The sequence below is a fragment of the Carassius auratus genome, unplaced genomic scaffold (assembly GCF_003368295.1).
Source record: "Carassius auratus strain Wakin unplaced genomic scaffold, ASM336829v1 scaf_tig00215878, whole genome shotgun sequence".
NCBI classification, from domain to species: Eukaryota; Metazoa; Chordata; class Actinopteri; order Cypriniformes; family Cyprinidae; genus Carassius; species Carassius auratus.
In genome coordinates this window covers 262,501-397,899 of record NW_020528288.1, presented here as the reverse complement: position 1 = coordinate 397,899, position 135,399 = coordinate 262,501, and the positions used below count along the sequence as shown (strand labels likewise).

The following is a 135,399-nucleotide window of genomic DNA, read 5'->3' as shown; positions in this document are numbered from 1 at the left end:
AAGGGACCAGTGGATGGAGTTTATTTTTGCAGAGCATCAACGGAGTTGTGCAAGTGTTTTTGTTTGTTCCCTGCATTTCGAAGATGCTTGTTTTACAAACAAGGCCCAGTTTGATGCCGGATTTGCACATCGTTTATTTCTTAAGAATAATGCAGTCCCAACGAAAAAGGGTCACGATCATGTGTTGGAACCGCAGGCGGTGAGTAAAACTGCTTCAAATATCTCTGTGTTGTTAACTTAGCTATCAGCGCGTAAGCACATCAAGTAAACAACATGCAATGTCATCAAACTGCACTTCCCACATGTACAGCTTAAAAAAAAAAAAGACGACATAAAGTGGAACTTAGTCATTTTCCAAAACCGCTAAGCAAATATATACAGTTTCAGTACATACCACATATAGACGCCTTTGCTGATAGCCTGGTAATACCAGACTCTGCTACTTCACTTTGCTTCGTAGACAGAGTCTGGAATGGCATTATAGAGAAGTGTTTTCTCTCTCGCTAGGGGGCGCTTGTCTGAAGTTTAAAATCATTCGTTACCTGTAAGCCAATCAGATACGTTTAGTTATGAGGTATGTTATGCGCCTGTGCAGCCGCATCGAAGCACAGACATCATGCATCGAACTCAAATCTATGATTGAACTTCCACTGTAAACCTGTTATTAACACATGATGATGCGAGTGAAATACCGGAGTGAACATGGCTGTAAACGACTTTTGCAGTTTGAAAAAGAGTTGAATGTTCTCCATAACAGAGCGAATTGCATCCCGTGTCTCGTTCCTTCCCCTAGCTCTTTTTCACTCTGTCCTTCTCATTCTCATGCAGGCTGAATCCTCATGTAAAACTCGGCGCTTAGCATCTACGTCACGGCTCTCAGCCCGCCTCTGTTTGTTGATTGGCCCGGCTGTTTCCAGACCGGTGGCAAACAGAAAGCTCTGACGCTGTATCAAACTGAGTACAGAAGCGAAATGAAATTGAGCGGAAGTAGGAAGTCTGACGTAGTCAGGCTACTTTGCTGATGCTGCTCTTGTTAAATTTCAGCCTCTGGTCTGGATCTGTGTCACAGCTTCCAAACGCTCTCAACGCAAAAGCCTACTGGCGCTCGTGATTCTTTAGCTCCGCCCACACGTCACGCCTCTAGGCGCTCGTGTTTTTCCGGGAAAAATCGGTACAAACTATCTTTCTCTTATAAATATAAATAAAAATTAAAGACTTTTTGGAATTATGAAGGATGCAGTACTACTCTATAGGTACTCAAGATTAACAGGATATTGAGTGAAAATGAGCATTTCACCCCCCCTTTAAGCATCATGCTAATATAAACTGAGGGCGCAACATGCATGTACTTCTCATCATCCACCCTCATATTGCTTGAAACTTTTTTTACTGTGCAACACAAAATCAGTTATTATCAAAAAGTCAAAGCTGCACTTTTTCACACAACATTTTTTGATTCATTTATTGAAAATTAAATAGTAGTAAGTGAATATTTAAAATAAAGTTGTTAATAATATACATATAATATAAACAATATATTTTTTTTTTTATTATAACGCGAATGAAAAAGCTACTCTTAATAAAATACTTTTATTCAGCAATGCATTAAATTGCATTTAGGCAACAGTAAAGAAAACAAAATTACAAAATATATACACAGTATATTTCAAATAAATGTTGTTCTAGTCATCAAGAATCCTGAACATATCAGTTTCCACTAGCAGCATACTGTTTTTATTTTTTGCAATAGCTCAAATATTACTTTAATAATATTACAGATTTTACTGTATTTTTGATCAATTAAACGCAGCCTTGGTGACAATAAGAGATTATAAAAAATAAAAAACTTATTTTTTATTTGATTCATTTTATACACTTATAAAATTAAGGTGGAACCACTGGACTAATGCATTTATTAAAATAAATATACTGTTAACAATTGTGGGTTTCTATCCCTTTTGCCATGTTTTATTTTCAACACCAGAGCCCCTTCAAAAGAAAAGGAAAGGAAAGAAAAAAGGCACACGATGGCCGCAGCGAAACCATAAAATGTGTCAAAGTCTTGGCTTATCAGGCAGGTCAAGGCATGATGAAGAAAGGTGCAGCCATTCAGTGGAATGGTCAAGCCTCAGCCTAGTATATATTTGTTCCAACACCATGAGATCGGTGGGCCTGGACTCACTGTAATCAGCCATGCGCTTGAGAGAGACTCTATTCCCAGTGATGCAGGCTGCTGGGACTGAGGGAGACATCGTGTATGTGTGTCCTTATAGGCTCTGATTACAGAGAGGAAGCCACATTGCATGCCTGACCTGTCTGGTGCAGCTCCCTGTAGGCCTGCTACTGTTGCACACTGGACAGGGAGAGGAAGAGGTGATAACATATCAGATTGCCCCGCTGTCCACTTTAAGCACACATGCACGCTTGATATACAGCAGGATTCTTTCTATAGACATACTCGGATATGAGTTATGAACCCCATTGATTAGTTATTCTCATGTAAAATGAGAATGCATGACCTGTATATGTTATAAACACATCCTGACATCTAACTACAGGTCTTAGTGCTCCTGACCCCAAAGTTGTAAACATGCTGGAAAAGAAGCAACTCCAGTGTCAAGCAGAGAAGACTCTGGCAGAGAGAAGCTGTTAATCACTTTCAAATATATACAAATGTGACTTTAACTGTAAATAAAGTGTCAGTGGACAAAACCATTCTAAAACCTCAAACATGGTAACTTAATCTTTAATAATAATGCTAAAAGCATTTATGACATCATCAGAACAACGATTTATCTTTTGAAAATTAATCTTTTACAAAAGCATAAAAATATTAAAAAAAACAATAATAATATTAAATGAATAAAACGTATTGTAATGACAACAATTATTCATTCTTATATTTGTTCATTTATCTGTTCACAATACTACTACTAGTAATTCAAATGTATAATAAATTAAATAATTCAAAGATGCAACAAAATTTGTGTAAATCAATATAATTCCTTATTCCCTAAATCATCATATCTGCAAAAAAATAAAACCAAGATTAGTTTTGACCATTTGGAAACTAAACTGACTTATTTAGCAACGTTTCCTTAATTATTAATTTTCCAAAATGACATGAGACATGAGCACACTTTGTTTAAACAATGACATTTCCATGAAACTATATAAAAAAATAATAATAATAAAAAACATACTGTAAGGCAAGCTGTTAATCCAGCAAAATGACACTTTACGATGCTCTGAAATGTCAACTTCTGGGAACACTGCACTGTGAACGTCAAGCTCCATAATGCACAGACACTTTTTCATCAAACCATGAACTCTATTTTCAACACTGCACCCTACAGACCATAATAGACCCCACAAGCAAACAAGCTTGAGAGAGAAACCCGCACAATCATGATATTCTTTCATTTTATGAGCCATACAATAGCCTGAGTAGAGAAGGCCTCCCAGCTTACTGGGACCACAGTAAAGACTGTGATATGTAAACAAACAGGCCGGAACTTGGTCTGATTTACAGTGCTCCTGGCCTTGCCAGCGATTCCCTCACACCAAACGGGCCGAGCAGCCAGGTATTTCTGCACCGACAGTTTGAGCACTTTCGATTTTATACCTCAGCAATTTTTATAGCGTCTTTAGGTGTGCATAACACACGCTTCAGTATATCCTTAGGAGAGAGAGTCAGGAATGGATGTCGGCAACGTGGTATTGGCGGCAGTGGAGGAAGCGGGAGGGTTAGGGGTGTGAAATCGTGAATAAGAATAACACAACAGAAGATTTTCAGAGACTTGGACTTGGATGTTGGGTCATGTGTCCCTGGCCGCCTCTGTAATTGGAGGACAGCCGAGAAGCAGCTAATATCTTGAGTCATCTCTCAATGTGCGTCCTCGCCTCCCCCTTCCAGATTAAGTCTGGTAGAGTAACCAAGCCTCGAAAGGCCCGGGCAGCTGTGCAGGACTGTTGTAACTGATACTGAGCTGCTCTAATTAAAGGTTCCGATTGAAAGAGCGATGTTTAATATACAGCAGCTCCTCTCATCTCTTCTCTCCCCTACTGCTGCAATGGGAAGAAATGAGTGTAGGGGTTCACCGCCAGATCTTTTCACTCACCCCACTGCCTTTACCGGCACCTCTGGGTGGGATTCAGCGCAGAAGGGGCTTTTGAGTGCCAAGGACTGCACCATATTGTCTCTAGCAAGCCATGATCTAGGTTCTAATTTTTGGGAACAAAAAGATGCCGTGCTTGATCATTTTGGTGGAATTCTCGCATCAAAATATCAAATCAAAACAAAAAATACGCCGCTTGATCATTTCAGCTGAATTCTCACACTTCTCAATGTCAAAAAACTGTTCACATTTAGTCATTTATGATCTTTAAATCTGGGATGTACACACACAAAAGTTGATTGGCTTAATCGTAATTCTCACTAAAACGCTTGAAATTTAAAAACTGTTCTAAACCATATTTCACAGCCGACATCCAGTGGGTAACTGCTCTTGTCTTTCGCTTTGTGAACAAGGTTAGCTCTTTCAATTGGTCTATATTGTCCCCTATTACTCATTTTCTGGGTAGCAAATCACATGTGACAGTTAGATTTTGACAGTGCAGAAACCTAGCCTTGGTCATTAGTGTTAATATTATGTTTCTTTGGCGATCCCTCATCATTTTTGGGCCTCATTGACTATTTTTCTTTATAAGATATTAAGTATTCAAAGCTCATTTACATCCTTATTTTTCAATTTGCTGCTGCAGTAGTTTAATTTATTCCATATAATTTCTTTTTCTGAGAGGGACATTAATCATTGCCCGTATGTTTTAGTGCCTCTGGGAATTTTTTTTTATCAATAAAATAAGGAAATAAAAGTATTACTTTGACAAGGTATGAAACGAAAAATGCATTTTAATACTGACCCATGAAATTCCTTAATTGATGAATGATTGATTCAGCGAGCGAGCGATCAATCGATTGATCACCCTCAACTGTTTTTATTTTTTATTTAATTTTTGTATGTGGTATACAGTTTATGTAATTATGGTCATTCATATATTTAACGTGGCTACTCCTGCATAGTCCTGTGCACAGAGGAGGTGGAGTTGTGGCAACGACTTAACTGTCCTTTACAAATTGTTTTACACTTCACTAGAGCAAAAGATCCAGAGGCTAAATTACTGCCCAGACACATGTTAATATCCTCTCATATCTCCTCTTCATCTTTGCTTTTGATCAAATAATACAGAAAAAAAACTTTCCATGTTATGAGCATTTTCTTGGCAGAATGGACAATCAGACAGGTCGAACATAAAAAAACAACTACTCAATAATTGGGACATTATGAATTGTTTTCACTCAGCTGGAAATTTAAATGACAGCACTTTGAACCCTAAGAATAATGAGTTGACAAACTCAATAATCAGTCAGTTCATGCTTATAATGGCATGATAAATACCGTGCAGTTATTCAAGAGTGCACTGTTTTTGCTGACATGCCAAAGAGTTAACGTGATCCAACATTCATTTGGAGAGCTTCATCTTAAAGCAGCCTAAAAATGAATTATGCACATGTGGATGCGAGCCATCCTGTAATGCTCCTGGTAGTTCTGTATTACTGGTCTGTTGAACTTTTGGCCTAAACACTCACATGCTCTTTCTTCTTGGCCTTTCTTGTTGTTTCTTCATCCTTTTACATTCATTTTATGCTTGGCTATTCCTTGGGCTATCAGTGTATTAATGCTAGGGCTTAAGGCAAACCGCTTCTGGAAGATAAGCCCTGCAGTCGACATATGGGTGCTCGCGGTTCATACATCACTTCGTCCCAAACACCCTGACCAACCGCCAACAACATCATATCCAAATATAAAGCCTTTTTTTTTTCGTGTAGTGAAATTTAGTCTAATAATTTGGCTGAAGTACAACCTGCTATGAAACATCTTCATTTGCCTTAGTGCTGCAGGTAAAACTTGACCTTCGCAGTTTGCGAGAGCCGAGTTGACTGAGGTGTATTTGGATACATAATGCAGCAGAGCCATAATACTTTGTGCATGGCCAGTTGCAGGCTGTCTATTCATGAGGAGAAGACCCTCTGTCTCACTCCATAAACCCCAGAGAGTAAGAGGACGGGTGTGGGGGCACAATGTCACTTGTAAATCCCAAATTAAACTCAACTGCCCAAAGCTTCATCGCATAAAAACAACCCCCACCCTGTCACCAACGGCCCACCCCAGACCCAGGTGCACAGACATTCTTGACAAAGACAGCACAGTCTCGCTAATGTCAACTGTGTCATGTTGTGGGACAGTCCATTTGCTGGGGCTTTGGACCCTTTCAATTTATCCATTGCAACCATTTCATGCCACATGGACATTGGTAGTCCAACTTTAATTGTGGTAGAATTTTGAATTTTTATGAGAAAAGTATAAAACATAGTTTGTCTTTACAAGCCTGAATACTTCTTACTTTGAAAAAGAAAATTTGTCCATACAATACAAGTCTTGTTGTTGTTTTGGTTCATTGACTTTCACTTTATGGAGTTAAAAACATACTTAATAAAAAAAAAAAAATTCAGTGCTAATAGCATCTTGGGTAGCGTGTCGACATATTGTGTCCCGAGTTTGAATCCCGGCTCATAGACCTTTCTTGATCCCCTCCCCATCTCCCTCTTCCACATTACTTCCTGTCCTATCATAATAAAGGCAAAAATGCCCCCAAAAATACATCTTTAAAATCTTTTCATCTTTCTTCAAGAGTAGGAATAAAGTCATAGAGGTTTGGAGTAAATCAAGACAGAATTGACATTTTGTGGTGAACTCTTCCTTCCAGTATTAAAAAAAAAAAACATTTTAAAATTTCACGCAGGCCAGTTTGAGCTTGCTAAGGGAAAGAACCTCCTTAAAGGCAATCTGTTCATTAAGATAATGTGTTAGTTCCAATTAAACTAACATTAAAATGGTCCTCATAAAGAGTTTAAGTCAGCGTTTTTCTTAACTTGCTCCTTTAATTACATCGCTCCTCGGCTGTCATTAAGGGTATTAAAAATTCATTAACAAAAATAGAACAGAAGCCCGCCAACAAATCAGCTAAACTCTCATCTCATGTTGTCAAAAGATCATGGCTACTTTATTTGCGAGAGTTTATCTCACATAAAAGGTTACTTGTGTATCAACAGGTTAGTTTAGTAACCTTATTTCCATAAATGTGTTGTGAGATATTCCTAATAGCATGTTTAATGGAAAAGAAACGCATTTAAATGATGTATGTGAAATAGCGATTCAAATTTTTATGCGATGCAAACGTCATTTATTACATTTACACTTATTTGCAACATTGAAATTTCCCTCTAATGCATTTCGACTGCAGCCTGTAATGTTTTTGCGACAGTTATATTTCTCCGCTCTAATTTGTTTTCATCAGATGTGTTTATGGCTATCTGAAAGTACTTTACAGCTTTCCTACCGAACCATGCTGATGAAAATGACTGAATCCATGAATAAGGTTACATGCTTTTTTTATAGAAAAGAGAACCACACCAATTATTGCAAAGAATGTACACCATTTTGTAACCTTTGGACATTAATGCAAACCCTACCATCTCTTGTTTTTGACTATTTGATGAGTGATGTTGATCATGTCCAATGAACCTGTTTGCACTGGTGTTTGTTTGATAGATTGTGATGAGACAATTTGTTTACTTTAGGGTCATGGATGAAAAAGTAGCGCTGAGGAGATAAATTCAATTGTGGAGCCTCAGTGGTTTTGGTGGAGTGAAACAGGGATGCAACGATAAATGCTCCAGTGTCTTCAGAATAATGTGCAAGTTGATTCGGCAGCAGGTGTACAATCTTTGGCAATGGCACCGGTGTGATCATTGTTTTGGCAGGAACAGTTTGATTAATTGCATAAATACATGTTAATCAGGACCTTTCAAAGCACATGATGAATTCCCCTAGATTAATCATTTTCAATATTCACAAGTGTGATTTTAGGACAAAAGTAGCTAAAATATCAGGATTGTTAAACACATGCAGGGGAGTCCACAAGACCACTAGAGAAAATGCATCTATTTTGGACTTTACAAATAATTTTTTCTTAATATAATAAAATTGAAATGCAGATTATAAAGATTACGAAAACCTGAATTAAATGAATGTTAATTTATATGGAAATGTAACTCAAGATGCATGAACTTTGTATATTGGTGTCAAACCTGATGATCATGTTTTCCAGCATGGTTTGAGAATGAGCCAAACGGTATCTTATGCTAGAATGAAGAAAAGCAAAAACATTAAGAACTTTGTACAAAGTTCACATGGTCAATGTCACAAATTTGCTTATTCGATTAGTCACCAAAAAAATAGTGAAGAATCTGAAACATTTCTTATTTGACACATCATAATGTTTGGTTTAAGTAGTTCAAAAACTCAAGATTTTGAAAGCTAGACTTTTGGATTTTTCGATTTTTATTGCATAAAACGTGCAAAATGGACACTCTTCCACATAGAAATAAACCAGTGTTCTCCACAGAAAAATGCTGAAATCCGTGTGTCAGTTTAACATAATCATACAAACATTCAAATGTCATAGAAATATATCCTTTCTACAGCAAACAAAATAAGAAAATTATAGAAACCAAAGTTATCTTGTTTACTGCACAAACTATTGACAAGTGAATAGCATCTTTAAAATTCATCTCTTATCTTCATTCCATCCAAACACTTAGTTTGAAAAACCAGGCCCTGCAAATCAGACACTAAAGGTCTTACGACTCTGATGTCACTACCCCCAATGTTAGTATTTAGTCATCTAACCTCAAAATAACAATAACGGTGATTAATGTCAGAGGCCTGTCTCAGGGATGGAACACACAGCATTGACGCCACTCATGGCTTCTGAGCATGCTGATTTGACTCTGATGTGAATTAGAGTAGAAAGAGAGGGCTCCCTGCCGTGTCTGTGCATAGAACTAATTCTGTCACTAACACATACACATTGTTAATGGCCTTTTCACAAGGGTGCCAAAAAATGCTAATAATTGCGGTAATGGGTTTCTTTTTATCACTAACCAATGCACCAATGCGTATCATAATGTTGGTGTCAAAGAGGCTGTACAGTGACTGAGCAGAGTTGTGGCATGAATTAGCCTTAATAATGGTAACAAAGCCTGACCAATTTTAAAGACTTGAAACATTCATGCACCTGAAACAAACAGCTAGAAAACATGACATCTGTAAGGTATTATTATTATTATTATTTTTAACCTGGCAGATAATATTTCGCAACAGATGATCTATGATAATCCAAAAACACAAAAACAAAAAATGTGGCCTTGCAAAGTCTAATCTAGAACATGCAGTTTGTTTTCTTGAAAATTAAATAGAATAATAATCTTTGGGGAAAACAAAACAAAAACAAATAGAAACAGTTATTTAAAGTTTTAATATTTGACAGTATAACTCTTTTGATTAAATAAGAGACTTTTTTAAGCATTTTACTGGACTCAGCTCTATATATATATAACAATTTAAATAACAGGCCTGGCATGATCTCTGTAAAACTCAAGCCTGATTTTCAAAATAAAATATTATGTTAAATAACGTAGCATGTTTAACCTTAAAAAAAAATAGAATAGAAAATTTAAATAACAATAAATTAAATATTTAGATTAGGATATGAAGAAACATACGCAGATCTCTACTGGCTTTACTGCCCTGAAAACTGAGAAAAACATAACATCTCTACATTATTAATATTCTGATACAGACGGCTGTAAATTCTATCTGTGTGGTGTCACCTTTGTATCAGAAGTCATTAAAATATTTATACACACCCCTAATTAATTGGCATTGAGGGATAGTTTTCTTTTCTTTTTTTCTGTTTCATCACCGTAAATTAAGACCTGGATTAGATTAAAATATTCATACTGGGCACAGGTGTAGGTGTAGCTGTATGAAGTTATGGATGGAAACACAATGTGCCAATCAAACCTTTTTATTTATAGATGGATAATCCTCTGTTTGTGAGAACGCTCTTTTGTGTGGTGGGGTGGAGGGCTAATTGCTCAGGTGCAGACTTTTTTCTTTTTTTCTTTCTATGAGCACAGTTAACATGTTATTGAATCACATTATCTTCTCTAGTGGGGTTCCATTACTCACTGAAAGTAATCTGTAATGACGGGCTATCATCAATGAGCTGAAGCACATTGTGCCATTGATTGCATTCGGCAAAACTACTGAAAAAAAAAAAAAAAACACACTCACTGTGAGAAACCCTCACGAGCTGCTCCAGATTCATGAACTGAACTCTTTAACCATCGTGTATTTTGTCTCACTGCTTACTGAGGGATGAATGTCTTATTGATCCGAGCTCCTGGGCTTTGACCAGCCTGTGATTTGAAGGGGGAGAGCTCTGGTGCTGCCTGTTTACATAAAAGCATGGTGTGATTGTATTCAGTTTAGGCAGCTATACTGCAGATGGCCTGCAAATCCATCAGGCTTGACAGAGCCATTATACATTCACTTTTTACAAGTTTTGTCAGCTTATGTACTCCCAGATATCACTATATAACTAAAAACACATTCATAAGGGGCCCCCGGGCAGCAGTAGCAGGTCTATTGAACTGCCTCTGGGGTTTTCTAATGTGCTTATGTTGTATTTTTTATTGGTTTGTGAAAATACTATTCACCTTCAAGTCTAAACTGAGATTACATAAGTATTTTCAATTAAGCACATTAGAATGTGAAACAGGCCTGTCATTTGTCACTGTCAGGATATTTTACAGAAGATGGAGATGAGAGGAGTCCCCAGAGGAAATGAAGAATTTCAAGACATGAAATTTGAAAGTGTTTCAAATACAGCAGCCAGGGTAATATGTTTAAAGCAGCAATCTCATAAACACAACAGCTTGGACTATTCTATTCCAAATATTCCCTATAATATTTTGAAACCTATTTAACATGGCCCATAACACCTACAGTGTAATGCAATAAAAGAAAAGGCATTCTGATAAATCTGCCTACAAATTTTGTGATCTTTTGGATCATGAAAAACATTCATCCAGGTGTGTCCAATTTTTTACTGGCTGTGGATGAAAGAGGCCAATCAAAGCCAATATTTATTTTTAAATTAGAGAAAATTATAATGATTCAAAATACATTGTATGACACAAATACAGAAGAGAGAATTCTATAGAGTTTCAAAGAATTAAATATCATTGACAAAACACTTCTGTTCAAAAAAATAACAAACAAAAAACAATATAACAATATTTACAATATATATACAATATTCTAGATTTATGTGCAAAGAATCCTGAAAATTGTTTTACCACAAAATATATATATTATTATTAGGCAACATAACTGTTTTCAGCATTGATAAAGTATGACAATGTAATATAATTTATGTATCATTTCAAATAAATGCTTTTTCTTTGATCTTCTTTTGTACTTAATATTCACTGCTGAGTACTGAAAAAAATACTACAGTTTTTGCAAATAAAATGTTAAGCAGGACAACTGTTTAAAGCTAAATCATCCTATTAGAATGATTTCTGAAGAATCGTGTGAAACTGAAGACTGGAGTAATGGCTGCTGAAAAATCAGCTTTGCCATCCCAGGAATCAATTACCCTTTAAAACATATTAAAGTAGAAGACTATTTTAAGCTCTTTTAAATGATAACCTAATGATATTTCCCATTATTTCTTTTTTTATTCTATTTTTGATCAAATAAAATGCAGTTTTGATGAGCATAAAATACAGTCCATAATAAAAGTAAATAAAATGGAGAGACTTGTGACAGTTCTATAAAAATATTACTTATTCTGAACTTATGACCAACGAACATGTAAATGACACTGCAGAGGCAAAATAAGAAATATATGGAAGGAACTTATATTTTTTGAAACAGATTCCAAAAAGAACACCCTACTGTGTCAATTTGACCCTTTTTATGCATTGCAAGGTTAAATCCATAATTCCTGCTTTTCAGTAAGCAAACAGGCTAGCTCGTCTACATCTAAAAAGACAGGCTTAAGTTCCCGTCAGAGAAATGGCTATTTAAATGATCTGAGCAGTGACAGGCCTTCTGGGAAAAGAGGACGGATTGTGTTGAGCAAACAGGCCCCTGAGCTCAACGCTGTCCCCGGAGTCTGTGTCAGACCCCGAGGCAAGGCGCTGCAATTGTATCAGCATGGCTTTATCCCTCAAAACATATTGTCTTTGTGGCGACATAGAAAAATGATAATTTTAAGGACTGTGAACAGTACTGGCGGTTGTGCGTCGGACTACAGGGTGGTTGGGGAACATTTGATTATTCATATTAGCACGAGCCCTAGAAGGTGAAATACTTTTCCACTTCTGCTTATTCACTGTGACTGATAATCTTTGCTAATCCTTTCCTCCACTTCAAGGATCCTCTCGCCACAATCTGTGCCACCAAAGCAAACACTGGAATGACCCTCTACGGAAAGACAGAGGGATCCAACAAATCAGCTACAAAGCCAGGAATATGTGCCAAGAGTCTAATACAATGTATTCATCTATTTTAACCATATGCATTTTGTTCCCTCTGTTACATTAAAAATTTCCGCTTCAAGGACGGTATTAATGTTCAGCCATGCCCACAGGGACCAGGCGGCATGTTGCACTGGGACATATTCAAGGCTGGAACGTCCCAGCATGCCGCTTGATGGTGTCACGAGGTTAGATAGGCAACGCTGTGGGCACGGGTTTAAGCTGTATTCCAGCGACTGTTTAAAAGGCGACCCCCAACTCTTTTTGACTTAACCTTTTTTGGAAAGCACTGGACAAAAGCCATCGTTTCCTCTGAGATATCCTGTTAAAGCTATTCTGAAGCCGGCCGACCGTGGGCCTCCCTCAAAGACACGGGTTCCATTATTCAGCTTCCTCCTTCTGATCCTTCGGCCTACAACAAACCATGTAATCCACAGCTCAGTGGCCAAAGAGAAAGAGCGGGCACAAAATGTCCCTGTCACATGCTGCAGATGGGACCGGTTGAGGCAATGGGACGAAGAGCAACAGCAAAGAGTTTTCCTCCACAGGTTTTGGTCTGAGATCAAAAAACAAAGTGCTGGGTATTTTTAATGTTTTAAATTAGTTGCATTTATTTGCTTTTAAGCTATCTGAAGGGTAATAATTAATTAAATATCAGAAAAAAAGTTTTTATTGATGTCCCTAATGTATTATGTTTCCCAATAATTGGCTATAAAATAAAATAATACCCTAATAATAATAATTAATTAAAAACTAAAAGAAAATCTTTCAAACTATCCCAACTGACAGTCTCTGGCAAGCCCTGCTCTTCACCTGCCTGAAAATGACAAAGGTCTTTGTTTGCCGTGATCCGGTGGGCTGGAGCCCCACAGACACAACATAGGGCCTGCATTAGCAGCAGTACGAAACAGGCTGGCCTGAGCCCTCAGCATAATTAACGCCCCCAACAGTGTTATTAAATGGAATTGCCATCAATGGAGATAGTGACTAACCTAAAGAAAGAGGGGGAAGAAATTTCAAAATGCATATCTCAGGGGCAAACATGATAGGATTACAAAATGAGCAGCTTGCAAACTGTCTTGGCTTTGATGAAGAAAACATTTAATTATCCCCCAGTGGAAGAGATCCCCTATTGTTTAAAGCTAATTTGTCCCTTTTGGCTACTTCCTCGGCCCAAAGGCCTGTCAGTCTCATATTTCTATTCTGCTCCACTCCTCTCACTACTGTTCTTTTTTTTTGTTGTTCTGCAAAAACTATTAGGCTTGTTCAACAAATACATTTTAGATAATTAAAAAAAAAAAAAATCTATGTGATTCTGGACAAATACTAAGAGGCAATCACAAAGAAGCCATCTTCTTTTTAAATGAAGAACCCATTTAAAGACAAATATTAAAGTTACTATGATAGCAGGGGCATAAGTGCTACTTCAAGATCACGGACCTCAAGAGGAGATGAAAGAGACAGAGCCGCTCCCCAAAAAGGATCAAGCAGGTCAATTTCCCTTCACTTTGTCCCAGCCAAGGGTTTGTATTCCCTTCTCTACAAAGGCCACCATTGGGCTGTACTATGGGCTTAGCCACTGAGCGTTAGCCCCGTTTTCTTGACCACTTGATATCTTTGAATAATAGAAGGTAATAAGTGTCCTCAAAGCATGCCTCCCTTCTCTAAAAGAAACAAGAGCAAATACTCCCTAAACTGACAAAAGAGCATCCAAACAGAAATGGATACAGGGAAAAAAAATCCTCTGTGTATCAACGCAAATCATCAGAGGGCAAGAAGAAAGCAATTTCGAGAAGTAACAAATATCTGACTGTGTCTTAAAAGTACACAGGGGAGTGATGTAAAATGCTTCACTTTCTAAAAAAAAAAAAATCAATCATTTAAATTCCTAGTATTTCTCAACTAAATAGCCAATATGTTTGCTCTATGGGCACATTCTGCTCTCTGCTCCCCATTACACTTGCTTTCTTTTTCGATCATTTCTCATCCCGATTTAACAATATATTCACATTAGCTTTGACAGTGAGCTCAGTTCACATTTAAATGCAATTTAAAAGAGGCACATATTTGCATAGTGAATTAAAATTAAGAGCTAATTATGCAAATAAATTATGGAGAGGAGCAAGGGGTTGGTTTGCACTTCGGTTTTTATCCCAATTTAGGAGACAATAGTCACTTGATAGTCCGAAAGTCATAGTACGCGTTTTTCTGGAGACCCATACAACGGTGTTAAATATTCAAGTGGTATTTAATTACCCAAAATTAGGAGCTTATAATTTGCAATGGCTGCTTCTTAAGTACAGCAAGACAAATTCCCTCCCAGAGGACAGAGGTTTTGTTCATACATATCCCCCCAATTCATTTAACATCGTAAGAGGATAACTGTAAAATAAAACATAAAACACAGGCTTCCTTTGAGCAAAGGAAACCACATGTGCACAGTACGTTTTAATTAAACAAGACTTGCCATTAAGTTTTATTGTAACAGTTTTGATAATAAAGTTGATTTTAAATCCATTAATGTTTTCAAATGTTACCCTATGAGTTGGTTTTGCAAGCTGCTAGTGAAACAAGACCCCAGGGCCTTAACAAAGGGAAGCTCTGTGAATGGTTTGAACTCCACATCTATACACCTGACCGTGCCGACAGAATACAATTTTAAGCTTAAGCAATAGATAAAACTAATGTGGGAAAAGATTTAAGGAAGCCTTTCACAAGAGACTTTTTGCCACCATCAAATTTCATGTAATGGCAATTCTATGTTTTCTCTGGTTGTTATGTTTCATTCAGTTGCAGTTTAACATAGAAATCCAAGTGTCTCAGAGAAAATGTTGAGCCTCCAGTAGGGGTCCTCCCACTAACAGCGAGCGGGCTTTAAAGCAGAGCCAACAGCAGCCAAAGCTCTCTAGTCTGTTTGTGTCATGTATGACTTCATATTGTATATTTCCTCCATTTAATTAGCCGGATTTTAATACCATGCCATTAGGAAACAGGAGCCACAGATTCTGAGCTGGTAGATAACTTTTATGTCTGAAAGGTCTGTTGGCACAGAGGTATAATTAAAAATCATACAGTTACGGATATGTGCAGTCAAAAAGAGTTAGGCTGAGTTTAAAGTTAAATTGTCACATTTAAGATTAAGAAATAACTACAGAAAATTTTCCGACAATGTGTGATATATATATAAAAGGCTAAAAGGCTTAAAGGCTTAGATTAAATATTGATTGAGCAACAAAGTTTGTGTAAAACAGAACTGTAAAATAAATTTGTTTTAATATTTACTTTTTTCAATCATACAAATCATGCAAATATAAAAAAGTATAAAATATATATATTGATTTTGAATTATTTTGAATTTGCCCAACATGATAAAACAATTAGGAAAATATAAAAGAAAGCTAATGTGAGTTTAAAAGCCCAGTAGAAAAGTAGAAATAGGGTAAGGAAAAGCAACGTTACAAAATATTGTAAACATTATCTGAGAAATATGTTAAAACTACTTACGCAAAAAGCGAACAAACTGTGAATTTATGAACAATGTTTTTTTTTTAATACTGTAGAAAGTGTATATACAGTGCTGCGTAATTATATATTTTGTTTTGTTTCGTGATTTGCTGGCTGGATAAATATTTCTTTAAATCATTTTTTTAATCCTACGCACTGCAATACAAAAAGCCAATAAGAGTCCTGAATCTGGAATCTCATGCATCTTTACTATTCATACCGGTAATTGACTACGGTCTGATGGAAAAGCTCCACAAACTTGATAAATGAATACTATTGCATCGTTTTGTGAGACTGTGGTTGTTCAGTATCTTGCTTTATTTCCACCTTTACTGTGATCTATGTGCTGTCAAAAAGCTCTGATTATAAACATCTTTGCTCTGCATCATTGTTAACATGGCTCGTTCCTTGGCTAATTTCATAGGTTTACTTTCAGAAATGAATCCTCTTAATCAAATTCCCTCGTCCTAACTCTATCAAAGGGAAATGTTTCCGTTTATGAAACAAATTGCCTGATAATGAGGATAATCTTGCAAATAAAAAAGGGAGAGTGAGGGAAAAAGAAAAGCTTGTGCTGTTCTGCCACAAGGGTTGAGTTAATTTAAAACATTTATAGAAGGAAATGAGTGTCTCCATCAAACAGCCTTCCCCATTTACATCTCTTGCATATAAGTCAATTTGCAAGTGCCCTGTATCATAAATCAATGCCAGCGGATTGCTGTGTTTATACCAACAGACACTGGTGCACACTTGAGCTACCTGGGAAAGACGATACAAATTGTGGTGAGCGATTGCAGGTCTTGTGAAGACTGGTAACGATGAAAGTACAGTGTCACACACATTTAATGAAGAGCTCGTTGAATCATATTAAAAGTTAAAAGAAGGTATAAGCAGAATTCAGTCAACAAGTGCTCTCTTTGTTGAAGTATGCCCTGTAGACACAGCAGGTGCAAAGCGGTCATGAGAGAGCTAGCAAAAACACAGCACCTCACACAGGGAACTGGAAAATAATTTGCCATCTTAGTCATAGTAGAGAAAAATGCTGCAGGCTTTCTCTGTCAATTCCACTCCTTTGGGTCAAACAAACAGCCTTGCCAGAGCCAGCTCAAAGGCTAGTGTCTGGTCAGCCATGCTGAAAATATCTGTTGTCCTGTGCTGCAATGTAGCATTTCATCTACCAGCTGTTTGTTCTTTGTCAGTGACAAAGAGTTGTAGTATGAGGAAGCATCATATTTATTGAGCAACCCCAGTGTTCTCAAAGGCCTTTCATCCTGCCACAACAGAGCGGCTTTGTTGCTTTTTCATCAATTCAGATTCACAAATGTGTTTAGTAGAAACAATCCCAGAGGGGAGGAAGGATAGCACACAAAAAAGGAAGCGAAAAAAGGTATGTCTTGTGAGCAGTGAACCAAAGGTTCTTGTTCAGATTATGAAAGCGGCGAAAAAGAAAACTTCTCTGACACTTTAGTGACCTCAAGGCCAAATAAAGTTTTCAGACAAGGAGTCTCATAAATGTTTTGTAATTTCTCAGATGTTCTTGAATGCAAGTTGGGACTTTTACCTATCGAAATGAATTTATGAGTTCATAACTTACTTCACTGAAAACAGGGACTTAAAAATTTGTCATGCTGAAAGACATTTTTATGCTGTTTCCATATCCAAATTTAATATTCCAAAAACATTTAAATAACCACTTAAATCTCTGTAAGTATTGCATTTTCACATAATAGACATATTTATAATACTGTAGAAAATATACAGTATGTACAGTTTGCAAAAACATGTTAGCATTTCTCAATCTCACAATTATATATAGTGTTGCTGAGTCATACTGTATCTTTTCAGAAACTGTATAATTTCCTTGCTGGCTAATGGTTTTTTTAATCTAATTTTATTTTATTTTATTATTTTTACTAGATTATTCATACCACTGTAAATGTCAATATATTAACGTTACTTGAAAAAAAAGCAAACTTATTGCTTTATATATTTAAGTTTACTCAGAAGTCAATATATGAAAACTTAATATACTAAGTAACCTTAAAGAGATTTTCTGAAGTGATACATTTGCAAGATCAAACTGAAATGTATAGCGTATTTGGAATTAAGGTCTGATGGAAAAGCTCCACAAACTGGATAAATACATGGATAAACTTTTCTTAATTTTGTTACTGTGCCTTCTTGCTGACTAAAGTCAAATGCCAAATTTATGTGATGTAAAATTATAAACTAGTGGTATAATTTCAAAAAAACATCCAAATAAAATTACAGAATCAATGTGTCAGAGTAATTTACAGATTAAACTAAACAGTTTCTTAGATGTAACAAGATAACGCAGCAATGTTAAATAATAATGTGATTTCTTTACTGTCAGATTAGGTTAGTCTCAAAATGATAGCACAGCTTAATATGTAAATTCTTGTCACAGTAGGTTCTGACCTTCTGTATTATCAGGATTGTATTTTAAATAACATAATGCATTAAGCTTAAATGTTTTTAATTACTTCTAATATTTTTGATGTAGAGGAGAACATGAAAGGTTGAGTTACTGCATCATCCCTCTACTTAGTCTACATTATCAAACTGACTCCTACATTTTCTGAGCTGACACTCTTGATGTCGCCTAGCAATTAATTTTTCCATTAACAATGAACTATACGGCAGCCAAGAAAACAGATCAAACTGGCGGACACTACAAGACAACTTTTAAAAAAAGAAAAAAAAGGAGAGAGCATCAACTGCTAATGATAGATTCTAAATCATATTATCTCTCAGGCAGGACAAGGTGGTTAATTAAAACAGGCACGATGAAATCATATGCATATTTGCAAATGCAGCACATTTTTTTATGATTATGCATTTACATAAAATAATGGTCTTCTTAAAATTATTTTCTAATTATTTTTACTGGGTCCCATTAGTCATTTGGGCTAATGCACGCTCTTGATTGAGATGATGCCTCAAGGGTGACACCCTGAGTTTCTAAGTTTTCACTTTTGAAAAGAAGACCAGAATTAAACATGCATTTTTAATAACACATCTAGAAATTAGGGGAAAAAAGGCTAACTGAAAAATGCATTTACAAATGAGCGAATTAAAAGTTATGAGGAAGGAGTAGTCAGACTCAACATCACTGAAAGTACTTTTTGGAAAAAAATGATGATTGGCATGATTATAAAATCTACATCCAGTTTTATAAGAGGCCGTATGCTGTGTTCCCGCCATACAGGGCACAATGAGGATGGCTTTCCCTTTCAGAGCCCCCAAGAGCTACGCATCCTTCCTTTCAGGCCTTTCTGCTTTTTTTCTGTTGGCTAAGGGCCCTCTCAGGCAGTGGCAGTGGGGGTGGAGGGGCGCCACGCGCTGAAAGCCTCCCAGCTCAGAGAGCAGCATGTCCCCCAGGCCATAGGCTTGCCTCCAGGGGCTCCGAGAGAAAAAGTGAAACCAATAGTTTATCCTCTAGCAGCAGGGCCTGCAGCACGCTCCAAGGGGGGGCATTGTAGCACATTACCAAGACAATGCTGCCATATGGGGAACAGAAGGAACTCCAACTTGCAGCCCACCAAAAGCAAGGCAAACAACCCAGCCTGATATGCAGAGAGTGGTCATTTCTGGTTAGCTGTTTTTAACATAACAACAGAATGAAACAGAGGAGTCATTTTGTTGCCATTAAGACTTATTATCTGGGGGGGTCACAAATTCATAGGCCTCAACCGTATAACTGGGGAAGAGGTTAGGGGCCCAGACTGTGAAAATGACAATAGAGCTTTGGTTACATTAGGCTTTAAATCCTATCTTAAATCCTATCTAGAGAAGACACTTCTCTCCTTTTCATCCTTGGCGAAAATAAGCTTAAAAGGTACAAAGAGGAGGAAATGAATACATGTGATATTGTCTGATTTAATGGGACACTTTTCTTCAATTTGCAGCTTAGAATCACCTGCTTTACACAGCGTTGTCATGATATGGACGGAGTGGGAAAAGAACGGAGCACATCATATGATGGCATCGCTAATGATGGCAATGTAATCATTTTAAGCAGATTTTTTTTTTCATTAAACATATAAATTAGTTAAGCAAGCCAATTTAATAATATAACAATTATTATTATTATAAGTAGACATTATTATATCAGAAATGTGCTCAGAATTTTTTTTTTTTTTAAGTACAGTATATCTACTACTAAAACCTGAAAATATTGACATGTCATTATTGGTTTATATTATTTTGACAATCACAATACAACTAAACCAAATAAAATAATTTAGAATCACATCAGTATCTTATCTGAAAATATAATTCATGCTTTTGGCATTTTCAAGAGAAATGAAAAGTTTATATATTACAGTTGGGCAGGAGGTTAAAAGGGGGTTCAGTCATTAGTTTTCAAGCTGTCAATAATTATTGGTCCATCTGTAAGCAAAAAAGGGCTCTTCTCATAATCTCCCTCATGATGGCTTGAAAACACTATAGGCTCCAGGAAAGAACAGCAGAACATATTGATCCCCAAGACAAATGCTCCTTAGAATGTTTACAGTCTAATTTGTTTTAATGATTTCCTTCCCTCCTAAGGATCATCAAGGGTCTAGGGTGCCAGACTAAGAATAAGTAAATTAAAGCAATTAGCAAGCAATCCAAATGTTTTGAGAGAGAGAAAAAAAAATATCTCAAATCTGTTCATATTTAATAACGTTTGTCAAATTCTCTATGTAATATATAATGGATATGTCTTAATATATCAAACTGGCTTCTTATACTGCTCATAATGCCTTTCATTTCAACAATAAAATGAAAAAAAAAAATGTATAAAAGATTTGTGTTTCCTTTTAGAGCAGTGAGAATGCCCAACGGCAGATTTCTTGATCTATCTGAAAATCTCTGCGACTGTTTAACATCCCTCCTTCTAATGCACCAACATCTTCAGTTGACAAACAGCTGAGGAGCAGCCTGAGTCCATGTTCTTTTTACTAGCAATTCTTACTTTTTATCATTGAAAGCAATGAGCCAATCTGCAATTTATGCCAGCCCGAGCACTATGAGTGTATTCAGAACCTGGTCACACAGCCAATCTCCTGCTAAGGAGCAGCGATAATGTAATAATGCCTCACTGATGTGCGGCCAGTAATGGAGCTGAACACCTCGCATTCATCTAACACTACCTGATCATTACTTGAACAGAATAATACATTACCCCTGCAAATAACTCAGAGTCTGCAACTCCATCTCCTAAATGCGCACTTCTTTATTGTGAGGTGAGGGGAAAGCATCTGTGTTGTGTGTGTGTGTGTTTATGTCTGCACTCACTATGGAAGACACAGACTGAGAGAGATTGTGCTTTTAATATTATATTTTAATATAATATAGTCTAAACATACACTGCAACAAGAAAAAAATTCTTATTATTATAATAAAATATGTATCTACAATAAACACAACTATTAATAATTAATAATTAATAAAAAGGTGGGGGTAATACCAATATTTAGTACTCTCTAAATTATATAAAACGTAAAATAAATTTCCATTTACATTTGCACTAATCAAATGAAGGGCATAAGCAGAAAATAAACCATTAATGATTTATGTTGTTGTTAAGACTTTATGAAAATGAAAACTGCAGTCATAAAAAGGTAAATGAGAATAGAATAGAATAGAATAGAACAGAATCTTAATTTTATGTATTTATTTATCCTTTAACCAGGAAAATCCCACTGAAATAACATATCTTCTTCCAGAGAGTACTTGTCAAAACAGAATAAAATAAATCAAATACAATTTTACAAATTACAATTTCACACATGAAAACATAAAAAACACAATTAACGAAATCAACAAAAATAGCCTTTTAAAGGCTATTTTTAAAGAATGTGTATATATATATATATATATATATATATATATATATATATATAGTAGAAAAGTGTTTCTAAATTAATATTTTCAGCTACTATAATTCTACTATAATTCAGAGAAACTATAATAAATAGCTAATGAATATTTTTTATTTTACTATTTAAAATTAAATCAGAAAAAAAGGTAAGGCCAGAGGGTCGCAGCACCTGAAATACAAGATGGATTAGCCATTAACTGTATTTCCCAGTGACAAGCAACCTAACCTCAAAACAGAGACAAGCTAACGGCACTAGACATCAGCTGACGAAACTAAAAAACAGAGAGGGTTTATTTAGTCTCTCTATTGCTCTGCATTTAACCCACATCACACAATATTGCAAAGTGCAAACAGTTTTTAATAACCAGAGGGTGTCAGGCTGCATCAGGAGGGCAGTCGACTGCTGCAGCATAACCAAATGTTACTGAGGAAAACAGCATGTCACAGTGCCGTTTGACATGGTGAAATGAGATTAGATGGAATTCATTTCTAAGTGGAGAAAATTACAGGCCTACTCGTGCTCCCTGCACTCTGGCCCACCCCCCTCGCCCCACAACAGAAGCAGTCAGGCATGAAAGCTGACATGCTCGTGGAATGACCTGACCGCTACTGCCACAACCGTGACTACAGGAGTAAACTGTATTGTTTTAAGCTCTGGGAGATACGGCGAAGGCTCGCATGAATGCACTGTTCCGGTATAAATAGGCTAAAGAATAGTATATATTTTATAAATGTTACATACAATTTATTAAAGCGCTATTTAAATATTTAAATCTTATGATGTAGATCAAAATATGTTCAATGGCAGCTAACTGGATGGAGCATCATGAAAAAATAACTGAACAAAATACGCAATTATAGAAGTACAGTATATTTTGTTCATTTCCATTTTTCGGGTATTCCCTCCGATATTTAAAATCTCTCAAGGAGACCTTCACCTCCTTGGAATTTAAATTCATGTCTCAGTAATGCTCAAGAATCAAAATGACACCTTATGAACAGGCCCCCCAATCTTTTCAGAGCTCAGAAAAAATAAGTGTCAGTCTCCCACAGGGAAGGGTCTGCTTGAAGGTGAGAAGGTTAGCAAGTCTTCTTGGCCACACAGATCTTGGCCTTGGAAAGGCTGCCATAATGAATGCTAATTATATAGCCATCTGTGAGGTGGGCTGTGTTATGTAGACACCTGTTCGTTAAGACGACGCAGAAGATTTTGGAAAAAACTTGCTTCTTTCTTTTTTCTTTTTTTTTTTTTGCAAGAGTTAAAGAGAGAATGATTAATGTCATGAACTATTTTGTATTTTTAAATGGATTTTAAAAATTCCATCTTCTGGATATATTCAAAATTAAATCCTGGCGAATTGACAAAATGTCTCCTTTCGTAACTAGAATAAACCTAACACAACAAGTCTGACTGATGTCCTCATTTAAACGATTCATCCTAAAAACGAACTCGCCTGGACAGCAGGTGATTGCTTTTTTCTGTAATACCTTTACAACTTTTGGGCCTCATTGGGCTAACCACATTAGGTGGAGGAGTTGAAGAGGAAGCCAATAAAATCCTCATGGATGTTTACGCACTAGGATTGGAGTCTGTCAATTGACTGCCCCTAAGAGGTGATTTGCCATTACTGAGCCATAGGAAACAAATGAGGCCATTTCCTCTGCCAGCTTCCCATCTGAGCTGTCAATACACACTCACACATGGCACGATGCTGAGAGAAAACCTTTCCATCCCAGTCAGAGGTGGTATACAGTCGCTTTTCTTCAGAACAGAAACAAGAAAAATTTATGTGAAAAAGAAACGCTTCACTGAAGAACTGTACTTGATTATGATAATTATCTTTCCATCCTAATCCTTACCCTGACATTATATTTGTTTCTAGTTTTTACATAACCAGCCTCTTTTTTTACTCTAAACAATTTCTCAGCTGTATACAAATGCTTAATATACAAAAGAAAAATGGCAGATAAAAATAATTTTAACTCATTTACATTGTATTCATTACATTGTATAACTCAAATCTGTATTATTTTTTTTTTTTAATGAAGTCCTTGAATGAATTTCCTAGCTGAACGTGTGCTTTGCGTATTGGAATAAGGTAGGCAGTATTAAGCTGTTAAATCTCTAAATCAGTAAGATATGCACAGCTAAAGCGATAACATCATCTTTAAAACTAAAGTGGTACAAATCTTGTTCATATCAGCGTTAAAAACATCTCAAATACAGACAGCTCCAACCGGATAGAATGTGTTAAACTAAATGAACTGGAGGCATGAAAAATAAGCATTTATCTTTAAATCCAGTTGATTTTTCAATGCGTTTATCTGTCTTAATGCCTTCGTCTCAGATTTAAGAGGCTGAAGATGCCTAAATGTCACATAATTCAAGATGTTAGCTTATGACTGCTCAGTTTCAAATTACCCCAGCATGTGATTCAAAACAGAAAACATGTTAAAGCAGCCCAATTACAGCACTGATTTATTGATTTTACAGAGTGAGATGAGGTTAAGTTGATGACAGGCTTTTTGACATATCAGTGCCGCACTTCAAATTAAGTACTAAAGGACTATATTTCACAGCGATCTCGTGTGACTTTTCCCGATAAGGATATATTTGGAAAGGGTTTGGAAAACTTCACTTAACCTAGCTGACAAAATAACTGCCTCACAAAATATATAACCCGACCTGGTTACATTGAATTAAATATTACCATCATGCACATATCTGACCTTTACAATAATAACACAATGCAGCAAAAGCAACAAATGTAACTTAAAAAAAAAGAAAGTGAAATCATTCTGTCATACAATCCCACAGCAGATTACAAAAATAGGCCATAACGTCTGCCACCACATGCAGAAAAAAGCCTCCGATTCTAACATATGCTCAGGTGAATTGAGTCCTCGGGCTCCAATCTGCCTTTTCCAGATCTCAAAGACAAATTGAAGGGGCCATCTCTCTCATTAAAAAGTCTAAATAACCGCCATATGCATTGCTATTATTAGAGGGGTAACAGAACACTTCCCATTTTCAAAGTTAAATTACCAAGTATAACCTTAATTGGTGAGAAGCGTTGTTTAGTGGATGGCATCAAGAGGACACAGAGAAGATAATTCAACAGATGGCTTAGTCTTATGACTTGTGTTAACACCTTCGCTGTTTAATGAAGTGATAATTGCTTTTCTGATATATAATGGGACTACCAGTATACCAGCAGTAATGCAAACAGATTAACGCACTGAAGACAGATAAACACACACGGTATTCAATGTCACTGTTAAGTAGCATGAAAAACAAAACAAGGTGGGGGACACAAAGAGTGGTCACACTGAGAAGCACATAAACAATAAGGCTGAAGTTTCTATTCACTTCAAGCGGTATTCTGGCCTCAAACGCTCTGGAGATTAGACAGAGCACAAGATGACATGAGGAAAAAAGAGCAAGGGGACTCTTTTATCCTTGTCTGCTAACATCTCAAAGGATCGGGGAATCATGTTGGACCTCCCTAAGATCATTCAACTCTAAAAGTGAGCTGAAGGAAGATGTTGCATTAACGATGGTGAGCTAAAAAGGAAGTAAAAATGTAATATGTTAATAGGTGTACTCTGAAGACCTGCCTCAGTGACCATAAGAATAAATTATATACTCACATGTGATTTTTTTTAACACTTATGAGATCTATTCCTGTGGCATTTCAGTACAACAATACAATAACATGGTGCCACACACAGCAAACACATTTCCATATTCAAATAAATACAATGTGGACACCTTAAAAACAGTAAGTAGTATTATGTAGTATTTAGTAGTATTATGGAAATATATAAAATATGTTTTTTTTTTTATATCAGAGCCAATTCTTTAAGCAAATAGGTTGACAAACTATTAAACTGTTGCCTTACCTTTAGCATTAAGAAACAGCATTTACGTTTGAATGCAGTTTCAGGAAAAAGAAGAAAAGTCCATTGTTAACAGTCCAGCTAATTCCAGTTCACTCCGAAAGATACTGAAATTGTAGATAACATTGAAATGTAAACAAAGGCTCTGAAGTCACCATGTTATAACTGAAAGGCAACCATCTTGACTATACAAGTGCTGACGATAACTGCCAAATTGTCACTATTAAATTACTGGCTCAGAATAGTTTAACAGTCTTTCAAACAGTTGATAAAAGAACTAAAACCATGATTTTCAGAGCATTTTAATTAAAAAAATAAATAAATTGAACACTGGGGAGAAAAAAAAAACATTAACTTAGCTTATAAACCATATTCTTTGGTCAGTGGTCAGTATGAAATATTAGATCATTTTAAATATTTATAATTCATGATTAACTGTGCCAGTAAATAATAACACAGATAACATAATCAATCTACATTTAGTGGATATAAACACAAAAACTGAATTAAGATCATTCAAATAGGATGACTTTAAATGCTATGAGTTTAAAGTGTATGATAGGGTAGATTTACCATTAACATTATAACTAATTCAGTATACTCTGAATACAGTGTACAAATTATTTATACTTAACAGTGCGGTCCTAAAATATACCTCTGTAAAATAGTGATATTTCTACCATTGTCTTTTCTTATGCCAGTCTCAGAGTAATGCCACCTGTGCAAACTGCGGTTTATTAAATTAAGTGCTTTTTAAGGTCAATATACTTTCCTAATAGCTTGTCACTTTTTATCACCATAGGTTTAGCTGTACCTTGATCCCCCCCATTCAGTAATTGTGCTCAACTCTGTCAGAGCTAATAGGCTCACCCTGTAATGTTTTTCAAATTTCAGCGTAGACCGAGCAAGTAATGTTCTGCATGCTTAAAATCCATTTCCATAAGTAAGTGCAATTTCCGTACAGTTTGTTGCTGTTTAATGAAGTGAATTCTTGTTTGTATTCATCCCCATTTCACAAGAAAAGCCACTGGAGCATAAGTGTCAGAATTAAAACAAATTAAAATTAAAGCTCCCGCTATCTTCAACCGAACACATCTACACTATTCAAATGAAACACAAGCCTTTGCATTAAATGCATTAGGAAAATTTACTGACCTGCTTTACACTTTTTAAATGCAACCGGTACTTTTATTATTATTCTATTATCGGAACTATTTAAGCTGCTTTAATGATGGAACATGCAAATGGCGTGGAGTAGAGAAAATGGCTAACATTTATTTATCCTGGCTGTTCCCATGTCTTGTTGGTGCCATTAGAACAGCTCGCTGCATCCCATTCGCTCCCATTATCTCAGCTATCAGCGAAGCCCAACCAGATTCAAGCAGGGCCATAAATACTTCCCCTGGACCACATACGGCTTCCACATCATCTCCCAGGCACAGCTTAATGACAGGGAAAAAACACAATGGGTTTTTGCTCTCTTTTCCACCCTTCCCTCTCGTGCATTTCATATCGATGGCACAAAATATGTACAGAGGCAGCAACAAAGTTACATGTAGTTAAAAAGGTACATTAAACCATCATTTCCAAATTCTCTGACATGATTGATGGATGTAATCATGGTGCCCTAATGCACAATTCAGGCATCTATGTTTTACAGCACCAGGGTAACAGACCAGAAGGTACATAGGGATTGAAACAGCACTGGAGAAAAAAAAAGAGAGAGAGCAGATAAGGAAACTGCTGGCATCAACAAAGCAAAGCAGGGCATATATGATGCTTTAAATGGTGAATCTAGAAGTGTGGATTCCTTCATTATAGTTAATGAATCCAAGCAAATTATATTTGATGTGTTAAATGTCTGCTAGACAATTAGACATCACAATAAGCCTCATTAGGTGGAAGATGGCATTACAAAAGCACTCAGGTGCGGCTCTACACTGGAGGTCACATAAATGGTCAAAGAAAGGACATTGTTTAACAGTTCATTGATGGGATGGGAAAGAGAAAAAGAGTGGTCGCTGTTTACCAGTGTTGGGTAACCAAATGTAGCAACATTATTAACTTCATAACTTGCAGTATATTGTGAATAAAATTAATCTGTTTTAAGCTTTTTAGTGTTTTTTTTTTTTTTTTTTTTTTGAATCAGAACTAGCAATTTGCACATGAATCACTAATAAGGGTTTGCAAAAAATAGTGGGCGATTCTGTTTGAGTTCACTCGCCCACTGAATCATCTGCATCGGTTTCTCAAAACCAAAGAACAGTGTCCACTCGCAAATGCAAATTCTACTGTTCGCATGTCAGCTAGGGATGGGTGATACACACATTTTGGTTTTCGATACGATACTGACACTTTTAATTGCCAGTATTGTTGATGTTGATATTGATACCGATACGATACATCTAAACTGAACTTTTAGATTATGGAATTTATTTAATTATTATGAGTACAATAGGTAATAATACCTTACTCAATTTTATATTTGAAATGCATTTTAACATTCAATATGCCTTAAATGTAACTTATTAGGTTATATTTTTGTTTACATATGGTTAAAATATGTTTACTGTAGTGGTAACCAAGAAAATCTAAAATTACTATAGTTAAAATGTGTTCACTTTACAATGGTTCATTGTTATAAGGGACTGCCAGTAATAGGCTGTTGCATGCATAAAATGTAACCTTTTTATTCGGAGAGTGTATGATTTATATAAGCAATACAGAATAGAACATGAGCAATATGAACTTTTAACATTCAAATTTAAATAAATGTACTGCACAAACTAGGGTACAATGTCAATAGGTCTATTGTGAAATAACTCAAACATATAGCCTATGTTTTGTTCTGCATTGTTCTGGGCTGCCTTTTACAAAAACATAAATGCTCCCTTATTATAGGTTACTCTTGGGAAACGCTGCTCTATTTAAATGCATTGTCAGAAGTGAGTGAACGCTCTCTGTAATTGATTAATTATGCCTTGCAACATTTGCATGTGTTCAGATGAGCAGGAAATCCCTTCCACACATTTGTTAACATAGGTTATTCATCCAATTGAAGGCATATTGTAGGCATTATTTTTGGTTTAATAAACAAAATCACTGATAAATAAAAACACCTTAGTATCGATATTTCTATTTGAGTATCGATACTTTCAATACTTGCATCAGTATCGATATATCGATACTTCAGGATTGATTCGCCCATCCGTAAAATCAGCAAAGAAGCAGTTCTACGAATGCAGCTTGTGAACAAACACACCTTGGTTTTGAGGTAAGTCTAATGTGTCCAAATATACAAAATGGCAAGAGTAAAAAATTATAAAGGGTGAAGTCGGGTAAACTGGGACATGTTTTCGATCGGTGACTTATATTCAGTGCACTAACAAACATATTATAAACTCATATCATATATCAATTTGACTCATTTAATGCTATTAAATGTTTCATTGAAATTTTTCTTATATTATTATCAACCATGGTCACTCCAATATTACATCAATCTATTGGTAACTACCATACATAACCCTGCTCTCCAGATTAGAAAAAGAAACGGTAACTAGGCTACTGTACATCAACTTGCCTCGATAATGAGAACCGTTCTGTGCCATGGTGTGATGTTGAACTAATGCGTTTACCTCAATAGTCCTCTATTTCTCAGAGAGACCGATTCACTTGAATTACCGATTAATTCCAATGAACCTGTGATTTATTCTAGGGAATCGGTTCATCCAAAATATCAGAATCATTCTATTGAATTGGTTCATGCTAAACGGTTCTCTCTCGTATGGAGCGTTTGGATTCATTAATTCGAACTTCGGATTCATTCTATTTTATATAAAAGATATTACATATCAGAAAAAGAAAGAAAAAAATGAGCAACAGTTTGAAAATAACTTCATTTCAGTTTAAAATGTTTATTAAGGAAAACATTTTATTGTTATTAATGGATTATGAGAGGAGGTTGAGGAAACACATAAGCTTTGTAATGACAGGATTTGGGGGATTGGACAAGATAGATGTCGTTCAAACACACTCAGTGCAGGAAACACTTTCATTAGATAGGGGTGAATAACCAGGGAAGTAGACTGCACCTTGACCTTTTGTGGATTATTTGGCCCCTTGTGCACTACAGGGGAAAATACATGGTCCTGCATTAGTTTGCATCCCGTTGCTGGTGACACTCATAGATGTGTTCAAAAACATACCAGTAGAACAAAACAAAGCAATCATTGATGCATCTCAAAGCTTTCCGTCAATCCGCATTTGTTTTGCAGGGAAAAGCATGCACTATGACTCCTTTGTGTGTGAGTGTCACAAGTCTGAAAGATACTCAGTGACAAGTCTGAGCTTGTCACTCAAGCAGCGCTGTGGCACAGTGTCATGTGTTTGTTTGGGTAAAGCTTGAGAGGCGTATCTAACGCCACCCTCTAAAATGCGCTCAGGTGTTGAGGGCTGTACACATTAAGACCATGAGCCTTCCTTTTCCTCAACCCAAAGACCCTGACACAGAGGACAAAGTGTGTGCCTCATTTCCTGCTCCTAATCAATGTTTACACCCATTGGCGTGGCGACAAGCACGTAGGGGTGCATATAAATCACCAGCTGACGGCGCTGTGCAAAGCATCAAGAGATCTGGCTTTTCTCTTTTCCTCTCTCTCGCCCCTTTTTACTGCTTATCTGTTTCAGTGGTGACTCTCTCTCTCTCTCTCTCTCTAATGGGAGCAGTGGAATTACAGCTAATTACGGATGTAAATGGACCCGAAGAGTGACAAAGAGCCTGCTTGTAATTCCACTCTAAATTGTCTCTTACCTCAGCAGAAAATTTATCACAGGAGACAATGTCAACTTTTACAGGGAAGGGCTATTTGCATTTGCACATTCATTAGCGGGGCATGATCACAGGGCTGGCAGTAATGGCAGGAGAAATGCTGCCCACCCGCTCCCCACCAAGGCACCTGATAGGGGATAATCTGATAAGTTCCCCCTCAACAGACTCAAAGGGAGCAGGAGGATATTATGGGATGGGCGGAGAGGGATCTGACACAAATGCCTGATGTTCTGACAGCCTCTGAAAGCCAAAGCGAAGCACTGTGTAATCACATTCCATTTTACATGGCAAAAGACCAGTGAGCACAGCGCCACACAGACAGACACAGAGCGCAGTCAAACCTGGATCCGAGGTCCGCACGGAAAAAAGACGCTCCCTACCGCGTTGACTGTTGCGACAGGGAACCTTGTCGTGATTTATGTTGCTTTAGATATGACTGCTACTTACGCAGTAGCAAGACATCGATCTGACAAAGCAAAGCAAACAATAAAGAGGGAAGGAAGATGATGTGCTTAGTGAAGTGAAGAAATGGAAAGTGTACCTATAAGAGCTAATTATCTGCACACATAATTCTTCAGGTTAAGACAGGGGACTTTAATGCAGTCCAGCAGGCTTGGGTTCTGGGAGATAACTGTGTCAAAGGGCAGGAATGAAAGAGGGGGGAACCAACCAGACAAAAAATGCATTACGGCAGAAAGATACATTTATACCCCCCACAGACTGTCATCTAAATCACATTGGTCTGAAAACATATACATGTCTCTCACATTTTCTTGTGATCTTATGAGGCCTGTTGTTTTCCAAGAGACTTACATTGCATTCCAGTTCTACATTTTATCAGTTCACACCAAACCCGTGACCGTGACTGTGCCAATGTAAGCGCTATGCTAATTGTTTGTTAAGCCCCTTTCACACTGCATGTTGGACCCGGAAAATAACCGGAACATTGCCAGTTCACCTTCTGTGTGAACGCAAACACATCCCGGGATTGATTCCCGGGATCGATCCTGGGTTGGGGACCTAGTAACATTGCTGGGTTCAGTCCCGGAACGAGCTCTGTGTGAACAAAAGCCAGAACCAATGCCATAAAGGATGTGTCATAGTGATGACGCACATTATCTTGCTTCTCTTTTACCACGTGTTTTGAAGACAGATCAGTGACAAAAAAAATATGTGCAAACTGTAATGAAGCAGAGATCAGTTAGTTCCTCACTATCTGTGCTGAAGCTGAGATCGTTCGCCAGCTTAAGTGAAAGTAAACGTGCATAGCGTTTTTGACTCGTACATTACGCGTCACATCCTGATGTCACGTTTCTTTATGGGACATTTACGGGTTGTGTGTGAACGCACGCACATCTTCTGGGAAAGAGCAAAATCTAGCGACCTGGAAACAATTGCCAGGACACATTACATGTGTATTTTCGGGAATCGCAGTGTGAAAGGGGCTTTAGACAGGTGTGCAGTACACTTACAAAGTTTAGTTGTAGGAGGTTACAATAAGTTAACCTTAATCCCAAATAAACAATTTGTAATAAATTAAAAGAGGCTTTGAAATAAGAGAGCCGGTAGTAATAAAACCTACTGCAGGAACTCACAACTTTTACAGCACTCTATAATAATCATTGAATGGGTTCACAATCCACAGTATGAATACAGATAACCCATTACAACGCCACCTCCAAAGGCAGTGCAAAAAAATTGCACATTATTTGCGATGACTGTATCATATCTTTTGGATTCATTCCTTGCTATAACTGTTGGAGGTTTTAATTAGATGTACACTCTGGGCGGTTACCATTGTGTCGTTAATAACAGCATATAAAAGCAATAGAAGACAACCGCTGACACTTTTAATAGTTGGAGAAACAAGATGCAGTATGCCAGTGGTGCCAGGAACAGCTCTATACTTCATAAGAGCGAGATTATATCAAAAGCTTGGCCATTAGCCCTGAGTTACACAGCACAGCATAGAGGAGTTACAAGGTCAAAGGATGAATCCTAGATTCTGTCAGGATGTTCCAAAACAGGTGCTTCACATAATGACATAACCTTAGAACCATGAAAGAGTCACTTTCAGCATTACTCTGATACCATCATTTTTAAATAAATGCTCTAAATCAAATGAATTGCTTTATAACTGTTTGAGTGGTGGGCGAAGATGTTAGCTTGCCTATAACATGGAATGTGTGCTATTTGTTCAATCACTTCTTTTGTTTTTGTTTTTTTCCCACTTGTATAAATTCATGATTTACATAAATCATACATTCTGAGAACTCTGTATGCCCACATTAACAAGGACTTGCATTCTGGGAAAAGATCCAGTTGAACATTGGCAGCAAGTTTACAGGGACATGTCCTGGCACTACAGAATAGTGCTAAATAGTTCTCAACTCACAATTGCACCACAATGTAATCTTTGTCAACAAATTATTTTAAAATGATTGTAAAAATCAAAAAGCTTTTAGAATGTATATATATATATATATATATATATATATATATATATATATATATATATATATATATATATATATATATATAATTATAATTTAATTAGTAATTTATTTATAATTGTAACATTTTATGCAACGAACATTGTTGCATACAACGTACAAAAATACAGTGAATAAAGTAATTTTTTCAAACATTATTACAATTTAATATAACTGTTTTCTGTTTTAATATATTTTAAATGCAAATGGCAAAGCTGAATTTTTAGAAGCTATTACTCCAGTATTCAGTTTTACATGATACTTCAAAAATCATTCTAATATGCTAATTTGGTGCCTTTTCATTAACAATGTTGAAAACAGTTGAGCTGCATAATATTTTTTTTTTCTTTGATGAATAAAAAAGTCATAAGCTAAGAATTTATTTGAAATAGAAATAGGAACTTTTAGCTATTATACAATACACACACACGCACACACACGCACACACAGTATATATACACTTTTATTCAGATAAATTATTATATTATATTTTTGTATAATGTACAATTTAAAATATAAATCCTTGCAAATGCAAACATGATTTATGTTATAGGTCTTTTTATTTTAAGATTTGTCAGTGTACCTCAGAAGAATGAATAAAGAATGAATATTGGATAAAAGACAGATTGATTAACATAGAAAAAAATCATTTTTGCTACTGTATGTTTTGCAGTACTCCATCGGGGAGGTTGCATTGTGGCTGATCTGCTCTAGTTAGTCAATAGACAGAAGCAGAGCATTCCACTTTCTCAGCCTTTTGGCAGACATGCAACTGTGCACTTGCTGGCGTTCCTTCTCTGCCGCATCTGAAGCTTGGGCTCACACAGCTGTACAAACAGCGCACAGCTCCGAGCGGCCATCTTGACTAAAGCGTTTATGGGACGCCAGCAGTTGTAATTATGCTTTGATTTGTAGATGCTCGTTCTGCGCCGTTATCTACCCGTGTCAAGAGTCACTGATAGAGGGGAAGTAGTTTGCCCGGCCCACTCCGTCGGAATTCAAAGTGCTCACTAATTTCAAAGGGCGATTCATCTCCCTCCTCTTTGCATTAATTCATGGGTGCTGCTCGTCGCTTTGCCATGGTCCGTGCTACAAGAGATGGGTCCGGGCTGGGTGGATCTATGAGCAGATGCAGTAATCTCAGGTCTTCTATGCCTTTGGGTGACCCCAGTCGTCCCTGCAAGTGTCTAGGGCCACTCTCCCCTCACACTTTCATCAGAATCCTATTTCCTCCCCTGTAAGGCGACCTAGGCAGAAATTCTACCTCTCATACTACTGATTTTCAGTGCGCATGATGGATGAGTCCCACTCCGACTCCCTCAGCCTGTCTATCAGACTCCCGCGATTAAAACGTACAAATGGCCGGTGCCCCCACCCCCCCAGCCACCTCCACTGCCCCTTCATCCCCTTCCAGCATCACACTCTCTCTCTCTCCCGCTCTAAAGCCCCAAACACCGCCATTTATCTTGCTGAAAAAAACATCATTTATTTTGTACTTCCCAGATAATTTACTTTTTCTTTCTTTTCCTTTCTACAGGAATTCTCCATTTCCCTATAAAATGAAAATTCATCTAGAATTACATCTTATGTCATCATTATGTTTATTAAGCGTGGATGATGTATATGAACAGCGCTGGCTTGCCGCTGAGTGCTTAATGATGCATAAGATTAAGCCGAGGCTCTCAGCTGTGCTGTGACTCCCCTCTGGTTCCCATGCTGCAGTAGCATGCTGGGAGAACAAGCTCCAAACGGCCATCAGGTGAATGGAAATAGCACTTTGTGTGTGTGCATATGTGTGCCCATCTATCCTGTATTTTTTATTTATTTATTTATTTATTTTTTGCATGTGAGCGCATGACAGAAAGAATAAAAGAACAAAAGAGGAAATCGATCGCATTTGGAAATCTCCTACTCGCATCTTCGAGTTTGTCCAGTTGCATTACGAAAAACAATGTTGTCTCAGTTCCACTTTGTCTCTCTATCCCTCCATCTATATACCACCCACATAAGAGAGAAGCACTTTTCTGTCCCCCCATATCTGGCTTTCACTCTGTCTTTTTTCAGTCTCTTCATCTTTCTTCTCTTCATAGCCAGACTAGCGCGCTCCAGCATTCTCTGACAAAAACATTATCCTTCTGCTGCTAAACAATCCAATAAAGCTCTCTACGGGGAAGAACTTAACCTCTTGTCTCGTCTGCTGATGCTTTTTCAACCACGTGACGCCTGCTACAGTAAATTCAAATCATTAGTCTTCTCACCCCATCAAAAAAAGGGAAAAAACTTCTATTAGTAATGGAGACCTCGTAAGAGACCTTCCTCGGAGAGGACTGCCTTCCCAATTCCCAGTGGAAAAATCCAGCGCAAAAAACTAATTCTACTTTTAATAATCTGTCATGAGGACCAGAGGCAGTCATAAATTATGTGGGGAGCATGTGCGAGAGCGAGCCACAAGAGGGAAATCGGAGGAGGGAGGAGAAAAAATATCAAAGCCCAAGTTTGACAAAGTTTGCTGAAGATAAATAATAACTTACAAACAGGATTAGTTGTAAAGTCACAGGCGAGTGCACAGCCGAGCGCTTCCCATCAGCCCATGCAGAATGAAGAATTTACAGCTACACCTGTCATTAGCTCCCCCCCAACTCATTCCTCTTTCCAATGCAGCCCCCCCTTTTCATATTCATTATCCCCCTGCGTTCTTTACCACACGTGCTGTCTTTTACCATTAACCCTTTATGTGAAGCCCAGGACAAATGTCCCAAGGACGTGTTGGAGAGTTGTGTGGGAGAGCACTCTGAGAAAACGGCCAGGGTAAATAAAGACGAGAACCGCCGCGGCATTAATCGCTAGCTGAATGAGTTTGTGGGGGTCTTAACGACTGCCTCCAGTCACCCGGGCGCTTGGACCGATTCATCAATGGGATATCAATGGAAATCATCCACCGGGGATACTTCCACAATGACTGGGTGCGTATGTCGCTGCGTGTTGGGAATAGACAGGCTAGCGGCTGCAGGCTGTGTTCTTTGTCCCTGTGTCAATATCTTGGCAAACTATCGACATGCATCATAATCCAGCCTCTCGATCAAGCGCAGACTAAAGAACAATCTCCATTAGATGACGGCGCCGGGGTTGGGTGATAAATGCCCCCTGACGATGGGGAAGGAACTGCGTAAAATAAAGAGGCATGTTCCTACATGTCTTGTCAAAATTGTATTGATTTAATCATCTACAGAACCACACATTCTTGGCTACTGTAGCGTGCAGTAACCTGGGCGCAGTTTGCAGTCGCCGGGCACAAGGCGCTCTCCCTCATTGGCTTTGGAGGTGATGAAATACACAGCGAGCGGATCTCTAATTTTTTTTCTCTCCGATGTTGGCCCAACAAAAACACTGGCAATCCCATTTCATTTCTATTTAGAGGCTGGGGAAGTCTATATATAACACTCAAGCCTAAGCACCTCGCTGGTGACACATCCAGCGGATGGGGGTGGATAAATAGCTCTAGTCCTTCATCACGGAGACAAAGCCAGTGTATTCCCCTGGCCGGAGAGCGCTGGCCAGAGGTCTGCCCCGCTTATTTAACAGCAGGTGTTTGGAAAAACGCTCACCTTGGGAAACAACTAGATGCTCTTCTCCCTCAGCTCCCGAGTAAACAATCAATCTGAGGGGTCTGGAAGTCACGTCCCTCCGTGGGACAAAGTCGTTGAAGCAGGAACTTCTTAGTCAGTCGAATTATCCACTGTGATCATCCCCCTACAAGACTCAGACTGCCAGAACTCGTTCTGTCTGGGAATACAAACAAAACAAACAGTAAACTCTTGATCAGTACTAAACTACTCTGTCTTAACAATGTTTTAAATATCCTCGAAGCACAAGACTTCTTAAATTACAACAACAAAAACAATAATGAAGCCGTTGTATTAAAATTAGATCCTAATGGTTTCGTGCTTACAGCAGATGAGACTATATACACTCAGAAAGCTAATCTTGCTCGGAACATCGGCTTAAAAGTTTTTATGAAACACTTCACTACTCATAATATAACAAATGGGTAAAATGACCTAGATGGAAATAAGATTACGGTTTCCTACTAAAACACATGGCTCAGAAAGTCAAGTCCTCAATTTTCATCCTTTCTTCAATTCCAGCAAAGGAACTCAATCATATTGGGACAGTAATACAAGCCAAGGACAGCTCACTCATTCTCAATCCTGCCCTGGTTAGAGGAACGCTTGCAGAGCACTAAAATACTGTGTGTTCAATTCAAATGGGAGAAGGCAGAGGCCAGCTAGATTCACCATGATGTCTGTGGACTGATAGATCACCTTCCTCAGTAAGGACAAAGAGAATGAAGATGACTGTGCTGCCAGCCACAATACAGATGAGACCAAGACCTCTGAGTAAGTGGAACACTAGCTGTCTGACTGTCCATTTGTTAAACCTCCGACAACAAAGACAGAGCAGCTAGAGCATTGCTTACATGGAGACACAATAATCGGTGACAAAAAAAACAACAACCCAAAACACTGTGCTTTGATTCGCTAACCAATTTACGGATGGAAATATTTTAGACATGACAATGTTTTATGACAGTGTCTCTTTCATAGCACACAAGACTTTGTACAGCATTCACTTTGTTTCTCTAAAGGAAAAATGAAACACTACCAATTGTTGGTATGCAGTTATACATAATGTAGAGTTAAAATGAATGTCAGATTATTCTGTTTTGAAGAAATGACATTCTCATGGTATTACAATATCTGATTTGCAGGTTGAAGACTGGTGGTTGAGCAGAACAAATATTGTTGAGATTTCTTCTACAAATCTAGAGACGTCATATTATTTCATTACATATTATACAAAATTTTATACCAAAAAAGTATACATTCGCCATCCATTTAATCTATACGACTGGACTTGACTACTTTGAATCATGACAAGAAATAATATTTAAAATTAGAAGAAAAAAAAACTTATTTTCACAATGTTATTGTTTTTACTTTTTTAATCAAATAAATGCCTTGATTAGCATGAGAGACTTCTTTCAACAACATGAAAACATTAAGGCATTTATAATTATTTTTTATTTTATTAGTGTATATTTTTATTAATTTAAAAAATACGAATACATATTAATGTTTTTTATATATGATACATTTAGAATCTATATCTTATGCATTTTTTATGCTTTTAATTTCACTGTATGCAGTGTACATTCAAAAGAGCGTATAAAAACTGTCTATGGGTCTTTAGGCAAAATTGTAAGAATATCACTTTTTAAGTTGTGCCAAGTTTCTTCATCCAGGCACAGCAAAACGAGCAGGGTGGGGTGGGGTGAGCTTTCACTCTGTGTGTGAACAGTAGTCATATATTACAGTGCTGCTGGATCAGCCAGGGCAGTAACTCATTCTGTTCCTGCTGCCTGTTCCGTCCTACCTTACTGCCAAGGAGTCGCTTCAGAAGGTCATCACTTTCATCAAGTATTCTATTTGCATCCAAAATTGTATGTACATGAAAAATGTGCTGGAGTGTTTGCCGAGGCCCAGAGAGGCAGATGAAATTTCTGTAGCCTGATGCACGCTAACCTTTTGCAGATGGCACCGCTATTGCTGAAAAATGGATTGCTTAATAAAGCATATCATCCGACATATTTGCTGCTTGGCTGACCAAATAGAGGTTGTTTTTTGCACAAATCTCTTTGTCAAATTTGTCAATGTTCATGTCATTTTTGTTTTAGGTCATGGAATGCGGCGGAAATTCCTAGCGTGTCACGCAGGACCAATTTGTAGCCGCTTCTGGGGATGAAGCGATATTTTCCACAAGGTTTATTCCATAATAAGACAAAGCTGGGTCCTGGCTTGACTAGAATTTCTTTATGTAACTCTGATTATTGCCTGGCCAGCGGTGGGCCGGGCGGACTGTGATAAAAACCAGCCAAGCTGATTAATAGGAACATCATAAGAATATTACCGATAGCACCTCATCTTATATCTGTGTGTAATTTAGTCTGTCTTACTGGACATGCCCATGTAATTATGAGCAGCGGTTTGAGCAAGGTGTTAAGGCACCGAAACAGACTTAAGGAAGCATCTTAATTTCCAACCAAGTGAAAGCCATCGCTGAACGGCGTATTCGAAGCAACCCATAAAAGTGAACAGCAAGTGATGAATGACTCGTGCCAGCGTGTGCCTCTTTCATACTTTCCCCTGCTCTAAAGTGTATGCCACTTTGAGACATCTGATACAGAAGAAGCTCCCCAGACTCTGTTTGTGAATGTCTTTCATCAAACTTGCATATGAGAGCAGCCACGTGCTACATAGGCTCTTAGCCACACGCTTTGCCTCCTCTGATGGTCCGGCCAACCAATCCATCTTCCTGAGTGCTCCCACAGATGAGAAGTGGGCACTAGGCGCTTTCGTCGCTGAGCTACAGCAGGAGATGAATTGGAGTGCCATAGCCCACCTCCAGACTGTCCCAGTATAGCAATCTGGACCCCAGCGCTGTGCAACGAGGGACGGTCTTATCATCCCATCCACCCGGAGAGGAGGCAGACTCACCCGGCCCCAGGAGGCCCAGGAAGCATGGAGGCGGCCAGAACGCTGCCTGCTGGGGCCTTCCACCCATTCACACGGGCAGACCACAGGAGATGAAGCGGACACATGGATCTCGAGGCTGATTGTTGTCCTGCTGACGATATCTTACTATGTACTAAAGTAAAAGACAACAGAAGCTGCATCGACAGCATTGATCTGAAAGTCAAAGCAATTTGTCTGTTGTCCCACTGTGAACATCAAAAAAATATTTGAAAAGTGTGTGGCACAGACTGCAGAGCCCATAAACCATGCATCCAGTCTATTTTAGAATAATGTATCATTAAAATGCAACCAACAAGCCATATTAACAGTCACTGTTAATGCACATATTATATATACTATATGTACTGTAAATAGAATTGGGTTAGGGTTAGGGTTAGGGTTAACCCTAATATAATATATATTATAATAATTGTATAATTTTTAACTGTTTACTATATTTATAATATATAATATAATATAATATAATATAATATAATATAATATAATATAATATAGGAGAACAAAGGAGAATAAAACTCAATTTGTTGCAGTTTCAAGTATTTTTTTGCCAAAAAGTTAATAATAAATTTTTCATAATCATAATCATGAAAATAAATAAGATCTTTAATGCATTATAACACACTACTTACATTAAATGCATATAGACATCACTGTACAGTATCTGTCACTGTATATCTCCTATGATTATGATCTCTTTGAATGATTATATTTACATGCTTAGGTTTATGATCTAAGCTCTGTATAGTTTTCATTGTTGGGGGCAAAATTATGCAATACATACAATACAATCAAGAGATGTACAAAAAAATGTTACTGAAAAGCCTGATGTATCATTTTTGGATACTCACATTTTAACTTCAGTCCGGTAAATGTTCACCTTGAAATAAATAATAATAATAATAAAATGTTTATTTAATTTTTTTTTATTGTGTATCAAATATGACATAGTAATAAATAAACAAATAAATAAATAAATACAAGGTGTCTACATAGAAAGCCCACCTTTAAGTTAATTTCTTGTAACAAAACATAAAAAGTGAAATAAGGGGCTCATTTTATTAGCCAAAAAAATAATACAAATTAAGACAAGTATATAGGCCCAATTGCCATCAAATGTAGCAAAGTAATAATTCATGCTATGCTAAACATTTCTCGTAAAATGTCACTTCGTGTTTGCAATTAATTTCTGAATTAATAAGTTATATATCTAGGCTAAGGAATCAAACTAATGAAACTCTTGATAGCCAAACAATGAATCATGGTGCTACCTGGAATGATGGGAAGGTAATTGAAGTAACACACTGCTGAGATGCTTGCACTTTGACCACGTAATGCTTCATTTATGTGAAGAGAGATAACTTGTGTAACAGATAGACACGTTAAGGAAAGGAAAACAAACAAACCCGATCAGCCAGACACATGGAAACATACAGCACACACAAATGTTTAGATAAACGAGCGCACAAGCACAAGCCAAATGACATGCGTGTGCAGGATATCGAATTTATATTACGCCCTCGCTGGGAAATTCTCAAGGGAAAAATGCACAGGAACCAAATACCTGACCCCTGTCAAGCTTTGTAAAAGCCTATGTCCTATCCTTTGGCACCGGGCTACTGTCAGTCTTCCTCTCTTGCTGATAGCATCAGGCAGCAGGGTGGCCAGACACGCAAGACAGGGAGCAAAAGTTCTAGAGGAGGACGCTGTGTTATATTACCTCCTCTGTCTGGTATCAAGTGTCCTCCATCTGATGTTAGGCATGGCCCTCTGATCAAAAGGCCTCCTGAAGCAAAGGATCACTGTCTAAAGAGAGCTGCTACAGGTAAGAGTCCAGACACAAAACATTGCCATGCCTCTTTGACACTAGTGCTGCTCCTAAATGCAGCCCTTGGGAAAATGCATTTTCAGTGCTGTTCACATGCAGTAGATCTTTTGATAAACTGTTTTTGAGAGTCAAAGAAAATATGTTCGAGACACTCATTTTTAAAGGGATGGTTCGCATAAAAATTTAAATTCTGTCATCGTGTCTTCATCAGTTCTATCTTATGTTGTTTTAAACCAGTTTGGCTCACTTTCTGTGAAACACAAAAGGAAAATGTTCCTTTTTTCGTTATGTTAACATATCAATTACATTTTAATAAACCAAAATTTAGACATAAAAACAAATGTCTCAAAAAACATTATTAAATGTAAAAAAAAAAAAATTAAAAAAAAAATTTAAAATAATACAAATATGACACTCATCTGATTTTCATTTAGTTTAATATGTACTAAAATAAAAGTGAAAAACGAACTATAAAGATATTTACAATATTGTGTTTATACATATACATATATATATATATATATATATATATATATATATATATATATATATATATATATATATATATATATATATATATATATATATATATATATATATGTATATATATATAAATTATGATATTAAGTCAAACAATGCTAATACAAAAACAGTATATTAAAAATATGATATTAAGTCAAACAAAGCTAATACGAAAACAAATCATAAAAACTATTATTATATATTAAAAAAAATATATTATAATAATATCTCAATTATACTAAAATAACATCAGTCCATAATCCTTGCATACTATATTGTGTTCTGTATAGTAGTCTTAGGGAGTCATAAAATAGTTTTGAGTAATAGATATATATATTCAAATATTGAACAAATCATTCACACCAGCTTTGTGAACCAAATCCAGTGATTCATGAAAACTTGTATATGTAATGTAAATTCTAGTTTACAGGCCTATCAAAGTTATGTGGGTTAAGAGTGTCATTAGTTTGAGTAAATCATGGCAATTGTGGGCACATTTTTACTTTAAGACTATAAAAAAATAATACAAAAAACTAAAATATCCCAAAGCTCCAACCAAGTTCTGTCAAGCATCTTCCTCCATGGCACCAATGTCCATACATTTGTCCACTCATACATTTATCACCCATCTCCAATCATCTGTGGCTCACGGTGGTGCTTTGAACCCAGCATGTAATCGATAGACAGATACACAGTCTTCATATGTTATGGTGTGGGGACAATATCTGTGCACTTCCCGTGCCATTTCACAGTTCAGCCTTCCAATTAACCTGCCCATGTTACCACGCCAATCATGGGGGGGTGGCTTTATCGACAAACAGCATACAAAGAATAATGCTGTTAGGATGATGTAGCTCACTGCAGGGGGGCTCCTCTCCGGCTGGCGACAGGGAAGTTTGCTCCAGTCATTTATCAAGTCCTGGCTGGCCACCGAAGGGCTGCCCTGTCCCCTCGGTCTGCTTGCCACTCCTGGGGGAGGGGCAGCGCACAATATGTGCACTTCAGCGGTGAAGAGAAAGTGCTGATATGCCCAGCACCACTAAGTTTGATGGATCTGTTGTTGTCATTTGCCTGTGCGCCGTCCCCCCTCCACAAAACAAAAGGAATCATTAACTCTTTTGTGCCGCTCAGGAGTTTTATAGGTTCCAGATAATGCAGAAGGAGATGGGCTACAGATGGGGTCGGCTAAGGGAGGAGGGACTTGCGTTCACAGGCAGGCCACGCTAAGACTCCGCTCTCAACATGCATGGATGGATCCGCACAGAGAGCTGATTACAGGATGATTTAGTGACTGCTGATATTGGCTCTCTCATCCTCACACACACACACACACACACACAAAAACATACATATGTAATTCTCTTAAGACTCAGATATTAACTTATATATATTGTACTCACAAAAGGACTACCTCAAAAACAAAATCCTTTCATCATTTATTGACCATGTCGTTCCAATTCGAATGACTGACTTTCTTCTGTGGAGCAAAAAAGAAGATATTCTGAAAAATGTTTCAGCTGCTTTTGTCCATACAATGAAAGTCAACAGAGCAGTGCTGCTATTGTTAACTAAAAGTGAAATTATAAAAAAAAAAAAAAAAAATAGAACATTTTGATAAGTGAATTCTAAAAAATAAATTTATATTTGATTAAATGGTAATATTAGATTAAAAAGAAAAGTTACTGAAGTTTAAGTTTTTCATCTAAATGTACATTTTGGATGATATATATGTATACATGTTACAACATTACTAAAACTCTTAAAATTAATAATAAAAAGAAAATTTAACTCAAGTACTATAATAGTATATAAATAACACTAAAATAAGACTGCAATGAGGTCAAAAACTTTCAAAGCTCTTAAAAAGGACATAAAGTTATTGTGAAATTAATTGGCATTCACTGTTCTGAAGGGAAACATTCACTTTGTTTTTCATAAAAGCCATAGATCACATTCAAATCAAACCAAAAACAATTATCAACTTTTTCAGACTATATAAAATGTGGCAACAAGAACTGTCAATCAATGTGTAACATCATTGGTTTGTGTGTACAATGTGACCGAACATCATGACGTTTGAGCATTTGGGTGGCTATATTAGATGCAGTATATGTATGCATGCATTGATCAATGTTTTGATTTGATATGAAAGTTTTGAATTGGGAGCATGAAAGTTTTGGACCCCATTGACTTTTCCTGAATGCACAAAAACTAGTGCAACATTCTCTAAACTGTTAACATAATGGTGAGTAAATAATGCCAAAATTGCATTTGCAATTTTACCTTAAAACCTTCAAATGGGTGTATATGGCCATAGGATTATGAATACTAATGCTGCACTATTATGAGCTATCCAGTGTTGACCCATCACACTGAGCTACAAACCAGTCCTCACAATGAAGCCCCTTTTGACTTTGTGTAAAGGCTGAATGTATTCATTCTGTAAATCCTGGCATGAAGTCTAGCAGACTGCTGGGCTCTCTATTGCAATCTAATTGTGAGCAAGCCTCCTTTTCTGCAGTAAACATAAGTGTAATTCTCCACTCGCTATGGGAGACTGCAGGAAGACGAGTAGCACACAGCACCCACTCTGTGCCGGGCATTTTAAAAACATGCAAAGTAATTCACGGCGGCATTCCGAATATGCGAGCTCATTAACAGATGTAACGCAGTCAAGAGTTAAGACAGTGTTTCGGCAGAGACTATATGGTTTGTAGAGCTGCTGCGGAATAAAAACAAAATTACACAAATGAGCCGGGCCTAGCAATGTGAAAAACATACAAAATACATCAATGTAAATTCAATTTATGCAAATCGAGCAAATAGAGCAAAACTGAATAATAATCTACTGTACTGAGCACGAGTCTAACTAAATTATTCAAAAACAAGAAAATAATTTGCCTGTTAGCATAAGAGGATTAAAAAAAAAAAAAGCAATATCTGATAATACAGACCAATAATAAGAGTATCATCATCCTCATTCAAGCCGTTCTTTAAATTATTCCTGGTAATTAGTTTAACCCACCACAAAGTCAGGCGTAAGACGTCCGCCGATGTTTTGTGGCATTTCATTCCAATTATTTATTCTTCACACAAGTCTCAAAAACAAGTTATCCCGCCTCCAGGAAGGAGATATTCTCAAACGATAGATCAATCCATTCATTTTACCATGTCAAGTCGTAACAGCCCGAGACAACATACAAATTGAGATCATAGCGAAGGGCTACTACTGCAGCCAAGTGTGGACTGCTGGGTTCCAGGGGTGATTGAGAGTGTGTTTGAATGCTCAGGGCCAAACTCAAACAGCACTGTTACACTGACAAGGCCAATTCAGTGGAAGAATTCCCTCACCTCCCCCTTCTTCATACAGCTGTGTGCTCTTCTGGTCGCTTTGGCCAATGGCGACTTCAGTATTGATTATTGTTAAGAAAACTGCTACTCAAGGAATACAATCATAAAGATAAATGATATTGTGCTCAATGTCGAGCGCAAAGACTTTGGGGGAGAGAAAAACAATGTCCAAAAACCGTGAAAAAGAAACATTAAAACAGCGAGACTTCCAGAATCACACACAATCAGTGTAAAATTCACCGGCCAAATTGTACGTGCGTCACTGTATGACAAAGTAGGCTAAATTGCATAGGTATTTATCACGTCCCATCAGCTAACCAAACATGACTCTGCCCTTGTTTGTGAATTTCCATTTTCGAACCAAACCTACACAATAAAAATCCTCACTCATCCATAAACCTAATCTTTCCTTTCCTTATTGCATTTTAATGAAACAGTGGTGCTTCTAAGCCTTTAATTCTTTTCATTTGTTATGTTTGGACAACTCATTAGCTGTCATTTGTTATCATTAGCCTGAAGTTTTAAGCCTTCTCGCCCTAGAAATAATGCAGTTTTTTACTGAGCAACAGCTTCTCTATTCTATAAGCTGACAAATGAAGAGTATCAGTAAAGCAAAAACAGGGACTGTATTGTAAAAAGTGAGCTATAGCATTTAATTTAGTACGATACTATCAATTTCTCCAACTTCTGTGTTTTAAAACTTTAAATTCTTAATAACTTCAAAAGGTTTATATGAATGCATTGCCTTGCAAGTTGTTGGATCAAAAATGCGGTCATCCTTTTCCGAATAGACAGTCCTCTGTCCACATCTCCAGTTTTAAGGTAAGCGGTGTGTCTGATTCATTGTGTCCGACAAGAGACGTGATTAATAGTTTCCTTAATCTATTCACGGTGATAATCGAGCCCCTGTGTGTAACCTTGCATAAAAATGCAAATGAACAGAAGAGAACCTGCATAAAATACAGTGGGCTGCCCAATGCAAAGGTCCTTGGGTTGAGGGTGTGCATATATAGATATGTACTGGTCTGGAGTACATGCATTACAGTGAAAGGTGAGGCCATTTAGGGGTCTAATGAATTTAAGTGACAGTCCATTTATAAAAAACTTTTTTAAGTCTGTGGAGTAAATTTGTGCTATGCCATAAAGTTGTTCCCATTAGCAAGTCTTACCCAAAGCTGAGAAGTCAAGCCTGGTCAGTGGTCACTGTAAGTTTTGAAGTTCTCCTCCTAAAATAAATTATGCACAAAAACAGTAAAAGAAAACATTTCCCTAAAACTGGATAGATTACAGTCAGAAAAGAGAAAGGTGCCATGTTTACTGTCATTTTTTCCATCAGCTGTATTTGAAGTATCTAAATGTGTTTCAGTTAAAAGGGACAGTATGTTACAATATATCATGCAGATTCATGTCAACACCAAATGAATGTTACAATTAGCATATTGCATTTAAAAACATTCAAATAAGGCTACTAATTCATTAATTCAGTAAACTATCTAGCAAAGAAGACAAGAAAATAATTACACTCATCCTCATAAATGAAGAGCTATTCATCATAGAAAAATTTTCCTTTTTTGGCAAATGTTACCAATAATTAAAGAGTTACTGAAGCCAATTCAAACAAAGTTGCAGATTTTGTCTAGTTGTCTAGCTAGATATTGTTAATTCCAGGGTAATTATAACCCAAAGAGTGATGGCATAAAGAGAGCAATGGAAATTTAAATGTACATTAAAAGGGAGAAAAAAAAACATTTGTCAAGTACATCATCAAATATACAATTTTAAATTAAACTGAAATACGTTTTTAAAAAAGTGTCCATTACACATTAAGAGATAAACTGTTCTGTCAAGAAGTGCAGTTTCGTTCAAAACTCTTGCTGGATAATCACTAAATAAAAGACTATTGTATTTACTAAATCAGTTTACTTTATGGAAGCAGTCATCTTAATAAAAAGCTGGTCAAAGTCTCTCAAGTGTATGCTATTCTTTCTCTGGTTCTCCACAATGCCTACACTGTTTTAAAAATGGTTAATTATCCTATGTAAAAGTATGTACATATTTAGCATATTTCTAAAAGTTTATTGAGCGCGTCTGGATTGCATGAGACATTTTGCTCATTAGGATTTTTTTTCCTTACCGCATAAATAAAGTTGATTAATTAGCAAGTCAAAATTAGAGAGGATGATCAATGTAGAATGCATCACTGTCACGGGAGTCACTGAATTTTTCATTTACAATGCAAGCATTCTAATTGCCATGCTAGCTACTTCATAACATTTCCAGCAAGACTACAAAGGCATAGTTCAGTTTACTGATCAGCTTTACCTTGTCATGTCAATTCTTCAAGAGTTTGTGAAAAAAAAAAATACTGTTAAGCTGGCAGATCAGAGTCTCAACAGTGGACCATTGCACTTGTGTGTTAATTGACCAAACATTTAGCTCTGTTGGAAAATAAAGTCAGGCATTACACTCAGTGACAATTCCACAGGTTGCAATGAAAAGATTCTAAGATCACCTTTCATTATAACCACAGATATCAAATTTAACTCTACATATAAGTTTCTTATAGAACAAAAAGGGAAATGTACGTATAGGCTGATGTCACTGATTTCTCTTTCTTCTTAAAGTGGCTTTACTTTGCCATCTGGGCTCCATTAGCAGCTCCCGTGGGAACAGTAATGAAAGACAGTAATCACTCATAAGCAATTTACTTTCTGAATGTTTGTACTTGCAGGAAACAATATGTCGCCAAGTTTAAAAACTAATGAGTGAGATGCTCAGAGACTGACGTTCCCTGTAGACATATTAAACAATGATCACAATAATAGAAGATAATTTACTCGCTTGATTTTGACTCCTAAATGTCAAGTTGTTGTTGTTCTGCTAGCAACACGTGTTCCACATGCAACCACTCAACTCAACTTAAAATAGAGCATCAAACCCTGCTACAAACTATATTTGTATAACAAGTATCATGTATTGCTCCAAGTGAGAAAATGTATTATATTTGGGGAGTTACCATATTAATCTATTAGAGTTTTAAAACAATTACTACATTTAACTATGGATTTAGAAGAGATTTTGTGGGGATGACCAAAACAGTTTCTTGTCAAGCTGCCATGGTTGGTAAACTTGTTCAATCTTCCCATGTGATTTTTACTCAAACATGAATATGAGAATTATTCAGCAACACCATTAATATTTATATTTTGTCATTATGTAGAGTACTTTTAAAAAAAAAGAAAGGAATATTTATATTGTGCAAGAATTCATTACATTTATTAAAAGTGGTAAAGACAAAATATTTATATTTCAAATATATGCTGTCCTTTTCCCTAAAGAAATGTATCATAGTTTCCACAAAAATATTAAGCCGCTCAACTGTATTCAACATTGATAATCATAAGAAATGTTTATTAAGCAGTAAATCAGCATTTTATGATTTCTGAATGATCATGTAAAACTGAAGACTGGATTAATGGCTGCTGAAAATTCAGTTTTGCATCGCAATAATGAATTACATTTTAAAATATAGTAAGATAGAAAACATTTTAACCTTTTAATAAAATTTCACAGTAATATTGTTTTACTGAACATACTGAGCAAAATAGACTTCTTTAAAAAGAAAAACAAATGTCTGGAATTGGGGCAAGTAACACATCGAATTAAACATGAATTTATGAAGTAGAAAAAAACTGAAATAGTATTTTCTTGTAAAACATACAGTTCTCCAATAATCTTTTTCATTCACATCTTTGAAAAATGTTTACATGTACTTTCAAACAGCACATCAATAGTGTGTGAATCTGCTTAACTGAGACCACCTGAAAATACAGGCAAAGTTTGCAGTGACCCATCAAAAACATTAAGAAGATTTAGATTGATATCTTATAAATGTGATGTCATAAAAGTTTAACTCATAAAAGTGTGTAGGGAATGAAGAAGTGCGAGAGGTTGTGTGTGTGTGTGTGTTGTGGTGCTGTCATTGCATTGAGGTGGAGGTAAAGTGGTCTGTGGCAGCTCACTGTGACCAGTTCCTAGTGGTCAGTGGTCCAAATCCAAGAGACTAGATTGAATTTATTGCTACTGGGCTAAAGGTAACAAATACATGCAATATAAAGAGGTAGATGGTGCTATTATTCCTAGATGGATTTTGAGCCCATCTCAAAAAAGCAATCAAATGGAATAGATTGATACTGTGAGCAATATCATTATATCATCGTATTTTAAGTGAACATCAGCACCATAGTGGAATACAACTGGGTGCACTTTAATTCTGTATGATGTAAAGGATTTAAGGCCTACAAACTATTTAATCTACCCATAAATTACAAGTTAGGCAAGTGCATTGCACATTTAGTAGTTTTATTTGTTCTTTATAGGATTTTAACATGTCCGTGCATTAATCCGCTTCACCTATTTGATGTTCTGGATGTGAATGTGGAAATATCTTCATCAGCCGATGCAGTCAATAGGGATGTTGGGAAGCCACAAAGGTCCAGAGGAAAGGTTACAGGAGGTCATGTAGAACGACTTTCTGTGACAGCGGCCTCAGATCCCCCTCCTCTCTAGAAACGGCCACGCTAAACAATAGCCAGCGAGGAAATTAAACACAAACAGTCCCCGTGGCAACCCCAGAGTCACCACAGCAGATTCTCTCATCACCACGGATACTGGAACATCAAAGAAGATGACCTCACACTCAGACATCAACACAGCCTTGTTATACAGTTACAATGGACCACGGGGGAACAATGACGTTTAATGTGTTGAATATGTTGTAAAGGTGAACTGAAAAGAGGTAATTAATAAGCAAACAAATGAATAAATAAAATAAACTGCAGGTTCTGGGAAAAAGCAACTTACAATCTTTCACTATTAAATAAGTAAATAAATGCAAATATAGATGTTAATGTTTTTTCTCAGAATTGTGTAGTAGTAAATATGTTGTAAAGGTGCTTGAAAAGAAAGTTATTCGTAGAGATATAAGATTGTACAATCTAATAACACAAAAATCTGGCTTATTAAAATAAATGTGTGAATAAATGCAAATACTTATTTATAGATGAAATATTTTTTATGCAATGTTGTAGAAGTGGTTGTAAATAATGTAATTATTGAAGTAAATAACATACACATATACTGAAAGTTCTAGTAATAAGCAAGACTCATGACAATAGGCTAAAAAAAAACTAGCTAAATATATTTTTATAAGAATATTAACTGTATTCTAATTGTAAAGGTGTTCAGAAAACATACTATAAACAGAGTATACCAAGAGATATACAAAACAGACCGTCAGTTCAAAGCAACATTTATTTTAAGTTCTAGAAAGACTTTTGGACATAGGCCTTACAAGAGTTGGCATTTATAATAATTATATACAATAATAAATATGCTTTTATCTTAAATCTCTATAGAAAAAGAAAAATATGTACAAAGAAAATAAATATTTGCAAATATTTAAATATTTATAGGTGTTAATAGATTTATAATGTTAATTTGTTTATAGCCTGGAGGCATGAATCAGTGACATTTCAAATAACTGTTGTTACAGGCGTAATCTCCAATGGAAAATGGTGCAAAAGCAGAAAGAAGATTTAAGTAAATGACTGTGTCAGCCTCTATTTATTTGTTACATGACTGCTGGAGGCAGAGCCTGGGGGTAACCATTAGGACTTGGACCATAAAGGAGTCAAATGCAGAGCTATTGCTGAAAAGTCAGTATGTAATGCAGCAACTTATCAGCAAAGTGTTCCCTGTGGAGAAATAGAGAGAAAGCGGGAGAGCAAGGGAGGCATTATGGGAAATGAATGCCAAGCACTAGCACCTTAGGCCAAATGCATCCACTCTATTAGAGTTATTATCCAAAGCCAAGAGGATCATACAGAAATGGTCGGTCAGTGTCACCGCGAGACAAATAATCTTAACCGTAATAGGTTATAGATTATAACTTTAAATTTGAAATGTTAAACATCTGCATAAAATAATAAAGTCTTCATTTATACCCGCAGAGTTCATATCGGTCCGAAAGGATGTTCAATACAATTTATCGCAGCAATTTAATTATAACAACATTGCACTTATGATAATTACATTTATGCACAAGAACATGCAGAGCACGGCATTTCCTCCGGAAAATAATTTGCGTTCCATATACTTATATCTATTAAAATTTTGTGTGTTTTACCGTGACACCACCGGGGAGATGTAAGTGAAGATGAAACGCGAGCCCGAATTAATTAAATGACACTAATGCGGCACGGAATAGAGGACATGGGGTCGAAACAGTTTGTAAGGTCTGCTAGACAACTGGCGCAAGTCCCTGCGGGGAGGAGATTATGATGGGTTCGGTGTCACTCAAACCGGGGGAACACAATAACTTCTCTAAACAGAGGAGAATGCAGCCTGAGGCAGGACAGCCTCTGCCACTGCCTCTTCCTCAGAGGGGACCGCAGCAACCCTGGCCCTCACAAAGAATGCCTGTAATCTGCAGGTTGGCTGGGGGTGATGCCAGTCCCGGGCTCTGCTCTGCAGCAGGCCTGCCGCTATTGTCGGCGAGCCTCAAAGATGCAGGCTGGGAGGGATTTGAGGGGGAACTGGGCTTCAGGGGGAAGGGGAAGATGTCAGGAGGACCTTGTGAAAGCATTGTCTGAGTATTACAATTGCACTTTTTCCTAATCCTTTGTGCTCTCTTGTTGACAGTGGATATTAAGTAAGCAGTCGGACATGGAAAGGATATGACTCCCTCTTCTGTCTTGAGGCCAAGAGAGGAAGAAGGCCGCCCCGGTTTACTCACTGCAGATAGAGTGAGGGCGCAAAAAGGCGTTTGAGGAGATTATGCTAAAAAGCAACCGGGTGAGAGGGGTGGAGCAGAGACCCGAACAAAGACTGAAGAGAAATCTATGGTTGGCATGTAAATGAGCAAGCAAGAGGGAGAGAGAGATACTGCACTTCGAAACAAGAGAAAGAAAAAGCCGAGACTTTTCCATCACGGCAGACACTTTTTCTAGCTCCTCAAACAGATGCTGAGGCAGATGGTAGCAAATTAACAGAAAATGAGAGAAGAAGAAATGAGAAAGCTCATGACTGGTCCAGGGAGGCAAAACATTAAAAAATAAAGATTAAAGTGTGTGTATGAGCTTCTGAGATCAAGAGAGCGAGTCAGTGAATACAGTAGGTGATCATGCCCCTATTGTGTGTGTGTGTGTGTGTGTGTGGGAACAGAGCAGAGGGTGGGCTTGTCCTGTTAAAACGGCAGCTCAGCTGGGGAAGAAAAGAGAATGGGTGGAGGATCAGTGCTCGGAGCTACAGTGTGCAATAATAATCAGAGGCATGAAATTACAAGGGTGATATTTGTGGGACCCTAGGGTGTGGTGTACGGACTCTCCTGGATCTCACCTGGGTCTCTCATCACATACTCCATACTGGCCTGCTATCATTAATAATCACAGGAGCAGTGCACCCACATTTCCATATTTACATCAGCGACCCCATTTTGCCAGCGACATTGCCGTCACAGGTGGAGAGAATGTGCATGTTGGTGCTTTTAGTGGGCCAAAACTGGCAAACACAAGTCGTGAGTTTATCTGACAGTGGGAGGTATGTGATATTTATTTTTTAATCAACATTTATATGGCATGGACCAATAGAAGCAGCTGTGAAGTGTGAAAATCAATCATCAACTAGCTCAATTAAAGAGTTTATGGCAGAGACTAGCTCCCAACACCTGTCCCAGTGTGTTTTTACTCTAAAAGATGAGAAGAGAATTGAAAAATGAGAAATGTAAACAATGTGACAAACTGGAATTTTTATAAACTTTATCATTCATTAAATACACTTTTCAAACAAACTTGTATTGTCAACAATTTACTTATGAAACGGAGTAAAGCTGAAGTGAGAAATGTCTATGCAGCCACCAGAATAGCTTAAAATAAATGATGAAATATATTACAAAAATAAAATTGTTTTCAAACAGGTTTTCCCAAACACATCCCTTCATCTGCCATTGGTCAAAGAAACAAATAGCCCTGCCCCAAACTCACACCATTGGCTGAGCCTCTGTTGACATGTCAGGCTGGTCAGAATTTTTAATGAAACAATCATTGTTTTTGTCATAAGTACTTTTGAGGGGAATCAACCCCTACATGCCTGTTTTGTAGTTGCATACTAAACTGGGATATGAGAAAGTATTTTAAAATATGAATGTATGACACCTTTAAAATAATACCTGCATTAACTACTTAAAAGCAAAGCAGTTAGATTGCAGCGCTGACGACATTCAGATGAAATTGCCCCTCAGTCAATGGTTCCTTTCTCAACAGGGACCTCAATCTTTTCATCTCTCTGGTGAAAGTTACAGACCAGGGTGTTGTCAGGGTAAAACTGATAATAACAGGCAGAGAGTGCTCTCCTCCCGCTCCGAACACTGCCATATTTTCACCCCTAAATGGCCTAATGACAGAGTGAAAGGGCCACTGTCAGCTCTGTTCTGACAATGTGCTGAGTGGACATAATCAGCTACTGGCCAACATAGAACTTTCTCTTTGGCACAGGACATCGGCTTTGGTTTATTGCAGGGACTCTGCCTTTCATCTCATAGTACCCATTCACTCTACAATGAGATTAATTTTTAATTAACATGTTGAATACTCTTATGTATAGATGTTATATGTATTTTAGTAGTCATATGATGTTGCTAAAAAGAACATTATTTTGTGTATCTGGTGTAATGATATTATTGTCCATATACTGTACATTATTGTTTCTCCTCTATGCCCCACCTTTCTGAAACGCATCGTTTTTTACAAAGCATATCTGTCTGAAAAGGGAGGCATACGCTGATTGGCCAGCTATCCAGTGATTTGTGATTGGCTGAATGCCTCAAGTGTGTAACAGAAATGTTACACTGCTTGTTCATACTGTGATGCGTGTCCCAGTCAGAACGACCCATTTATTGCATCCAGTGGGGTCATAATTACGTTATAAGTACTTATACTGTGTTTTTTATGCATTGTGTTGCATTGCGCTGCTTAAACAAAACCATGTCTTTGTTTGTTATCTGAGAAACAACAAACAACAATCGCTACTCTACGCCAGCGGTTCTCAATTCCAGTCCACGCACCCCCAGATCTGCATATTTTGCATGTCTCTCTTTGTGAAAACACCTGATTCAGATAATCAGCTCATTAAAAGTGGCTCCGTGCATTAACTGTCCCCATTGACATGGTCCCTACACAGTGTTCATTGCTTCCCACTCCCTGAGCAGGGGAAATCTGTTGAAGTTTACCTTACTTCAGAACTTCACTGATTTGCGCTGCACAGCATCTTCACACACGGAGAAGTGTGACATCATATACCTCTGTAAATAAATACAATTTAAATTCACGTCTTGCTCACACTTCAGTGCACTTTGAATGGAACATATACCTTTGCTTCGAACTGGAATCATGGCAAAATATCTTGTGAAGTCCACTTTGCATGGCACTTACGTTCGAAGTGTCATCAGTGGCAAATCCTTTAGCCGGCATTGTGGTCTTCTCTAAAAATTGTTGTCTTCTCTACACAGCCGGCAATGTAGTCTTCTCTCCCAGGATCGGGAGACAGTCCTCCATAAAATGTGCTGCACACTGACTATTTGGGTTGAACTGTCCTGGAACAGTATTGTAAATACAGCTTAACCACTATTCACTTTCTAGTTGTGTCCTCTTTTGGAAGGCCAAACAAAGTATTTTTGCTTTCACAACAAAACAGCGTCTCCACCACATGGTGCTGGCGAAAACAGCGAGAATCAAAGGTTATACCTTATTTCTTTGCATGAACATTCAGGCTGCGTTATGCAAATATTTCCACATAGTGACATAGAAATGTGGGAGTGTGTTAGAATGAAGTATTTTAGGAGGGTGAAGTTGACTCTTAACTTTTATAAAGAATATCTCTTGGATTTGAGACTTTACTCTTTGCAACTTTACAGATCTTCTTTATGCACCAAGAGCTTGTAACACTCCAAAGAGAAAGGAAAACTTGAAATCGCGTCATATGAACCCTTTAATATTTATATAGCCACTTTTTTTATCTCATATAAGCGTGGTAAAGCGGTATAAAAGTAACACATAACAAGATGTATTATACATTTTTAAAATGAATTTTAATCTTATAAAGCTGTTAAATGGCTCGAGTCTTTTTAACTAATAATTATTCATACATCCGGTTCAGTTCTCACTGACTCAGTGATTCATCTGCAGCTCACAGGAGGAGAAGACTATCAGTGAATAATGACACACCTGTAATATTGGTCTGGTTGACTTCAAATGACTTGGAAAATAATACATGAGACATATGCGCTGCTTATATGATAATGCTTCTTTTTTCTTTTTGCATACTTTTTGAAGCATGAAAGATCCAGTCCCATTCAACTCCATGAAAAATCAACCAGTACCACAGAGGTCCTTCATTTCTGAAACAACATGACAAGAATTCTCCCTAAATGTTTCTATACAAGTCTAAGATTTTATAGCTTTGCACAGATGAGGTGTAGTATGATATAGCCATGTTTTGCATTAGAATATAATAAAGCTTACTATTTTGCCCCTGATCTTGCAGGCCTCACAACAATGGCTCCCTCCAGTTTGGAAATACAGGCAGGCTCATTGGAGACCTGCAGATTAAGTGCATATTATAGCGACCATCTTATCAGGCCCACAATGCATTCCTGGAGGCCAGCTATTTTCCCGGGATTAATGCCAGTTGGGCACTTTCCCTCTGAATGTGCTGTCATCTCAGGGGTCTGAATGACTGCCACCCGTTCTCGTAATCACTTCACGAGCTCATTCCCCTCTGACTGTCACCACTATTCTGCTGATGGAGGCATCTTTCACAGAGACGCAGCATGGCACAGCAAGGAGAGAGATGCTAAATTAAGGGCAATAGGCAATGGACATTGGTCAGTGTGACCCGGCTGGGCCTCAGGTTCTTGTTTACATATGGGCGAAGCTAAGATACTGTAACACTGACATTTTCAAAACAGCCAAGCACTGTAAGTAGGGGCTTTAAGAGAAAAGGATGAAATTCTAGGAGGCTGAAGGGGGTGATGTGTGGAAAGGGGGAGCCATGGCCCCATTAAAAAACACGATAACGGCCTGCTGAATAGAGTTATAGCATATATAGCACAAGCTAGCCAAGTGGCAAGAATGCACTTTGTCTTTAGACATGAAAACAGCAGCAGCTGTGTTACAATTCCGTCAGGGGCCATGGCGAAATTGCTGTTTTTACATTTCTGTATCATTTTTGCCCATAAGGAATATGGATAACAAATAAAATATTCAGGCCTATTGTCTGATTTATTTCTTTTATTATCCACAAATATCAGGCAGGCAGTTTAAAGGATAGCTTGCCTCATTCTGGGCCCTCTCGCTGGGGGCCTGACAACCTATCAACTCTGCTTGCATAAACAGGTCAGGATTGTCTGAACATTCCAATATGTTCTACTTTAAGCTTTCAGCATGCAGAATCTCTAAGTAGAAACTGAGGAGAGGGGGGAAAAGAGGGAAAATATCCTTGGGGGAACCATGGAGGCTGCTATCTCTCAGATGACAAATGTACGCTGAACGTCCTGAAATTGAGAAACAAAATGGTATTAATTTTCAAATAACAGGGGACCAGGAACTTGCAGGTTTTCCGGCATCGTCTGGTTAAGAGGTTGTGATTCTAGCCTTTGCGCACTGAAAGGTTTTCTATTATTTGTTTAGGAGGCAGCAGGGATTGGTTAGGCTTGAAAGAGGGTTGGCTTTTGATGACACAGTGGGGCCCGTGAGCTCTAAGTAATTGACCATTAATGAACTACAAAAGAGTGCCCACTGAGGAATAGCCACAAGGACTCATGGGATATCATAATAGAGGCAATAAAGAGGTGTGGCTTCTACCCATTAACAATACTCCCAGGACTACAATGAGATTTTAAATAGCCAATCAATAAAAGACATCATGATGTTATGCTAATTACATGACCTTTAGATTGCAGATATCTTTGGATTTCTGGAGGGACTGAAAATAAATAAAAACAAGTTGATGATGTTGTTAAGACACATTTCCAGAAGCCTAATTCAAAAATAGGAAGGATTAATTAATTAAATATATTTATTATTAACCTTTTTTTTTTTTAATTAAATATTTTGCAGAAGCATTTTTTGCATTTAGAAAACAACTAATTAAGATTCCGGAAGAGCGCATAAGCATTTAAGTTGCCATTTTGAAACACAGACAAGGACGTCACAAATTGTGTCTGACATTTACTGTTGATTTCAATAGCCCCAGCTGAATATGAAGAGCATGCACCCTAGTCAGTTTTACTTTTAATTTTTCCAACCGGGTTATATGACACTATGAAATGGATATCATTACATATAACACCGCTTCCATACAAATACCAAGTAACGTCCTTGAAGGCTAAATAAAAAACGGTTCATCATTGGCGAACAAATGGCAAGAGAAATTTATGGCCGCTGATGTCCCTCATCATTACTGCAAAGTAGTCAGTAAAATTTCATCGTAACTTTCAGGGAAATAAATAAATTTGGCCCTCTGACCTTGAGGGGAAAAAACGCCAGAGCAGTGATGATGGCCTCTCTCTCTTTCCATCACCATCTCTCATTCGCACGGTGTTTCCAAACATACAGGCGGGCTAAAGATATTCCACCTTGAATCGCTCTACACGCGGCCCCTGGAGAGAGAGCGAGTCCCTGTGCTGAGGCGCCCTGTGCTGCCCAATCTCTGGCTCTGGCAGAGGAAAGGAAATGACAGCACAGGAATATGCAGTGAGCCTCACTTTAAATCAAGATAAAAGACAGAAATGGAAAATAATGGGACGAACAAACCCCCGGACGGCTCAGTCACCTAATGGAAACACATGGCTGAAGGCTGAGGTGTTGTCAGCAGCCCGCGCCATGACATTCCTTTTTGATAATCTGGCCTGCCATAAAATTAGAATAGCAAATACCTCCTGACAAAGATGCATGTTCCCCCTCTATTGTGCCATCATAAAAAACTCTGCTGGTGACTCTGAACGCCACAAACTTCAATTTAAATTTACAGCGCCGCGAAAGAAGAAGCGATATGCGCTCAAAAATTTTAATAACCTATTAAGTTACGACTTCAATTTCATTTTATGAATATTTTCCTTGGGGAGCGCAGCTATCACCAGAGAAAGATAGAAATTTAAAAAAGATAAATAGTGCCATTAATCTACAACATTTCTCTTCCATTATCCTTGAGATGAGGAGTTATTTTTGCTCAGATCCTCACGTAATTAGCTCCTTACACTTGATTCACAAGCCAGAAAATGACCGTGTTCAGAAAATTAAAAATTTGTCATTAAGTGGAATTTAACATAATACCATTTATCTTTATATATTCCCCAGCTGACAAGCATCTGCAATGGAAGTTGATCAGGCTTCAGTGGCAAAGGCTTCAATGAAACAAATACATTTCAAAACAAAAGGAGACGGATCCGTTTAGCGCTCTCTCTCTCTCTCTCTCTCTCTCTCTCTCTCTCTCTCTCTCTCTCTCTCGCTCTCTCTCTCTCTCTCTCTCTCTCTTCTTCAAATAGGTCTCTCCTTCAAAAAGGGATATGAGTAGCCAATAAAACATTGGGAAATATTAAAAATGATTAACAGTTTAAATGTAAAATCTAAATTAAAACAATTATAAAACATATACAAAGCATACAATATAAAAATCTGAAGAAATACGGAAACGTGAATTAAAACTTTTGGAAAACATAATAATAATATATATATATATATATATATATATATATATATATATATATATATATATATATATATATATATATATATATATATATATATATATATATATATATATATATATATATAAAGACTTAGACTATTTTTCCCCCCACTGTTTCCTTGTGGGTGTTTTCCCCCAGCAGCTACAACAATATCACTAATATCAAAAAAATTAAGTGTCACTCACAACAAAACTTGTTAGACTTTCAGATGAGAGATAATGTCAGGAAGTTTTTAAAATCTAGTTATTGTTTGTCTCTTGGGCATTAAACACAAATTTGGTAAGATCATGACTATGGAGCTCACAGCAGGCTGCCCCATAATATCTAATGGGTCATCAAAGGGAATTGTTGGTGGAGAGCGAACATTTACTCAAATAGTTATGGAAAACCCCATGAGGTGTCACATGACTCATTACCACCAAGCTCTTTGCTTAGTTATCAGACTCATATGGCTATTAGAAAGGCAGGTTAAAATAGACAGGCATTTGGCACTCTTCTTATTCTATTAAAAAGCTCAAGCTAATGCTGATTGTAATGAACTGGTGTAATGCACATGATCATAACCATAAAATATACTGCCAGCGTAGCTATAAATACAAAGACCTTATTATCCGCAAGCAAATTGGTGCCTCTATAGTCTTTGCAATTATGATTTATGACTGCCAAGTGAAATCATGGCAATGAAGATTACAACATAAATATGGCAAAAAAAAGAAAAAAACAGAAGAATTGGGAATTGCCTTAGTGGTCTCCGATTGACCCGCCTGTTTATCTGAGGGAATAACGAGCCTTGACTGGTGCTCAGTGAGAGTCCCGAGCGTTCAGTCTAAATACAAATCACAGGCAGAAATCTCCTGGAGTTCAGGACTATTTTATCACCACTGAAATGAGTGCTCTTGCCAGATTAACCAGGTGAGAGTTTCAAAACGACATCATCAAGCCTTCATGACTCTCTGATCCATGCTTGCTTCACTGAAAATAGCACAAGACCCCTAAAACAGTGGTGCATAACCAGTCGATTCAAAGCTAACAAACTCATTTCATAATAATATGTGTGACTATGCTGGCAATCAATCATGATGGGGAGTTTGCGCTCCCCTGATGTTGAACTGAGCCGTTGACCCCAATCAGTCCACGTGGCAAATATTTGGAATTACAGTGGGTAGTTGATTAATTTTACATGAATTCGGTTGCAAAGTATATTCTGTCCACACACAAGGTCTAACTTCACCATAGTGAATTGCTCAGCCAGATTTTGTGTGGGTGGGCTTTCTGAAGATTGAAGAGGGGCTCTCAGTCATAATCCTAGAGCAATTTTCATGTGATGTTTCTCAGTATGCGAAGCAAACCCTATTTTGTCCACAAATAGGAACAATTTCAAGGGAACAATGGCCCACTCTTGAAGCCAGAAAAGAGTTTATTTTGTGATGCCTGTTTAGATGGACGTCTAACCAGGACAATTTATCTTATATGCACATAGATTGATGTGGTGATTTAATAAATAAATAAATATATATGTAATAACTATATATATAATAAAAACACTAGTAAAAATGTCATGCCTGTATATGACCATCATGGGGTTGCACATAAGACTCCCCACAGCTTTCACACCTGCCTTCACAAGCCTGCTGCCTGTGGCCTAAGAGTGCTCAGACAGGCCGGAGAGATGAATGGAACATCCACCATTTGGTCCTCATTACATTTGGCCACAGAAAATGGATTTTGATTTTTGTCACAGCTGCTAACCTCCTTGGGCCCATTACAGGAGGTAACCTGGAACTCAGAAAAACACATCAGAATCATGGATTTAATCTAAAAAAAATGTATTTAAAATATGTTTCCACAAATTTAATATTGAGTACTCAGTTCTAAGAAATATTACAGTTTTAATACAAGTTAAGTTCATAGACAGCATTTATGGCAAAATATTGATTACCACACAAAAAAAAAAAAAAAAAAAATCATTTGAATTTGTTCCTCCTTTTCTTAAAAAAAGTGAAAAAGTGGATCCCAATCCATAAACATTACATTTCAATAATATTGCCACATAGCATTAATGTGTATTCACAGTTCAAATAATACACAAATTTCAACAGATTTTTATTTTTTATTTTAATAAGCTTCACATTTATGTTTTTAAATAAAGAAATACCACCTTTCCTTCCACTGTACAGCTTCAACATAACCTTAACTGCTTATAATTATATCATATCATATCGTCTTTACCCATGTTGATTTTAGTTTTCTCGTTTTGTTTCACCTGCTAAACTCAAGAGAAATGCTTGATGGTTGTCAACACTTTCACAACAATGGAGTAATATAGTAAAAAAGCAATCAGTGTTTTATAAATATAAATTGAACTAAAGAGGGAAATTGGAAATTAGTTTTCATGGTAATCAACATTGTGACCAAAGTGGAAGTTAATTTCTAGTTATCACAGATCCTTTTTACTGAGCTTAGCTTGCATTAAGCCCAATATATTGCTTTAATCCAGTGTTATCCAGAAGAATTGTGTGTTTATTAAAAAACAAATATGTCATAGCCTTACATCTCTCTCTCTCTCTCTCTCTCTCTCTCATTCCACACACACACAAAACAACAGCGCACCGCTTACATGCTACTCACATCGATTCAGCTCCCGGGGGCCCAAACCAATTTCTCTTGTTTTCTGCCCGTCTCCCTGCCTGAACCTGCAACAGCCATCAGACCCATTAATCCTTCCACCCAAGATGACTATGACTGATTTGGCCGCCAAACAATCAATTTGTATCTCTCTCACTCCTTCACTCATTCCTTCTCTTTTGTGGATGTAAAGAATATCATGAAAAAGTGTCAGCGGTAACGGTTTCACAACAGTGGAGTAATAGAGTAATAAGGCAATCAGCGTTTGACCTTGGAAGACAACTAATTCATCTGCCCATCTATCTTGATTATTTCACTTTTCAAAGCACAGTGAAAGAGAAACTGTATCAGTCAGTCACTCATCCCTCTGAGGCAGCCGCATCTCTTCACCCATGTTGGTTTTTGTTTTCTATTGTTTTAAGTTTCTCAAGAGGAACGTTTGATGGAAGACAGGTATCAGGCGATCTAGAAAGTAGTAAAGAGACATCACAAACACATCTTATTAATGCATCAGAAGGATATTATCAGATGTCTCTTTTTTATGTTCTCTTTCAATGCCATTCTTGATACTCAATAGAACATTGCAACATTACGCTTTTAAGTAACGGTCTGAATGGCTACCACTGCAGATTACCATGCTGATCTTGTGAGAGGAACATGAGGCCAGAACCCCCCTCTCAATGGCGAGGAGCAGAAGGTAGGGTCGGCCATGTCTGGGAAAAGCTGCAGTGGAACATTTGTCAGGAGACAGTGACAAAAAGGGGGTGGAAGGGTGGGGAGGCAGAGCTCCACACTATTCAGAGACAATTTGTAAGCGCGGCTGTTGAAGTCAGGCCAAAGACTGGTGAACAGCTGGAGCCCCACCATGATTGATAAACGTGGGCCCCAAGAACTTCATTTCGATGTGAATGAAGACAAAAGCCCGACAATGTTCAGCGAGTGTGTAATGTTAGCGTCATTAAGTGTCGACTCTGGACATGCCCTGGCTCTCAGATGGGCGACTGAGAGATGCCATGAGGGAGGTCAAGACCCATGCTAATTACCATTTTAGGACAAAACACTCTTTTGTAGCTCTGCAATTATTGATTTACCTCTGAGGGGAGATCATTGTGGAGTAGGTTTTGCTGTGAGTTAGGAAGACTGTGACATGCATACATGTAGAGATTGCGTTCTGGTAAATTTCTGCTATAGAAAATATATGCAACTGTGGTGATTTATTAGTACAATTCACTATGACAGCATAGTAATTGTCACATAAACGTTTACCTGGAATTCAAAATGCAGTGATTTACTTGGATTCTCATGGATTGAGATTGTGGCTTTGGTTAAGTCTGTAACAATAAATAGATTTACATATTTACAAACCCACACAATGTTACTTCAGTGCTTCATAGCGCAAATTATATCACAGTCAACACAATATTAAGGCACTCCTTTTGCAGTATAATCTTGTATTACAGTAGTCCTGTTTCCCAGCTAGCAGTGAACATTCTGGCAGAACAAATTCTAAATAAAAGATGTTCTCACCTTGAGCTGGTGTTCCTCTCAAAGTGGTTCAGCGATCTATATCATGAGCACCACCATCATCATCATCTGTGTTTGCCTCTTCATTTGGCTACTAAGGAGTTCTATGGATGTTACACTAATAGAGACCTACAGCTGTGGAGATACTAACAGCGAAGCAAACCTAATTGACAGTGCATTTTGTCTGTATTAAAGTTCATTTTCCTTGTGAATGTTTTACTGTAAACCAAAATGTTTTTTTAAGCATTTTGCATGTACATATTACATATTGCATTCTCTATATGCACATTGCAACTGTAAAGACATTTTAGACATTTGAACTTTTCACAAATTCAGTTTAATATCAATAATTCAGTACAGTAGCTTAAAAACCGTGTGAGATTTCAGCAATACATATATTGATTTATGGCAACCATCTTTAGCAGTAGTTTCCTTCATTTTATTTGAAAAATATTTCCAAGTAAAAACCAGAAAGGGGAAAACAATTTAATATTCGGCAAACAGTCAGAAAGCAGAAAAAGGTAGATACATATTTTCTAGGCTTATTAAATGGATGGGTAATCTTAAGAACTTGCAGAGCAAATTGAAAAGTTTTCTGTCACAACATAAAATATGTAGATGAGTCTGAATTTCATACAAATTGTGTATTGTTCGGTTTTAATCCTAAATCTCAATTGCAGACAACCTCATGGCAACAAAGTGGATCCCTGGGTCATCCATTCAGCAATAGTAGGCCAAATTTCAGCTGCCATGGCTCACGATGAATGAGTGACTATTGATGAACATGGAAGATCAGGGGCAATCTTTCCCCCTCTTTGGCGGAACGAGGGAGGAGAGAGGCGCCTCGGCGGTCCCGTGGGAAGGGTGCACCTCTCTCAATATTCTGAATATTCTGGTTGAAGTTCAGAGAGAGATATCAATCTCACTTTGAAGCGCCAGGCCTTCATTTGTTTGTGAGAGATGTGAGGTGTTCACCAGATGACTGTGCCAATTCTTCAAAAGCCACTTACAGTAGAGAACACTCACTGTAGCGTTTGCTTTTGTTGTCTAGGCTCAGATGACTCTCAAACCCAATAGTGAAGCCTTGATTGAAGCAGTGCACCCAATTCACCTGTGCATTAAGGAGAATGTGCAACCTTTGCTATGACAGAGTGATGCTGAATGAAAAGGGTATGGCTGGGAAATAAAAATGCAAAAATCTAAAACATGAATTATCATAATCAGGCAAAATTGATATTTATAAAAACAACCAGTAATCAAAAACTGTTAAAACACTCTTCTTTTAAAACCTTTTAACAATGCAACTTATTATTTATTTATATTTTTCTCATTTATCAAACTGACAGAAATTATACTAATGAACATCTATGTATTTTTTAGCAAAATAGAAGGAATAATAACTGAGAAATAATGCAAATGTATACACATTTTTTTGTGAAAGAGCAAGATTAATGACATAAATATACATTTATGCATAGTTTTAGTGAAATAACAATAATGAATTTGAATCTGTGTTATTTTATTATTATTGCTATACCATTATAATTTTAATAATAATTTAGAAATAAATAATTTATCATTTTGAATTAGCTTTTTATTTATTTATTTATTTCGTTTAAAAAAATTGTTAAAAATGTTAGCATTTTTTTAGTAATTTTTTGATATTAATTTCATTTTAGTTTAAGTTTTTTTTAAAAGAAAGAATGCCTTGGCATCTAGCTGCAGTAAAATAAAATGTAAAAAATAATAATTCATGATTTTCAATTATTTTACCTTTTTTATTTCATAAATATATTTCATTTTACTGAAATGTTTTTAAAATTATTTAAATTAAATTTTTTGTTGATTAGAATAGTTGATTATATTTCAATATTCAGTTAATAAGTTAAAATAAAAAATAAAATAAAATCTCAGCTATCACTTCAGTGAACTCATTGCTCCACAGCAGTGTCACACACTAGCATTTATAACACATTCACATGGCTGTCAATTTGCCTCAATTTTGTCTCACTTTAGAGAGGATTTCATCACCTGGAGGCTCTCCACTTACCGCTGAGGTGCTGTTATTTTTCTTCTCTTTGTCATCAACACTTGTTTTCAGAGTGGTGGCATGTGTTGCGTGTGTGTGTGTGTGTGTGTGCGTGTTTCAGGATGTTGGTTGCAGTTTTAGTAAAGCAATGGGCCATGCCGGCCTCTCTGTGAGCGTGTTTATAAGGGGAGTCTTCATGGCTACTCAGTTGAGCCTGGTTTACCAGCACTATTGATTGCAGGTGATGTTCTGGACAGAGTCCATCTGACCTCTTAGGAGACTTAAATACATCATTGTCCTGGAGGGGGACCTCGAGAGACCTTCCTGACCACAGCTGAAAACACACAGACATGCAACCACTGTGACATTGTTGGGAAAATAAAGTCATCTTCACAGGGACTATCTACAGATCTGATTAAGATGTCAAGTTACATTTAAATACACTAGAGGAAGAAAAATCAAATATGGTTTAGGTGGCAAAATGGTGAAACTTTCCTCTTAGATATGCATTATCACAACATCATGCAGCTCTTCCCGTTTGATTCCCTTGAATACTAATTAAATTTCTTAACATGCAATCATGTTAACATTAAGGGTAATTTGCATACCATGCATCTTTGTTTTGAAACACACCTTTGAGCAATTGATGGAAATCCAATGAGACGTAGGCTCACCTGCCATGAAACAACCACGTCTAGTGCCGACGCAAGGCAGAGACAGGGGGAAGTACGTTTTAAATTAATTACCATCAGGCCCCTTGTAACTGTTCACTTTTGTAAACAAACATTCTAATGTGCAGTAATTAATTAAATCTGCCACTCTCCCACTCTCCTCTCATTGATCTTTCTTGGTTTTAGCTTCTAAATCTAGTCAAGGTGTTTTTCACTGGACCGGGTAAGAGTCTCTTCCTTTCCATACACGTAAGTAATTTCCAACGATCTTCTAGAATCTGAAGGCATCAGCAGTATGATGGGAATATACCAAGGATTTTCCTCAGGAACTTAATTTGCAGTAGAGTAGAATCGGTCTTCATGGGTTGGAGAATAGAGCCTGTTGATTTTGGCTGGAGCTGAGAGCTTAGGGGCCTCCACTGCTTTTGGCCAAATCATCAGGAGCCCTGGGCAGGCATGACTGCTTCTCATCATGAAGAATAATGTTTGGCCTGGCAGATCATTAGGGATGCTAATTTTTGTTGGCTTTGTGATGTCACTCCTGATATCCTGGCAACCTGGCGGGGATTACCCGATGCGGACGTACAACCCGGTTTGCCAGGTTCTATTCCTCGTCTCGGACCCAGTCGAATCTCTGACGCCACCTGCCTGCTAATGAGCACTGGCATTGGGGATGCCCATGTGGACCGTGTAGCAGGAATTACCATACACCAGCATCACCTAACGCTCTACGTGAGCGATTGTGGCACGCGGCGTGACAGATGTTGCTTGGTGTAGGGACTATCAGAGGGGGATCAGAGGCACAGATACAAACAAACCCCTGTATGATTCACCTCTGGCTCCAAATCATCCATTCAGAACAGAAATGATTCGTCTCCTCACTCCTAAGCCTAAACCTAAAATGGTTTGCACCTACAGAACAGAAAGAGAGACAGTATTTTCCAATCTCATATTTCAACTGAAAGGCCTTTACAGCTATTCAAATATATTAAACTGATAGTTTCATAATTTACTCACTCTCATGTCATTCCAAAGCTGTAAGATCTTTTCATCTGTGGAATTACAAGAAGATATTATGAGATATTTGTGTTCACACTTTGAAAGTCATTGGGGTTTAATGTTCTTTGTACACAAAGGTAAATAACTAGTTCCTATAGCTTGTCTAAGAAGTGAGTCTAAATTAAGACCGTATGAGTAGCTGTGGTCAGTGGAGAGTGCTTATTATTTGTAACATAACACAGCCCTACTGTAATTTCGGAACAGAGCGATACTTGCCAGGTGAGCTACTTTTGAAGAGTCCATGCAAATCCAAAAAAAGTCAAAAAGTCAATTACACAAGCAGCTCAAGCGTGCCCCATTGAAAGCTGGTGATGTTTTATTGAAGAGGTTCTTTAACTCACATGAAATCCAGTGCGGTGCACCTTCTCAAGATCACTGGTGTCAGGTGACCAGAAAACAACTCTCAGGTGGTCTGCCATGCTTCAATGGGCTGCCCATTCCCCCGTACACCTGAATGCATCAAAGGAACCTATGAGCATATCAAAGTAGGGTCAACTTTACAGCATTAGCTTATAGCCGTTACTAATAATTATTTGCTGTGTAGCAGGTACTGTCTCTCATTCTCTCTACTGGGCAGTGCTAACTAATTAAGGCACAGCAAGACTAACAAAACACTAATTAATTACAATTACAAAAAGATCAGGTGTAGCTGGTGTCTTCAATCACCAACAGAGAAACAAAAAGAGTTTTATTCTAGACACTGGTCAACCAAACACGGTGAGTACAAGTGTTGCATTTTTATACTATACACTCTTAAAAGTAAAGTTTTTTGTATCAGTGTCATAGAAGAAAAATTTTTGGTTTCCCAAAATCTTTTATTGAACAGCTTTTAAAACAACCATTATTTTTTTTAGAGCAAAGCACATATTAATATTCTTCCACTGTAAAGAACCTTAGAAATGTTCTCTGGATTTTAACCATCAATGCCATTAAAGAAGCTTTATTTCTAAGAGTGTAGAGTGTGGTTGCATTTAGCATTTAGCACTGTGGCGTCTTTCAGGCAATATCTAAAAGATTATTTCTGTACTTGCATCAAACTTTATGCCGAGCTGTTACATGCTGTCACCACAAATCGATCTGAAAACAGAAGCATCTGCATCTGGAGATGGGGCTAATGGAGGGATTGCCTTGAGTGTGTGATGGAGACAGCTTATTTTTTCCATGTGATTATCCTAACAGTGCTGCTTATATACAAATGTAAATGGGCTGCTTAGAAGCTCCCCCTCCCTCCATGTTTCTCTCTCTTTCTCTCTCTCTCTTCCATCTGCTAGACAATAGTTTTTAATCTTTAATCCATGAGCAACCACTGAACACCAGTGAATTGCAAATTACAGATGTTTTACTGTCTCAGCTATTTTTTTCTCCCCAGTTTTGCTTTCCAGCTTCCCACTGTCAGTCAGTGTCTCGCACATATCCTGTGCCATCATGGCACCATATGACACTGTCATCATTTGGTAATTAAACCCGTACTGGCTTTAAATATGAAAAGCTGGCAAGGGGAGATGAGTTGATGGGGCTCGCTGTAGTGGGGACCAGATTTCACAAAAGCATCCAGATTTCCGCAAGCAGAATTTTCTACTTTTTCCTACACTATTTCTTTTCTTTCACTACTGTTTTAGGTGCCCTTTACTGGTGTGCTGGTTACATTTTGCTGACTCAGTCACCATGTCCAATTTTGAGAAACTAAATTTGCCCATAATGCAAAATCTAAATATTTTTAAAAAGTGATAGTTCACCCAAATAAATAAAGAAAAACTGCCATCACTGACTCACCGTTATGTTGTGCCAAACACATTTGATTTTCTTCTCCACACAAAAGAAGTTAAATTAATTTCAATAAGTGTATATTATTTATTAGATACATTCGGTACATTTATTTTATAAGTACATTATTTTTACAATGTATGGACAAAACAAAAAGAGACATTTTCTGTTATTATTATTATAGGTTTTGTGTTCCACATATATATTGGGACCAAGAATAAATTGGGACAATGAATGAATGAATATATATATATATATATATATATATATATATATATATATATATATATATATATATATATATATATATATATATATATATATATATATATATATTTATATAAAAGACCAAGAAATATTTTTACATGTAAAATGATTCACATTAAAAAAAACTAAACAAACAAAAAAAGATTATCAATAATAATAATTATTATTATTATTATTATGTTTTGAGTTCCACAAACACTAATTAATTAAACAATAACAATGATAATAAAAATATCTAGGTCAACATACAGGTTTGCAATGACATGGGGTAAGTAAAATATGACAGTTTTAATTTTTTTTTAACTGCTCCTTATATTACATATAACATTTATAACATATTAACATTTATCAAATACTATACAATGAAAAACATATACTGTATATAGTTAGATAGTTTCCAGAAGTTTCCTTCTGCATCACAAGAGGAGTCTATGACACAATTATTGTTAATCATTTCCAAAAAGAGAGGGATGATAAATGATGAGTGCTGAACTCATAGGGTGCATGAACCCACTGTGCCCTTCTTCGAAGAAAAAGAAGGGAGGGTGAAACTTATTTAAAGCTAAATGTGGCAGGAACTGGGACATATTCAAAAAGCCTTGCTGAAGGGAAGGAAAGGTCCGTATATCCGAGGGGGCTGGAGAGAACAGAAGAGCTGCCCCATTAATCCACCACAGTCCCTGCTTTGAGAAAAAGTGTGTAGTGTTGACCAGTGTAATGGACTATGCAATAAAACCATAATCAGCCACTCCCTGAGTTTTCAATCTGGAATCACGTCGCCTTCAGTCGATGCCCTATCCAAATGGATGATAACAGGAGAGATCTCACATCCATTACAGACACTCCAACAACCTTTATTGCCAATCAAATGGCCCTGTTCTGAACCCTCCTTTGGCTTCCCCTGTATGCCGTGTTTCACTGTTATATCTGAGTGAGGAGTGTGGGAGATGCTCTCTCTTCTCCGTTATGGCTTGCCATAGATCAAGGTCACTGTTTCTGTGATCATTACACCACTGAAGGTGACAGGCTTCATTTACAGGGCTATGATCAGAGGCCAGTGTGGGAGCCGAGCAGCTCTGTATTTCTCAGAAGGATAATAGATATGCACTCACACAGACACAAACACATTTACAGTGAAACAAAGCATCTCTATGGCACGGGGAAATCCATGTCTCTCTTCTATCACACTCCAGACACACGTTACCAAGCGCTTCTGAGTTAGTGCTGAAACAGGTCAAGGTCCTACGAATGATCTCCAAAATATCAACATTGCGATGCTGTTGAAACTATAAATGACAAAACAGGGTAAGATATTAAACCATTTAAGACCGCATTTAGCAAAAGTCATGTACGTGAGTGTGTGCGTGAAGAGTGAGGGGGGGATATTAGAATCATGCCATGGGGTGCATTGTGGAGGTCGCTGCTTTCCATATTGCAGTCGTGTTAGTGGAAGCTGTTTCCTGTCTGTTTTAAACAGTGGCAGCTGGCTTGAGAGCACCCTGGACTGCCTGAGGGTCCAACACACACACACATGCACACACAAATGGCAATTGGAAACTCATTATATAGGAATATTATTAAAATGCATTATTGTTTGTAAACTAATGAGAAATTATATGCTGTACATATTTTTAATGTTCATATTTTACACACACATTTAAAGTGTATGTGTGTGTGAGTGCACCTTTACACACACACACACACACACACACACACACACATATGACACACACAGTGTTTCATACAAAAATCAATAATTTCTCAATTTACAATACATACTATATTTTAATATTCCTATATAATGTGTTTCACACATACACATCCAGAAATAACTAAAATTAAAAGAAAAACTAAAGCATTAAGTTATGTTAATTAACAGGACTCTTTCTGTTTGCTTTATCCATTCATTAACTAGAAAAGAAAGAAAGAAAGAAAGAAAGAAAGAAAGAAAGAAAAGAAAGAAAGAAAGAAAGAAAGAAAGAAAAAGTTAATAAGTGTATTATCCTTAAATAACTAATCAACAGTTCCTGAAATAGGCTACAACAGTTTAAAATAATTTTTTCTACGGCTTAACTATATAATAATATCAGTACTTTTGATATGTATTTATTTCAGTAGATCAGCTGTGTACTGAATGATTCTTACAACGAATAATACGCGTATTCATCTGATTCGACATAAAAACCATAGATGGTTTATTGCAAAACGCCAACTATGCGAGGAGAACAGTCGCGCGGCCACTCAAGGCTTCAGTACATTAAAGTAGCAAAATGACACGGAATTATGTTGTGAGCAATATGGTTCAAATGCTGAGCTCGATGCAGATGCATGTATAGCTTAGCCCATCACAAATGCGCATATAAGTACAGCCGGAGCTTAACAGCGCGAGCGATCGCGAAGAGAAGAGAGGAATGGGATGATAAAGTCTACTAACTGGAACATTAACAGACAAGTAACTTGCAAATATGCCGTATTACAATATCTAAAAGTACGCCAGAGCGTGGTAAAGCTGTAAAACTGTACATTAAATTATTATGGCTTCAACTTCGCCTAGTTAACAAACATTTTGTGTGAATCTGCTGTTTAGGGATCCAAAACGTCAGAATTGTGGTTACTGAAGCCAGAGAGGGCCTGAGAAATCGATTTCATTAAAACATGGGTGGACGCCTTGTTACATGTGCAATGCTCTATACGTCAGACTAATTTAATTGTCCTGAATGTTATTACAGTGACAGAGACGTGTAACTATTATAATGCATCTAAGAAATAAAACCAACTAAAGAAATACAGGACTAGTTGTGGTTTAATTCAGCCTTAACAAAGGTACAGACTTGATATTCTCAGGATTATTTTTATAAACCGAATCCCTCAAAGACAAATGTTATTTTAAACTTTGAAAGTTATTTATGCGGAGTTGCCCTTTTTTTACTATTTTCAATGGAACTGGCATTAAAATAACAGTCTATAATCTATTTTTTTTTTTTTTTTTTTTTTTTTACAAATACTGATGTTTAATACAAAAAGATATTTAAAATTACACCAAAACTGCAAATGACGCAGGCTTCGAACTGCAGTATTATTGTAGTGCAAAGAGGAAACGGTAAATTGGTTTAAAATACAACCAAATTCCTTCCCCAATAAATAAGTATTGGCTTGTTTCCGTGAAGGGGGAGCACACCTTTGACTGCTCAACTGAAAAGTTTGGCCTTTCCTTTTTTTCTGTCTGCTGCTGAGGCGGGTATGGATAAGGATTACTGTGATATAAGGTTGCTAGTCTCTTAACCCAAAGCCTTATGGTGATGTGACTGGGCAACTGCATATTCTGGACAGTAATAAATGTAGGCCTATATGTCATCAGGCATTAATTGCATTAACCTGGTAATTAAATATGCAACATCAATGTAACAATCTCAGCAACAGTATCGATGTTACATTTCCAACATTTAGTCATTTCTTTATATATATGTAACATATAATATAATATAACAAAACGTACTTAATTTGACTTCGTAAAATATTTACATAATCCCAAATTCCGTATTAGCTCGTTTATTTAGTTAGACCCTCCTACTGAGAACAGGTTCACCTTAAAGTTCAGCCAATGAGCAGCACGAATCAGTTATCACAACCCTTCACGTAGCCGTTACGCGAATTTAGGAGCAAACTTAATACAATTTCACGATCAGACGAATTAAAGATGATAAGTGCACACATAAGCATATATATGTATTTTCAAATGATCATGAATATTCATCAGTACAAGTCCTACCTTTTAGTTTCCTATAGCCTGCAGTAAACGCCTGCGTGCGGATCTTAGCATATCTCCATACTCTTAGTCCCTTTTACTTCCAGCAGACAGGTTTTAATCTTTTTATATCACACCTGCAATGCTTTATTTGCTTTGATTGCTATTTTCCCTCCTTTATCAATCTAGTTCAGTGGAGCAGAGGTTGCTCTCCTTTTTTGTTGTCGTCTAAACCGTTTAGTTTTGGATGATCGGTCAAAGGTTGTGAAAAGCAGCGGGGAGAGGCAGGACGCCCAGCCGAGGAGGGAACGCAGGAGGCCGGACAGATCTAGTGGGCTGCATCGACGAAACGGACCATTAGACAGGGAAAAGCCATGGCTCACAGCTCTGGTCGATCAGGTAAGCGCAGGGCTCTCTTTTCGTCTCGCCAAACAGTGTGAATGTTTATTTTCTAGCGGTAGGGGTGAGTCGCCGTCAGCTCAGGTAAGAACATACAGTAGGTGTACACTTTACGAACGCAAACTACTTGACCAGCGACTAACCTTTATTGGCCGCCCTATAATGTTACAAGTCTGCTCTAACGGTAGTTCTCTGCGTGCTGAAAAGTCTGGCATTTGACTTGACGATCTGGACATTTAAAGTGGCAACTGATTCACACTGGGAATATGCTATTATGCGATGTTATTAGCTGGGCCCGTGTGTTGACATAAGTGCTCACTGTAATCCATAATAGTATTACTGCGGGATCTCCCACTGAATCATTCAAATATTAATTCCCCCCAAACATCAGCCTTTTTGCGACTGAATAGCCTATAGTTTGCTGGCAATATTAACATTAGCCTACATAAATTAATATTTCCATTATTTTTTACATTATTATTATTACTAGTAGCACTGTCCTTGTTGTTGTTATTAATAGGCTATTATGCTACTGTTGTTTTCGTTGTTGTTTATGTTGTTCGGTTAATTGAAAACATAGATCATATGCTAATTCACTTTTCTATTTTGGGTGTAAATGCGAAGATCAATATAACACTTGTAATAATCTAATTAATTATGGTAAAATTAAAAGCAAGTACAAAATCAATCTCTGATGCTGTGGACAGAACTCAATTGATGGTCCATCTGTTCACTCTATAGACATCATGAATGGGTAATCTAAAGACACAGCTGATATCATGACTGAGGTTGTGAATGCCGTTTTGTTGTTTTGGTTACAGCGGTCAATATTTGGAAACTTTATACTTTGGTTTATTGAGGTATTTGATTTTAAAACATCTCAATTGTAATTAATATTGGAATGGATGATTAATTTATCGATAAAAATGTTTTTGTATTTTTTGGGTAGGCTATTGTGCAAAACACTAATATCATTATTAGCTACCATATTATCATTAGTATTATTATTACTATTAATGCCAGTGTTATTTGCAAAATTTTCCATCTGTTTAATTTCTGTGATTTGCCTACTCTAAACTTGAAGAGAGATTGTTTAAACTTTTATTTCAGTTATAACTTTTTTCCTCAAGGAAAATAATATTTCTCTCTCTCTCTCTCTCTCGTTTTTTTTTTTTTTTTTTTTGTGATAACTCAATACATCTCAAAAACACAACTAGACACGCCATTTTCAAACAATCCGGCGACTGAAATTCGTGGTAAGCGTAGCTATATCATATTTCTTAAAGTTCCATTATGGGTTACTCCTGCTGTAAAAGCTAAGGATGCTTGCATTCAGCTATAGCACACTGACGTGGACAGCAGGTTTAGTGGAGTGGAAAGTATCGATTGGTGACGCTTAGAATATTACAGTGTATTGAGATGAAACCTATGGGCTTTTAAAAGTGGAAATAGAAATATTGGATAGTGGAACAGAAGTGATTTTCTGCGTTCTCATTGGACGTTAATCGCTGTTCACTTTGACTAACAAACGTATGTGGCGTATGCAGAGGCTGTCAAAACAGATGCACTATAGCACTGCACCTTCTCTCTCTTTCTCTGTCTGTCTCTCTCTTTGACACGTTCGATCACTCTCTCCCAATCGTTCTCTTAAGAGTAAAACCTCCTGGTTGGTCTAAAAAAAGAATGCAAAATGTAAAACATGATTTCAAACAAACCTGACCTTTTATGGAATTATTATTCTTTTTTTTTTTTTTTTTTTTGCATGTTTCTTATTTATTTAACATTGCACTCTTGCAACGATTTTCCCTTGCCCAGCTTTGACAGGGCGATAATATTACAGGATATGTAGCATATATATATATATATATATATATATATATATATATAGGCTATATATATATATATATATATATATATATATATATATATATATATATATATATATATATATATATATATATATATATAATGAAAACATCGAGGAGCCACATTAAATATAATTTTATATTGTAGCACAGAAAAAGTCCCAATATCCCACTTTTAGTATTCAGTGGCCACTATGATCAGTTGCAATTAGTTTTCCTATCATTTAACAGAGGAAGTAACCAATATAGTAAAGGGGAGTGGAGGCAAAAAGCTGGGGTCTTGCGGGGAAATAAAAGCAGCTTTAGGGGAAATGTGTAGTCGAGTGTGAAATTACAGCCCATGGTGTTACATATTGTACCAGAAGCTCCCTCCAAAAATACTAACAAAAAGAAGAATCGTCCCCAAATTTAGCCGGAAGCCATAACATAACATAGCCTCCTGTTCTTTTAGCCGAAACTACAACGGTCACAGGGCGATCACTTCATAAATGTACAAGATCCTTCTTCAGTCAAGCCGAAGCCTGCACTTTTTACTAATTACTACAATATTTTTTTAATTCTTAAATTCAGATCTGTGCGTAGCCTATTTGCGATGTACAAAAAGAGAGAGATAAAACAGTACAAACAATAATAATGGCAACAACGATAACAGTGTGATAATAATTGAGTGGGATACGTAAAACGAGTCCATACGATTGTATTTGAATTTTAACAGTTAAAAAAATACATACATTTTCATTAAAAAATAAAAATACATTTAAAATAGCGCGCGCTGAATTTATCACTTGCTTTAAAAAGTATTTAAAAAGTAAACATAATCACAGTATGTTGCAGGAGCTAAAAACTTATTCTGAAAGAGCCTCTTTCTTTTTTTTTTACCTGAGACAGTAGAAGTAGTCTATATGAACATTTAAAATCGATTTATTAGAAATGTTGCCTAGATAAAAAAAGATTGGAGATAGATAGATAGATAGATAGATAGATAGATAGATAGATAGATAGATAGATAGATAGATAGATAGATAGATAGATAGATAATTAGATAGATCATTTGTTTAAAATAAAAGTAAAGTAAAGATAGAAGAGTCTAAAATAAAATAAAAAATAGCGAAGCGTCAACTGAAGCACAAGGGTACACTCAGAGATCAACTTTGGCATAAACAAACTGACAAAACCACGAGTCAACGATGTACAACCATCTATTGCAGTTCTAAAAACATTTTTAGGCTATATATCCGAGCAATAATAATATGAAAGATAAATAAAAATGAGAAAATAAATAAAACCTAGAACTCACTAACAAACATTAAGTTCATCACTTGTCATCAACAATAAAAAAACTGTTGGATAGCCATAAAATAAACTTCAAGAGCTTCTCTCGGTCAAATAAAGCAAACTAAGCAGCGCCATCTACAGAAATGCCTACAATACAGCAGCTTAAACAGCATGGTCAAGACACACACATACACACACAAAATAATTTTACTAACATTTGACTGCGAACTTCGCAAACTTAGTAGTGTTGTTACAGTACCAAAAGCGATGTTAAAATGATAATTCTCGATTGTCATATAGCTGTCAGATGCAGCAAATATTTGTTATAAATTCAGATTTTAGGCTATATTTATATCTGTACATTGCGCATATTTACGCTTTATATTATTGTTCACATTATCTCCTTTTTTAGAAAAGAAATGCATCAGTGTTCTGTTTTAGAAAATAAATGCCATAATATTGCTTAACATTTTACTATTAATTAACGCCAATGCATTAGCAGACAAACGATGTTCGGTTAAAAAATGTGAAAACACCCAACAGGACCTAAATGAAAGAAAAACAGACAGTAGAAATTGAAAACAGTTGTTACAAAAATTAAGATGTTCCTTCATCTTAAAATAGTCTCATCGTGACAACATTATGCCCATCAACAACACATTTTTTTTTTTTTTTTTTTACATTCAGTCTACGTTTAGGTCACCAATATGATTCAAACATGATTCATATAGTTTGACAACATACAGTTTAGAAATACCACGATGCCTGGCCGCTGGTGGTACCGCTTCCTTTCCACTCGTCTTTTAATTTCCTCGATTTTTTTTAACCCATCTCTCCTCATTTCCCTGTTTGCATCCCTCCCCTTCCGAAGTGTCAGATGAAGAGACCTCCTCATTTGGTGCTCCAGCTTTTTGCGTTGGCGAATCACAAAGTGTTGGAATCTATTGCCTTTGTCTGACATGTCATCCATCTCTATGCGAGGGGGGATCTGGGAAGGAGGGGGGCGGTGGACTGCAGCTTTTAGAAACAGACACACTGAGAAGAGGGGTTTCAGTCTCAGCCCAAAGCTTCTAACAGGCACATCCCATTCTTGAAGAGAGGGGGAACGAGAGACACTCGCCGTGTCCATGTTTTTTCCTGTCATCCCCGCTCGAATCTGACTGTACCCCTCAGACTTTACCAGAAACGCTTCTCCATATCGAGGAATTTACACTGCAGTTTCATCAGAGGACACTGGAGGAGACGCAACCACTAATGCTTGCGTTCCCTTAAATATGTAGCAAACAAATATTAACTGAACGACTGAGTACGCTTACGTTCCTGCATGCGTAAAATAATTTTTTGAGAGACCAGTGCAGGACATGATCTGCACCTGACCAGCCTCGTGTCTTCACTGAATGGACTGATCAGCACAAGATAAAGTTCGTCGCGCGCTGAAGAACTTCTGTACACTGGCATCGGAAGCACTGCGCTTTGAACGGATAGCGATCTTTATTAATTCCAATTAAAGCTACATAATCAAGGCGAGACGGCGACCTCAGTCGATTATCTTTCCTTCCTTTGCTATCCCATGGATATTCACTGCAAAGCAGACCCCTTCTCGGCGATGCACCGTGAGTAAAATATCAGTTTTTCCTTAAAAATCTCTACATAGGTTAGCATAAATAAAGTCTAAATTGTTGATCGTTTCAGTAGAGTTGGCTTTGTAAGACTATAGGCTATAGCCTAATGTTTCCGCGTTAAGCTATTTACTCTTAAGTTTTCCAAAGCTCTTACAAGAAATGTAGGAAATGATTGTTTAAATATTTTATAGCCTAATTGACGCTCAGTAAAGCAAATACAAAAAGTAGTCACCGCGAATAAAAATACGATCATTTCTTATATTTAGCGGCATTGAAATCGTTTGTTCCGAGCGACAAAAAAAAAGTCGTTAAAAAGTCGATTACAATATTTAGCTTTATTTAAAATTAATCAATCTGCCTTGTAAGTAAAACTTAAATGATTATGATATTATAAAAAATATATATTCTTAAAAATATATACTTATACAGGTATATTATAAGTTCGGTTTCTGAGTAAATTACTGTGGGATGGCAACAGATGTAGTTACAGCAAGAAAATAGATAAAAATCAAAAGCGCCGAATTGTCTAACATGTGCCAACGCAATAATACCAGATGATTTGCAAAATATTAAATTATTTTACATAACACTGCCTTTTAAAACTCTGCATTTTAAAAAGATTAATTTATTATGGAAATAAATGTGCTCTACATGAAAAAAAAAAAAAAGAAAATGCTTGATGTTTCTCATAAGAGTTGTTTGTGCGATTTTTGTTAAAAACAGGTATTGTAACAAGATGACGGAAGGCCTGGGTCTAATTTAAATAATTAATTCTTAATTATTTTGCAGTAGCCTACTCCATGGTTGTAATATGAGTTATCAAAGCTCTTTTTAATTATTTACAATAATTGTGCAAGGAAAATTAAACAGGCTGAAACATAATCTATGCGACATGTGTTTGGCTGCAATGGAATAGAAGAGGAAAATACTACCTAACTGCAGCGGGTCTTATGGATAGAATAGCACATGACGTTTGTCAGTGTTTACAATCATGAGTGCATATAAAAATATGGTTATGAATTATTATTATTATTATTACTACTACTATTACTTATTTCTTACTATTACTTAATATTATTATCTACAATATTAGATATTTATCATGCTATTGTGCTGACAAAATATATCTATAAGCATAAGGAAATTAATTTAACGAACTATAAATTAAAAGACTACTGTCCAACGTGCAAAATTAATTTTAACTGTATGAGGAAAACATTGCAGCCGCGTGAACCTTTCAATAACCTTTCGATTTATATATATATATATATATATATATATATATATATATATATATATATATATATATATAGTCATAGTATTGTCATAATAGGCCTACCAAAAGCAATATAAAAAAAAAAAATAAATAAAAAGAAACGGTACAAACAAACAGAAAGTACTGGGACGTCAATACCTTTACGGATACATTTTCCATCATGTTTCTTCGTAAGATAAACAATATAGCCTAACTATCTTATTGTTTATCGTTGCCCACATGGGCACGGGTGTGTGTGTGTGTGTGTGTGTGTGTGTGTGTGTACGCGCGCGCTTCCATGCAGAGAGTGTTAAGAGAGAGAGAGGGGGTGAGAGGAGAAAGAGAAAATTAAACGCTTCTGTATGGTAGCCATGTTCACGGCGAAGCCTAACTTCTATATGTATGTAATGTTATGCTTTTTGTGTCTGTGTTGTTGTATCCCATATAGGGCACGGCGGTGTGAACCAGCTAGGAGGGGTGTTTGTGAATGGCAGACCCCTACCTGACGTGGTCAGGCAAAGAATCGTGGAGCTCGCGCACCAAGGAGTCAGACCTTGTGACATCTCAAGACAACTACGGGTCAGCCATGGCTGTGTCAGCAAAATTCTTGGAAGGTACGGAAAGATACAGATGCAGTGAATTTGTCCAGTTATACACGTGTAGAAATAGCAATAATAATAATGAAATGTTTGCTTTATGTAAATAAAGATCTTAAACATTATACTGTGTACTGTTATGTGTCGTGTTAATAAGTTTTTCCCTTTTAGTGGAAAAGTATAATATTAAATATTTCTGACCTTAAATTCATTGTTGAGGAGGAAGGATATGTTTTCTAGGAAACTGTTATAGATTTTTGAATTTTCTGAAATATTTTTCAGCTATCAAAAGGATCTTATAAGGTATTCTGCACTTTAAATGTTCCTTAGAAATTATGAGATATGTGTTGGTGGCATGTATTAATCGTGGGGTGCATGGGACATATCAGTCGCTAAAGAAACCGTTTGATAAATGGATGATTACGATTTTAGATCGCAGCATACCAATGTTAATGATTCAACACGGAAAAAAGTAAAAAATAAATAAATAAAACATAGGTGTTGAAATAAAAATTACACCTTTTCCCGTCGCAAGGGTTGGGAAGAAAAATCACACTTGGTCATTTGAAAAAAAAAAAATTAATGAACACATTAAATTGACAGCTTATTTAACTATTTATGACTCGTATCCATAACGCACAGTTTATAAATATGCTCAATGCCACACGCTAGCTAACAAAGAAAAGAAAAAAAACGCCATTAGTCTTGACATGTAAGGAATTTTTTAAAATAACGAATTATCGTTCATCTTTTTCTAGATACTATGAAACCGGCAGTATTAAACCTGGAGTTATCGGGGGGTCCAAACCAAAAGTGGCGACGCCTAAAGTTGTGGATAAAATAGCAGAATACAAGCGGCAGAATCCCACAATGTTCGCCTGGGAGATCAGAGACCGACTCCTGGCCGAGGGCGTCTGTGACAACGACACAGTACCGAGTGTTTCATCTATAAACAGGTAAAGCCATTTGAATTTCGATTTTCAGTTTAAAATTTCTAATTAATCTGAAAGGCATGATGTCAAAGCCAAAATTAGAACTAATATTTCCGTTCTCTACTGACCTTCAGCAGTAGGCTACTGTTATTAAAACGGCAAATCCTAACACTTACGGCCAAATTATCATCAGCTAATTTGAAAACCCTTTAGAGGCCTTGAACAGACAACTACACATCGTTTCCAACTGACGATGCGTATTCAATGTGTGATGTGTTTTTTATTTTATTTTATCTTAATTGATTTATTTATTTTATTCTTACTCCCAGGGTGGTCTCAAATGTGCAATTCAATCCCAAATCTGTCCACAGCCTGCAGAGGATCTATAGTTGAGGTCGCGAAAATCACATCTGTCTCGCTGAAAACCAATCAATACTCTGTAACCAGATCAAGTTGCACTGGTAAATACGCGACTAGACATCACTGCGTTATAGGCTACTGAATATACATATAGTAGTACGCAAGACAAAATAAAGTTAAGGCGATGTGTATTTTTTTATATTTTCTACTTAACTAATATTTTTTTACTATACTATTATTATTATTATTAGACTATTATTATTATTATTATTAAACAAAAATAGTGTAGTAAAATTATGTAGCTAATCATTTAAAATACGGTGGGTGTGTAACTGTGCTTCTATCTCAGCAATTTCCGTGAGCTATTAAACTTAGCAAGGACTACCAAACAAGTCCTGTAGTTCTTATGTTATCGTAAATAATGCAAGGGAGATCATATGCAGCCCCTACTTATGTCTACCTAAATAAAATCAATCAGCTGAAAATAAAAAGTCCTAACAATGTTAATATTCTTTTTCTTATTTCTTATTAAAATACAAAGGCTAGCAAGACTATCCCAAGTGAGATGGAGTCATGGTGTTGGGGGTGGGGTGGTGGTAGAAGAGCGCAAGAACAAGGTGGAAAAAGGCCTACCTGCAAGCAGGAGTAATGAACTTTGGTTAGGAGGCACTGTTCCATAGAGCTGGCCAGCAGCATTACATTTTAATGAGCTGAAGAGAGATCATGGGCCGACCCACACAAGACATTTCCTAGAAAAAAAGAAAAGAAAAAAAAAACGGGGGAGAGAGAGGCTGAAAAAATTCATTTCATGCACTATGGCTGCTTAAAAAGGGCAATTTGAACAGGTCTCAACACATGTATGTGGTAAATTTTTAATCTGCATTAATGACTTGAAAAAAGAGCCAATAAACCTTCGTTTCCAATGTTGTTCAAGTTGTCATCTCAGAGGATGAAATTGTAAGGACCTCTTTTTATGTCTAAAATTAATATGTATAATGACATTGCTGGAATGTAATTCAACTGCTATTCTGAATCATACAAAGATGGGTTTTCTGTGCTCAAGGTACATGTAGGATGAAACTATCTGAGCTAATAATTTCTAAACTTGCAGATATTATTTGATAAAATAGGATTTGCTACAGTAAACATCAGTGGTGGCTCTTGTGCTTTGAAGTGAATTGGTTTACACTTTGATACTGCTGAAAGCAGGCAAGTGCAAACAAAATGCAAATACTATATTTTAACACTTGCTATGATCATAACAGAACATTTAACACAGGCTGCAGTCGCCTAGTCAAGCTGTAAGCCTTGTGCCATTTCAAACAGGTGTTCTTGTAGCCTGTCTAAAAGTATTCCCTCACCAGTGAGCAGACTTTAGAGGCAGGACCCTCATGCACTGAGCGCTCAAGAGGTTGACCTCTGCTCTGTTGACATTAGAAGATGTCGCAGCTTTAAGCACATTTTCTCTGCATGAATTATTAAAGATTACACACTGTCTGGGGTGTTCTCTGTGTCCTCCTCACAGCATGAAATCACTGGCACACAACCAGTTCTGAACCCTTCTATCGCCTGAATCCTAAGCGTCCATAGCATCGATTCATATTTTAATATTTCCACAGGGAATTCTCAGCACCCTGGCAAGTCATTAATTCACACCTTCCAAATAGCTCATTCGATAGCGAGAACATGGATCCAAGCTATTGAATCTAAGTGGCTAATACAAATCGTAGGGTTAAATCATTGTTTGTTAAAAAAAAAAATCACACAATACTCATAATGCTTAAATAGATTTGGCTATATAGAACTATTATTTTCTTTTTACTAAAAATATATTTTTTTTAATCTTGCCACTTCACTTCACTCAAATTATCACCACATATGGAATACGAATTTACATCCATGTTATAGTTTATACAAATGTGAAAATGTGTAGCCAACGAGTATAAATGAGTTCCTGGAATAAGGTGACAGCTTCTTCACTGAAAAGCGTGTCCCAGATTAAAGACATCAGATGCTGCAGTGGGCTTTGGTGAAGCAATGAGACACTATTGCTTTCCTGTCACATATAATTTATAGCCCTCCATTTGCATCTGTTCTTCTCTTCCTCTAATTCCCAACTTTTTTTTTTATCCCCAAGTCCCAATCAATAGGGCCTCATCCGCACTAGCACCCCTGAATGTTTGTGCTAGAAAAAAAATGTCGGCTCCGGGAAGTCAGTATCTACACTCTACAAGCAATCTTCACTTGCTTCGGTGAGGAGGAGGATAGAGGGAGAGATTGAGATTGATAAAGAAGGAGAGAGGGAGAGAGAGGGAGATTATTAAAGCTGAGGCCAGTTCGAGGCAGTGAAGCTCATCATTGAGGTGAATTGATGTGATTTCATGCTTTGTTTGCAAGATCGTTCAGAGCAAAGTGCAATGAAGACTTTCCCCCATATCGCACCTTCGAGGTAGTGGGACTTTATCATATTTCTAAAGATGGGATCCCATTTGATTGAATCCACTCTCTCCGCGGTAGCTCCCACTCTGCCTCGCACATCTACTCCATGATTGGCCCTAATACCCCAAGATTGGTTATTTGTGACAGAATCAGTGCATCTATATAGGAAAGGCCCCAAAACAACACTAGAGTTTTACACACGCATCAGGCTGTGAAAAAGCTTACCGTAATGTGATCCAGCCAACCAGCTGCAACTTCGACTCATCGTGTTCTTTTAACTGTCATTTCGCAGGATAATTCGAACCAAAGTTCAGCAGCCTTTCCATCCATCCTCCGATGGCACAGGAACGCCTCTCACCACAGCGGGACACACTATAGGTGAGACAGCATATATTTTGCATATAAACATACAAATCGTAATGACATCAATTACGCCTGTGACCTAATGTTAATTCATTCTTTTTTAAGGTGATCTTGAGAGCACTCCATATACGTTAACCTATTCCTGTGCTCTTTCAGTGCCCAGCACAGCCTCCCCACCTGTGTCAAGCGCTTCCAATGACCCCGTGGGGTCCTACTCTATTAATGGCATCCTAGGAATCCCTCGCTCCAACGGCGAAAAGAGAAAACGCGATGATGGTAAGAGACTGGATTTCTCTCCATCGCTTTTATTCCCATTTCACTCCTTTCCTAGGCCTCTCTACAGCCCCCTGTAATTTCCAATTTGTGTGGGGAGATGAAGATGGCATTTTGATAGCACTGGACAAAGCATTTTGTAAAAGCAAAAAAGCGCTCTCAAGAGACTTGTTATATAGTAAAGCAGATTGGACTATTTCATTCAGCCACTTGATACTATGGTGTTTGCACGGCTGTAGCACATTTTATTTGATGATACAGTAGCTCTGCGCAAACAAGAATATGCCTACACGCTATCATTTGGTCCGAATCATGACAGCATAATGCTCAGTGCATCAGGGATATGTCTTTATGCTGTTTGTAAATAATACGGGGCAACGAAATGAAGACAAATAAATCAGCAACGTAAATAAAAGAGATGCATGAGGAAATGTGCTCAGAACCGACTGGAAATGCAGAATGCAAAACGGCCTGATTTATAATTGACTTCTAAAGACATATTTTGACGTATTAATTTCTCAAAATTTTCTGGCTGTGTATTTTTCGCTTGTGAAGAACTGAAAAAGCGGCAAAATGGGGGCTGCCAACCTGCTCATGCCAACATTCTCTCTCCTTTTCTAAATGAGAGGGCACATACTGCCTGAGGCCTAATGGCTGAACGGCTCTTCATACAATCGCCTTTTGAATGCTAGTGAATAAAAATCCATGTGGCACCGGGCCGAACGGGAACACAGAAAGTGCTGTAGTCAAAGGAAGAGAGGTTGAAGTGGTTGGAAATGATCTCTTAAAACATTTATCAAAGCAGGGCTACTTGCTTCTTTTATGTTTCCATCTCTTTAGTTCTCTGGAGTGGCAACCACTTGGATGGGAGGAAAATAGGATATTGTAAGTTCCGTTAGCCCACCTTCTCTTTGCTTGCTCAATCACGAGCCACTCGAGTCTGATCAAGTGTTCTGTGAGTGTGTGTGTAAGTGTGTGTGTGTGTGCAAGTGTACGTGTACGTGTAGGGATGTGTGTCGAGGGGAGGGGGATGAGAAGGAGCGCACTGATGCTTAATGATATCTTTATGGAGAGAGCTCTGGATCATATTATATAAACACTGCGAGAAAACGACTGTGGCAAATCACATTTGCTACAGCGTGGCAAGCTCTTACCGAGACCGTCGTGGGGCTTTTCCTCTGTCACTGTCATAGGCCGTTTGCTCCTAAAAACAGAGAAGGGACATAACAAAAGCGAGAGGGGATTACCCAGCCAAACGGCAGCAGCGGTAGTTATTCCTAGTTTGATTAGAACTGACACGACGTGAAGAGTGGATGAAGGGCTTGAGTGTAATTGCATCATAAAACACTAGGAGGGAAAACACAAGTTTACTTGTGCGCGGAATATCAAATTTAGTACCGCTTCAGCGAGGATTACCTTTCATTATAACGACTAGAGTAAATATTCCCATCGTTGCCAATGTGTTTCCCTCCTCTGGCATCGCACGACCTTATGCAGGTCTCTCAAGGTGTATCGAGACATTTGTAGGGCATATGTCATGTCTTGTCCCTGATGAAGAGCTCATGGCTGGTAATTTGATACAGTGCCAAATGTCTAAAAAGCTTTGTGTTATTTAAACTTAGCCCTTATTTCACACCGAGACATCAGGGAGGCAGAGCGACAGCCAGTGTATGGTTTCAATTTCATAGCAGCCCAGCAGCCTTGGGCTACCTGAGCCTTATTTGGCTGGGCGCAGCCAATCTTCCCTTCATTAGATGATGACATAACAGAAATATGCTAATCCGATTTTAGGAAGAGCTGCGCATGATGCACTTTGAAACACGTGTTAAATGAGGTTAAAACCAGTCAGTTCTGGGGTGGTGTAATGAGTTAGCTTTTGATTTAAAAGATGTAGGCTTCCTCAGTCTTTATATTTGACGATGCTAGTGCCCTTTGAAAAAAAAGTTCCCCATTACAAGAGTGATATGGAGATAATGTAGTGTGACACGTGTTATGTACACCAGGTCTTTGCAAGAGGAGCTTCAGGGACACAGGTGTCATAAGAGTCATTAATCTGTCATTTTCATGTGTTACTGCAAATTAAAAGTAGCGTGTTGCTCGCCGGCTAAGGGTGACGTTTGGTGTGGCACGGACCGTCGGAGGAAGGGAGGGAGAGAGGGAGAGGGAGGTAGGGGTTGGGGGGAGCCTCCCAAGATTAGTTCTTTGGTGGCAATAGCTCCCCGCAAGTTGAACATAGTGACATTTAAGAGAATTTGCAATTCTGCAGAGAAAAGCTATTAATTCACAAATTAGCACCCCCTTCCTCTATCGTGGATGTGCAAGCTATTGAGGAGACAAAAGAAATAGCCTAAAGGGGAAAAGAGAGACACAGCCCTATCTGTGTAAAGATTGGTTTATATGTCTGCAAGCAGTGATACCAATTATGCCAGCACAGAGAATGCGCCTCAACCTTATTGCTGCCTTCACAGGCCCTTCAATCCATTGCCAGATTTATTTGTGTATCTCATTATGGAAAATAGAATGCCTCTCTTGCCAAATGCATTAATGGCAAAAGAGGGAAATTAAGCCTGTTTGGGATTTCTCATTTGTCAAAGTTAATACTTTGTTACAAAATGACACAAATGAATGAACTGAGTTAATTACTAGTGGTACATGCACAAGTTGCGTATTTCCACGCTGTTTTGTTCTCACCTGTCCTTGCATCGGCTGATTAGCAGGTTGGTGTGACCCGGCTCTCTCCCATCTGTATGAAACCAAACATAAGTTACATAGGGAGTAGGCCGATTGCAATAAATTGCGTGTGAAAACACAGACTTGACACTTGAATCAGCTGTGGGAGCGTGCGTTCACATGAAAGAAATGAAAGTAGGTTGATTTATGAGGCCTAGCGGCATATTTATTTGACGTTAGCATGATAAAGAGATTACATCCGTGCCATTGTGATACAAGAACGCAAAAGTTACACTTATAGCTTGTTTGTTCATCTAAAATTATTGCTTTAAGAGTGAGGGACAACACACTTTAAATCCCCATGCTAAAAAAGTTTGGCCCACAGCTAGAATGCTTTAACCTGTGCTTCCATTTCATGGCTTGTGAGATTCTATTGTGTCAATATGGATTCTACTTTTAAAAAGAATAGAAATGAAATACATCCAAACCAAGAAATGGATTGGCCTCAGTCTAAATCGAATAAGAACATCCCACCGATCTCATCATGATGATAGCCTCTGTATGAAAGAGAAAGACCAGATTTGAGAGAGGCTGCAGAGCGTAACCGGCAGAGAAGAAGGTGCCGGGCTCCTTATCAAAGGACACAAAAGGTCTATGCCCCCACTCGGCTGATACATCTGCATTCAAGCAGACCCGCCGCCCCGGCCTGGCCGATAGCTCAAACGTGAAAATCTGCAGCACGAAAACATCTAAGGACAGGGTGGTTCGCTCAAGGAGGAATCATGTCAGGAAAAAAGTCAATTATGAATGCTGATGCTGAGAATTAATGGTGCGCCGCATTACGCAGATTTTAAAAGGAAAGAGAGCGAGAGCGAGGGAGATACGCATTCATTAATTGCGTTCCAGAACGCTGCGTCACATGAGGCCGATGTGCTAAATGACGGACCGAGTGTGAGTACAGTAAAGAATGTGTGTTATGGGTAAGAGGAGAAACCCATGCTGACAGCGGTAGCCTGAGAAAAGAAAAAAGGAGAGAAAGCGCAGCTCTTACTTGCAGCCTGCACACTACTCCGCAACGCTAAATTGAATTTCTAAAGCCTTTAAACATGCTGTAACATAACAGGAAATTAACAACCCCGGTTGTGCTGCTGCTGCTGCCACCTCGCTCTTTCTCTCACTCCATCTCTCTCATGTTCTTTCTCCCATTGTCTCATCTTCTTCTGATTTAGTTATGTGCTGTGCATCCTTGCAGCATGTTAGATTTCATAAAAAGGAGTGCCAAGCCTCTTTTCCTGTTTGCTTCTCCAGCCTATATAATGAGTGCATACCCACACAAATTCCTAGTTTTTGAGCAAGTATAAAAAAAGTTACTTTTTCGACAGATCAAAAACATTTATAAAATAATATAAAAATAGGAACACTCAACTTCAGGCTTAAAATTTTTATTATATTATTTACTCACTTTCACATTGTTTGAAACCTTTATATATTTTTCTTTAAATCCATACATTGAAAGTCAGTAAGTCAACAATTCTTCAGAACATTTTAACATAAGAAAGTCACAACAGAATGAGGACAGGTTTTATTTTTGGGTGAACTACCCCTATACGAGTGGATGTGAGATATCAGGTCAAGTGTCATAGGGGTCACGAGACCCTCATTTGCTTTTCAAAAAGCTCTCTCATCCAAACCAGCCTTATCTGATGAGATGAAAGCAGGAAGCTCAGCACTGTTCTCTTAAAAGAATGTCACACCTGCCCGGTCAACCCTAAACACACGCTTCCTTAACCTAATATATTACCTCAAGAGTTCATATCACAAATGTAGGACATTCAACTTTAAAATATTCAAAAGCACTTACATGTACGGACATTGTCTACGTACAGTGCATCTATTAAAATGACAAGTTCACCATGATAAGCCCTTGACTGTCTCTTGTTCTTAGTTTTATTTGAACTGGACTCTCCAGAGGAGGAAGCCCAGGGGAGGCCTGTTTTATGGACTCTGGTTATCTGATCTGACAGAGCTCTAGTCCCATAGCACCAGAGTGCTAATGCAGTAGGATGTCAAAACAAACATACTCAAGTGTTCAAATGAAATCAATATAGCACGAGCACTGATGAAAACAGGAGCTATATACTGTTTATCAGTGGTTCCCAACCTTTTTCAGCTCGCAGCCCACACAACCCAAAACATATGTTTGTGCGGCCCACTGCAAAAAAAATTAACAGACCCCGCTATTGTTCAGTTAATAACTTAGTACTCAGAAGCTAGATTGTTAACTGTCTTTATTGAATGGACTGGCAAGGAACAGAAAATAACTCTGGCTGCATGGCACCGCTTGGCACAACTATTGTTGTTCTGTAGCAAAATGCAGCAAAAAATGTCTAAGATAAATTGGCAGTTTATTCTTAAACCTATCAGCAAGCTCAAATAGTGGAAGCATAGTTACAGTTTAATATTAATTTTTTCTTATTTAATTATATATATGAAATGATGGTATTATGTTATGACAGACATTTTTACATATATTAATGTTATTAAAATTGTTTATAGTAATTGACGACTCACCTGCAATACCACCGCGGCCCACAGGTTGAAAACCACTGCTGTAGATAGTCTAGACAGCATCACTGCATTCACACTGAATCTCTTTTAAACGTTCAAAAAATTCCAGGGAGAAATGCTGATCTAACCTTGATCTAACCTAAATCTCCCCTAACTGTAATGTAACGGAGAACAGCCCAGCCCCCACAGCTCAAATCGCAGCTCCGTCCCCTGTGTCAACTGCTTGCTTTGGGCTTTTGAGTATGGGAAACATGCTGCACCAAAGCAAATGACAAACGCCTGCTTATTGATCGCAGTTTGCACTTAGACCAGCTGATAGAAAGTAATTAATGACTCCGTTTTCTTCTGTACCAAAGAGAACAATTGAAGTTTATATGGCAACAACACGCAGCCTCATAGAAGGCCCCCAAGGGAGCTGTCTATAAAAATGCCTGCGCTCAGATATGGAATGACTCAGATAATGTGAAGAGAAAAAAAACACAACAAAACAACCACAACTGGAATTAATAGGAAGAGAAAAAATGGTACCTCAGTGTAGCTTAAAAACACACTCACTCACACACACACACACACACACGTAATATCTCCCAGTCTCTTATCAGACCTCTCTGTGGATCTATTTCTCCTGAAAGTCAGTTCATCCTGTGGCCTCAGCCATTGAAAAAAGGTCAAGCTGGTGGGTAGAATGGCAATAAAGCCCCTGAAATGGTACTATCAGTGGAACATGATTGATCAATTGAATTCCATAGCACAGAAAAATGTGGGATTAAGTAGAGTATTATACGCACAATGAGTTGAGGCATGATGTTCATTTCAAGTTCATTTCGCCTCTCTCCTGCCACCAGATCAGGCAATCAATAGAGGCCTTGCATATCATATATCACTACGCTCTCGCCGAGGAGAGAACATAATCTGCTGCAAATTTAGAATGACAGATTTGTAAGGGAGCAAAAAAAAAAAATAAGCCCCCCCACCACCAGAGACATGAGAGGCTGCCGGTGCAACTGCCGAGTTTGCACGAACGTTTGCCAAATGTTTGCAGAAGGGCTTCCAGAATAGCAAAATGAGGAGCCGGAGAAAGAAGGCTACCTGCTTCGGCAGGGTGATGAGGTCACGGTCTGAGGGGAAACTGTTCATTTGTTTATAGAGAGTGAGATGGAGGGAAATGCATAAGCTGGCAGTCAAGCTGTGTAATTGTATTGAAGCCGGCACTGGCCTCCCATTTTTCCAGAGAAAAGCAATCTGAAAGTGAAAGCAGCATTACATTCTAAAGGAAATTGTGCCTTTTAAATAATAGCTCTCCATTTTCCACCAACCCAGTGATGGGAAAGAAAACAAGGTGGTTCACGTTAAAATACATGGCGTTCCCAACAAGTATATGTTTGCTCTGAAGGTAATCCATCAATTACTGCAGGCCTATCAGATGATGACGGTGCTGATGCCGATCCGGCATGGGGGAGGTGTGGGTCTTTTCTCTCCCACTTTGCACCGTCCACATCTTTCCCTCTCTCTTTCTTCCCCAGCCTCATGTGCTCTATCTTTCCACAGCTATCAGAATCAGTTTGAGGCTAGCGCTGACTGAATTTCAGCTTGATATACTCCAATCTTTCATCCAGTGGTGCTGAGAGGTGCACTACAGCACTAGATGTAGCTATTGTGTGGGTGCAGGGAGGGCGGGATGGGGTGCCTGTCCTGGGGAGAAACGGGACCATAACGACTGGTACTAGCATGTGGCATTGTCCCTCTCTCCTCTCATAGATGGTTCAGATGGCTCTGGCCCAAACAGTGATTCTCAGGGTAGTGTGGAGAGTTTACGGAAGCACCTGAGGGCTGATGCCTTCACTCAACAGCAGCTGGAGGCTCTGGATCGGGTGTTTGAGCGGCCGTCATACCCCGACGTCTTCCCTACGTCAGAACACATCAAGCCAGAGCAGGTTAGTAATATTGAGGCAAATGGACGAATACTAACAAACTAACTCTTAAACAGAAAATCTGGAGATGGTTTGCAGTATAAATTTTACAACGGAGTGTGAGCGGACAGCAGAGCTCATTTGAACCGACAGATGTTTATTTTTCTCAAGATGAACTAGTGAAATCAATTCACCATACGATTTAATCCCAGACAAATGTTAACTGATGCATCTTGCCCAAGCATCACTAATATATGCATTAAATAGTGTAAGGTGCATTAAAGCCAGATTAATTTAGTTTTTAATAATTGTACATCAACATGAATCTGCTGATAGGAATACAAAAAATAACTGACAAATCTTCTGTCTCACGAAAAAATATACAAAAATAAATAAATAAAATAAGAAACTCCTCCTTGTATATACAAGCTCTTATTTAAAGCTTCTGGCTTATTACAGGAGATAAGCTTTATTTACTTTCATTATACTATCAAACAACCAGTGACTATTAATTTTTCCGTTAAAACTCCAAGTAGAGGCCCCTTAAAGCAAAAGCAGTGGCCTAATTGAGTTCATTTTAATTTCTCTCCGATCGCAGAGAATTACACTGGTGATAAATCAGGGGGACAGCCCTCACCCCTAGTAGAGGGCCTAATTTGGAGCTAATTACAAAACTGATTTCTACTGGAAGATCAATAACAAAACGAATTGGAAATGACTTGCAATCACAAAGAGAAGCCAAGAAGGTATAAAAAAGGCAAGGAAAGAGGCTAAACGTGAGGGAAAAAAACTGTCCTAGAACAGTCCAGAAAAATCACTTTTAATTTAATGTAATATTAATCAGACTACATTCCCATTTATTGGTCCGTTTTTGTGCCCCATTTTTAACTCTTAAAAGAGTGGATCTATTAGCCATGTCTGGTGTCTGAGGCCGGGCATTAAAAAGCCATTTTGGAAATGCTAAACTCAATGGGCTCACCCCTCCCACACTTCTGCCAGCCATTTGGTCATCCTTTTCAGATGGCTCTTCAGTTGCCCCACGCCCAACTTGCCCCTATCTGCATGATAAAATAGCTGTTGTGCATCTGAGGCTAGACCAAATAGAGAGGAACATCCGCTACTGGCCAACTGAACATTTGTAGCAGACAATTAGAGTTTATCTGGAATAGAGACAGACAAGTCTGGGGTCACAGCATTCCCATTGGGACACCGGCCCTATTGTGGTTGCGCAGATGCACGAACGCACACACGCACACAGACGTATACGGACATATGTACGCTCACAGTTTAATACGTGAGGAACAATGGTAGCCGGAAATCTACTATCATTTGTTGCATTCGTTTCAAAGAAAGAAAATGATAGTGCCACAAATGACCTCAAATGCAACTTAATCCAACAAATGTAAGCATAATGTTTTAGCCTTTAAAAATTATAACAGAAAGATGTTTCAGGATTATGGTCATGTTATCATTTTCTCATCCTTAAGAAAACAATTACAAATGGTCTCGAAACGAGGCCATGTTGGTAATCGAACAAAGCGCACCCGTCTCCTCCCTTGGCTGGTCAGGGGAATGACTGCAGTCAAGCACAAAGAGACAGCTGACACCCCTTCCTTTCAGTCTGTTCCAAATCCTACGCTCTGTCCCGCTCACATCCTTAATGTATGCACACACAGTTCACATTAACTCCACCAAAACCCACATGCACTGACTGGGGGAAATAAGAATAATGTGCAAATTTAGTACAGCTGTATTTCAGGTGCCCATTTACAAAGCCAAGAAACTGAGCCGCCGCTATATTAAATCCACTTTCCTTAAATCATAAGAAATATCATAAAAAGAATCGAGAAATAAAATAATACAGGACTGGCAGCTCAGAGGAAGAAAGCTTTCTAATTGGACACCTTAAAAGTGATGCTTGGATCCCAAGATATAGCTACTTAAAGTGTCCCCTCCCCTCATTGGCAGGCTAATGAATACTCGCTACCAGCACTGAACCCTGGACTGGACGAAGTCAAGCCCAGTTTGTCAACCAGCGTCAGCTCAGATTTGGGCTCCAGTGTGTCACAGAGCTACCCAGTAGTGACAGGTAAGAACGCTGGATCCACCGTCCCGGCTAACCGTTAGAATACTGGCATATTACGATCATATTCTAGACTATGTGCTGTTTTATGTGGTAAAGTGAGCTTTTTAAGTTGAGCGGACAGGTGAGAGTGGAATGTGACATGTTGATCTAAAGTGGATGGATTAGTGCTGCCTGCTCTGAGGGGCCGTGTAAGAGAGGAGCGATCGAAACAGACAGGCGCCGTTACTTGCATGCAAGAAGTGATTATGGAGATTTGTCGGCCGATGTCACTGTTCAAAAACCAATGAATTGTTTTACTACCTCACCATTGTGTACTGAAATGTTTTCTTCAGCTCATAGTTCTCAGAAAGAAATATGGTGGCCTAGCACGGTTTGGCCTTTTAATGCCGCAGCATTGTTTTTTTTTTTTTTCTTGTGGTATGCGGTGGTTAATGTCAGCCTGGCTAATTGAAATATTGTTTCATTGTTGCGGCTGTTATTACCTCAGAGAAGGTTAAGTTTACTGATAGCCAACTGTCGTGCTGAGATTAATACGCTGAGCTTTTAATAAAATTCACATAATTATGCAGGAGCCATCAAAGCCAATGAGTTCTGTGTGGGCGGAGGACAGGATGATTGAAAATTGCTGTGCCCCCTTCTCAAATGATAGCTGGATAATGTTATGTGAAAAGAAAGGGCTTTTTTCCCCCTCGGTAATATGTGGGAGGTAGAGTTCCCTCCAGAAAGTTGGGCCTCTGGAGAAGAAAGGTGTGTTTTTGTCCTTTGTATGAAAGCAGTCTCGGTCTAGGGAGCACCCTCATGGCAGGTGGCCTTTCTTGCACCTGGGACGGGACACACCGGGGGTTTTAGTGCAGACCACCTCATGCTTCTGGTAGAGCATAGGAAACGGCCCTGGTGGAGAGATTTCCAAATGGTTGCTTAAGTTTTTATTGTTGTTAATGATTTCACAATGGTGTCGGTTTACACATGCATGATGAGAATACTAACCCCTGGCAACCTAAATTCAGCATTTAAAAAAAATAAATAAAATAAAATACAGTTGTAATTATGTTCTAAAGCTTTTACAGAACGTCTAAGCTCAAATGACATTTCTTGAGAGTCTTATATATTAACTGTTCCGTGTCATATTCTAAATGACTTTTGGCAGTAATAACTTCATTTATTTAAAAAGAAGCAAGAAAAGCAGTTCAAAGATGCAATAACGTAATGTTATGGTGTACTCGCATGTGATAAACTGGAAATAAGAATAAGGACAGAGTTGAAGGAGGTGCTAAATTACCCTACACATTTATACTGAGAGCCAATTCTGAATAAATTACTCCCTCTCATTGGATAGAGCTGGAGATTATGCTCATTCCCAGCAATGTTTTCCTGAGCCAATTAAAATTCACGCTGCCATTGATCTTGTTGATTTTATGTCGTGCCATTTGCATAATCTATTAAAGATGAATGATTAATGAACTCTTCATTACAAAACAGAAATTGGAATTTTAAGGGCACTACGAGGCATATGAGACGTGTTTTTTGTGTTAACTGTTTACCCAATTAGTTTTAGGGGTTACTGCTCTGTACCTAAAATCCTAAAGGAAAATGCACTTGAAAAGGGCTTGCTATTGGGCTGAAATTTATGATTCCTGATGAAATCTATTATTTAAAAAAAAACAACTTGTAGTAAAGTCTATTACTTTAAATAATGGAATAGATGCATTTTTTTTTTTTAGATAAATTAATATTATACATTCCTGAAAAGTATAGATAAATCGTTGTGCTTCTGTTGTTTTAAAGGGCTTCAGACTTATCAGAGGCAATACGTGCCCTTATGGGTCATGCACATTCCATACTTTCATGTATTAACTGTAGTGTAGGGGGGAAAAAACAATGGCATGATTTATTCAAACTGCAGTTAAAAGTCTGGATGCTGTCCAGAAATGGCTAGGTTTTTAAAAAGCCTGTTTGCACATACCTTCACAATGAACGACTAGTGCGGATTCTTAAGCGCCGTCCCTGCCGAGCCGTATAATGGAAGTCTTCCTGGTGCCAGTAGGATGGTACCGTGTAAATGGGCACCCCTCCGATCCGCTGAAAACCTGAGCAGGTGCTGAAGGGATCCCCCTTGTTCCAAATCTCTTCGGAGAGATGGGAGGAGAGGAGAAGGGGGGAGAAGGAGAAAAAAATGAACGCCCGGGCCTGAAAGCAACAGAGCTCCACATCTGAAAAAAAAAGAAACAAGCAAGAAAAGTAAGACAGAAAAGCAGCATACACAGGCAGGGCGAAAGAAAAGACTGCTTTGTGTCGGCTTATGCTGCTGATGAACTCCGGCTGAAATATATCCGCCAGAGAGCCATTTTTTAAGTGTGGCCTGCTATTCTCCAGTGAGCAGCAAACAACACGCTGCCGGCTAGACTGAGGTACCTGATGTGTGGCCCGGTGACAAACTGCCTCTGTCTTGAGTCACCAGAAGCCCGGGCAGGCCCTAGAGCCCAAATTAATGTTTATTTCAGACTCGCAATAGCACACTAACCTTTGAGCACACATTTGATAATGAATGACTTTAGGAACTTATATTGGGGATTCAAGCAATTTGCAAGCAATCAAGCAGTATATTCCGTTTTTTTTCCTGTGACAAAATGTTGAAAATCGAGGTCAAAGATTGCAGTACTGTTACAAAACATTTTTTATTTTTTATTTCATCTCTATGGCAAATGTGACTTTGCTGGAGCTTTCGGGTTTTAAAAAAAGGAAGTCATTCCTCTCTCTCTCTCTCTTCACCCATGTGAAACTGTGCATTCATGAGAGCAAGAGACAGACATGGAGAACTCTATAGCTCTTGTTCGTGTGAGATGTGATGCGCCTCCACATAGACCAGTGTTTATCTTCCATCTCAGTAATCAGGAGGTTGACAGCCTTCCTTTTTGCAGGTCTTGCTTGTTTCCAGGACAATAAGCAACACCACCTCTGATTAGTTTCAGAGTTCAGTGATCTTGAACACTGGGCTTCGGTCAGTGTAGCGAACGGCCTTGTCTGCTTTACAGCGGCAAAGCAGAGGCCGTGAAAACGCAAGGCCTAATTCCTCCGACAGCCTCTCTTCCTTTTCTCCTTTATTGGCCTCTAAGGTTTTTTATTTTTGAAGTTAGGCTTTATGGCCGTCATCTTTTCGCCTTCTCTGAAATATAGTCCTCTAACCGCCTCGTTTCTGTGTGTGTCTCTCCATTAAAAACAGTCATGTTCATCCTGCTCCTGCTGTATGAAGATTCGGCTGTTAGCCCCAGACTCATTCAGGAAAGGAAATTCTGCCATTGATTTGTGTGGGAAAGAGGCCAGTTAAGTTGCCTGATTTCCTGGCGTTAGGTCAGAGCGGGTTGTCAGGGTTGCGTCTGACAACAAGGATGCCTTATCTTAATGAGCAACTCTCCGCACATAGCTTGGTTGTAAAACAACAATAGTTGGGAAACAGCTAATGAGGCTATCATGAAGCTGTGAGAGCCCTCCCCACAGACCATGTTAACAGCAGAGGATGTTAAAGAGGATGAGTGGAGAGAGAGATGAAGACAGAGCTCACATTGATTACACAAGCTGCAGTCGCAAACCCGCTAAGATGAAAAATGCCAAACCTCATCAGCCAAATGATATTACGGCTGGCGATGCGAAGGGGCCGTGTTGAGATGTGCAGGCTTTTTGTTTGGAGATGCGACTCTTACCTCCGAACCTTAGGGAAATATGAGCATGATTTATCTGAAAGCCAAGCTTCTGTTTGCTGATGCTATTCTAGAGATATAGTTTCAAAGTGATTTACCTGTTTACATTTGCTCATTTTAGCTCATTCAGTGGATAAATCGTTTAAATCAGGTTAGTATAGAAATGTACAGTAGCTTTATTTAGATTTAGATATAAATCTACAGTTGATAGATGACTCAGAAAGTCTTTGATATGGAGCAAATTATATATGTTTCTTTTCATTCACAGAAAAACTAGATAGAAAAAAAAACAATGGAACCAAAGATTTCTCTGATTCGTTTACAATAAAATAAAATAAAAATCAGTTCTAATCTATTCTGTTTGTAAGTGTGAATAAGCAGGGCCAAAAAATGCTTCCCAAGTGGGTAAAATGCAAGTAAAATATATCTGGCCTGTAACTTTCCAAATACTCCCAAGTATGGAGAACCACTGCGATTTTACGAATCAGTTTTTTTTTTTTTTTTTTTGTGAGTGAATCAAATCTACAGTGATTATTGCATCTATAACAATGCTCACACACCAATGCAAAATTTTCCACAATAAATTATTTCTATATTTCTATACAAATTCTGTTGAAACTTGTAGAGATATATTTCTGGCACCAAGCCACCAAAAGAAATAAAATCAATGTTTTTGTGCGAGACGATGTTTAACTGAGAGATGCTGTGACTACTAATGCCTTTACTGCCAGCTGTAAATTTACAGAAAAACAGAAATGAATAATTATTTTGTCATCGAAAGAAAAAGAAATATAAATAGGTTTACATTAATATTGCAACATTGTTTATAATAAACTAAAATGTTGGCAGCACATTTGTGTGGCAAAAGTTTTAAAGCATCTTTGATGTAATTATGTGGATCAGTGTTTGCACATGAACCCTCACATAGCATAAACGCACAGCAACATTTCCTTGACCAAATCCCCTCGTGCGTGTAGAAATGTGGTTTTCTGAGCGTGTGCCTGTGGAGGCTCTGTTAAAACTCCCGAACACACCGAGGAACTGAGTCAGAACACCACGACAGTCGTAACTTCACAGAAATCCTTCTTTTCCTCCTAAACGCAATGTAGCATCACAACAACACCAAACACTGTCAGCCAAACTTCATTTTCCTTTTCTTTTACTGTTTCCATTCAGTACTTCCATCTGTCATGATTCATTTTTTTTTTTTTTTGCTGAGTGTGAGTGATTGTGCTTTGTCTGATTGTGTGTGTGTGGCTTTTTTTGTTGTTTTTCTCCACCTGGCAGAGTCACATTCATCCTCCGTGTTCGTTAAGCAGGAGCCGCATGAGGCTTCCCTGGCTCCTTTCACCCCTTCCTCACTGGCAGTCTCGGGCCTAGCGGAACTGTTGCCCCTCCAGCCCAGCGTGTCAGTAGATGCCTCCACCCCCTGCTACGCTGCCTATGTCCATCATGCCCCCAGCTACAGCCAGTATGCAAGCCAGCCTATTATAGCAGGTACAGCCATACAAAAAAGATAAATAAATAAAATAATAATAATACAAAGAAAGATTAGAAAACATATTCTGCGCTGGTAAAGGGGGAAACAATAAAAGGCATCATGCTTCTTTTTTTTTTTTTTTTTTTGCGATGGGGCAGCAATGGCAGTCTAAGGTCATTTGCCCTACACAAAATAAGACAATACAAAAAGAATGGAAATTACTCTACTGTTCAAAAGTTTAGGGTCAGCTAGATTTTTTTTTTCTTTCTTTTTTTTTTTTAAGTGTTAGTAAACTATATTTACAGTAGAAAAAGATATATATCAAGTAAATGCTGTTCTATTTAATTTTTAATCACCAAATAATCTTAAAAAAAAAAAATAGGGGCATAGCACTACTGTTTTCAATATTGATAATAATAAAAAAATATTGAGGTTACACTGAAGACTGGCATAAGGACTGCTGAAAATTTGACTTTACCATCAATGGAATAAATAGATTAAACATTAACAATTTACAAAATACATTTGAATAGAAAACTTTATTTTTATTGCAATAATATTTTACTGTAAAAATTAAATAAAATAAATCACTGACCCAAAATGTTTGAAAGGCATGGCATGAATAAAAATGGCACATATACTGTACTGTAAAATTGCAACATTTTTAAAATATATTTTTCAAAGATATCCATTGGGGCACATACCATGGCGCTGCTGGAGACGGATACTATCATGTTAAGTCCTGAAAAATACTGTTAATTCTTCTCTAGTACTTTGATTCTGTTTTATGATTAAAATCCTCTGTATTAGTATTTCTAACATGTTTGTTGATGTGTGTGAGTGGAATGTGTGTTTAATTCCAATGAATGGTACTGTGTCTGTCATACTGGCAAATAATTTTGCTCATATTTTTAGCTCATGAACAAAAACAAGACAACAGCTCAGTTGTAATTTGCCCTTTGTTCACATTAATTAAACCAAAAGCACATCATCACACTAAAACACAGATTTTCACATTGCTTACTGACTTAGTGTGCCACTCTTACTGGCAGCTCTCTTATTAGTAACTAGAATGGGGTAGCACCCCAACCCCTCCCGACCCTCACTGGTCCCCTTTCAAACAATGACGCGGGACCTCGCGAGGGCCCATTCGGGACTGACGAAGGCCTACGTGCTGTAAAGTTTGCGCCAGCACATCCAGCAAGATTGCTAGCCGTCACATCCAATTACAGAACTGAATATGGAGGCAGTGTGTGCTCTGCACTCTCGTGAGGTTCTCTTTTAGTAGCAGCGATGCCACCAGCAGGCCGAGGGCATTCTGTGCTTCTCTCTGTCGAGCAGTTTACAATATTTCAGTCAAAACAGGCCAGCAGCGCCACTCTGTGTAATAGAGGAACTTAAAAGGCCGAGTGACCTAGAAGAAAAAAAAGTGGAGAGTTGTTTTTAGCTTCTGCAGGCTCATGGGTTTTTCAAGTTGTGAATTTATGGAGAGGTGATCATTACCTACTGTATGTTTGGCATGTGGGTTTTCTAGTTATTTGTCTACAGTACAAATAAAAAGCTACAGCTGACTTCAGTTTCCTCAGATTTTCAGAGAAAAGGGTTACAGGGTTGTGTTTTTAAGGAAACCAATATGTTGGAGTATTATTATTATTGATGTGCATGGTGTAACACTAAGTAGTTTAATGCATGGGGTGCTTTTCCACTTTATTTTATGCATGATAATTTTTAATGTATCAAAATATGTGGAGTTCATGTTCAAGTTCTTTTTTTTATATAGAATATCTAAAAGAAACTACTTTAAAATCCTAATTTCTATGTGATTTTTTTATTCAGTTTTATTATTGTTACTTTTATTATAAAGATTTTAGGATAACCGTACATCCAGAACCCGTTTAAATTTGTTATTATACTTATTATTATATATTTTTTTTTTTTTTGTGGAGCTGCCCTTACAAACTTTGACTTTCTTTGCAGGTCGAGACATGGCGAGCACAACCCTACCAGGATACCCACCTCACGTTCCCCCCACCGGGCAGGGCAGCTACCCCACCTCTACACTTGCTGGAATGGTCCCTGGTAAGTGTAATTACTATTTTTACGAGGACGTTAATTTTAAGCGAGCTCGTAATATTTTCAGCGAATAGTCCTCTGCAATTGATCATCTTCAGGAAACCAGAGGTCATGCAAAGCCAGTTTGAACGTGCAGTGCTGCACCTGGAAAATAAAACAGCGATTTGATAACAATTTTGCATTAATGTTCAATTAGCATTGACCCAGAACTTCCTTTCCTGTTTGAATGCATTAGTGTAGAATGCCAGGTAACATTTTAAGAATGGGAGTTGTGAAAGAGAAGTGACAAGCATATTGCCCATGACGTTTCTGGTGATGCTAATGTTTATTAAACAGGATAATATTAATGAGGAGCATAATATTAATGAGAAGCCGTAACTGCAGGATGGCTGCAAAGACAACAGCGGGCAGTGTGAATCTCGATCTCGACTTGTCAATAACCTGAGAAGGAGCCTCAGCTTATCGGCTGCCGTGGAGAAAATTAGCGCCTCTCAATAAGTGCAGGATAGAGGACAGTTCCTCTCAGTTCCGGCGCTCATTACACCCCTCCCTCGCTCTCCCGGACCGTTCGACGCTCTCACAGGCCATCGATAAACATAGCTTTCTCCACCCTGCCTCCAGTGCTGCAGAGCGTATCTCTTTTCCCCTCTACTTAACCTGCAGTTCAGGTTCACAGCAAACAGTTAAGGGTCACAAAACAGCGGGCGGGAAGGCCTGTAAATATTTAAATCACTATCTCTCAGAGGGACCCGACTTGAGTTTCACTGCCAGGACAGGATGCAATCTGGCAGCAAGACTGGTGCCCTCTCCCCAAACACACACATACGTATGCAAACAGACGGTCTGAGAGGAGCCGCAGAGAAGTCGGAAAAGTGTAAATGCACTTGTACGTGGAGCCAGGGGATAACATCAGCGCTCGCAAAGTCCGTGTACAAACATGCAGTGTGCGAAAATTGGAAAACAAATATTTTACATCAAACACAGAGAGGGATTCTTCTCTCGGTCACCGTTGAGTGCCTCGGATAGATTCGAGTCTGTCTTGGGCTTCCACGGCCCACAAACATGAATAGTTTGCGGGGGCAAATTTAATTCAGTGACAGGATTCATTTGCTGGGCAAACATATCTTTACAGGTACATCAAATCTGTTTTCATCAAAGATTCATTTTCATTGGTCACACAGGCTGAGAAATCCTCTTAAATCCTAGAGCCATGGGTTTTGTGTGCACTTCCATTCATCTGGCCCTCGAACGACTAAGATTTAGTGACAGACCCCAAACACTGTTAAAGCAAAAGCCATTCCTCACCAGCTTCATATAAAACCCAGCCTTTATTGTCTCATAAAAGAAAGAAACGTGGGGGACCAACAGCATTGCTCACTGACATGGACAGGGCCGCTTCCTGAAAGTCGAATTCGGCCGAATAAAAAGGGCAGAGTGTGTGCGAGAACGAATCCATTGGGGAGGTTTTTTGAAGCCGGGCTTTGGTGCGGTCGAAGAATAGAGAATCTTAAGAGCGCAACAGCAGAATCAAAGAAAGGAAACTTCAAAACCCAGCTCAGGATTAATGTAACAAATTCAGCCAAAATGGCCGAGCACCAGGGCGTAGGAAAGAGGACAGGGCGAGCCATCTGCTAGCTAGCGCTGTGAAACAATGCCAGTTCCTTTAGTTCTGATTTGCTAATGCGATGCAATATTTCTAGTAATTCAGTTAAGCTCACTCGACAGCATATGTCATTACCTTAGCTTAAAAATTCATTTCTACTTGTCCCTTCTTTGAATTTGAATTACACTGTCATAAATATTTTTTGTTGGAAAAAAAAAAAAAAAACAATCATTATTGGAGTAGATTTTACAAGGAATAACTATTTCTTTCTACTTCAAAATAATACATTTACTTAGTTTTTTTTGTAATTATTTGTGAAATTTACTAGCAATATTTTTTAGAAATTGTTTAAAAGTTAATCCTTCACATTTTTTTCAGTGTACAGTAAGTTTCTTTTTAAGAGGCAAATCTGTAAACATTAAAATACTCACTGTTTCATAGACACAAAATGGAAACAATTAGCATTTTAACAATTTAAGTGTAAAAAATACTTACTTGCCTTATGTAAAGGTATAACTGATTTTGCAACTTCATTGTCATCACAACAACACAATGCCATAAATGCCAAAAAAATAAAAAAAAAATAAAAATAAATAATTATTTGTACAGCTTTACAGCTCAAATAATGCACAGATTTATATTAAATAACTGGAGTGCTCTTGTGAAGTTTCTAATCTCTTTAAAAACCCTCGAAACTGGCTTCAAAAAGTATATGTTCTTCATCATAAGCTTGATTTTTTTTTTTCTTTCTTTTTTTTTTGAGGGACGAATCAAAATGACTTTTTTTGGTGACGAAAATTATTCCAAAATTGCTGACAGACGAGCTTTATTTCATCCTGAATGCATGAATATGCCTTTAAGGTACACAATTTGCTTTCTTGCTAACCTGTCACTTGTGTTTGATTTCAGGAAGCGACTTTTCAGGAAATCCCTACTCTCACCCGCAGTACACAACTTACAATGAAGCTTGGCGGTTCAGCAACCCCGCGTTATTAAGTGAGTATTAACCCTTTTTGCTTATCCCTTATGGGATTAGTCGCTTTAAAGTGGGATTAATATAATCACATTTTACAATGACATTATTTGCATACAGCTTTACTAAACTAGCTACAGTTTTATTTCTCTTTTTGATTAGCGAGGTCATAACATCCCGCATCTCTAAATTAAGACGCGCATAAGCCCTTCGCAAGTGTTTTTGAGGTTTCCGAACATAATAGAATAGTCTGATTGTATTTTACATAAGTAAAATGATTAGGAGTGGGAGTAAGTGTTGCTCTTGCTGTGGTTTCAAACGCTCCGCTCTTCTGTTAACTTCCAGGTTCCCCTTATTATTATAGTGCCGCATCCCGGGGCTCCGCCCCTCCCACTGCTGCCACTGCCTATGACCGCCACTAGTTACCATGGCAACCCAATCAAACTGCAGGACCATGGCCGCGGCCTCCATATCGTACCAGTCTGAATGGCGTTAAGGTCAGAGGGATTGAAGATGGCTACGCAATCTTCAGTTTCACGGGGCCGAGATCGGATTAGGAGGGTCAAGCAACAGCGGGTTTCCCCCCAGACATCGACTATACCCCCCTCACGCAACATCAACACTAAGGCTCTCATTCTCTAAATCACTGAACAATGACTGAACTATTTCCTGAAAGACTTTGAAAGATTCTACAAATATATATATATTATACGAGATATAAAACAAGACGAACCGTGTGAAGAAATACCAAGTAACAATTGATGTGTTGTTGTTTTTTTTATTTTCGTTCTCTCTTTAAATCAATCAATACATTCCTTTACATATTGTATTTAGTACCACTAACAGATCACACACACACACACACACACACACAAGGTTGCCTGAGGCCTTTAACGTAATTTGCCCTCGTCCTACACCATTTCACTAGTGTCTTACCTCTCACGGACAGAACAGCGCCGTGTCAGCTGAGCAGAAAACTGCAGTATTGCTCCATCTTCTGTCAAACAGACAAGTGTAACAGTTTTAGAAGCCATCTCTGACTCGTGGTATGAAATTACCAACATGATTTAACATTTTCTGTGATACACAATCAAAATGGGGGAAAAGAAAATAGAAAAAAAAAAAAGAAAAACAGGTCAGACAGTGAGGACGACGTTAACTGTTGCATATGACCTGAAAAGAAGACCGTATATTAAATTATTGTTTTGGTTTAGCTGATGGTTTGTGTGCGTGTGTACATTTGTGTGTCATACCTTTTCGGGATATTCCATTTTATCATGTGTAATCTCCAGTATCATGATCGGTGCCGCTCTTTTCTCGTTTGCACTATTTTGCATTACTGAATTTATAAGTACAATTGAATCTTATAAAGTTTGTCAGATTACATGCTCTATTTAAGCAAAAAGGTCAACTCGAATTGACAAAGTAACAGCAACACTGGACAAGAATACACTTGCTATACGCTAGAAACTAGTATATGCCTTTTTTGTCCTTTAGTGTGGATTCCTTTAAAAAAAAAGTCCTCAAAAGAACCATTTTTGTATCATGTAACTGAGACCGATTGACTCTGGCTGGCTCAGTACCAAAGTAATCATTAGCAGTCAATTGTACAACAAGTTCAACAAATGCCTTACAGCTTTTTTAATTTTCATTTTTTTATGGTTTGGCTATGGTCCTGAGAGGTAGACATGCATGTAACCCTTCTGTGTGGATGAACAAACGTTCATCCACCGAGGACAGAAATGGAAATGGTCCATACATACGCTCCTGGAAATGTAAAGTGAATGTACTTTATACCACGTTTGCCAAAGACTTAGTTTGATATTTAATATTTTATTTGCTGTATCTGTCAATAAAACAGTATTATGTTCTAATAGTAGTCAATACTGATTGTATGTGGTAATGTTGAACAAAAAGGAAAAGATCCATCATAGCCCCACAGCGATGTACACAAAAAAAAGGTGAATTCTGTTACTCAAAGGTATGTCATTTGCAACAAACTGCTGCTTTGTAGAATGATTTGTGTATAATGTGAAAACAATTCTTCTATGTAAATAAGATCATCTACATTTCACCATTGCAGTATCGTACTAATTTACTGATTCCATTTGTAGATATGAAACAAAAAAAATAGACATTACATTTGTGTCTTCAATGTGTTGTGCTTTGCAGAGACGCACAACAAAAAGTTTGAAACCCGTCCTGCATCGGTTGGGGGTTTCAGATGCTATCACCACATGTGCGGCTGTTTGTATGTTTTGTTTTGGTTCACTTTTACTTAACTTGTTCATACTGTTTAAGTCTCTATGCAAATCAAGTAAAACGGTATTCTGTATTCTCCTTTACTACTGCGTTCAATTTTACCCTTCATTTTAAATGATCCCTAAATCCTGTATGGAGGATAAGCTTGTAGAAAGAAACAAATACATTTCACCTGCCTGGTTTTGTGGATTGTTTTTGTACATTGAACCTTCCTGTAAAATTCAATACAAGACTTCAGAATTTTTATTTATTTATTTTTTTGGCCAATATTAAGTTAAAGTTATTTTACTACAGGAGCAGATTATTCAAAATTCGTAGCATGCAAATGGAGGAAAAAGTTAACAAATATAACTGCACATAAATGTACACACAGGACAAGTCCAATCAATCAATAGAAAATAAAATACAATTGGTTAGGTCTTCTTTATTATTATTTCAGCTACCAAACTATTGTCCCGCTTAGAATTAAGAGATTGTTACCCCACTGCAATCCACATTTGTTTATGATAACAAAAAAACAAGCCAAACAGAAGTAGAGCAGAAACAGAGACAATTCTCTTTTTGTTGAAATAATGCAAAATACTGTATGTATCACAAACATAATTTGTTAAGGGGAAAAAAATAATAATAATTAAAAAAAATATGTTACAAAAAGCAACGTGGCCTCAGCCATTACCTTTATTCCATCTCTGTCTAGTTCTTTTTTTTTTTTTTTTTGCATATGAGAAATAAATTTTTTGTATGTCAGCCTGTGACCGTAGTGGTGATTATTAACCCTTTCATGAAAGATTCCTTCAAGGATATGCTGAGCTGCAAGACACTTATTCTGTAGTAACACTAGTTATGAACTTATCATTTGATTGTGTAGTTCGTGAACAGCTAATAAAATTACACTGAATGTTTAAAGATAAACAAGTTAAAAGTAAAAAAAAGAAAAAACTATTAAAACCATATTTTATATTATATATATATAACACAATATAATTGAACGTTATTTTAAAAAATGTGTATATAAATAGATATTATATATAATATAAAAAACTAAATGTATACACATATACAAATATATTTACCATTTTCAAAATATTTATTTAATAAATTATATTTAATTCGGAGTAATAACTGAATTGTATAAATTTTTCATATATACATATATACACATATATATATATATATATATACATATATACACACATATATGTATGTGTATATATATATATATATACACTGAATACACACACACACACACACACACACACACACATATATATATATATATATATATAAATTTATCTAAATATATATCTTCAAAAAAATGTATTTGTTAACTGATTTTACAAATAATTATATACTTTTTAAAAATTAAGACATGCACTGACTTTCATACAGAAGAGAATGTTTAAGGCAGAAAGAAGCAGCAGGAAGCAAACATAAAAGTTCAATCAGAGAAGAACGAGAGGAAAGAGAGTCTTAGCGAGAGTGAAAATGTAAGCAAGGAAAAGGAAAAGTGGAGGAACGGAAGCAGAGAGAAGGAGTCACAGTGAGGGTGTAAAACAGAGTGTGGACTATTTAATGATGCATTGGGTTCCCTCCGCAGCTGACTGCTGCCTGCAGCAGCTCTCCTCCTGCCCGAGCAGACAATCCTACCCTGCTGTAATTCAATTTTTCTGCCTATTGTTTATTTCATAGCTCCCCTGTGAAGCATCAAAAGCTGCTGTTCTGTCAGCCTCTTACTGTCGTATATGTTTGTCATTCAGCCCTTGTTAAAATAACGAAAAAAGGCCTGCCTCTGTTCTTCCCCCAGCTGAGAATTCCCAGTGGTAAAATTATTCCATTTAGATGGAAACTTTTTTGTCACTCCCCTGTCTAAATTGGCATATCTGCTTCTTTTGCTGGAACCAATAAACTGTGAACCCGGATGCATCTGTCAATCAGGCTCATCTTTACTTTAGCATGCCAGATGACAACAGGGGAGATGGGAAAAAAGCAGCAGAATGGAATCAGCTGATTGGCTCTCATCAGCAAGGCATTACAAAAAGCACCTGTCATCCTCTCGGCTCCTCAAACACTGCGAGGGGCCCGAGCTCAGTACTGCTGGAGACAACTATACAAAGAATTGCATGATGGTTTAGTCTCATTCTCAACTGATATTCAAGGTTACGAGGCTTTAAATTCCAACGTTTATATGTTTACACTTTATATAAAGGCATTATTATTATACTGTGCATAGAACACACTTTTTGGAACTTGTGAGATGAAATAAAACTCACATTAAAATAAACCTAAAGCCTTTAACAATTTCTCACAGTATTATACACTTATTTAATTAGTAAAATGCACTAATCAGTCCTAAAAGAAACTCCATGAATCCCACAGAAACATTAATGTAAGTGCTATTATCTGACAGTCCAGAACGGCTCTATGACTGTATTGCGCTGGTTTTACAAGAATAACCTGATCACTGACATAGAAACATACACGTTGCCAAGAAACAGGCCAGTGTGACATCGCCTGCATCTCATCAAGCATTAGTCACATTGGTAATCGCATGGAAAATGTGCCCATGTAGTTCTATGTAAATTTCCAACAAACAATAAAGATTTGTAGACACATTATTCATAAGAAATGGGAAAATGTCTGGTGTTTTCTGAGGCTTGAATGGGGAGAAAACGGCATCATCTGTCATGGGGTGTCACACTGGAGAGAGAAGGAGCACCAGAGGAGTTGAACTGGACAGCACTCACTGGTAAGTCCTGTCAGCCGTCTATGTGCCCGTCATCATCACTGCTGTCATATTTGATGCTGGGGAGGGGAAAGGCCAACCTGGGGCTGTCAATCAAATGCACCTCATTAGGGACACCGCTAATTATGAAATGTTCTAAGATGTCTGGGAATGGAGTCTTTCTTAGGTACTGTATGTCATCAAGACGGTGTAGTTTGAGAGATGACAAGAAACGATTTTCCACGCTGCTTAAGATCAGGGTGTGCAAATTAAAACATCTATGAAGACAACACAGGCCCACAAAGAATCTGAACAAGCACAAACTCGTCAGCGGCCAGTAATTTCTCCTGATTTCAGTTTCACCTTCTGGAAAAATGTCGAGAAATCAGGCTGCTAATATTTGGCCATTAAAAACTACCAAAAAATAAAACATCAACACAAATAAAACCACTGGGACTCGCATTTGCTCTGCATGCATTTCATTTCTATTTTCCAGTTTATTTTTTTTACATTCCTATTCCTGTCTGAAACATTTGTGAGTGTAATCATCTGAATATCTGTGAATTTTGTCATAGATTGATAGACTGTAGCCTATGTACAGTAGCCTATATATCCAACTTCATAAATAGAGCTGTATGAAAATACAGTTATCAAGATTTTCTATACAGCATATACTGCTTTACATGAGTATATTCTATGTAATTAACACAGTGTGTTTCAGTTTGTATTTAACACTACTGCTTTAATGAAAGTGGCAGTGATGGGAACGGAAACCATTTTTCCCAGCATCGCTGCAGTGGCTGTGGCGCTCAGATGCTGTCTTGATGGCTGCGCTGTGATTATGAGGTCATTTTTACCCAAGCTGTGTGAGCCCATCCAAGAGACGCTTACATAAGTTGGTGAGCGTCCTAATGAGCAAGCACTGATTGATTTTGCTTTGTAAAAAGCGCTGTGTGGGTGGCACTGAGAGCTACCAGGTTCGGCCTTTGCACCAAACAGCGGGGTGGTTTTATTAGTTGTATTATTAGCACAGGAATCTCACAGAAGCTCGTCTGATCAGAGACCCTCTGCTTCAAAATCTGGCCACTTCCACCGGCAGCCAAATCTCATTTTCTTTCAGTGGCTAAATGATCGCTTCTAATGGCCATTGTGCAAGACATTATGTAATTAAGCACTAACGCAATCTGCTTCTCCATGCGATTATGTCACCTATAGCTCGTAAGGAAACGAGAAATCAGAGCCGCAGAGAGGGGAGAGATTTCCCCTCTTTTAAGGGGGTTTGTGGGTTTGCAACCCCAGGGCACCCTTAACGTCCAAGAGAGAAGCTAAAACAACACACACAATCTCTCCTCTACAGTCCTCAAGACTCCATGCAGAGGCTCATCTCGCCCGTTAAGTGTCTGAGTATAGAGAAAGCGAGCGAGACAGAGATGGAGAAAGACAGAAAAAGGAGAGAAAGTGAAGAAGCACCAACCCCCATCGTCCCTCCTAACCCCAACCTCCCCCTGGCTCAGTGTTCCTCTCTACACCCCCACCCCCTCCCCAACACCCAGTCACTGTCAGGCCAAACACATGATGAATTGCCCTGTCAACAGAATTCATTCAGGGACCAATTAATTCAGCAGAAATGAACTAGAGCCATCAGTCGCTGAAAAACTCAGTGCAAAGAGAGCAAAGTAGCTTACTTTGGGAAAGAGAGAGAGAGCCAGAGGAGGAAGCCACAGAGAGAAGGGAGAAAAAGAGCAAGCGAGAGAGGGAGAAAGAAAGAGAGAGTGCGTGGTGGAAGTTAGTCTGACAGAAATTGGTCATTTAATGCTTTAGCGCACTGGAGACAGCCCCTGTCATAGAGAAAGGCATGGCAGGGCTCCCCTGGTGCTTTATTTATTAATTATCCAAAGCAGCGAGGGGCATTTAACTGTCTCACTCCAGGCCTGTCAACCCCATTTCTTGTCATTTCCTCTCCATAAACAGATCCTTTAACACTGCACTCAGGTTAATAGAATAGAATCCCACCCCATCCTATCGAATACTATAAACACTCTTTTATTGGAAAATAGCCTCTGATTCATTATATATGTATACGGCCACCGTAGAGGAGGAATCTATGCTGATCGTTTCAATTTCATCATTAATCACAGGTCTGGGAAAACAGTTAGAATTATACACATAGCGGTAGGTTCCCTTTCGTACTATGAAGTATGTGAAAAGCAGTATGTCAAATGAGTAGTATGTCTGAATAAACAGGATTCATGAAATACTAAATTCTGTTTCTGCTGAGAAAAAGGCCATGGGAGCTGGGGAGCTGTCAGATTTAAAAAGTAAAAAGTAAAAAAAAAATATATATATATATATATTTTATTTGTTTTTGGTTAAATATTTAAATGTTTTTTTAAGAATTCCATATTGTGAAATTTGAATAAATATATTAGAACAAAACAATATGGAAATACAAGTTGTCATATGAACATCACCGTAATAGATAAGGCTAATTTAGAACCAGAAAACTATTTGTGGTTCATTCAGGGAGTAAGTTGTTAATGCTCGGAATTATTCACTTACTTTATGAGTCTCATTCAAACCAAAACCAAGAGTTTGTTAAAATAATCATAAGAGTTTCCGTGAATTGGACATCATGGCCCATGCAGTGTTGAGTGTTGCATGCATAAAATCTAACAACAGAAAGGCAAACAGAAAATAAATAGATACAGACACAAACAAAGCATTACTTGTCACCACTGTCAAATTCAGTCAAATTGCCGATCATTTTAACCACAATCTGGAGCCCTCTAATTTATTCATACTACACACCTGCATACCTAAAAAACAGAATTCATGAATGGAAGAGGAGTAATTTATACAGTAGAAAATTTCAAATATTGCATTTAGTTATTCACATATGATGTGACTGAAGAAACACCTAAATAAATGACTCACTGTCTTTTAAATTAAATGATTAATATATGAAAAAAAACTGAAAGAAGATCACAGCTTGATAATTCAGCTGAAATTATTCCACTTACATTTTCTTTTTCTTTGTGCATATTTCCAAAATTCGATTAGAATCAATTAGCATCTGTGGTATCCTGCCTATCAGAAAACATCATTACAGAAGCAGATTAGCCTAGGATGGGCTCTGAAGCAGTCCAAACTAATTAAGGTTGTTGTGTGATTTTTGGCCTGGTGATCAAGAGACTGTTGCCTCATCCCATTGGTAATTATGATGTCCATATGGTCAATGCAAAGCTATCTAAGCATGGGAAATACTATCAGTGTGACGTGGTTGCCGTCAAGCCAAAAGTTTGTTCTTCCCCATTGTGGAAGGTCTGATCAGAGGCTGAATTATTGATGGGGCCCTTTCTCTACCCGAGGCGCTGGGACTCAGGCATCTGTGGAACACCCCATCTCAAACAGCAGGAAGTGAAATTTGAGGCTTTTTCCACCACCAGACTGAAAGCCCAGGTAGCTTGGACGGTTTTCCATAGCCATCTCTTAGACGAAAAGATTGAGGACTGTACTGCCAAAGAGTGGAGTCTATTTATTGCAGGTGTCCAATATGGAAGCACCACATGAGATTGTCTTTTGGTTTATCTTCGCCATATGCAGAAGACATTACTACAGTCGACAACATAGATATCATCAGGAAAACAACAGCACGGGATCAAGCCGTTTATGAGTTTAATGCAGTAATTTGAGAAATTGTTTTCCCAAAAGAGTCCTCCATCTGATCTTGAGATCAGTCTGAACTCTAACTCCACTGGAACTGAACCAAAATCCCTTATCGCAGATCAAATGATGAGTGATCACCCACAGGCAAGTCCGCACATTAGGCCCGGCTGAATTCTGGCTCCTCTACAGTCCACTCTGCTGAAAAAAAATCGCTATTTATCACACCTTCAGTAAACCTGATGGACAACAGCAGCATGCAAGCTGAGTGAATCTGACAAATGAAATAGAGAAACTAACCGAGAAGAAAGAAGGTGCTTAGGTAAACTGTCTTTGCTGAAGTGCGCTCCTGACTCCGGCTCACTTGCCATGTTTAAAGTTGACTTGTTTTCTTAGGTAAGGTAAAGAGCCGGCGGATGAGTGTGTCAGTAACTAAATGCGAAGCACTGAGGCCTTGAGCGCAGGGATTGCTGACGGAGGGTGCATATTAGATTGACTCTAAGTGACTGGCAAATGTTTGAATGAATAAACTGGCAAAGGAAATTTGGAGGGCACCAAAAATAAAGGCAAAACAATACAGTATTGTATAGCTTAATGTAAATTATGTCTTCCATACCCATATTCTTCTATTAATTTCATATTGCAATAGGCAGAAAAAAAATATATATATACACATATATTTTGTCCACTGTAACAATGTAAATAAAAAAAGTCAAAAAATAAATAAATTATATATATATATATATATATATATATATATATATATATATATATATATATATATATATATAAAAATTGTACATAGTTTCAAAAGAAACATTTTATTCCCGTGTGCTTTAATAATTCCTGCAACAGAGGGTTACTGTCGAAAAACTATCACAGTCACTAGACATCCTTCTATTTTAAGTGGTGTTACAGGGCTACATTTCTTTAAATTCACTACAAAAAGCTGTGCGGCTTTTTTCTTATCCTAATGTAAATGGAAGAAAAAAATACAGAACCGAGAGGAAGATAAGGAGATGTGCAGCAGAATATAATTAATTAAATGAGACTAATTAGGAACATGAGAGCAGGTGCCAGGCTATGGGCTGACAGCACAGACAGCAAGACAACATGAGAGACAGAGAGAGAGAGGACGAGGGGGGGGGCGGGGTACTCCGGTTAAGGGGTGTAACATGACAGGAAGAGGGACAAAACAACTTTCTGCATTTTGTCATGTGAAACCCCACAGGAATAGGTATGACAGAAACCATAGACCCCAGCACCATAGGGGTCTTTCCTTTGTTTGAGACAGATTATTTTTTTGGCAATTGGAAGTTTGCATAAGCGCAAGATTTTCCCCCCTAATTATTCCAGCATATGCTCAGCACTGGTGGTGGCATAAATTTCTCTTGCTCTCTCTGTCTCTCTCTCTTCTGCTGTAGCAGAGAATGGGTGAAGCATGTTTCCCCTCTGGAGAACTTAAGTGAGATTTCATATTTAAAAATCAAGATGACAAGACTTTCTTCCTTTCATGCCCACCTGTACTCACTGAAACACAGCGTGCTTCCAGCGCACCTGAATATGGAGATATCATGGTGTGATATTAATTTCATATTAAAATAAATGTATGATATTAAAATTAATTCTATTGTGTTCTGTTCTGTTCTATTCTACTCTTTGTTGCATAATTGTACAAGTATTTTGCATTAATATAATCAAATCAAATCAACAATATGCACGGCAACAAAGATTATTTATTTATTTATTGTTTGTGTGTCTGTGTGTATGTGCGTGTGTGTGTTCTTCAGTAATTATATCAAAACATTCTTAAAGCAAAGTTCCATATTCTAGGGAAACAGCATAGAATAAGCTATTATAAGCTAATATTAAGTATGGAATTTTATTTTAATTTGTATATTAAATGTATATATTATATGTTAAATTATGCATGCATTAAATAAAAACATGCAATGTTAATATATATGATAATATATTATTTTATGACATTTCATACACACATACACTTTAAAGATGCTTCAAAGATGTTTCGATTTTTACTGTAAAACCAGGCAAAATTAAGCAAAGTGTTTTACTATTAGTGTGCAGTTCATGTGTGGTAAAATGTGTTATATGTAGCCGTTTACAGTTTAAAGACCACTGTATTTATTCTAAAGTCCATTTTATTTAGGTGTAATTATAGCCTGTATTTCTCTTGACACAAAGACTATTAACATAACACAACAATGTGCTATAGGTTCAAACAACAAGAAGACGCAATAGCAGCAGATATATCCCTGGGTGAGAATAACTCTAGAGAAAGTAGGTTAGAAAGTCATTTCTGCTGGAAACCAAATGAGTTCATTAAACAGACTCATCCGTTCATGTTATCTGTTTACTACAGATGAGGCTCAGCACCTCTGACCACCCTCTCCAAATAAATGTCATATTCCTCATTTTGCTGCAAAGAAGATCAGTGAACTGCAGTTTTTATCTAGATGCAATGTATTCTCATGTCAGGCTTTGAAATGTGTTAGATATGGCATCATGGCAGAAACGGCAGAGAATATAACAGGGCCAAAGCCACCCAATTAACCCTGTGCAGCACTTCTCAGAGTGGAGAACATCTTCTCCGCAAGAGTGGGGATAGGGACGGGGCATCAGCTGATTTTAGCACAATTTACTCCCCTAACAGGTTACAAATGTGGCATGTGATGAATATAATGAGGCTTGATGTCACTTAGCCTGTGGTCATGTGTGGAATAGCAAAACACTTGCTCAGATGGAGAGAGGGAAGATCAAGGGAGATTTCAGAAGGGTCTTCAGGAAAGGAGATTCTTCTCCTCTTCCTCGCTCTACACTTCTAAAAATAAAGCTTCTTTACTGGCATCTATGGTTTTATGAAAAACCTTGAACATCCATGAAGCCTTTCTGATGATCAAATGGATCTTTATAGTGGAAAAATGTTCTTTAAAACGTTTTTCACACTATAAATACAATGGTTAATTTTAATAAGTGTTCATTAAAAGGTTCTTTAGAAAACCAAACTGCAGGACTGCAGTATTTTATAATTAATTTCCACTGGAAAAATGAAAATTACATATGGGGCAAAATAAAACAACAACAACAAAAAAAAAAAAAAAAAACATTGCTGAGCTCTGAAAAAAATGTTAAAGAAAAAGAAAACTTTGTCACAGGTTTCAAGTGAGAGGCACACAGCCGAACACTAGAGTGCATTAAAAAACTTCTGTCAGTTATGAGCAGAAGACCAGAGACCAATATGCTTTTTTATAGCTCTTGAAATAGCAACAGAGACCATTTGAAGAACTCAATGCTGGCATTCAGGATGCTGCCAAGAGGACAGCTCAATATTTCGTTTGTGCTCAGCTGTCAATGGGCCAAAAGTAAAGGCTGAGAGAGAAAGGCCTAGGTTTTTTTTTTTTTTTTTTTTTTAATTATCTCCGACCCAAGCCCACTGTGCATCATCATTAGAGAAACTAAATAGCACTGGTCACTTACTCAGGTAGTGGTAAACGGCACAATTAATGGGCTGAGAGGGGAAAACTGTATTCAATTTGATAGCCTTCTCTCCTAATCCATCTCCACTGATCACGGCCTGTGCTGAGCTACACGCTTTTACATTCAATTACAATAATCAGCTTAATTCTGAGTAAAAAGTCAACATTTTAATCAAGGACTGACAATCTATGGTTATCTAGTGCTGAGACAAAGAAGGTGACAATAAATGAAGAGACTGGGTATAATGAGTTCTGTTTAAATGTGAATTAAAACCACAAGCAATAGATATATAAAGAGTAAGACATACAATATTAATATTAGGATAATACAAACTGCCCTTTTTTCATTTAGTACCGCCCTGAAGGTACTTAAATAATATTTATATACTGTATATCCCATAAGACAAAATAATAACAACAAAAGATTTCAAACAGTTATTGATGCACAAAGAGGCAATGTTAAGAACAGAACTTTTTGAACAGGATAAATTGTGTATTTTATTACTAATGAAATGTTTATGTTTTAGAGACACTGAAATCATTTGTTTCATAACTGAACATTTTTGCAATATTAATCATTTTCTTGTTTATTATCATGAAGCAGCTTTGATCAAATCTGTATTTTATAAAGCATTATATAAATAAATGCAAAATGTAATATAAATGTAATGAAATATAATAAGATAATAAGATCATGTGACACTGAAGACTGTAGTAATGGCTGCTTTGAAATCACGGGAATAAATTACATTCTAAAAAACAAAATTTAAAACAGTTAAATAGTTTTGTTTTTACAAAAAATTACAGCTTTACTCTACCAACTTTTAAAATTACAGCATTGCAAAATCATTAACATAATAGTTACATATAAAAAGGTATAATATATAAAAATGTATAAAAAGTTAAACACATATGATATTTATATATGTCAGTGCTTTTGTAATGCTGAAATTTTAAAAGTAAGCTCGATGTAACGGGAGCACACAAACACAATTAAAAGCCTTTACTTTTTTCCACAAATAAATGAATGAAAATCGAATAAATGTAACAAAAGTTCACCCTGAGTACATCATGAGAGAGTGTTATTGCAATACATTCCAATTAAAACAAAACTATAAGCCCAAAAGTCCATCTGTAATAGAAATGGCAACCCTTAAACTTGAATCAAAACTTTGTTTTACCATGCGTACTGTCTTTTACTGGCCTATGCACTTTTGTTTTCGATAGTATCTGACCCTGAAACCTGGTCCTGAATAACAAGAAAATTCACAGTGGTCTGTTTAATCAGACCGGACAGAGGTTAGAACAGCTCAATATAAGAGATAACCACTCTTTGATTCAAACAGCCATGCAGAACCTAAAGGTAGCAGAAAATGTACTGTCAGGAATTTCGTATTTAAATTTGATCTTATTAGTGGCAACAGAATAAATGGAGGAAGTAAGAGACTGCAGGATATAACACCAGCCGGACATTATCTGCATCTTATCTCTTCTAAATGGGAATCTGAAGACATGAAGTTGAATTCTATAGTGTTTTCCTATGTTGATTTTCAGCATATTAAAAAAGTATAGTGTTTGTTGAGGAAAACACTATAACAACTTACCTTAACTTGTCTGGGATGTTTAATCTCTCCCTAATACCTGAAAGTAGCATCATTAGCTAGCAGCAAACAATTTTTATGACCAGGCAAACAATGTTTTTGACTAGTTTATAATATAAAAGCTAAAAGCTATTGGATATTTCAGAACATGACAAAACCATTTTCAAACAGTTTCAACTAGGGCTGGGCGATATATCTAACGATATGATCATGCGCATCTAATCAGTAAAGCTGCTTCCGTGATCACCGCTAAAATTGCCATCACCTTCCAATAATTGGAGTGGCATTTAATAGACAGAGCCGTAGATCGCTGACAAGCCACGTCCTATCGCGTTCATTATCGCAGAATCGCCTTCAATAATGAACGCGATATAGCATAGCTTGTCAGCGATCTACAGCTCTGTCTATTAAATGCCACTCCAATTATAAGAAGGTGATGGCAATTTTAGCGGTGATCACGGAAGCAGCTTTACTGATTAGATGCGCATGATCATATCGTTAGATATATCGCCCAGCCCTAGTTTCAACAGAACAAAAAATTTAAGTCAAGCCATTTCAAGGTGTTTTCAAATATAAAAAATAAAGTGTTTGCTAAGAAAACAAGACCATATTGTTTTCTTGTCAACGGGGATTTTTATTTTATTCCATTTCTATTTTATTTCTTGTCCGAACCGGCTTACGGACTAGCATTACTAGCATGTAGCAAACAATGTTCACAGCTGTGATAATAAACTAAAAGGTACTGAAAAAAACACAGTTTCAGTCAAACCATTTCAAGATGTTTTAAACAAGAAAAAACGTATAGTGTTTGTTGCGAAAAACAAAGCAATATTAACTTGATATTATTAATATAATATTAACTCTTGTCCACAGAGATGTTTACAAAGTATCATCACTCTCTAATACCTGCAACTGACAATGTTAATGGCTGTGATATAAACTAAAAAGCTATTTCAGAAACATTTTTTGTCATGTTTTAAAAGCAAATACAAACAAAAACCATTCATGGTGTCTTTAAATTTACCACAGTAACAGAGACATAAAGTCATTTTTGACTATTCCCACTAGACCTAAATGTAAAACATTCATAGACATGACACGATAATCCTTTTATTACAAAGAAGCAACACATCTCTAATTAATATCTTACTGCCTTTCCTCAGACTGTCAGGTTTCCTCCTTCTCAAAGTCTGTGTTAATTGCTCGGATATCGTTAGCTGTCCGAATCCCCCCGGTTCCTTCGTTTATCCTCAGGCGACCAGGGTGAGGTTTTCCCTGCCTTCTCACCACCACCGAAACAGGCCTTCACTAGTCATCTCCTTCTCAAGCACAGCATCCTCCACTAACACGCACCTCAGGGGCAGTCGTCAGACTCCGCTGTTGATTTTCATTAATTCGCAGACACTAAATTTGCCAGTTTGGGGCTCACCCTACTCCACCCCATGTGCACCTGTGCACCTGTGCTCCAGGGCAGGTAGAGAGCAGAGCGCACCCCATTGTCCCCTGGCAGCCGAATTAAATGAAAGCCGCCTGATTGCTGGAAATCACAGGCTGGGTGATAAAGCAATTAAGGTTCTCTAATTCTATCGCCAGGAAAGGGTTGGCCCGGGCCTGGGAGGTAATTAACTATATGTAATGAAATCCTTTTATTACCTCTTTTTTGATTCGATTTTTGTTTCTGACGCTGCTCGCTGCATGAGAGTGGAGGTCTGTGTGGCAGGGGTCTCTCCTGTCCTAAGTTGTCCAGCAGATGAAAACAGATCTTTAGTTAATAGGCTCTCCGTGGACAGATGAGGTCTATTAGGAGGTTAATTTGAAAATGAATGGAGGGACCGAAAGACAAAGACCACAGACAGAGACAGCACAGGAGGCTCATAAACAGTGTCCACTACAATGATCCTTCTTGCTCTCAAATGTGCAAATAGGCCTGCTATTCTAAACCTTGAAATATAAAAATTCTTTGATTAAAGATTTTAGGAAAAATATTAGATTTTACTTTGCTTAATAAGAGCCGGTTTAACACTATTCTCTGTGGTTTAAGAATAGGGGGCATAAAAATACTCTGAAAATACCGAAAATGCAAATGCGAATGTCTGTATGGCAACACGGGATCTGAACTTCTCCATGGAGTCATTTTAAAAAACAGCAAAGCATTGTTCAAATGCATGGCACCACCCTCCCTCCCATTTCCATTTTTTCCCACTGCCCAGGAAAATATGATCCGAGTTCATTGGTGTGTGTATAATGAGGAGGTTACGGTGAGCTGAGAGAGGTCGTGTAATTCCCCGTACCGAGGGACAGGCTTTTTGGGGGAGTTGGCTGAGCACTCCTGCTCTCTGATGCATGCACTCATGTGTGCCAGCGACGACCCCTCCAAATCCAAGGTTCTTCTTAGGCATCGGCTGCATTAAACTCATACAGTCAAACTGTATCAATATCCGCTGCTATCTAAACGATTTTTCCAACCAAAAACCAGCAATGAAACTAAAACGAATGATGTATGAATTGAGAAAATCAAAGTTTTATCTGGAACAGCATGGTCAAGGATAAAAAAAAGGCTAAGAATACAGTATAATAATAACATTTTGAAGAAATTATATTAAAAATATATATATTTATATATATATATATTTATTATATTATATGTAATTATATGTATATAAAATGTATATAAAATTATATTACACGTGTGATATGCAATACAAAATTAGACACAATGCATACATACATATAAACACATATGCATACACAATAATATTTTAGTGATATATTAATATTGAATATTAAGTGAGGTATGCCAAGTAAACTTTTTTTTAAACAAAATACAATTTAGCTGAAAGCTTTCACTTTCCATTACCCAAAATAGCCAAATGGAAAATAATAAAAAGGCATCTTAAACTTCATTAAGTAGGCTCAGTTCATGAAAGTAACCTCTCAGATGTGGGAATAGCCTCTCCGAACTAGGGGTCACCTCCATTAGCATTTCATTTGACAATATGGCCGGCTATTGTGGGAGGGCTTCCCTGAGGAGGCCTACTTGTGCCTCCCAATGGACAAGAGGAACCACATCATTCCAGGGTTAAGTATCCCCACTTAATTATGATAAAGACATACGGCACAGTGCTTTTCAGTCTCCCCAGCCTGTGTCAATATCCCGTATGGTCAATGCTCTTTTTCCTTTGACCGCCTGACCTCTTAAGAAAGCTTCATCCATCATCAAACTCCTCACCCCCGATCATTGCAAATCATTATGCCTGGACACGGCTGGCCTCTGGTGGTCGTGGGCAGGACTTGGGGAGTGGGGGGGGGGGGGGTAATCTGCCGGGGGAGATCAATCATGCCCGTGGCACCCTTACATCATGATCTTGATGAAATCTTATTGGACCCAACTCAACACATGCCAACACTGTTATACTTAAACTGAAGCCATTGATCTCACATTAAAATCTACTTAATCACTGCAACCTGCCAGGATGGAGTCTCCATTGTGATTTGGAATCATTTCAGATGATTAAAAAAACACAGATTACAAAGGTTCATAGTAGCACCTTAACTGAGTTACTATAATATTCACATTTTATGGGTCGAAAAAGGTCTTCCTTTAAACCAAGAGTGACAAATTTCTGCACCTTCTTTCTGACAGTGTAATGTTGTATTTGTCCATCACTCTCTGAAAAAAAGGTACCAAAGCTGGGACGATAACATTTCAAAAAGTCCAAATGTTTACATTTTAGGTGCAAATATGTATATTAAAGGTACTAAAACACAGCTTTTAGGGGTAAGAAAGGTACAAATGTGCACTTTTTGACAGCGTACCATGCTAGTGACAGCTTTTGTGCCTTTTTTCCTGAGACTGTACAATGAAAGTCAACGGGGTCCAAAGCAGCACATTTTAGACCCCACTGACTTCCACTGCATGGATACAAACAGTGTGGCATTTTTCTAAATATCTTCTTCTGTGTACCACATCTGAAAGTCATAGAGGTCTGAAATGACATAAGGGTGTAAATAATGACCGTATAATCATTTTGGTTAAACTATTCCTTTAAAAAGACACTTAGTATATGCTCATTTATCAAAACTGCATATTGGAGCCAAATACAAAAGCAAGAAGGACGCCATCCTTCATCCTCTCTTCTGTCTGCGGAGGAACCCCTCCTCCTTCTCCCCCCTCGTGCCGAAGATGTTCTCCTGACCCCGCTTGCTTTGCAAAACTAGCGCAGTGCTCTAACCCGAGGGTATGTGTTGTCATGCAAGCGAGATAAGTTTATTCGGCGTGTGGCCGGCATTTGTTCCGTCAGGCAGTGTGGGCTCTGGACCCTGAGCGCTAGCAGTGGGGAGCCCAGCTCAGCACCTGCAGTGCTAGCGAGGTGGCTATGGAGATGCTTTGGCCACAACCCAAATATCTGCCTCTACCTTCTGCGCCAAGCACAGCCTAGGGAAAGCAGGAGGCAGCAATATTGTGGAACAAATGTCCTCTAATGTGAGCCTGCTGGTCGGAGGCTCCGGTGGGGCCCACCGCCGCACGGCCTGAATTTACCCTTCACGCAGGCCGGCCGGCAGCATGACGGAGGAGGTGCTAAAGGCAGGTTAACGCTGTGGGGACTTCCAGATGCTCCACGGCCCAGGCACTTTGGCCCAGCAACAAACAGGTGCTGACAGGAAGAGCCAGGCTCGGAGTTTAGGCATGCCAACGACTAGCGGGGGTAACTGAAGCCCTATAAATTGCCAGAATGATGTCCACTCGCTCTATTTACGTCTGCAGTGGGACAGGTTTGGAATGTACTTTTGAGACTTGAGATCAAAGTAACCCTCAACTAACCTATCAGTCGAAAAAGTATCTAGTCATGAACTGACTGTAATTGAGAAAGCGGTGCGCTTTGGGATTGGAATGGTTCTTCTTTAGTTGAAAGCACTAAACCAAGTCTTTGAAGTTCATCTTTACGACTCTCTAAAGAAAAAACACAATTACAAGCACAGCTGCATACGGAGCTGTTAATGTTCGCCCTGCAAGAGACGAGCCTCTCACTAGAGGAAATGTTTTTGTTTGGCTGCTTGTGTTCCTCTGTGATTTGAGAAGATTCTGAGATAAGGAGTGCATTCTCTCTCAGGGTTTCTAACAGAGAGAGGGTGGATGTACTAATTTGGAGCTAAAACTGACAGCGGTGACAAAAAATGTATCCATATGTGCTCGTCCCCCCATTAGTGAAATAACAGTGATGATCTACACATTTATTCATAGATCACAGTACAGAGTTCAACACAGATGTTCATTACGCAAAATGTGGAACGCATTTACACTTTACACAATGAGTTTGTCTCTCTATTTAAAAATAAATAAATGAAATAAAATAAAAATAATAAAAGAGAGGCAGAAAGATATATAGGCCAAACTAGGCTAAGTGTCACAGTTATTTTAATTCAAATAAAGTCATATTATAAATTACAAATTAAATTCATTATTATTTATGCATATTTTTACTATACTACTGATACTATAACAACAATTATAATAATAAACTAAATTGTTATTACTATTATTATTATTATTATTATTATTATTATTATTATTATTATTATTATTATGCACTAAGATACAGTATAATAATAATACAAAATCAAATGTAATTATTATTTTACACTGTTACAGAATATGAATAACATTATTATTATTAACACCAACAATATTCAATTATTTTTATTTTCTATTGTTATATAGGATTTCACTAAGATAAATATACCTACATTTGCAATCATCTTAATAAATTCCCATCACAGAACATCCATAAACATGCTCACTATTCCTGCGCCATTACAAAGGCCAATGCTGTGGGGAGGGTGTGGTGAAAACTATTTGAAATAATTTTCCTGATCAGTGGCCTCACTATCAATTGGAAAGCTTCCATCTGCAATACTGTGCTCTGTAAGAGAGAGCAATATAAACTGGAGGAAGGATGTCTCGAGTGAATGGAATTTACTTTTAGTGTTCCAAAAATGACTTTCCATTTTTTTATGCGATTGCTTTAATTTGCGTGCAATTAAAAGTTGCAAACGCGTGAAACAAAGCAAGTACAGCCAAATTCCACAAGCAAAGCAAAGAGAGAGAGAGAGAGAAAGATGGAAGGAGGGAGGCAAATGGCAAGAAATCAGCCAGTCTAGAAGTTTACGGATCTGCAGATCGGCGTTTCATGTCTGGGTGGTGGACTGCTTCTGTCTCAAATGAGCAGTCTGGGGCACAGCAATGCAACAGAAGGAGCGATAACCATAGCAACGGCCTAGTCCCCAGCTGTCACGCAGGAGTGGAGATGGGTGCTGTGAGCACGGAGACCACTTAACCTCGGCCGCACTTCAACTTAGGGGAGTCAAGATGCTGTTCAAATCTTCACAGAACCCCACTTAATATGGAGACAATAAGCCCCGTGTGTAGACAAAGGATGCTTTTGAAACAGCCAATGAATAAATGAGCTATGCAAGGGCTCTTCATGTACATTAAGTGCCTTATCAGAACATTGGATGTCACCTTTCAGAGCGACGGAGAGAATGGAACCCAAGGCTGTGCTTGGTTAAGCTCTCAAAAATGTGCACATCGCATGTTCATTATGATTCATGAAATCACCAACATCCTTTTATTTGTCCCAGCCAAGAATAACCTTCATTCAGACGTGCTGTAACCTATTCATTGGACGGCAATGACGGTACAGCTCTTTCAGCAGCTGAGCTCGCTAAGAAATAGCGGCACGTCAGCCATGGGTATTCAATTACTGACCTGCATCCAATATGGGTAACTAGGTAACTAAGGTCAAGCCGTCCCATAATCGACAGCATGCATAATGTCAGCAATAATAATCTTCATTCATTCATTCATTAAAAAAAAAAAAAAAACAGATCGAGAGCAGATCATGGCAAAAAAAAAAAAAAAAAAAAAAAAGTCTAATTCTTTTTTAAAGCTTTATGGGAGTCACTTTCTTCACACTTTCCAAACCTTTGAGTACTGTGAGTACTGATTTCGACAATTGTGACAGATTTATACCATTTTATATTTACAGGCAGCTGTCATAAACACTACTGTACTTTTAGACTTTATTTTATACTTCCAGCTGGCTGATGGGTCTTTCACACAGCTTGTTTGACACATGTTAGTTTCAGCAAAGCATGAAAAAGTTAATAGAAGTAAAAAATTGTTTTTAAAAGAAATCGAATCAAAACTAAAGCTTCTACAAAAGCTATTCCACAGCCACGTCTTCTTTATTCTCGCCGTGTATTGAGCGAGCAAAACCAGAGCCAGACCTTTTTGAATCATTTCCAAAAAACACACAAGCCATTTGTTTTCCAAATGTGTGTTTGCATGATTAATGCAGCGTAAACAATGCCACAAACCTAAATTCATAACATATGACTTTTTAGGGATCGCAAGGTTACGGGCACCAATTTGAATATGACAATATGATGCATAAGTATTTTGCGGCATATCATAAATAGCAATTGGTATTCATCATAATTTGCGCCTAAGCAAAGCCAGCCCCCTCCTGAGAAGGTCATCTCCATATTAATACGAGAGAACAATACTCAGATGAGTAACGATCCATTCCAAATGACAATGTTTGTTTCTAATGACCACTTCACCCAGGCCTGACTTGTGGAAACTCGCCATATTGCCGCACATCAGCAAGGTTAGTGAGGCAATCGCCTCAGCCATCAGCCGAGTCTGATAAATGCTTTTTTTTGTATTATCATTTTGGTTGTTTTGTTTCATCCACATGTTCTCGGTTTAAATAAATAAACCCATCCTAACTCTATAAGGTGGATTTCTGTGGCTAAAGCCCACACAGAGTGTGCATTAGTATTCTGTTTGGTAGAGATGAAAGCTCATAGTTCTATCAGATATTTCGCTGGGGGCTAAATACAGAGTGTCACTCCAAGACTCTCAGCCCCCAAAACCCTCTTCAGCAGCGCTTTAGCTGCATTTCCTATCTCTTCCCACCTCAGTGATATACTGCACACATCACGGATATTGAATTCCATGCACATCTGTACAGAAGAGCTTTTAGGAGGAGCTTTTCCTTGCACTGCCTTTCCTGCAAAGCATTTCTCTCAGACACTTACATGTACAAAAATTCATCTTAAAAGTATATTGGGAGTTGACTGGAGTCGAAAACGGGTTCTTGTCACTGTGGTGAGTGGAAAAAAATCTAGTTGAAAAAATTAATTTTGCTGCTTGTTTTCAAATTAAGGATTGCCACTAATGCAGAACAAAGTAATAAAAAACATCTATTTTTAATTAAATTAATTAAATGAATTCCCTATTTAAAACTAATTAGTGGTGGCCAATGAGAGTAAAATCTTCACCACAATAGGAGTATTTTTTTACTATAGGAACGATAGACATCACAAAATAGAAATTCTGTCTGAAATGTGGGACTCTATATGAAATCAAAGCCATGTCCTATATTTCACAATAATTAAAATGTTGAACTCAAATCAGACATGGATATATTCACTTATAATCAACTAATCATATTTTTATTAATACTTTTTGAGAAATGCTCTGTGACGCTTAGACCAAATACTGTGCCAGTAACAGGCTACATATATATATATATATATATATATATATATATATATATATATATATATATATATATATATATCCCTAAGTGTTTCTATTAGACTTGTTTCAATTAAACTTTCTGGTTGAAGGCTTCAAAAAATGGAACACTGTATCATGCTGCGAATGCAAACTAAAACGTGCAGAGTATACTCAGCAAACACATTTACATAATACAAAAAACAATCGAGTGCGGCCTTCCTCTGCTCTGTTGTTCCTGTATGTGTGTGTGCAAGTGTCATCTTCACAGTGACGTACATTGGTGGTGACAGAGGTCAGACGGGCTGGCCTGTTGTTTTGAAAGAGAAAATGCGGCATTGTCCTGCTGTACTCTCCTCTGGCTGGGAGGCATGCTCTAATCAGGACTCTCCCCTTTTCACTCCGGCTACAGAGGAGTGAGAGGCGGCCTGCAGTCTCTGAGGGGACCTGCCTTCACCCATCCTCTGGGACCCCTCAATGGGCTTTAGAGGCCAAATGAGGTGTAAGTCTATTAAAAGGGGGTTTGTCTGCAGATTTCAAGCCCATTGAGAGTGTTTGCCATGTCAGTCAGGTGCAGTTAATTCAAAAAGCATCGACTTTACCTTCAAGAGAGAAAACAATAAGTGGATAGACTGAATCAAGATTATAAGAACTTAGAAGAGTTTTAGTTGCCTGTTGAAGATCGTAAACGCGCAGCCATGTATTTAAATGAGTATAATTAAACAAAAAACAACTGAATGAATGAGCATTTCAGCAATTGTAGAGTCTGGACCATATGCCCTACAAACAGATGAAGGAAAGATAGATTAAACAGGCCCTGTTTATTCATATGGAGTACCAAGATGAAGAATGGTCTCCAACAAGCAGTGAATTTTGGAGGACGCTGTCGTCACACTATTCATTATGTAGGAGTGCCTGTGGGTCATCATGCTTTATCTAAATCAGGTTCTAGCCCATTTTCCCCCAATACCGCCAGGCAAGAGCCATGTGTTCTCTGATTAACCTACTTCAGGTGAAGTCTTCGAGACCTGCCCTTCCAGTGCGATCTCCTTGAGAATATAGAGCTAGCATGATCATTCTGGGTCATGTGATATGACTGAGAGAACAATTTGACTCTTCAGATTGTTAAATCTCAAAGACATGCAGTGCAGATATAGCTGACAAATACATTTCAACAAATGTAAGCCGAATCTATGGCAAACAAGCTGGCTTAGTGGGATTAAATTTTCCTTTAATTAAGAGTCTACAGTATGCGGATAGTTGATGTCAATGTTCTCTTGTTTATTGCCTTACACTGGGACAGATGTTCTAGCCTGGAAGCTATGATAAACAACACAGCCACACCACTGTTTTTGTCGCGAGGCATTGAAATGCACCATAAAGCGTTGACGTGCCCCCTTCCAAAGTAGACTTAAAAAAACGGGTTACGTGACAAGAGGCAGCAATCTAATTCAGCCCGGGATGGACTGTCAGGGCTAATTACACGTGATTGTGAAAGTGTGCCTCAGAGCTGAAAAATTTAATTTGCTATTGATTTGCTACTTAAATGCCTCACGTCCATTCTTATCATTATTACATGGAAGCCACGATGCCAATATGCAGAGACCCAACACTTCAAAGTACAAGTCCTGGCTCAAGGTGCTTTCTTTACAAAGGAAAAAAAGCAACATGAAAAATTTTTTTTATTTCTTTATATATACCTACCCCCACAGTACAAGACCTCAGTCTGTCAGACACACAATACAAATAAATAAAGTTAATATTATGCACAGTATATATACATAAACTATCGTTCAAAAGTTTGGGGTCAGAAAGTATTTAACTAATTAATACTTTCATTCAGCAAGAATGTATTTCATTGATCAAAAGCGACAGTAAAGATATACATGCTGTTCTTTTGAATTTTGTAATGATCCCAATATCTTAAAAAAACAAAAAAACATTGTGCCTCTGTAGTGTATCCAAACCAGCTTAACATTACGACATGGTCTCAACCAATGGCATGACTTTGAGGCTGGAATATCCAACCAATGGCATACAGAGTGAGTGCAGAGGAAACCCATTTAAAAATATTCATTATTTTTGCACTGTATTTTGCTCTGTGAAGCCCACGGATCTGAAACTAATGTTAATTACACATTTCACTTTTGAAATGTGCTTAAAACATACTGTCTTTTTACAATCATGCTCAGAGTCCTACTACCTTGTTACCTGTTATGTTAATTACTCTATTTCTCTACCTTAACTGAACACATAATTGCAGAGGTTAACTTTCCAAACTAAAAACAAAATGAGTTGCACTTTATTTTTACATAAAAAAGTACTGAGCAATATAAGGTAACTAATGTACTTGAGGTAAGGTTAGATTAGGTTAGGGATAGGTTCAGGGTAAGTACCTGCAGTTATTATATTATGCAGAACAGGACCGTAAATAAAGTTCAAAATGTATGCTAACTACGGTCAACAATTGTTATTTTTTTAGACAAGCAACATTGCTAGCTGGCAAATATTTTGAAGAGTTGTGTAGTGTTTATTGAACAACACTGGAGAGGACACAAGCAATTTTGTGAGTGTGGATGTGTTTTAGAGAAGATGAGGCAGTGGGTGACGCTTGGGTGGCTGTGAATTAGAATTAGTGGCATACATTGACTGGTATAAGAGCACCAGAATGATGTTCTACCTGTTACTGAGCCTTAAAGATTTCCCTTCAACAAGAATCTACCACAGCTCCTCCTAAGTCAACTAGTCAATGGTGGAAACATCCCCACTAAAAATCACAATTCTGTCATCATTTACTCACCCTCACACTCACCTGTGTGACTTTCTCTTTTCTGCAGATATAAAAAGAAAGAATAATGTTGGTAACCAAACAGTTTTGGTGCCCACTGACTTCCACTGGATGGCCCCAAAAAATTCTCAAAATATCTTCTCTTATGTTTGACAGAAGAAATTAGGTGATACGGTTTTAAAACAACATGAGGGCAATTAATGATAACTGAATTGTTTTTGGTTTTTTTGGTGAACAGCCATAGCTAGACACACTCTAGCTCAGTTAACGCACAATAATTAGAAATTATGATGTAGGCTTTACAAAAGTTCTGTTTGTTAATATTAGTTAATAGCTGACATGAAATAAACAATACAGCATTTACTTATATCATGTTCATTTCTGCATATACCAGTAAATTCTTGACATTTCAAGGTATAAAAAATTAACTTAAGTCAATGTTATTTTATAAAATATACTATTGACATAAATACTATTCTTTTTTTTTCATAATACCTTAACTAAGAGCAATGAATGCTTGAAATGAAAAAGATAATGACGTTGCCCAATACATTAAATAATTAAGGAATTCAACCTTATTGTAAATACTTTTGATATATATATATTTTTTGCCTTATTTAAATTATCTCTAAAACAAAGATTTTTGTTTGTCCAGAGATACAGCTACTACTAACAAACCAAACCAGAATGAGTGAGGAACTGTTTGATAAAGGATGCGTTTTGGAAGCACAACAGAATAAAGCTCAAAATATAACTACCTTTAACTTGACATGGTGTCACACAAGATGCTGAACATAGCAAAAAGTGACACTAATTTCCCTCAGCATGCATGTATAGAAAATAAAAACTAGCTAAATATGAAAACAAAAATCATAATTAAGAAAACATGCGTTCTGTGTGAAATGCCCCTAAATGCCTTTGAATTATCCTCAACTGGAAGATTTTCTCAGGAAAGTGATTTACGGTGATTAATTTGATTAATAAATCAGCATATTATTTTTAATAACTTGACATTCTTAAAAATGAATTTATGGAATAATCTGCAGAAAGCATTAATGATCAATGTCAACAAACTGTATTAAATACATATATATTGAACTGGGCTGCTCTGATTTTTCCACCAAATTCAGGCTCAAAAGACTGAGCCCTTTTGTTTGTGTGTGTGTCTGTCTGTCTTTGCCCCTGGAGACTGTGGCTGCAAGTGTAAAACCACTTCAGTCTTTGTAGTTGGGGCTGAGGTCACCAGTCCAGCATTGACCTTTGCAGTCCTATTTCAGTGATGGGCATTTGTCACTCTGTGGAGGCCGTTGTGTGGTAATAGATTATTGACCATCGCACAAGTCTCATCTCGCCATGCATCCAGAGCCCCGCTGTTTTCTTTATCACCAGAACGGAAGCCTGCAGCCATGAAAAGAAGCCCCTAATCCACATTTTACACTTCAAATGCCGAATTACACAGGTAAATGTAGCTATAACATACAGAAGACTCTGTAGAAACACAGACATCATGTTCAGTTATCAGATAATGCTTCTTTTAGTATCACTGGACACATCTACTTGCTGCTTTTGACTCATTTAACCCATTTTGGCTATGGATTTTTTTAATGTAAAAAAGTAATACAAAGTAATACATTAAAAATTAGTAAAAAAAAAGTAATACATTTAAAATATATTTATTTCATAATAAGTATAGTTCAAATCTATTAACATATTTACTGACATATAGCTCATGACTAACTGATATAAAAATTATAATTAAACTTTATTTGGAGTACCACTTGTGCACAATGCGCAATTCTTGATATTAAGCCTAAAATTAGCTTAATTAATTACTACTGATGAGGATTGTAGATCTATGAATGGTATCGGTCTGTAGATGCAAAATATTTAAAGTGAATCTAAAGTATACTTACAATAGTTCCACTTTAGCACAATTAAATATACTTCTGTATATCTTTAGTTGGACATCAGCACTACTACTGCACAATAAAAAATGCATTAAGTACAAAACTAGTTGTTCCAATTTAGCAGACTTTATGTATACCAGTACAATTGCAGGGTATTTTTATTAAGTACATAAATATGTAAATGTATTTGCAAGACTGATTACATTTGGATTATGTCTATCCAAAGAATAATACAACAAAGAATTCAGATTAAAGCACAATGTCAATGTGTCATGTACAATAAAATAATCTGGTTTTGATTACACATTATTTTGGGTTTAAAAATAGAGAAACTACAGTAGAAATGTCTAATTTCTCGCTTTATCGACTACTGTAAAGGTCTAACTTTACACACACACACTGACAACATGAAAGTGAGCCACCACAATCATAAAATATGCTTTTGTTGGTTGTAATGTCTGGATTTTAATTCACTCAATTGTAACACAGCAACAGGGATACGAGAACAATAACTTTCACGTGATTACTGAAAAACAGCAATTCTGAGTGCAAATCACTCCTCAGATTTTATATGTAAATAAATACTACAAACAGTAGAAAAAAAAACTACAATCTAAAACTGAGAGACAGAGCAATGAAACAGCAATGTGATTCGCTCTATGTTGTGTATTTTGTTTTTGGCGCAGTCTGGAATTTTGATTATATGATAATTCATCTCTGAGCTCCAATTTACCCCCTGCTGCTTGCTTTCTATGTTGGACCATTTTGTGAACGGTCCCCCAGAATGCTAAATGAGCGACTCGTTAAAAAAAGCCTGTCTTCCAGCTAAACCACATATTTATGGACATATTTGTTAGCTTTTTGTCAACATTAAACCTTTGGGCAAATGAAGTGTCCATATGTGTTATTTTCTGCTCAAAGAAAAGTTCTTCTCAACTTTGTCTTGGAGTTCCTCCACAATTTGGGTTAACATTGACTTTTTGGAGGCAGACGGTAAAAATGATTACACACTGAAGGCTTTGACTCTGGCCTCGGCCCTCCATAAGTGATTCCCTGCATTGTAATGGGTTAGACGTGGGACCCGAGGTCTGAAATATGTCTCTCTCTAGAACACTGTATAATAACTACCTGCTGTTCTGAGTCTCCGGCCCTGTCTGTCAAAGAATCTGGGGACATTTAGTGTTATTTCACCACTGCTTATTTAGCCACAGGAAGCCTATTAATGTCAGCAGGCTCCATCCTCTCTGGAAGAGAGCTAAGAGATCAAAAAGAGAGCTTGTGTGCCATTGCTTTAATATCTGCGCACACTAAACACTTATAGGCTGACATCTTTCTATGCAACATATATTACAATCATTAAAGATTTCAAACCCCAATGCAAAGACAATAATATAACACATGACATCTAAATTGCTTCGTAAACACCTTCAGGTGCATTTCTGGCACTATCCCAAGCATTTCTTAGCCTTTTAGTGAACCGCATCCTCACCGGTAGTACGTAGGTAATAGAAGATTTGATTCTATTGGTTGATACAATCTGCTGGCACAGAACAAAACACTTTGACTGGTTGTGGCGGCAGTGCCAACAGAAAACATCATAGAATATTAACCCTTTTTGTTGTCTGGCATCAGTAGCAGATGGCGCCGCACATTGGAGCAAGATAACAGCTGTCAATTTCAAGGTACTGCCTCTAGTGGAGCAATTTTTTTCCCCTTTTGTTGCCTCATAGGGAGCTTCCCACCCCTGAAAAACCTCAGATGTATCGCTGTATACGCGCACATGTACACAATAGATGGACCGGAGGTGCTGCACTATAGGGAAAATCCGGTAGTGGCTGCCCTAGTTGTCTTGAACACGCATACCCTGTTCCCTCGAGTCGCTGACTCCTTTTAAATTAACTGAATCCTCCAAATAAATTCCTCATTGTGGGCTCTCAAAGCACAGGAAAGTTGCATTTCACCCAAGTGGTGGCTTGGGAATTGTCCTCCTAACCCACTCCCATTTTTCTGATTTACATGAGAAAGGCAAGGGCTCAGAGAACTGGCCCCAGAGCTGAACCACTCCTCATTTATTCATTTCTTTACCAACATCACTCGCTTTCCATCAGGGGCTGCTGAGGAAATCATAGTAGCAATTTAGATTTAGTTTAACATACTCCCGGGGAAAGAGGACAGGGAATTGCCTCTGTGTAGAATGTCTGCTTTCCCGCGACCACCGTGAGCGGTATCAGTCGAAAAGGCAAGAGATCAGAGTGGCGTTCAGCCTCGGGTAAACACAGAAAAACTGCACTTTCTCTGGTTAAGTGCTAGATTAAACTCTTTAAAATACCTCAATATCCACATAATGACTTTAAAACCGAGTGACAACGTAGTTAGGCACATTGGCTAATAGCCGATCATACACGCTACGTTGCTCAATTGCACACCTGCTTTGAGAGCACTTCGACACACCGTAGTCAATTCTAATACAAGCTCCTGAAGCAGATATTCAATCGCAATGGCAAAGTTTCATGATCAAATGGAATGCATCAATTCAGCAGTTGAAGGAAATCAATTTGGAATTGACCTCAGCTCTCTCATCATCCAGGGTGATATGCCTCTTTATATGCCTGTCTGCTTTTGCACTCATCAGCACAGTTCAGTACTAGAGTCAGGCTGGCTTCAAAATCAAGCAGAACCAGGCTGGGTTACGCAATGGCTCTTTTACAAAACCCAGTGAACTGCCCCGTTATTGCATGCCTACATAGAGAGCTGCCTTTTGAGACAGCATACTAACTGAAATGGAACCTCAAAAACGATTTTGAATTCTCTACATAAGCACATGCACTCAATAAAATAGCATTATGTGCATAGAAGACACCCTTGTTGAAAATAAAAACCCAGCATATGCTGTTAGATATGTATTGAAGCATGGCTGCTGGTTTGAGCAAGTTTACCTAACCAGCATTTGCCGTTTTGTTTTTTGTTTTTGTTTTTTTAAAAGGGACCTGCCTCTGTAGAAAGTGAATCAGTTTCAGATGGCATTTTGCAGTACTGCAGGTTTTAATACTTTACTTAGTAACACAGCTCACATAATAAATCTCAGTCAGATACACAAATAATTGTTTTGATGTAAATAATGGGGAATAACATATATAACATAATATATATATATATATATAATAACATAATAACATATATAATATAATAACATATACATATATACATATATATATATATGAAATATGATATTTACCTCATTTTGGTATACCTTTTTTTCAACTGAGCTTGTCGCATTGCATTCTGTGATTGTGTTCTCCACGGGATACAATCATGCAATGACACTTTTTAAAACTAAAAATCTTGAAAGGTAACTTAATTATGCTTGCATTTGAGGCATTTGTATGACTCATTAAAAAGTACATTCAGTAGGTTCTTAGTTAATATTAGCATTGCTATTTTTCACATACTTTAAGTAGCCATACCACAGTGGTGTTAGATGCTTTACTGTCATTTATCATGATTAAGCAGGATTTTCTTTCCTATTAGCTGTATTTTATTAAATTGCACTTATTCTGCTGAGGTTTAGAACAGTCCTTACCTGTCCAACAACAACAAAAAAGCAACTTAAGCACCACTATTCTGAATTTTCTCGGTTTTCAAATCGTTCAACCTTTCATTTTTCATAACATTGTTTACACTCATTTACCAAAAAACACTAATAGTGTGAGGGTTCTCTCTGTCATTTAGTGAAATACAGTGGGTCATGTAATTTCAGCATGGAATTATACACTGAGGAGTGACCTATATAATTTAAACCCTTTTTATAGAAAACTACTATCATCTCATATGAGTGTACTCCATTCAGATGAGTTCTCACAAAACCATTATTTCTTAATGTGTAAAACTTTTTTAATTAGCACCAAACTGAATGTACCTTTTAAATGCAGTCTATACCATGCACTCACTAGGTTATTTGTCACTGAAAAAATGATGTCATGTATTCTGAGTGTTTGAATACTGTTCGCTATTGACTTGCTGAACGTTCAGGAACTTGTGAACAATGCGACCAGATAGTAAGATTACAATATTATATACATACATTATCATAAGATTACCTGGGTATAAATACTCCCTATGCTGAAGAGGGCTTTGGGCAACAAATATTCATTTGCTGCATAACAATGGAAAAATCTGTCTCTCTCTTACTTGGACGCACAGTACAGCTTAAAAAAAAGCATTTCATTTACATAAAAAAGGTTTTCATTTTCATAATTAGCATACTTTACTGTTTAGTTCCTCAATACATCCTCCTTAGCTCCCCCTGTTATTTATTTTAAATGGTATCCTCCCCCAGAAAGATTAATTGAAGCTGGGATAAAACAAAATGGCTCCCAGGGGGTGCACGACTGTTTGTTATTCATGTTGGTCTGAAAACGGCAACAGTAAATCCTCTAAGTTGTTGTTAAGCTGGGGTATTACCATATGTGTGCCATTTCCACAGAGTGACAGCCCCCTTGGATCAACTGGGGACTATTGATCCTACAACACTCCATTTCAAGTTAATTGTGCTTGAAATGAGGTGCGCACTCTCGAGCATACCTTTGTTTGAAAGGTGGTTATTTATTTTTATTTGGCCGGATGTTGATATCTGGGAAACAGGAAATATATATATATATATATATATATATATATATATATATATATATATTTAACCAGTGCCGGAGCTGTAATTAGCCTGCTTTGATTTCAAATATAAACTGTTAGATATTTACTGTAAAAAAGATTGAAAGTAGCAAACTTTACTGTTTTACAGTAAATTACTGTAAACAGTTAAATTCAAGCCATTAAACTTGTATAACTTACCTAGCTAACATACAATTTTATTTTCTCAATATATGCTACTGGCCAACAATAACTAACAAATGTCACAAGTTAACTTAATGTTAATATAAGATAAGCGTTGCTCGTAAAAAATAAAAAATAAATTTAAATTCGGTCACGTTAATTCAATAACAAAAGTCTGACAAGCTGACAAATGTTGTT

General features: G+C 37.5%; 1 protein-coding gene across 30 annotated transcripts; it reads left to right on the top strand.

The window, feature by feature from the left end:
• Positions 1-77,414: 77,414 nt before the first annotated feature.
• pax2a (paired box 2a) lies at positions 77,415-105,695 on the top strand. 30 transcript variants are annotated; one of them, XM_026261535.1, is made up of 13 exons: positions 77,415-78,065; positions 79,778-79,943; positions 80,208-80,228; positions 80,684-80,881; positions 83,949-84,034; positions 84,125-84,295; positions 85,133-85,177; positions 91,289-91,464; positions 93,409-93,529; positions 98,509-98,718; positions 100,679-100,780; positions 103,287-103,373; positions 103,715-105,695. In XM_026261535.1, the coding sequence occupies exons 1-13, from the start codon at positions 78,023-78,025 to the stop codon at positions 103,834-103,836; spliced, it is 1,548 nt and encodes a 515-aa protein (XP_026117320.1). In that variant the 5' UTR covers positions 77,415-78,022; the 3' UTR covers positions 103,837-105,695. The 30 variants fall into 30 exon arrangements, with proteins under 30 accessions (XP_026117320.1, XP_026117319.1, XP_026117324.1 ...); XM_026261534.1 differs by having other exon boundaries at positions 79,766-79,943; XM_026261540.1 differs by having other exon boundaries at positions 77,493-78,065; positions 79,766-79,943; positions 84,176-84,295.
• The last annotated feature ends 29,704 nt before the right edge of the window (positions 105,696-135,399 follow it).

Excerpts from the sequence above, each read along its gene's own strand:
- pax2a (XM_026261534.1), top strand. The coding sequence starts at position 78,023 with ATGGATATTCACTGCAAAGCAGACCCCTTCTCGGCGATGCACC. Across the intron at positions 93,530-98,508 it reads GAGCTACCCAGTAGTGACAG|AGTCACATTCATCCTCCGTG; the intron begins GTAAGAACGCTG and ends TCCACCTGGCAG. Across the intron at positions 98,719-100,678 it reads AAGCCAGCCTATTATAGCAG|GTCGAGACATGGCGAGCACA; the intron begins GTACAGCCATAC and ends CTTTCTTTGCAG.